Source organism: Malus sylvestris, chromosome 1 (assembly GCF_916048215.2).
Source record: "Malus sylvestris chromosome 1, drMalSylv7.2, whole genome shotgun sequence".
In the NCBI taxonomy this organism is placed as follows: domain Eukaryota; kingdom Viridiplantae; phylum Streptophyta; class Magnoliopsida; order Rosales; family Rosaceae; genus Malus; species Malus sylvestris.
In genome coordinates, this window is record NC_062260.1 from 5,110,690 (window position 1) to 5,254,868 (window position 144,179).

Here is a 144,179-nt window from a genome sequence, read left to right on the forward strand (position 1 = left end):
ACCCCATCAGAATGAGCAAATGATGCTCAAGCTGAATGGCATCCATGGCATCCATAAACAAAATTTGATAAAAGGCATAGAATTTGACCTTGGTTATGAGCGGATGATACTGAAGCTGAAGCAAGTACTGTTGCAACCCCTTCTTTGCAATCGACCCCATCAGAATTTCTTCGTTACAAATTCCAAATTTGAGAGGAATAATTGGGTTTAGTCAAGCTCTAGCTACGTCAAACATGTGGTGGCGCACTTGCACAGTACGAACCCAAAGTACAAGCTCCAACCAAGGGCATCCATGGATTTTCAACAACACAAATGGCCCATCGGCGCACCCATCAGCATCTAAATCTGATAGGGATTGGAATTGAACACAAAAATATATATTCTGAAGGTTACTTGAATGTTTTTGTTTTCATATCAAAATATTCTTCTATTTTGTTCTTCCTTGTTTCGTCCATGAGTACAAAAGCAGCAAACGATTTAGTCAATTTCTTCCTCTTCTATATTGGGATTCCCTACCTTGTCTGAATGTCGTGATAATGTTTATTAAAAGTTAGCAAAATTTGGTGTTTTGTTTGATGAATTTTTAAGATATACTCATTGTATGCACACGATATACACATGGTATGCTCATAGATCTAAGCTCAACCAAAAAACCCAGAGCTCACAGCTCTCTATTCGAAATAAGAAAAATGACATCATCACATGTGAGTTTTTACAATTTATATGTGGTTACTTTCGTCATTTCACTTTTGTACATGGTGTGCATGGTGATGAGTAGATTTTATATTATATATTTTACCCTAATCTTAGTATATTTTGGTTAATATTTTGGGAAGAATTTTGATACTTTGAATTGTATTTTCAATATAGGACTTTCGACTTCCTCTAGAGAAAAACAGGACCAAATGGACGAATTTTGGAGTAATTCCAATTGGAGGACGTTCGTGAGTCACTTAGCTTGATCGTATCAAAATTTGGGATTTTTTCACCAAGCGGTGGTTTTCTGGCGATGAAATAAAGAAGCAGTGCGCAGTGCTGGAAAGTGACGTTTTTGGGCTTAAATTGCGTTTTTGGAGCCCAAGATGACATCGGATGGGTTCGTGGCCTTCTGGAAAAGTGTTCAGAATAGTCCAAACATTAAATCCAGCTATATTGGGCCAGTTTTGGAGCAGCTTATGGGCCAAAACGTGGCTGTTCAGTTTTTAGACGAATTTTATTATTTAATTTAGGGTTTTGTTTGCTAGGGTTTGTGTGGTGGCTTAGCAAATATATTGCTTAGCCGTCTACAGTTTTAGGGTACGCTTTATTTTATGCAATATTGGAGACAGAGAGAAGTGCTAGGGTTTTGAAGATTTTCTACTTGAAGGTGTTTTCAATCCTTTTCTTAATAATATTTTCTATGATTTCAATTATGAATATGCGGAACTAATTTCTTTTGCTAGGGCGAAGCCTTGAGCCTTAGCATGAATATGTGATTTTTATTTAATTGCTTATGATTGATTGCATGCATATTTTGAATTGTTAATCACCGGGATAAAAACTATCTAATTGTCTTAATGCCTGATCACCATTAGGATCTTTAGAAAAGTAATTTGATGCAATTTTGGTCGGAAGGTTCCCTGAAATTGACGCTGGCTTCTTGTGATTAATAATTGTAATTTCTCTTAAGATGAATATCACGTCTTAAGGATTGCATGGTTTTTCAAATGATTTTCATAAAGCATAATGAGTCTTTCATGTTTAGATTTGATCCGAACGTCCGGACGGGTTGCATGTTAGATATACGTTCTATGTTGGAGGTTCCAAGTAGAATATGAATTAGGAGAATCTAACCTTCAAAGTGGCATGTGTAGATCATAAGTAATTGGTAAAAATTCATAGGATTGCTAGGTGATGGTGGAACCCTAGTGCTTTCTTAATTTGATTTTCTCAAAACTGTTTTCTTCTCTCTAATCCTAATATTGCAGATTGTTTATTTTAATTCTTTAAATTCACTTTTATTTTAATTAGGTTATAAAATCAATCACTTCAATTTCTATTTTACAATAATTAAATGGAATCTGATTAGTTCGAATTATTTAATAATCCCTGTGGAGATGACCTTGCAAAATCCGTTTATACTACAATAACCTTGTGATTCTTGCAAGTAAAATAGGAGATTTAAGCCCGTTCACATGAGTAGTAAAAATCCCTATCAAGAAAATGGCGCCGTTGCCGGGGACTATTTAAAATAATCCCTACGAATAAGATTTTCAATTAGTTATTGCTGTTTATACATATATAAAAAATAAAAAAATATTTAATTTTCGTTTTCATTTATTTTTACAGATTACAACAGTACAGATTTCAGAAATCTGTGCATGGTCAGCACCCGTTCAACAGTGCAGAAATTGATTCCATTTGATCCAGAATTTGAGCAGCATTTAAGGAGGAAACGCAGGGAGCAAAATTTGCAGCGGGTTCGTCCTCTGCAGGAGACTTTTCTGCAATCATACTTTGACCTGCACAAAAAAAAAAAAATGGCGTTTATAATTCCAGAGGCAGGTCTGCCCCTGGGTGATTCACTGACTGCCCATACCACAAATATACCCAGTTGCATCACATATCCGGCAGTGGAGGAAGGGACTGCATTTGAAATAAAACAGCACATGTTGAATATTCTACCTACGTTTCATGGGTTGTCATCTGATGATCCTAACATGCACATTGCAGAATTTTTAATGGGGTGCAAAAACATTTTGGTGAGAGGATTTTCAGCTGAATCTATTAAGCTGCGGTTATTTCCATACACTCTAAAAGATCAGGCAAGAAGATGGCTCCTCACACTCCCATCAGGAAGCATTACAACTTGGGCCCAACTCAGTGAAAAATTTTTAAACAAGTATTATCCGGCTTCTAAGACCCTTGACATGAGAACTCAGATTTTATCTTTTGCCCAAAAACCAAATGAAGAGTTTCATGAGGCGTGGGAGCGATTTAAGGAGTTGATTAGAAAATGTCCACATTCGGGTATTAACACTACTGATCAAATGCACATATTTTTCAGAGGGTTGAATATGACTACAAAAACTCTTGTCAACGCTTCATGCGGAGGTACGTACAAAGACAAAAATGCACAAGAGGCTTGTTTGTTATTTGAAAAAATGGCAGAAGATACTCAGCAGTGGGCAGTGGAGCAACCACAATCTAGGTCAGCTTTTGAGATGCCAAATGGTTCTCCATATGTTACAGCACAAATTGAAAAAATGGAGAAAAGGCTAGAAGCAAAATTTGACATGTTATTACAGAGAATGCCAGGTTCACAGGTTGCTGTACAGCAGCCTTTACAAGCTGCCTGCAGCATTTGCAACTTGACAAATCATGATTTTTTGAGCTGTCCACATAAAGATGCTTATCCGGAATTTACAGCAGAGCAGGTTAATTCATTTAACAATTTCCAGCGTCCCCGATATGACCCGTATTCTAATTTCTACAACCCAGGTTGGAGAGATCATCCTAATTTAAGGTGGGACAAGGAACAGCACACTAGGCCTCAATTTCAACAGCAGGTACAGCAACCTGCTGCACCTAAGGCTGCTTGGGAAGTTGCAATTGAAAAATTGGCAAATACTACCACTCAAGAAATTCAAAATCTACATGCAGCAGTGAAAAACATCGAAAAACAGATGGGGCAGATTGCTATACAGGTTTCAGAAAGAGCTCCGGGTACATTTCCTAGTCAAACAGTACCTAATCCAAGAGGACGAGAAGAATGCAATGCTATACGGACTCTACGGTCTGGCAAAAGTTACAACAACAAACATGAAAATTCTGTTGGGAATTCACAGCCAGCAGAACTATCCCAAACTAAATCTGCAATTATTGCAGATTCTGAAATTTCTGCAGATTCTGGGCAGTCCCAAGACAGATCCGAAAATACTGCAGAAGCTTCCACAAAAACTGCAGAACGTGTTTACGAACCCCCTATGCCATATCCAGAAAGGTTGAGACCTAAAGCTAAAGATCAACAGTTAACAGATTTTATGAAAACTTTGGCTAAAGTTCAAATTAATCTGCCGTTAATTGATGCCATTAAGAACATTCCGTCTTATGCCAAGTTTTTGAAGGATGTTTGCACAAAGAAAAAGAAGCTTGTTGATTTTGAGAAAGTGATTCTTACAGAACAATGCAGTGCGGTCTTATTACATAAATTGCCTCCAAAGAAAAAAGATCCGGGGAGTTTTACTATCTCTTGCACCATTGGAAATTGTGATTTTAGTAGTGCTTTAATTGATTTAGGTGCTAGTGTAAACTTAATGCCATATTCTGTTTTCAAACGTTTAGGTGAAGGGGAGCTGAAGCCAACCTCCAGTATTATTCAATTGGCTGACCATTCAATTACCTACCCTAGAGGAGTCATTGAAGATGTTATTGTGAAGGTTGACAATTTATATTTACCAGCCGATTTTATGGTGTTGGACATGGATGAGGATTTGACAACGCCCATTATTTTGGGCCGCCCATTTCTGGCAACAGCCCGAACTCTTATTGACGTTGAAGCCGGAACATTAATATTCCGAGTTGAAAATCAAACTGTTGTTTTCAAGTTGTTTGAAGCAAGCATACATTCAGGTGACAAGCAAGAATGCATGCGTGTTGATGCATTGGATGGTTTACCAAGTGCCAAGTTTATGAACAGATCATCAACTGACCATCTGTCCATAAAGCCCCCGAATTTAACTCCTGATTTTACAAGTCCTAAACCACAGCAGCAAAGGGTGCTACATGAAGACCAGCCAATGAACACATTGAAAAAACATGAAAATTTGCCAAGCAGCCCAAATTTTAAGAAAATACAGCCTGGTAAAGAAGAGTGGTTATTAAGTTCAGATTTCAAGTCATTTCCAGGGAAACAAGAGTCTAGATGGAAAGGCCCTTTTCTGGTTACTAAAGTTTTTCAGAATGGTAATGTGGACATTAAGGCTAAGGGCACAGATTTCTCATTGAAGGTGACCAAACATCAACTAAAACCATGCATAGAGAAATTTGGTGTAGGCGAGTCTTTGACTCTAAAGGCACCAATGATCTAGCCACCGGACTTCCGCAACGTCTAGCTACAGACTTAAAATAAAGCGCTTATTGGGAGGCAACCCAATTTTTCTAAACTCTTTCTTAGTTTTAATTTTCATTTGATTTTCTCTTTAATATAAAAAAAATAAAAAATAAAACATACATAAAAAAAATAAAAAAATAAAAAAAAAAACAAAATTTGAAAAAAATGGAAGATTGCATATTGATTTTATTTACCCAGTTTATTTGATTTTATTTTAATTTTTTGACGCATATTGGTTAATTGCAGGTTGCGAACGTGGAAAATAAAGAGCTTCCTATGCTGGAATCCTGCACCCAGCAGCAAGTCTATCGTTCACATCAACCACATCTACACTATGTTGGAAATTTAAAGCAGTCCACATAAAAAGCCATTCACAGATGCAAGTTTGGGGGTGATTGTTGCAGATCCAGCACATAAACAGAATTTAGAGCAGTTAATTTCTGCAGCTCAGTTTTGCGATGCATGGAGGAAGCACAATTAAATCACAGATCCATACACCACAGAACTGAGTACAGATATTATTACCAGATCTACAACAACTACACTTGCAGGGATTCGAATTTTACCTCCCAGATGCATCGATCTGGGTCATGCGGCCTGTGCTATTTTCCTCCGTTGCTCTTGTGTGTTTACTTCTGTGTCCTTGGCTCTATCATGGATCCGTATACCCCTACATAAAGACCAACAATATGAGTACATACAGGTTACATATGGCATTCAAATGAACTGTTGTTGAACTTGTAAATGTTGAGCTTAGCAAAAGCAGACGAACGAGATCTGTACCTATATGACATACAGAGGCCGCGACAGTTGCTGTTGATTTTGCTTTCTGGGACTATTAGACCGGCAGCTTAAGCTTGTTTTCTCACGGGTGTATGCTGGATTTGAGTGTTATTTTTCAGTCACAGTAGGGGTTATTTTTCAAGTATCAGATCATAGTCCATCAATAAAAAGGGTTACGGGTTTTACCTCAACATTTGCAGATCCTTGGTTGAGCTGAGCTGCTGACTCCGAGGGTGTTCTTGTGTTGTTGTCTCGGATTTGAAACCATTAGGGCTCTCCACACTGATAAAACCACATGCAGGTGTTAGTGTTTGTTCCAGATCTCTCCAACAAATAAATTGGACACTGCAACCACAAGATTGGAGGATGATTTTACCTTTGGGTTTCCGTTTTTTCCGATTTTCCATCACGGCGGGGTACTCACGGAGGTGCGTTGTTGTTGGGTTATGGAAGGCTACGGATGCATCAATCTGCGAGGAAACTGAGACATACACAGAACAATCAAATGCATCAGTCACAAACATTTTCATGTTACTCTTGGTGATGAAGTTAGCAGAAATGGAGCTACATCTTTACATTTGAACGAACAAAAGGAGAAATGGCATGGCTTAGTTTTTACCTGCAAAGGGAGGAAGAAGGACTTGCTTTGACATGGAGAGAGTAAAAGCATTTTCAGACTTTCTAGAGAGAGCAGAGCTAAATTGAGGAAAGGAGAGAAAAATGTGAGAGACAGAGAGGTCCTTTCATTTTAGCAAAATGGGGTCTGCGAGAAAGAAAGAGATATGGGCAAATGTATTGATCTTCACCCTTAATTTCGAATCCTATGGAGTCCCCTGCCTGATGCTTGACACGTCTGCGCCTCATCAATTTTTTATGCTTCCCTAGGCCACGGTTTGAAGATAGAGAGGGGAGAGAGCCGTTGGGCTCTGTGTTTGATGACTGACAGAAGACTGATGCCAGTGCATGCCACTATTCAAATTAGCATGCCAGCTGCCAGTCACGGATGGGCATCCAATGTTTAAATTATTGGTGCACGCCTGCAGTGTACATGGATTGTCATATCTCATCAATTGGGCGCTGTGCACATGGGTAGTTTGACAAGGCCTTACGTGGCCATGCTGTTATCAATTCAATTGCAAGGTGTTGTTCTCATTTGTTTTTTCATGTTCTTTTATCTTTTCCTTTTATTTTTATTTTTATTTTTTTTTATTTTTTTTTATTTATTTTTTTTATTTTTTTCTTTCTTTTAGTTTGTCGGTTCTTTTTAGTTATAGGTTTTTGGTGTTTTATTTTCTTATTTTTTTTTTTTTTTAGTTTCTTTTATTTTAGTTTCCACACCTTGAGGACAAAGTGTGACATAAGTTTGGGGGTGGGAAAGTAAATTTTAGTTTTTTTTTATTGTTGTGTCCGTTTAAAAATTTTCATTATTCCTAAGTTAATATCCATAGAGTATTTTAAGCGTTAGAACAAATGGACATGGTGAAAGTTAATCCCACATTAGAGTCTTTTCTATTTATCGTTGCTTAGACACTAATTCATGAATTATACTTTGAACTTTGCACATCACACCAACATGGTTTGTGGGGAGTGAGATTGAAATACTTGCTTTTAGTCTAAGTTTATTTTTATTTTTTATTTTTTATTTTAAGTAAAGTCAGTTATTAGTGTGAAAAAAAAAAAAAATAAAGTAATAATTGTCTCACCCGAGGTTCTGCCTAGTAACCGGGCCAGTCCTGCCTAATCAGCAGTGATTCTCGCGTCAAACGGTAGAGTTTTGGCATGAGGCAGGGTGGTTAGTTGGTTTCGTAGCCTTTTCAGCTCGGGTTAATAAGTCCTTAGGGGTGTTCTACACCTAGTGTCCTAAAGCCCTAGTGGTTTGGGAGTCATTGACCTAAAGCTCGCTACATGGGTTGGATCGAAAGCTTAAGTAAACCGACATTGCACGACCACTACTGTTACTGGAGAAAAAAAAAAATGTTATATATAAAAAAAAAGTGAAAAAGAAAAAAAAAAGAAAAAGAAAGAGAGTTATATTTAAAGTTACTATGTGTGAAATAAATAAGGACGAGAGGTAAGGGTTTTAGTCGAGTCTCCTTAATTATGTTGGTTCACTTTACACCAAAGAAAGTTTGTGAATTCTTTTCTAATTGATTCTAAATGGCTTAGACTCTGTGGTGGGATTGGTTGGAACTTTTGAAAAGATGTTCTAGTTTTTAAAATTTGCTATGGATTGCAACTTTGAAGGTGAAAATTTTTGTCAGTTAATTTTAGCTAGTTAGTTTGTTAAGTTTTTATTTTTGTTTGAGTCTTGTTTTGCTTGAGGACAAGCAAAAAGCTAAGTTTGGGGGTATTTGATGAGTAGATTTTATATTATATATTTTACCCTAATCTTAGTATATTTTGGTTAATATTTTGGGAAGAATTTTGATACTTTGAATTGTATTTTCAATATAGGACTTTCGACTTCCTCTAGAGAAAAACAGGACCAAATGGACGAATTTTGGAGTAATTCCAATTGGAGGACGTTCGTGAGTCACTTAGCTTGATCGTATCAAAATTTGGGATTTTTTCACCAAGCGGTGGTTTTCTGGCGATGAAATAAAGAAGCAGTGCGCAGTGCTGGAAAGTGACGTTTTTGGGCTTAAATTGCGTTTTTGGAGCCCAAGATGACATCGGATGGGTTCGTGGCCTTCTGGAAAAGTGTTCAGAATAGTCCAAACATTAAATCCAGCTATATTGGGCCAGTTTTGGAGCAGCTTATGGGCCAAAACGTGGCTGTTCAGTTTTTAGACGAATTTTATTATTTAATTTAGGGTTTTGTTTGCTAGGGTTTGTGTGGTGGCTTAGCAAATATATTGCTTAGCCGTCTACAGTTTTAGGGTACGCTTTATTTTATGCAATATTGGAGACAGAGAGAAGTGCTAGGGTTTTGAAGATTTTCTACTTGAAGGTGTTTTCAATCCTTTTCTTAATAATATTTTCTATGATTTCAATTATGAATATGCGGAACTAATTTCTTTTGCTAGGGCGAAGCCTTGAGCCTTAGCATGAATATGTGATTTTTATTTAATTGCTTATGATTGATTGCATGCATATTTTGAATTGTTAATCACCGGGATAAAAACTATCTAATTGTCTTAATGCCTGATCACCATTAGGATCTTTAGAAAAGTAATTTGATGCAATTTTGGTCGGAAGGTTCCCTGAAATTGACGCTGGCTTCTTGTGATTAATAATTGTAATTTCTCTTAAGATGAATATCACGTCTTAAGGATTGCATGGTTTTTCAAATGATTTTCATAAAGCATAATGAGTCTTTCATGTTTAGATTTGATCCGAACGTCCGGACGGGTTGCATGTTAGATATACGTTCTATGTTGGAGGTTCCAAGTAGAATATGAATTAGGAGAATCTAACCTTCAAAGTGGCATGTGTAGATCATAAGTAATTGGTAAAAATTCATAGGATTGCTAGGTGATGGTGGAACCCTAGTGCTTTCTTAATTTGATTTTCTCAAAACTGTTTTCTTCTCTCTAATCCTAATATTGCAGATTGTTTATTTTAATTCTTTAAATTCACTTTTATTTTAATTAGGTTATAAAATCAATCACTTCAATTTCTATTTTACAATAATTAAATGGAATCTGATTAGTTCGAATTATTTAATAATCCCTGTGGAGATGACCTTGCAAAATCCGTTTATACTACAATAACCTTGTGATTCTTGCAAGTAAAATAGGAGATTTAAGCCCGTTCACATGAGTAGTAAAAATCCCTATCACATGGCTTGTGCATAGCAGATTTGTCCTATTTTGGTCCAAAGATTAAGAAATGGGTCATTTCTGTCTATTTCCCTAAAAATATCTATTAAATTTTTTTGAAAGATTAATTAACTTCACTCCTTAGTCTTTTTTTTTTATTATTTTGAATAGACAATAGTATCTACACTAAAGGGGAGGGAGTGAATTTAGCCTTACAATGGGCTAACTATAATATGGTTTAAACTCGTCTTTGACGAGAATCGAAATTAAGACTTCTTACTTATAAATAAAGAGAAATACCACTAAACTATAGTATTAAGTGGCCACATCCCTTAGTCTTTAGTTAGTGAAGTTCCTTAAACCGTCTCCAAATGATATGCCAAATCTTAGATGTAATATCAACTAATCACTTTTGACAGTAAATATTGCTCCAACCGAATAATCTTTTGGCTGACTTGGAATGGCAGCAAGGCCTCTAGCGACAATTTTGACGCTGCCTTCACTTCTATTTTATTTATTTTTAATTGGTGGGGCCCATAAAAAGCTTTAAAAATGATTGTATTGTTTATTTTATTTTAAACTGGACCATGTATCATAGTAAAATAATAAAAAAACATACCGGTTAGAATATAAAGAAATTTAACATCATGCTTCAAAATCCCAAATCAGCCATCAATTAAGAATTTGACAGAAAAAAATGACACATCTATTGGAGATGCTTTTAGTGATCTTTTAGTTTCTAATATTCACCATCTATTACTATCTAACAGCTTAGATTGCTTCATGTCATCATCAGTTTATTTCCTAGTTGCAAGAGTTTTGTAGAGTAAATAATATTACTTAAGCTGAAATCTTTGCAATTAAAGTTCGCATATATAGTTTACAGTTTTCCATATCAAATCTTTCTCTTTTTATTTTCTCTTTTTTATTTTTTATATTTTTTTAATACAAAGGCTATTTCCTTAAATCTTTAGGATAGAAAATAAAACTTACCACTGGTATACCTCGATCGTTTAGCTTCTCCCTCTCTAGTTTTATTCTTGTCTTATTAACTAGCTAGTGTCTATACCTTCAAAAACAAGGAATAATTTAGCATTAACTGCTTGAATTACCTAATAAAAAGAGAAAGGGAAATATATCATAAACCTTTTAAGGAGGAGGAAAAAGCTTTTCCTATATTTTTGAAAAGTTTATAAAGAATAGGAATACTTTTCAGCATATCAGCAGCACACCGAGACCTGTATATAACTGGTATATGTTGTACAAACTTTCTTACAGTTATACCTACGATTTTTCGCAAGTTTAGTCGATCTCTTTCTCTTTGATCTTCTCAGTTTGCGAGTGTGTGCCTTGGGAGTCAAGTATGAAGGGGAACTCAGCTCGACCAAGGAGAGACAACCGCGAAGAGCAAAGGCTCGCTAAACGGAGAAAACTGAGGCAGCGGCAGCAGTCGGAACAACGGAAATCCACGATGCAGAGATCAGCGACTGTGATGAGGAAAGCAATGAATCTCAATAAGCTCTGCGGAGCTCAGGTCTGCGTGGTTGCATATATTGGACCCAATGCCAAAGTTAAGGTCTGGCCAGAAGACGAGGACTTGGCCAAAGCCATTATCAGTAAGCACCAAGCAGCAGCTATTAAGAACAGAAACAACCCTAAAACGCGAGAGGTCAACATCTATAATTTTTTTCAAGGTAAGATGAAGCAGCTTGAACAAAAGATTGAGCTCGATGACAAGGAACTAGACGCGTTATCTGAGGATTCATTGATGGATCTGGCAGCATTCTTAGAGTCCAAGCTACAGAAATTGGACTACCCGGTTAGGTCAATTGAAGGAAAATCTGTTGTTCATTTGCCGTATAGTTATGATGACTGTAACTTGGTACACAAGGAACTACATGTACATCAGCCATTATTCGATCCAATTCTGAACTGCTCAGGAAACCTAATGATGATGGGATTTGAGGGTCAAACTATGTTTTCCACTGCCACAGCCACAGCCACCTGGCCGTGGCAGAATAGCCTTGCCGACGGTCATTATCAATCTGCAGGCTTCGCAAATTGCTCCAATTGTAACATGATGACCGCCGGGCTAGTGGATCCAAGTGTATCAGCTGAAGCTGGGACAAGTGGTTCTTCAACTTTAGAAGTTGACCAATACTTTGCTTGGATGGGGTCCGATAATTGGGAGAACAACGTTAACGTGCTTGGGGTTGAGGACCGACCAGGATCAATGCTGGTTTTCAATGGGTCAGACAATTTTGGTGTGATGAACAATAATCTTCTTCCTCAGCAGTGTATGCCATCCCAACTTGACGATTCTTTCCCAATAACATCTTGGAGAAATCTCTTGAGTTTCGGATGAATTAGTGTTTAACTTTGTTTAAGTTTGATGTTTCTTGGGTTGGGTTTTAGGAACATGTAAGTTAATTAATAAAAGTGCTATACTTGCTATTTTTCTTAATTTCGCTGACTTTCTTTTCTAAATTTGTTTTATTAGAACGTCTGCAAGTGAATTGATGATGTATGGAAGAAAAATTTCAAAAGGGCTTATGGGTTTAAAAAAAAGCACTTTGAAGTTATTTTTGTAAGAAACATTTGATATGTTCTTCTAGAAGAACTTCTGAAAGCGATGAAAGTATATATGTGCTACAGTTTTTGGGCAAAGGTAATACAGTTCAAGTGTTTTTCTAAGAAACACTTCCATTTTGATAATGTGCTTCTATTAGAAGCACACTTATGTGTAGAACTTCTTTTTAAAGAAGCATTTCCAAGTGGAAACGAAAAGATTGGAATAGGGTTTAATCAGGCCGGTCCTGAGATGTTCGAGAATCGGGGCGACACCATAAAATGTGCCCTAACTTCATATAAGAAAAATTATTTGTTTTCACACATAAGATTCAGTAAAATCATATTTAGAAAAGCACTTCAAACTCAGTAAATTAGAAACATGGAAAAACTAATTTATTTTGTATTGAAGGCTGTCTTGTCATCTGCCTCAGCGCAGTGAGAATACTCATGGCTGAAATGACCAGCATACTCTCGTAGTGACTTGTCCGGCTTCTGGCGCATAGTGTACAAGTCATCTGCAGAATGTAAGCGATCAGTTTGGAGATGTGTTGAGAGACAAACAGTTTCCTCAGTTCCTCAAATGAGTCTACTTCTCAGGTGGAAGACGGCAATACCAGTTTAGAGCTCCGTCAGAGAGGGTGGAGGGGAAGAGAAGACATCGCTCTTCGTCGGTGTGTATCCGATATGCCATGGTGAACTCAAAGAGGTTAAGGTGTTCAATTGGGTCCTCCATTCCAGTATAGAGTTGTAAACCAACCTTTTGTTTTGTCTTCGCTTGAAGGGGGTGTCAAGGATCCTCCTTGTGAGAGGGCCAGGCCTGGGTTGGTTCCAGTCAGGTATTTCGGTCTGACGTTCGGCTTTCAACTTGTTTACTTCCTCAAGGAGCTGTAGGACAAGGACGTCCTGAGTGGAGTCATGTACCATTGGGATTTTCTTTTGTAAGTCTCCATCGCCTCTTGGAAGTAGGAAAGTTTGAGCAAAGGCATGTGATTTTTCCTTGGACTCACCGTACTGACTTCTAGGGCGAGTCTATCGAAATACCTTAGAGTCCCTTGTACCTTCATGTCCCTCTGGGACCTGTCGTTCCTTCCCTAGATTGGGAGATGGCCTAGGTCGTGGGAGGAGACCGAGTCTTTCAGAAACCCTTGGGTCATTGATCTTCGAGCATATGTGGAGGGGATTCTCTCGACGTTGCTTTAGGAAGTCTTGGCAGTCACGATAAACGACTTTCGATCCTTCCAACCCTTCTGCAAGGAGGTGTCTTCCTCCACTTCTCCTGCTTCAGATCGAATGAGCTGGGTTAAGAGATGTTTCATGTTGATCAATGTTTTAATGATTAACTCGCTCTTCATCAGGGATACCCATGTCGAAGGAAGGTAACCCTCCGTGTTGGAGGGCACCCAGATGATGGTTGATGTCCACAGGGGCAACGAGCTCGCGTGTTTGAGTATGGCTAGTTTCGTGGAGCGTCTCAAATAGCTTCTCATACTGCTCATGGAGGACCTCATTCTTCATTGCTATCTTGTTGTTCTGAGCTTCTAGCTCATCGACTTTAGCTTGAAGAGCAACCCTCTTTCCTTTCTTCTTTCGTTGCTTCACACTAGGTGCAAGATGGGTGTCATTCTGTGTGTTGTGGCTTCCTTCGCTCCCCATGTTGGAGAGGGATGCCTGGTCAAAAGAGAGTGTACGAATGGTGGAAACCAGCTTGACAAAGCTGAAGAGAGTAGGAATAAGTGTCATTCCCACAGACGGCGCCAAATGTTGATGCACAAAATTAGTGACGACTTTGGTACAACAGAAAGTGTTAAGTTTGTGACCTTCGCTAGATTGCTCCGGTCACTAGTGTGGATAAGTAGGTAAATGGATAGAGACAGGGAAGCAAACACAAGATGTACGTGGTTCACCTAGATTGGCTACGTCCATGGAGTAGAGGAGTTCTCATTAATTGTGAAGGGTTTACACAAGTACATAGGTTCAAGCTCTCCTTTAGTGAGTACAAGTGAATGATTTAGTACAAATGACATTAGGAAATATTGTGAGAGAATGATCTCTATTTATAGAAGAGAGTTTCTAGTTTCATTCTGACATTGACACGTGTCGTGTTGTGATTGGCTTATGATGTTGACACGTTTCGTGCTATGATTGGCTTCTGATGTCCACACGTGTGGCGCTGTGATTGGCCTCCTGGTTGTAGGGAAACTCTTTTGGGTCGTTGACGGTATAACGTTGACCGGTGCTCAGTAGTTTCAGGATTTGTCAAGTATGGTACAAACACTTCTGATTAAACTTCTTGATCATTTAATCAAATTATATTCTTATGGAATAAAAATTCGTAAAAATTGAAAAGTAAAAAAATGCACATAGTGTTTCAAACTTGGAACCTCCTCATTAATTTTAAACATCATAAACCACCACTTTTGGTTAAACTTTTTGACCATTTGAACAACAACAACAAAGCCTTTTCCCACTAAGTAGGGTCGGCTAAATAAATCATAAAAAGTCATTGCGCTAGGTTCAAGATTTGATTTATACTTTTATAGTTTTTTTTTTATATCTTCTAAATATTTGTACCTTTTCAAGATTTGATAAAGTGCATTGACTAATAAACACCTCAACATTTTATTTCAATTTAAATTGCATTGTCAGTGTGACATACCGTCCCAAATTTTACCTTTTTATAAATTTTAAAAGCGTGAATTGACCAAAATGCCCTAGAGGCAAGGACTTTGACTTCTGTTGACCCTCATTTAGAGAAACGTATTACCTATTCTTTTAGCATATTTAAGTAATACTCATCACTACGAATGCATAGGCGAAAGCTGTTTACGAGTCCGAATTATAACGGTATAGTTATAGACGTTCGAAATTGGTTAGTTGAAGTTTAGTTATAAATTAATTCAAACTCCCACCATGTGGGAGTGGTAACCAATCAGATTTAAGTAAGAAAATAAGGGACCAATCAGAAAAAGGAAGGGAGGACCAATAAAAATTTGAGGAGAGGAGAGAGATAAGCTCCCAGCTCCCCTAAAATAGCACCCACACCCATTGCGACCACCCATCTTCTAGGGTTGATTCCGGCTAACTCCGTTGGAGTTTTTCGATGCCACCACCGCCATCTTGAAGCTCTCATTCCCCTCTACAAAATCCACCCAAGAACCACCTTGATTAACCACGGTATGTGGCAGTTTGAGGCTACGAAAGTCAACAAAAAATCAACGGTGCTCTGGCTACTCTTTTCAATATTTCGGCGAATCATCAAAGCGATGGCCGATGCCACCACTTGGGCTTTGTAGCCCATCATCCAAGGAGAAAATCCCAACCAACCTTAACCCTGTTGGACCATAGTAGATGACGAATCGACACCGGGAAGCATTAGGCACCTGTCGGCTTTGTGGAAAAAATTGACCACCTTCCGTCCACTTTTGGACTTCGTTCCAGATATAAAAGTTGCTGTACTCATTGAGATTTTCATTTCTGTGAAGTTTGAGAATTTTTGGAAATAGTTGGATTTTCCGGTGAGTCGGAGTTGCCGACCACCACCCGCGGCGGTGCGTGACCCGGGGACCGTCAATGTTATTCTTAGGCTAAATTAGATGCCTTGAGTTTAGTTTTGGTAATTGTGTAAGGTAGGTTGATCGTTTGGACCTAAATTCATTAAGATATGTTACTTGGTAAAAACATGAATCGAAGATCCGACTGTTGGATTGTCACCAAACTTTAATATGTTATAATACGTAATATTTGAGGACCATAGGAACTTACAGATCGGGAATATGATATACGGATCTTCCCGAATTGGATTCGTAAGTTCATAAAATAAAAGGTTAACCGCCACTTGGTTTTGGCAATTGGCGGAAATTCGACCGTTGGATCGTAATGAGACATTAGGATGTTGCTCTAGAAGTATAATGTGAATCTTGGAAGCAACAGATCGGAAATCCGTGATGCAAATCTTCCGAATTGAATTACATAGAGATGCGTTTTATGTAAATTGTGTATTTTATCGGTATGAATTCTGAGATGTGATGAGATATGTGATGAGCTAGCATATGTGATGAGATATGTGATGAGCTAGCATATGTGATGAAATATGTTATGAGCTAGCATATGTGATAAAATATGTTATGGGCTAGCATATGTGATGAAATATGTTATGAGCTAGCATATGTGATGAGATATGTGATGAGCTAGCATATGTGATGAAATATGTGATGAGCTAGCATATGTGATGAAATATGTTATGAGCTAGCATATGTGATGAGATATGTGATGAGCTTGCATATGTAATGAAATATGTGATGAGCTAGCATATGTGATGAGATATGTGATGAGCTAGCATATGTGATGAGATATGTGATGAGCTATGGATAAGTCGTACAGGTCACTATAGGTGACTCCAACTTATATGCTAGCGTTGATTGACGAGATATGGATAAGTCGTACAGGTCACGTGCGGTGACTCTGGCTAGTATGATTGATGAGCTATTGATTCAGCCATACAGGTCACGTGAGGTGACTTCAGCTGGTATACCATTTCATATTGATTTATTTCACATGGATTACTTATTCTTGTTGAGATATTTGACATAACATAATTGTGAGACTGTTATTTTGGTTATGGTTTTGAGTTATAGTCACGCCTGTTATTTTCTGGGAAATTATATAGGTGTTACGGCGAGGGGCTATTGCCTTTGGTAATTGAAATTGGTTTGAAAAGTTTTGTTTCACTCACTCACATTTTCTATTTTTGCACCCCTCCAGGTTCTAGCAGCAGAGTTCTGTATCAATGAGGATTCGTGGCACTTTTCAGTATAGATGTCTTCCTATGATGGTATAATCATTCTCTTACTTTACTATACTATACCTATGCTCTGTATCACACATGAAATAGGTTCATTTCCGCTCACGGTGCACTCTGGTATTTAGGCACTCTTAGGTTCAAATTTATTCATATTTTTCCACATCATCACACTTTATGGCTTCGTCACCTTCTAGGTGTCGGCCTGCATAGCTCGATTCGGAATCTTTATGGACATTCTGGGTCGGGGTGTGTCAGTTTGGTATCAGAGCATAAGTTGGGCAGTATTTCATTCATCACACGCATGATGTGAGCATTCTTGGTTCTCGAGTCTAATGTTTGAATCTTGCCACCTCGTCGAATGTGGAAAATATGTTAGTTGTTCCTAAGTTTTGGGCAGATTTGATGACTCGTTGATCTTTAGAAGATCATTTTGGCGAGTGTCTCTTGATTATAAGCAAAGAACTTTTCTGCCAAGGAAAGGTGTGGAACTGAGACTAGTTGATGGCCCTAATGTGGGGTTAATGTATCATTATTGGTGTATAGCCAGGGATTTATGGGTCAATCTCATCACTATTGTTAACCGTCATTATTAAACCTTTCGAGAGTAGAAACAAAAAATAGTTTTGACTCCTTGGCGATATTCAGGAGAATACCACCATTCCACTTCTTCGTACTACATTAGTTTTCTTGCATCCTTTCACACAAATTCTATTTCAAATTGGTGGTCTATGTAACAAACTTTTGAAATTCAGAGTTTTCTCGTGAAGCTTGTTGAATTCATAGTAGTCTTACCAATGTATAGAACCATTTGGAATGAACTATTTTATCCGTGAGATTTAAAGTTAGCAATTATCATCTTTGCTTGGAAATTGAATAACATTTCGCCGTGTAGAACATGTCTGAAATCTTTATCAACCTTAGAACTTCTTAAATACACTTACTTTCTGGAACGGACTAAGTTCTGACAGTGGCAGTAGAAGAATTCAATCAGCAACTATGAGTACATTATAGTGTATCTTCCGGTTGTACGAAAAGGACGTATTTACTTTTAAACACTTTCAGCTGGTCCTATTTTATTTTACTTGGAAAAGACGAGTATCGATTTGGAGTTACCTTTAACCTATCAAGAAATGGTTTGAATGATTATAATCATTTTGTTATATGAATGGAATTGGGAAGTATCATTATACACTCTCAGTTCGAAGTATTTTATGTGCAGAGAATGTGAAAATCAATAATCGTGATGCTGAATCAGTGTTACGTTCATGTAGTATTCCAATCAGTGGTAGTTTTACTTAAGTAGAAAGCAGTATTCTTCCAGTCTCAAAACTTAAAATATTGACGATGGTTTATTTTCTTAAAATGGGCGTTGAAATTTCAACATCAAGACACTTGTGAAAACAACTAAAATAGAAGTGGGATGTTGTTATCTTATCCGTGGGACGTGATCTAAGAGTCCTCGTTCGTGACATGATCAAATGTGGAAATCAAACAGAAATTAAGATTGAGACTCCACTTTAGGTGATTGAAGAGAATTTTCAGTCTAGGCGTCTCGCCTTAGGTTAGAGTAGAAGGATGTTGAGGAAACAAAGTCCAAACAAATTGGATAACCATAGTTTCTTCTCTGTTTACTTTTGGAGGATGATGGCATTATGAGAAAGTTGCTTCTAGATCTTTATACAAGTTCAGGCAATCAGAAACCCAACAAGATTATCATCTTGGTGTATTTATACTTCATCGTGTTATGTGTTTCACTTCTTATCAAATAATTCTATCATTATTCTTCCGCCGTTAGTATTGATCCTTTTGAGATTGGAAATTTCAACTAGTTTTGATTTCTTGGTAGTATCTGTTAGAATATCTCCTATTAGAATTTATGTGAAGTCTATTCTTGTCAAGACTCTAGAATTATCTTGCGCATCGATGGTTCTAAAGTGGTAGCAATCGATGGAAGAACATTTTGGGGAAATCACTTTTGGTCCCTGGTAGTTTTAATAATTTGTGATGTTACTTTTCGATCATCAAGAAACCTTGTTAGTTCATTTTTAAATTTGACCTTCCTACTTCTTCTAAGGTAATAACGGAATTGTTCAATATTCCAGCGTAATTCATCTTATTTTTATTATTTAATTTTTTTTAATTTTTCAACTCTTTAATATGTTAGTCCGCATCAGTTATGGTGGTACTCTCGGTTTTACCTCATGCTGTTAAAGGTAATTGGGTTGATTTTGAGTCACTAGTATATTCCTCATGTTACTTAGGAGGTTGATAAGCTGTCCAGGAGGACCATTTAGATATTGACTTTGCACAATTATTTCAGATATCGTGTACTCTAGATTTCTTGAACTTGTCTTGATGCTCAAATTCTTGGGTGTCCTGTTAGCCTTATCGACATGATTTCACACTTGATTAGTGAAGAATTCATAATAGATCAATTTGGCGGGCGCATGCGCCCGTGTTCAAAACCCCATGAGAGAGCAGCAACCTTTCCAGACAAGTGCAACAATTATTTATTTGCTTTATGAAAGAGAGATTTGAGATTACGAATTTGTCGAGCTTTTTGGGTATCTCGGTCACTTCAGTTTCCCGAAAGTAACAACATAGGGCCCATGAAAGCGGTATTTTGGGTGTCGATTATTTTTTAGGAAAATCATTTTACCATCTATCATTTAGCATTATTATAGCTATAAAGAGAAGGAAGGTTTGAGCTTGAAAGCATGAAAGGGGAATAATTACATTCTGACCGCGACGGAATGTCATATTTCCCTTGACACACGTTCTAACTTGATTTTTGCTTTATGTGTGTATAGCTATTTTCGAGTGTAGCATAGCAATGATTTTAAAATTTCGAGGATGAAATTTCCTTAAGGGGGGTAGATTGTGACATCCTGTCCCAAATTTTACGTTTTTATAAATTTTACAAGCGTGAATTGACGAAAATGCCCTAGAGGCAAGGACTTTGACTTCTGTTGACCCTCGTTTAGAGAAATGTTGGAAATGTGCCCTAAAACCAATCATGTGATGATACTTTATGGACATTTCACATGTTAAACTAATCTAGTTTAATATCAAGGGCATAGATTATTGTTTTAAGCCGTCTCATATAAATGTTATATGCTTAAACAATAAGTCCAAGGAATATGTAATTATGAGAATGTAATTTAAACAAGTTAGATTTATGAGACCATTCTCTTTCGTATACATATCCTAAACGTTCCTGATCATAGGATTGCCAATTGGGCATTGACAGTCCGTTAAGATCAGTACATGCTGTGTCTTCTCTTATGGAGAGTGACTGGTCTCGAGTCATTGGTGTGATTGACACCAAGACAAGCATGTAGGTACTCAATAGCGAATGAGTTCACTGAACACGATCAACGAAGAGTTCTCATAGTCATGTCACATGAGAACTCATGGTTGGGATAATGCAAAGTAGTCCTTTGACCTGAGGCATCATAGTTGTCTTGTGGTTAGGTCCTTGATCTTTGATTATGTCAAAGTCACTCAATTTGCGGGTGTCCGCGGCATAGTTGGGGTTAAGCCACTTAGCCATGGAGGCAAGTGAATGCGCAACAAGGGATCTCTAACCTTCAAACCGTTTGAGAGAGAATACTCTATGATATGATTAAGAATCTCTGGCCAGAATATGAATGAGATTTAGGAAGTCGTTCCAAATCACATTCAAGATAATCATATAAGTAAATGAATCACATTGGATAGTAGACATGAATAAACTATCAAACCAAACAATGTGGTCAAGAGTATTGTATTAGAGAAAGACCGTATTGCATTGTAATCCTAAACTGAATAGGTTCTCCACCTCTTCTGATTAGCTTGGGTAACCATGACATACTGCTAGGTGTCACTCATGGTTTTGTGGAAGCCCTAAACGTGTATAATCACTAAAGGGAGAATTGAAAGTAAGTTTCAATTCACAATCGATTTGAAAGAGTTCTAATCGCCCACTGCCTCGCTAAAAGGAACCTAATGGATCGTACACCGTGTAAGGTAGAGATTGAAGAAACAACGGAGATGAGTAAGAATAATTAAATGGTTTAATTATTTATGGCAAGGATTAATTAATATGTTAATTAATCAAACGAATAAGTTTGTTAAAGACCTCGGGATAGTATTGGACCTTAAGGCCCAATGGGCTTTGAACGTCAAGTCCATTGACTTAAGCTGTATGACAACTTAATGAATAATGATTCACAAAGGCCCAAATAGCCCAATAATACCCTAAGGCCGGCTATTTAGAGGAAGGGTAGTGAACTTGCTTTAATTACAAGTTTGCCACTCCAATGAATAAAGGTATAAATATGACTTTATAGCCAAAATTCATTTAGGGTTTTTTGGGGAAATTGGAGAGACACAAAGCTCTCCTTTCTCTCTAAAGAGGCTGGCCACCCTTGGAGGGATTAGCTAATAATCTTTCTCCTCCAAGGTCACTCATCTCTTCTTCACATCTTACCTTGGTGTGGAGACTTAGAGGTTCTCAATTTTGGGAACTTGGAGAAACCTATTCTTCCATCCAAATCCATGGATCTAAGAAGCAAGGAATGAAGGCCCTATCTCTTGGGTGATTATCCTTTGCTTTTGCAAAGAGGAATCTACAAAGGTATAAATTTCTCAACTCACTTTCTTTTGAGTTGAGTCTTGGTTCACCTAACTACTAGGCTTTGAATTTAATGGGTAATGTTTTGTTTTTTGAGTGCATGCTATAGATGTTGCTCAAATGAACATATTTTTCACAAAATATCCTTCAAGAAATGTATAACCTATTCTTTTAGCATATTTAGGTAATACTCGTCACTACGAACGCATAGGCGAAAGCCATTTACGAGTCCGGATTATAACGGTATAGTTATGGACGTTCGAAATTTGGTTATTTAAGGTTTAGTTATAAATTAATTCAAACTCCCACCATGTGGGAGTGGTAACCAATCAGATTTAAGGAAGAAAATAAGGGACCAATCAGAAAAAGAAAGGGAGGACCAATCAGAAATTGAGGAGAGGAAAGAGAGAGAAGCTCCCAGCTCCCCCAAAACCGCACCCACACCCATTGCAACCACCTATCTTCCAAGGTTGATTCCGGCCAACTCCGTTGGATTTTTTTGATGCCACCACTGCCATCTAGAAGCACTCATTCCCCTCTACAAAACCCATTGAAGAACCATCTTGATTAACCACGGTATGTGGCTGTTTGAGGACACGAAAGTCGACAAAAAGTCAACGGTGCTCCGGCTACTCTTTTCAATATTCTAGCGAATCAGCAAAGCGATGGCTGATGCCACCGTTAGGCTTTGTAGCCCATCATCCCAAGAGAAAATCCCAACCAACCTTGACCCCGTTGGACCACCGCAGACAACGAATCGACGTCGGGAAGCTTTAGGCACTCGCCGACTTTGTGGAAAACATAGACCACCTTCCGTCCACTTTTGAACTTCATGGAAGGTATGAAAGTTGCTCTACTCATTGAGATCTTCATTTCTATGAAGTTTGAGAATTTTTGGAAATACTTAGATTTTCCGGCGAGTCGGAGTGGCCGACCGCCACCCGCTGCGGTGCGTGGCCCGGCGACCGTGAATGTTATTCTTAGGCTAAATTAGATGCCTTGAGTTTAGTTTTGGTAATTGTATAATATAGGTTGATCGTTTGGACCTAAATTCATTAAGATATGTTACTTGGTAAAAACATGAATCGATGATCCGACCGTTGGATTATCACCAAAATTTAATATGTTATAATACGTAATATTGAGGACCATAGGAACTTACGGATTAGGAATCTGATATACGAATCTTCCCGAATTGGATTTGTAAGTTCATAAAATTAAAGGTTAACTGCCACTTGGTCTTGGTAATTGACGGAAATCCGACCGTTGGATCGTAATGGGACTTTAGGATGTTGCTCTTGCAGTATAATGTGTATCTTTGGAAAAACGGATTGGAAATCCGTGATGCGCTAGCTCATCGCATATGCTAGCTCATCACATCTCAGAATTCATATCACATATGCTAGCTCATCGCATTGCAGTATAATGTGTATTTTATCGGTATGAATTATGAGATGTGATGAGCTAGCATATGTGATGAGATATGTGATGAGCTAGCATATGTGATGAAATATGTGATGAGCTGGCAATGTGATGAAATATGTGATGAGTTAGCCTATGTGATGAAATATGCTATGAGCTAGCATAGGTGATGAGATATGTGACGAGCTAGCATATGTGATGAGATATGTGATATGTGATGAAATATGTTATGAGCTAGCTAGCAGATGTGATGAGATATGTGATGAGCTAGCATATGTGATGAGATATGTGATGAGTTATGGATAAGTCGTACAGGTCATTATAGGTGACTCCAACTTATATGCTAGCATTGATTGACGAGATATGGATAAGTCGTACAGGTCACGTGGGGTGACTCTGGCTAGTATGATTGATGAGCTATTGATTCAGCCGTACAGGTCACATGAGGTAACTTTGGCTGGCATACCATTTCATGTTGATTTAATTCACATGGATTACTTATTCTTGTTGAGATATTTGACACGGCATAACTGTTAGACTGTTATTTTTGTTATGCTTTTGAGTTATAGTCACGCTTGTTATTTTCTGGGAAATTATATATGTGTTACGGCGAGGGGCTATTGCCTTTGGTAATTGAAATTGGTTTGAAAAGTTTTGTTTCACTCACACACATTTTTTATTTTTGCACCCCTCCAGGTTCTAGCAGCAGAGTTCCGTATCAATGAGGATTCGTGGCACTTTTCAGTACAGATGTCTTCTTATGATGGTATAACCATTATCTTACTTTACTGTACTATACCATGCTCTGTATCACGCATGAAATGGGTTCATTTCTGCTCACGGTGCACTCTGGTATTTAGGCACTCTTAGGTTCAAATTTATTCATATTTTTCCACATCATCACACTTTATGGCTTCGTCACCTTTCAGGTGTTGGCCAGCACACCTCGATTTGGAGTCCTTATGGACATTCCATATCGGGATGTGTCAGTTAGTCCTATTTTCTCTGCATGTACTGATATAAAAAATTATATTGGTACATTTGATTTCCTAGGATTCAAAAATATTCTAAACCGTTTTGGAAAAAAATTATATTAAATTGGAGATCATAGCTAAATTGTAGGAAATATCGTCAAAATAAATTGTATTTACCTACGTTTTTTTTTACAATTATCTATAAGAGGGAAGGGGTAATCAAAATGCCAGATTATAGGAAATTTGGTTCAATATGATGTGCATTTTTTTGACATGACATTTTAAGAAATATGAGGTTGTGTCAAGTCATGTTATTTTTGGTACAAAAAATTATTAATAATAATACACGTGGCATCAAAATTATAAGAAGAAGAGTTTAATCAAATCTCTAAAAGGTATAGATGTTTAGTCTAAAAAATTCAAAATTGAAGCACCTATATCAAAATGTCCCGTAGAAAAGCCAATGCACCCAGAAGTCAGAAAGTTCGATTCACAAATGCCAACATATTTTTTTATTTTGGTCCACTCTCAAATCATTGTCTAACCAGGCTTTCTTTGTGTGGTAGTTTATCTAGTTGAAGCAAAGGAAAACTTTGAAGTTCAAATTAATTTAGTGAATGACAAGTTCTACATTAATTTATTTTCTAACCCTGAATGCAAAAATATTATTCTATTCAAAAGGAAGGATACTAAAATAAAAAAGAAAAAGAAAAAAGGGAAATGACGAAAATAATTATCATTCATACTAGACTACTAGTCTAGGGCTAGTTTGTTATTGCTATGCTTTTATAAAAACTGATTCTGCTATAATGTGTGAATAAACAACTCTAAAATAAAATTGTTGAGTGCTTGTTAATTTTTTTTTTGTATATAGTGTCTGATTGTTTGATAAAATTTTATATAAATTGTTGTGAATATGTTAAATGAATAAAATTAATATGGTATTTAATATGATATAATACTTGTCAAAGAGAATAATGTAAGAGTAAAGAACAATAAAAAATAAATAAATAAATAAATGGACATTGATTATTATGCTTTAATAAAAATTAATAAAAAGAGCTTCAAAACTTTACATTTTAATTAAAAACTATCTAATAACTTTATTTAATGAAAAGAACAATAAAAAAAATAAAAATAACAAATAACAAAAACTTACCATACACGCATGAGTGGACCGGCCAGTGGACTGTGCCCAATCTTTTCTTTGGTAGAAGCCACGTCGGTGGACTTAAAAAACAGCCATTGCAACTTCTTGTTTTTTTTAATCATCACTTGTATTTTTAAGGAAAGGGATCCTCTCGAGATCCCTTTCACCAAATCCACAAAATCAAGGGATCCGGACCCTTAGAATTTCATACAACGACTAAAATTATTATAACTTTTAAAGAGGACTCCTGTTTGTAGCCGTTGGATCAAATTTCAAGGGCTCAGATCCCTTGATTTGGTGAATTTGGTAGAAGGGATCCGGAGAGGATCCCCTTCCTATTTTTCAAATCATCAGAACTATTTCTTTTCTTTTTTTAATCACTACTTCCATTTTTATTTGTTTTTTTTTAATCTTCACTCACTCTATTTCCTATGTTCATTTGTCTACCTTGCACATCACTTTGTCATTTTCTCCACCCAATTTTATTTTTATGGTGTTGTTTTCCAATAGTAATCAAAATGACGAGAGATTTTTCAATGTGCCTAACACGGTACTCCAGGTGTCTCTGTATAAGTGGTGAGATTCTTGTATTAAAAAATTAAAAACATAAAATCTAAAATTTCCCATCGCTTACATAAAAATACGTGGTGTACTACTTGTGTTAAGGGCACAAGGAAAAATTTCTCCAAGATTGTCACATCCCGGCCCGGGCCCCCACCACATCCCGAGCTCAACTCCGCCGTAGCACGATATTGTCCGCTTTGGGCCCCGACCACGCCCTCACTGTTTTGTTTCTAGGAACTCACACGAGAACTTCTCAGTGGGTCACCCATCATGGGATTGCTCTCGTGCGAACTCACTTAACTTCGGAGTTTCGATGGAACTCGAAGTCAGTGAGCTCCCAAAAAGCCTCGTACTAGGTAGGGATGGGAATATACATATAAGGATCACTCCCCTGGGCGATATGGGATCTTACAATCGAATTGTCACATCCCAGCTCGGGCCCCCACCACATCCCAGGCTAGACTCCGCCGTAGCACGATATTGTCCGCTTTAGGCCTCGACCACGCCTTCACGATTTTGTTTCTGGGAACTCACACGAAAACTTTCCAGTGGGTCACCCATCATAGGATTGCTTTCGTGCGAACCCGCTTAACTTCGAAGTTCCGATGGAACCCAAAGCTAGTGAGCTCCCAAAAAGCCTCATTCTAGGTAGAGATGGGAATATACATATAAGGTTTACAGGATCCACTCCCTTGGGCGATGTGGGATGTTACAATCCACCCCCTTTTAAGGGATTAACGTCCATGTCGACACACTTCCGGCCAGGGATTGCCTCTGATACTAAATTTTTAGACCCTGACCTGTGGTCCACCACATCCTTGGCTTGACTTTGTAGTAGCACGATATTGTCTGCTTTGGGCCACGACCACGCCCTCACGGTTTTGTTTCTAGGAACTCACACGAGAACTTCCCAGAAACAAAACAATATGGGCGTGGTAGGAGCCCAAAGCGGACAATATCGTGCTACAGCGGAGTCGAGCCCAGGATGTGGTGGACCACGGGTCAGGGTGTGACAATTTGGTATCAGATCTAATCCCTAGCTGGAAGTGTGTCGATGAGGATGTTGGGCCCCTAAAGGGGGGGGTGGATTGTAACATCCCACATCGCCCTGGGGAGTTGATCATGTAAGCCTTATATGTATATTCCCATATCTACGTAGCATGAGGCCTTTTGGGAGCTTACTGGTTTTGGGTTCTATCGGAACTTCGAAGTTAAGCGAGTTCGTGCGAGAGCAATCTCATGATGGGTGACCCACTGGGAAGTTCTCATGTGAGTTTGATAGGAGCATATTTATGCGATTTAGTTAGCTTGTTTTCTTGCATTTTCATAGCTAGTTTCTACTTATTGTAGTGTTTTAAGCTATTTTCGTGTGTTTGTAGGTCCAAATGACAAAGTTGGCAAGAAAGTGCAATTTGGAGCATTTTGGGCCAAGAATGGATAGCACATGCATAGAGCAAGGTGGATGGACATTTTTGAAGTTCAAAAGGCTAGGAATGTGCTAAAAAGATGAAGAAAATAAATTCAAGACAAAGAAGATAAGTTCAGCTAAAAACAAGGAACATTATCCAAAACCTTATCCAATATTATCTTATCCAAACTAACCTTATCTTATCTTATCCTATTCTAATCTTATCCTACCTTAATTACAGCTGCAAGGGGGAATCAATTGCATATTAGATCACCTAAAAACATGGTTCTAGAAGCCATATCACCTGTCCTAGATTGGTGCCGCACCTAGCCCTTCTAGAAGTGATGTTTCCTGTAGCAAAGACCAATCCTTTTCCTCCCTGGAATCTGAAATTGAAAAGTCCTTATTCCTTGATGATTTGGAGTCGTAATTCCCCTCCTACATAACCTTGCCATGCCTTATATTCTCCCTATAAATATATTGTGCCGCAGCACTCAGAAATCACCCATCTTCCATCACAATTTCATGCCATACATCCCTCATATACATACATCCCTCTAGTGCGGCAGCTTTGCAAGGAGAAAGGAAAGGAGACCCCTGGAGCTGTGCTTGCCATTCAAGACCTTTGGATTGTTGGAGCATTCATAGGTGCTTTCTACCTTTTGTTTCAATGTTTAAATTTAATTGTCTTTGTTTAATTGCAAATATGTGGAACTAAACTCGTTGTAGTTAGAGGAGAATTCAAAGCCATGAACATATATGTGATATGAATTGATTACATCCAGTTATGATTTCATAAATCGTGAATGCAATTCACTTATCTGTTTGATTGATAACTTATTCTTGTGTGTTAATTAAGGATGCATACTTAGTTTGCATGCAAGGATTTGATGCTAGGATATAAGGGAATTTCACCTAATTGTTATGAACTTATATTCATAAGTAGTAAAAGTCACTAGTCATGATTATGTTAAGTGAATTCTTGGTAGGAGTATCATGCAATTCATAGTTACGAATGCCTCGTCAATGCTTATGATTTTCATAGAACTTAATGATCTTTGATATGTATCTATATTAAGCAGTTCATTTAGGGTACTTGATAAGAATAATTTGGTTGTGTCGCTGAGTCCAATTCAATGAATGTAGGAAAATCTGAAAGTTAATTTGTGCTTCTCACGATTAATTTGGGGCATTGTCATTCATGTTTTATCGAAAGAATAACTGGAAATCAATTCGTATGCATGTGTCATGTGTGGAGAAGGACTCTCTAACTAGCCATTCACCCATTCAATTCACCAATCTCGTTTCAAATTTCTTAGAGTCTTAAATCTACTTGTTTTTACTTTAAATTCGTCAAAAAACCCAATCCCCTTTACTTTATTGTGTCAAATTAGTTAGAATCTATCCGAACTTGTGTTTTTAAGTGTTTTGAGTCTTACTAGTCTTATATTCGTCCAAATAACTCCGTAGAGTCTGTTTTGAGTCTAATTGCTAATATTGTGCTGTTTTGAGTCTGCTTAGTGTGTTTTGAGTTTTTTAGAGTCTAGTTAAGTGTTTTTAAGTCTCGTTTTGTGTTTTTTGAGTCATATTTGTGTAGATTAGCAGCCCTAGTTAATCCCCGGCCTAGAACGATCCCTACTTATCCATACTACAACTATCTTAATAGGGTTTAATTTGTGTGCTAGTTAAATTTCACATCAAATTTTGGCGCCGTTGCCGGGGATTAGCAAAATTGCTAATCTTCCCTTTGTTTCTATTTTTGTTTAGTTTGTGTTTTTGATTTGGTTTTGTTTTGTTTTCTTTGTTCTAGGTACTAGTTTATGACTTGAAGTTCTCAACCTGTTCGTGCACACATATTGGAGTTTGACGACAATTTTGAACGAACATTGAGAAAGAAGAGGAAGCAGCCATAACCCAATCCACCTAGTTCTAGTTCCGAATCTAAATCTGAATCTAAAGTGGAAATTGAAGAGGAATTCAAAGCGGAACAAGACATGGCTATTGACAATCGAACAATCAAGGAACTTTCAGCCTCGGGATTGGACAATGTCGTGCCTCTTTGCATTCAATATCCTACAGCAGCCCAAGGCAAGACCGATGAGTTCGAATTGAAGTCTAGTTTGATGCATCACATTCCCAAATACCATGGGCTTTCCATGGAAGATCCAAACAAGCACTTGAAGGAATTTGAAGTGGTGTGCTTAAGCATGACACCAATCAACGTAGATGGCAATATTTTGAATATGAAAGCCTTTCCATTCTCTCTTATGGACAAGGCTAAAGATTGGCTTTATGAATTAGCACCTGGAACCGTCACTTCTTGGGAACGCATGAAGAGAGCATTCTTAGAGAAATTCTTCCCAACGTCAAGAGTCATTCTTTTGAGGAAGAAAATTAGCGGAATTCAACAAAGCCAAGGAGAATCCTTTCCAGCGTATTATGAGCGTTTTAAGACATTAGTTGCATGCTGCCCACAACATCAAATGAAGGAATAGCTTTTAATTCAATATTTCCATGAAGGACTGCTTCCAATTGAGAGACAAATGCTAGATGCCTTGGCGGGTGGTGCTTTGGTTGACAAAACCCCAGTTGCAACCAAGATCTTAATAGCTAATCGAGCCTTGAATGCACAACAATACGAAGGAATTGGACAGAGAGACACCCTACGGCAACATCAAGTGAATGAGGTAAGTGCAATTTCAAAACTTCAATCTTAAATGGCTAATCTCACTGTTATATTGTCACATTTTGTTGAAGGATCGAAAGTTCACGGAAATACAACTTGTTGCATGTGCTCTATACAAGGACACCCATCTAAGAAATGCCCTAAATTGATAGAAAATGGGGGATGGGAAAGTGCCAGCTGTGGGAATGTCCCAAGAACCTAATAGCATGTATTAGGATTACAAAAGGAACAATATACAGAAGAACAGTATGCAGCAAATCCTGCATACGCACACTGCATGGCATTATCGACATGCATGCATACGAGCGTGAGACACTTACCTGACGCCATTGCCGCTTCTGGTGCGAGATCGAAACAGCCTTCTACTTCCAATACCTCTTTTATGAACTCAACTAGCGAAATAGGTTTATAGTGTTTTGAGATTCAGTGGTATGGAAGCAGGGATTGCTTCTTGATTATATACTTAGGGTTTCTATCGATTCCACCTTATTAACGGAAATGATATCCACCCTAATATTCTCTAATCAATCAGAGTCCTATCATGACTCATTTACCTTATATTCTCTTAATGAAAGGACCCTAAACTGATTGCAAGATGTTAGGGCTCCAATATATTTACTTTTTAAAGTTCTGAGAATCATGGAAGATTTCATCAACTTGATTGCCAAGTCAACTATTCTTTCAATGACTCTCGGTATAAGTCATTGTCATTCACAAATGGTTTTACATTCTCCCACTTGAATGTCAATGAGAACCCCTCAATGAAATAAATATATATGGTGATCACTAGAGTCCACTAAAGTTTGCAGCCATGCCCTTTCGTAAGTAACCTGTCACTCTTGAGATTAAGTGCAGAACCAAGGAAATAAAAATACAAGTAAGACTATATTTTTCCTCCATGATCACATACACACTTATCTCAAAAGTACTGCGTTACTAATGAAATCATGATGTTCAGAACTGGCCATCTAAATTCCAGTTCCTTACAATACAAACTGATTCATTCATCAGTACAAAATCATCTGTCAAAGAACTTCAATTATTAATTCTCAATGCAATTGTCAAATAACAATTCAAAATAACTTAAGGAAAACATTTATCAATCAACTGAGTGCTTACTCCCGCTCATTAACTGAATCAAAAGTCTCTTTAATTCCCATATTGTGAACATGCCGCTTAAAGACTCCCACTGATAAAGCCTTTGTCATGGGATCAGCTATCATCATCTCAGTGTTGATGTGTTGTATATCCACTATCCCTTTTCTCACCTCATCTTTAACTTTCAGATATTTTATGTCCATCAGTCTACAAGCCAACGATCTTTTGTTGTTCTTCGAAAGGAATACTAATGCCTTGTTATCACAGTATATCCTCAGTGGTTTCTCAATGTTGTCGACAACCCTTAGTTTTTTTACCATATTTCTCAACCAAATAGCTTGTTGAGTTGCTGCATAACATCCAATGAATTCAACTTCCATCGTGGAAGATGCAATAGAGCTTTGCTTTGCACTTTTCCACAAGACAGCTCCACCTGCAAGCAAGAAGACATAACCATTGGTTGATTTTCTATCATCCACACATCCAGCCAGATTCGAATCTGTGTATGCCACCAATTGCAGATTATTAGCATTGCTATAAGTTAGCATGTAGTCCCTTGTCCTCTTCAATACCTGAGAACTTTCTTGGCTGCAATCCAATGAGCAGTGCCAGGATTTGATTGAAATCTTCCTAGTACGCTTACTACAAATGCCAAGTCAGGCCTTGTACACACCTGAGCATACATCAAGCTACCAACTAAGGATGCATAGGGCTTGTCCTTCATGCTTTCTTTTTCTAACTCATTTTTGGGACTTTGTTCAGTACTCATTTTTTCTCCTTTCCCAATAGGTAGTTCCCCACTAGAGCATTTCTCCATGTTGTATCTTTTGGTGACTCTATCAATGTATTGTTTTTCCGAAATACCAAGTACTATTTTGCTACGATCTCGTATTATTTCAATGCTAAGCACAAACTGAGCTTCTCCTAAATCTTTCATATCAAAATTTTCTGTCAACAGTTTCTTGGTTGCATGTAACAATGACATATCCGAGCTTGCCAACAGTATATCATCGACATACAAAACCAAGAATATGAACTTAGAAGCACTGACCTTTAGATACACACATTTATCCATCTTGTTCTCTTGAAAACCTGCTGCCATCATCACTTGATCAAACTTCTTGTTCCACTGTCTTGAAGCCTGTTTTAGCCCATAAATGGACTTGTTTAATTTGCAGACCAATGATTCTTTCCCCCTTTCAACAAATCCTGGTGGTTGTGCCATGTAAATGTCTTCCTCCAAGTCTCCATTGAGGAAGGCAGTCTTGACATCCATCTGATGAAGCTCGAGATCAAAGTGTGCAGTGAGAGCTAGAATAACTCTCATGGAATCCTTGGTAGACACAAGAGAGAAGGTTTCATTGTAATCGAATCCTTCTCTCTGTGTAAACCCTTTAGCTACCAATCTAGCTTTATGTTTGTCAATTTGTCCCTAAGAGTCTCTTTTTGTCTTGTAGACCCATTTGCAGCCTACTATTTTTGTAACTTGCTGATCATGTGGAACTAGGGTCCAAACATTATTCTTGTGCATCGAATGCAGTTCTTCTTCCATAGCTGCATACCATAACTTTGATCTAGGACTCAAGACTGCTTGATTAAAAGAGATAGGATCATCATCATCTCCTACATTATGCTCAACTTCATTTAGATACACAAAGTCTGATGAAATGTTGGCATTTCGATTTCGTTGGACTTCAGTTGGCATGGGGAGTGATGTAGCTACTGCTTCATTGAATTCAGTAGGAGATGATGCTGCAGTGACCTCAGTTGGTGTAAAATCATTTGCATGGTCAGTGTAACCAGGATGCATTGACTCACTCTCTTGAAAATTAACTGGGACACTTTGGGGCAGCATTGTTTGGGGTATTTCTGTAATTGGGATAGTGATTGCTTACAAATCAAGTAATGGAAGACTCATTGTTTCTTCAAATTCATGTGCTGCATTAGTTGAATTACTGATGGAACTTTCTTCGATAAATTTGGCATTATTTGTTTCCATGATGCGAGTACTGGAGTTAGGACAATAAAATTTGAAACCTTTAGACTTATCTGGATAGCCAATAAACCAGCAGCTTGTTGTTCTTGGATCCATCTTCTTCTCGTTAGGGTTATAGAATCTGGCCTTAGCTTTGCACCCTCACACGTGGAAGTGATTAAAGTTAGGTTTTCTCCCCGTCCAGCATTCAAAAGGTACCAACTTTACTGACTTACTTAGAACACGGTTCAAGATGTAATTAACAGTCTTCAGTGCTTCTCCCCAAAGAAAAATTGGCAGCTGTGAATGTGCAACCATTGAACGAACCATGTCCTTGAGAGTTCTGTTCTTTCTTTCTGCCACTCCATTCTGGTGTGGAGTTCTAGGAGTTGTATATTGAGCAACAATGCCATTTTGTTCAAGGTAAGTTGCAAAAGGTCCTTTGTGCTGTCCAGTTTCAGTATACCTGCCAAAATACTCACCACCTCTATCGGATCTCACAATCTTAATTCGTTTTTCCAGTTGTTTTTCAACCTCCAAATGAAATATTTTAAAACAATCAAGTGCTAAGGACTTATCAAAAATCAAAAACACATATGAGAACCTTGAAAAATCATCAATAAAAGTGATGTAATAGTTGTCTTCACACTTTCATTGTCTTCAACAAAGGTAATTCCTGACTCAACTAACTTTGATGCTGAAATCAAACTCCTTCGCATGGAAGGTACAAATAAAACTGGACTCAAATTCAAAATAAAACCAGACACTAAAACCAACTTGACACTCCCTATGGACTCCACGGCCACCTTGCTCCCATTTCCTACAAAGACATTGTAGACCTCATTGCCTATCTCCCTTGTTTTTGAGAACCCCTGCAAAGAAGTGGTTATGTGGATAGAGCATCCAGTGTCAAACTACCAGCTTTGAGGAGGAATGAAAACCAAATTTGACTCAACACACACAAAAACATTAATTATTTTACCTTTTCTAACAAGCCAGTTTTTGAAACCAGTGCAATTCTTCCTCATATGGCCTGTTTCTTTGCAGAAATAACACTCTTTTTCCTTATCAATTTCAGTGTTCACAAGTTTAAGTTTGTGAGATCCTTTAAAAATGTTAGTATTCTTAATTGGAGGGGAAAAAATGACCTTCTTTTTCTTCTTGTAGGCAGCATTCATAGAACCAGCATTTGGAGCCTTTATACCTTTTTCAGTTTGAACAAAGTGCACTTCCATAGTCTTATCAATTTTCAGCATGTCTTCTTAATGCCCCACTTGTCTTTCGAAGTGTTATAAGACACCTTGAGTTGTCTATATTTCGCAGGTAGTGAATTCAGTGCCATGTGCACCAGAAATTGATTAGTTACAGCCACCTCAAGGTCCTTTAGTTTTTTAGCAAGATCTGCCATTTTGAGAATGTGCTCACGCATGATCGGATCATATTTATATATATTTTTACTTTAAATTCACTCGTCTTTTCTTGGTTAGTTCCTTATATTTTTGAGCTATTTACGTTATTTTTGTGTTTATAGGATTTGTTATGCAAAGAAAATAAAAATAGAACAAGTGAAATTTTATGTAATGAATTCGTCAAAACTGTCTGTGTAGATCAGCTTTTAAATTAAATTAAAAAGAAAATATAATAATGATAAGTCATGATGATGTTTGAAACATCATCATGATGGTTTTGTTTTGTAGAAGAAAAGAAAGGAACGGATGGAGAAGAAGAAAAAAAAAAAGGGGAATAAAAGTATGGAAAGCAAAGGCATACGGGGGAGAAATAATCAGGAAAGGAGGGATCCAAAGAAAGATATACGAAAGAAGAAGAAAAAGGAGAATCCAAGGCGTGAAAGGGATAGAGGCGGGAGACAGAGAAGACTTGAAAAAGTGGGAAATAAAATAATAAGATAGAGAGGAGAGCGAGGAGAGAGGAGGCGCGGGAGAAGGGCGCTGCCCTTTGGGCAGCTCGCAGAGAGCAGTGAGGGGAGAGAGGTCAGAAAACAGGCGCAGAAAAATAAAAATAGGAGAGACTGACGGAAGTCAGAGGGCAGGTCAGAGGCGCGGTAGCAGAGCAGAAGCAGTGCGCAGGGACAGACAGAACACTGAAGCACTCTCTCTTTCGGTTTAATTTTTCCAAACTTCTCTTTTATTTCTGTTTTTAATAATGTGTAATTAAATTTATGTTGGTTAGAGGTTAATTCGAAACCATGAATATATTTGTAATATGAATTGATTATCTTCAGTTGTGAGTTATAAGTTGTGAATTCAATTTACTTATCCGTTCGTATAAAAACTGATTTGTGTATGTTGGTTGAGAGTGCACGCTTAATTTACATGCATGAATTTGATGCTAGAATATAAGTGAATTTCACCTAATCGTTATGAACTTATTTTCACAAGTAGTAAAGGTTGCTAGTCACAATCACGTTAAGTAAATTCTTGGCAAGAGTATCATGCTTTTCATAGTTACGAATACCTCGTCAATGCTTATAGTTTTCACAAAGTTTAATGATCTTTGATTGTATCTCTATTGTGCTTTTCACGTAGGGGACTTTTGAAGAATGTTTTGAATTGTTGTATGCGTTTTCCCGTCCAATTCAATAACTTAAGGAAAACTTGAAGATTAAAAAAGTGCTGTTCACGGTTAATCTGGAGTATTGAGATTCACAATTTATTAAATGAACAACTGGAAATCATTTTGTATGCAAGTATAACATGTGTGGAGAAGAACCCTCTAGCTAGTCCGTCATTTATCATTTTACCTTAATTTTATGTTTTTATCAATTCTGTAATTTAATTAAGTTTAATTTACTTTTCATCAAAACCAAACACCCATCCATTATTAAATTATATTATTTAGTTAGTTTTCTTTATTGTTAGTCTTTTAATTTAATTTCCGTCCATTTCAGTTCCTAGTGTTTAATTTAATTGTTTTCATTGTTTTGAGTCATTTTAAGTGTGTTTCGAGTTATTAGAGTTTTTAGCCTAATTTTGTGTCCTTGAGTCTTATTTAATATTTTTAAATTAATTTAGAATAGATTAGCAATCCCTCCTAATCCCCGGCCTAGAACGATACCCTACTTACATCTATACTACAATTGTCAAAAAGAGGGTTTAATTTGTGTGTCAAGTAATTTTTCACATCAAATTTTGGCGCCGTTGCCGGGGATTAGCAACTTTGCTAATCCTTTTATTTTTGTTTTTGTTTATGTTTATATTGGTGTTTGTGTATTTTACTTTTGATATTTGATTTATTTTTCTTTCTTTGATTTTAGGTTCAAATGGAGCCGAGGGAAATTTAAAGGAAAGATGCGTCCGGCTAAAGACGTTAAATCAAGCGCTTCTTGGGAGGCAACCCAAGCATTCAACGAAGGGAGACTTTGGAATCACTAACCCAATCAGCTTTGCATTCTTCCACCCTTATCTTTACTGCTTTCATTTTGTTTTGTTTAGTTAGTTGTGTTATTTGGTTGATTTCTGTGAGTTTGTGTTATTTAGTTTAAGTGTGGGGGAAGGTTAACCAAAGTCTCTTTACATTAATTTACATATATAAAAAAAAAAAAAAAAAAAAAAAAAAAAAAAAGATAAAATTAAAAATTAAAAAAAAAAAAAAAAAAAAAAAAAAAAAAAAAAAAAAAAAAAAAAAAAAAAAAAAAAAAAAAAAAAAAAAAAAATGCAAATATTTTACAATAATGTAAACTAATAGTATTCATTGGTCGGGTGGTGCTTCAGTAGTAGGCGGGGCTTCAGCAGTCGGCGGGGCCACAGAAGGAGGAGGCGGCAGAGGTTGATCAGTTGGAGCTTCACTACGCGGTGCCGCTCCAGAAGACGAAGGCAGATGCGGTTGGAACAAACCCACAAACCTCCGATGATCAAGTAAAATTTGACCATCGGTGTCCTGCATCTGGTCAATCTTCCTCTTCATGGTTGTGGCATAGTTGTGTGCAAGCTTGTGCAATTGTTTATTTTCATGCTTGAGTCCTCTAATCTCCTCTTTGAGACTCTGTATTTCAGCCACCAATGACTCAACATGACGGGTTCGAGCAAATAGGCGTTGGGCCATGTTGGATACAGAACCGGCGCACTGCACGCTAAGTGCCAGAGACTCCTTAACCGCCAATTCATCAGACCGCCTAGCGAGCAGTCTGTTATCTCTAGGGGTGACAAGGTTCCGGGCCACCACCGCAGCAGTCATGTCATTTTTCATCATCGAATCCCCCACGGTAAGAGGACCGGTAGGGGATATGAAGGATGGCCGCCATATGTTGTCTGGTGAAGGCGGAGCTGCCTCTTCACCAATGTTCAAGTCAAAACGACGATCAGAAGGGCCAGACATTTTTCAGAGGTGGTGTTGAGAAAGAAGAGATCGGACAGGTTAAGATTTCGGAAGTGCAAGAAGGGAGTGTTTACTGGAGGGATAAGTGTGTTGTGGAGCAAGATTAACGCCTCTATAAAAAGGAAGAAATCAAAGAGGCGCTCCTCAGAAATCGATGAAGCGTCCTCTCGCAAATCGAAGAGGCGGGGCTCCTTTCTCAAAAGCCGGATTCTTTTCTGAAAAGAGGTGTTTCATTTCTTAAAGGCTGGGCTTGCTCAGAAACCACGAGCCGAACCCCGGATTTCAAAAGATCAATTTGTCCAGACGTGTCGTCACTTGTCACACGCAAATTGCTTTGCGAAATTCTCGGGCAGTTTGTCGAAGCACCAATGCAGAAATCGAAGAGGGAAATTCAACAGTCAAAGACACGCTAGCTTTCTCAAAAGCTGGGCTTCAACCCACGGGCAAATCTTCTTTTCCAGATTTATCCGCACGTGTCACATGCTACCTCTACAATCGACGATGCTCAGAGCTCGAAGCGCCGATTCCAGATATCAATGAGGAATCTGCTTTGCGGAAATTACGGGCAGCTTTGTCAGAAAGCGCGTAATTTGTACTATTCATCCATCTACCGGCTGCCGACAATGAGTGAGAGAATAGTTCCGGTTGTGAAGACAAGTCCTATAAGTTTCTATCTTCGCCTTCCACAGCAAAAGCACACTCTCTCAGCACACCCTCTCAACACTTCTTCATCTCCGAAAATGCATTCCCAAAGAATCCTCCTAAGTTACTCTGTGTTCCTCATTCCTTGGGATACTCCTGCGAACAACCCATTCAAAGCAAAAGTATTTCATATCATGAAGGTTGAAAGCAAGAGTATCTCATATCATGCTTTCTCCCTGTCCTTTCTCCAGCCAGCACTTGCTCTCGAGTACTCATCATTTTGTGTTTCCTCTTCGTCTCTTACGTATAAGGGAAGTGAAGATGATACCTCGAAGCATGTGGAGACAACGTGCTGATTCATCCTCAACTAAGGACAAGGAGAAAGAGAGCAAGAGGTGGGCACTTGGAAAGATTGAAGAAAGAAACAGACCAACACCTCTCCCTCGTGCCTGCCCGCCATGCAGAGGAAACAAGCAGAGAAGAATGCAGCTTGCACAATCATCCCAGCAGAAGGAGTCTGAGATGAAGAACAAGAGAAGCTGCCACATCTGCTTGGAGAACAAATAAGGAACTGCAACATTCCCAAAGAGCAAAGCCTTGCAGTACAATAGCATAAAATCATCACTTGCAAGTGAAAAGCTAAGTGTCACCCTGTTCAAGAGGAAAGCTGTGGAAAGTCAACAAGCACGACCAATGATTACTTATTAGTTTTATTCATTATCTTTTATCGTAATTTTCAATTTTTCGTTTGCAATTTTTTTTTAATTAATTTTCTTGCGTACTTAACTGAATTTTTCCTTTTCTTTGCAGGAACTTTTGGTTATTTCCACCCTTGAAGTTGATTGCAGAATTTTAGCTTGGGGGTCATCGCTTGATTTTACTGCAAATTAGGGAAGTTTTCAGTCCAATTGTTTTATTTTGTTTCTTATTATTTATTTATTTTATTTTATTTTTTATTTGCATTATAGTGTTTTCTGACATTGGGGACAATGTCAAGTTTAAGTGTGGGGGTAGAAATCTCTAGAATTTCTATTGTTTCTATGTTTTTGCTTTTTGTTTTCTTAAAAAAAAAAAAAAAAAAAAAAAAAAATCGGAAAATTTAAAAATCCAAAAAAATTGTCTTGTTTCCCTTATTGTTTTGAATTAGATTTTTGTTAGTTTCCCGACCCAATGATATAATTGGATAAAATTTGAACCATGATCATCAAGAACTTAGTTAACATGTGTTTTGTGAAATTCCTAATTCTCTTGTTAGTTTTGTACATGTTTGACCATCCTTGAAAAACCAAATGCACATAGCCTTGTTAATGTGAAACTAAAGCATGACTTAAAGCTTTATATGTGAATTTAGTGACCATATACATCCTATGTGAGTTTTTGAGCCTATTGAAAGTGTGTGCATTTTTCATACACTCCTATTCTTTCATGTGTGATGAACTTATGTGAGATACATCTCTAGAACTTGCGTAACGATCTTTCGAAATGTTTGTCATTGATTGCTTGAACTTGGAAATGATAGAGGCATTAGGTTTACCACTATGGCCCAAATAACCATGTTTCCCAAAGAAAAATGATATCATTAGTTTGCCAATTTGAGCCGTGTTTGTTGAGCCTTTTATTTCTTATCACCAGATATGTCTACCCTTATACCTGAAACATTTTTCCTTACCATTTCCAAGCGAGCAATGCGAGATTGTCTTATGAGAAACGTTTGTGAAATACTGTGAAGATGTTTGGCAAAAGAATAAGTGTGGGGGTATTTCATGTTTATGAATTAAAAAAAAAAAAAAAAAAAAAAAAAAAAAAAAAGAGAAAAAAAAAAAGAAAGATTGTATAAAAAGAAAATAAAAAGTTTTTAAAGTTTCAGTTTAAGAGTATGGTTGGAGGTGCTAGAAGAATTGCTGGAGAGCTTGAGTTCTTATAAATCTAAAGAAAAGAATTGCTTGCAATGTAGCTTGGAACTTGTGTTTACCTATTCTTTCATTTCAATAACCCTCTCCCTAAACCTCATTACATCCAATAAAAGTCCTCTTGATTTAAGTTTTGCAATTATGATTGTGGAGATGAGATCTTTATGCAAGCTTATGGTAGAAATTTCACATTTGATTCTTTGAGCGAAACACATTTAAACTAAACACATGTGTGATTGAGTGTATATCCCGTGAGAAGGTTGCTAGTTTGCATATGATGATTTTAAAAATATAAAAATTTTGAAATTGCATTAGCATGGCTATCTCACACACTACACTTCAAGGATGATTTAAAGATTACTGCTAATATTTGAATTAGGAAGATGAACTTGGATTAACATGTTTGGTGCTAGCTATGGTTCTTGATGATTTGTTTTCTTAAATGAAATTCTATGAGGGTCACATAGAGGGAAGCTAATGTTTTTTTTTTCTTGTTACTTCTTGTTCTTGTTTTCTTTGTTTTGCTCGAGGACTAGCAAAAGTTAAGTGTGAGGGTATTTGATCGGATCATATTTATATATATTTTTACTTTAAATTCACTCGTCTTTTCTTGGTTAGTTCCTTATATTTTTGAGCTATTTACGTTATTTTTGTGTTTATAGGATTTGTTATGCAAAGAAAATAAAAATAGAACAAGTGAAATTTTATGTAATGAATTCGTCAAAACTGTCTGTGTAGATCAGCTTTTAAATTAAATTAAAAAGAAAATATAATAATGATAAGTCATGATGATGTTTGAAACATCATCATGATGGTTTTGTTTTGTAGAAGAAAAGAAAGGAACGGATGGAGAAGAAGAAAAAAAAAAAAGGGGAATAAAAGTATGGAAAGCAAAGGCATACGGGGGAGAAATAATCAGGAAAGGAGGGATCCAAAGAAAGATATACGAAAGAAGAAGAAAAAGGAGAATCCAAGGCGTGAAAGGGATAGAGGCGGGAGACAGAGAAGACTTGAAAAAGTGGGAAATAAAATAATAAGATAGAGAGGAGAGCGAGGAGAGAGGAGGCGCGGGAGAAGGGCGCTGCCCTTTGGGCAGCTCGCAGAGAGCAGTGAGGGGAGAGAGGTCAGAAAACAGGCGCAGAAAAATAAAAATAGGAGAGACTGACGGAAGTCAGAGGGCAGGTCAGAGGCGCGGCAGCAGAGCAGAAGCAGTGCGCAGGGACAGACAGAACACTGAAGCACTCTCTCTTTCGGTTTAATTTTTCCAAACTTCTCTTTTATTTCTGTTTTTAATAATGTGTAATTAAATTTATGTTGGTTAGAGGTTAATTCGAAACCATGAATATATTTGTAATATGAATTGATTATCTTCAGTTGTGAGTTATAAGTTGTGAATTCAATTTACTTATCCGTTCGTATAAAAACTGATTTGTGTATGTTGGTTGAGAGTGCACGCTTAATTTACATGCATGAATTTGATGCTAGAATATAAGTGAATTTCACCTAATCGTTATGAACTTATTTTCACAAGTAGTAAAGGTTGCTAGTCACAATCACGTTAAGTAAATTCTTGGCAAGAGTATCATGCTTTTCATAGTTACGAATACCTCGTCAATGCTTATAGTTTTCACAAAGTTTAATGATCTTTGATTGTATCTCTATTGTGCTTTTCACGTAGGGGACTTTTGAAGAATGTTTTGAATTGTTGTATGCGTTTTCCCGTCCAATTCAATAACTTAAGGAAAACTTGAAGATTAAAAAAGTGCTGTTCACGGTTAATCTGGAGTATTGAGATTCACAATTTATTAAATGAACAACTGGAAATCATTTTGTATGCAAGTATAACATGTGTGGAGAAGAACCCTCTAGCTAGTCCGTCATTTATCATTTTACCTTAATTTTATGTTTTTATCAATTCTGTAATTTAATTAAGTTTAATTTACTTTTCATCAAAACCAAACACCCATCCATTATTAAATTATATTATTTAGTTAGTTTTCTTTATTGTTAGTCTTTTAATTTAATTTCCGTCCATTTCAGTTCCTAGTGTTTAATTTAATTGTTTTCATTGTTTTGAGTCATTTTAAGTGTGTTTCGAGTTATTAGAGTTTTTAGCCTAATTTTGTGTCCTTGAGTCTTATTTAATATTTTTAAATTAATTTAGAATAGATTAGCAATCCCTCCTAATCCCCGGCCTAGAACGATACCCTACTTACATCTATACTACAATTGTCAAAAAGAGGGTTTAATTTGTGTGTCCTTGAGAGTTCTGTTCTTTCTTTCTGCCACTCCATTCTGGTGTGGAGTTCTAGGAGTTGTATATTGAGCAACAATGCCATTTTGTTCAAGGTAAGTTGCAAAAGGTCCTTTGTGCTGTCCAGTTTCAGTATACCTGCCAAAATACTCACCACCTCTATCGGATCTCACAATCTTAATTCGTTTTTCCAGTTGTTTTTCAACCTCCAAATGAAATATTTTAAAACAATCAAGTGCTAAGGACTTATCAAAAATCAAAAACACATATGAGAACCTTGAAAAATCATCAATAAAAGTGATGTAATAGTTGTCTTCACACTTTCATTGTCTTCAACAAAGGTAATTCCTGACTCAACTAACTTTGATGCTGAAATCAAACTCCTTCGCATGGAAGGTACAAATAAAACTGGACTCAAATTCAAAATAAAACCAGACACTAAAACCAACTTGACACTCCCTATGGACTCCACGGCCACCTTGCTCCCATTTCCTACAAAGACATTGTAGACCTCATTGCCTATCTCCCTTGTTTTTGAGAACCCCTGCAAAGAAGTGGTTATGTGGATAGAGCATCCAGTGTCAAACTACCAGCTTTGAGGAGGAATGAAAACCAAATTTGACTCAACACACACAAAAACATTAATTATTTTACCTTTTCTAACAAGCCAGTTTTTGAAACCAGTGCAATTCTTCCTCATATGGCCTGTTTCTTTGCAGAAATAACACTCTTTTTCCTTATCAATTTCAGTGTTCACAAGTTTAAGTTTGTGAGATCCTTTAAAAATGTTAGTATTCTTAATTGGAGGGGAAAAAATGACCTTCTTTTTCTTCTTGTAGGCAGCATTCATAGAACCAGCATTTGGAGCCTTTATACCTTTTTCAGTTTGAACAAAGTGCACTTCCATAGTCTTATCAATTTTCAGCATGTCTTCTTAATGCCCCACTTGTCTTTCGAAGTGTTATAAGACACCTTGAGTTGTCTATATTTCGCAGGTAGTGAATTCAGTGCCATGTGCACCAGAAATTGATTAGTTACAGCCACCTCAAGGTCCTTTAGTTTTTTAGCAAGATCTGCCATTTTGAGAATGTGCTCACGCACACTCCCCACTCCATCGAACTTCATGGAAGTGAGTTGAGTGAGAAAAGTGCCAGTCTCAGCCTTCTCCGATTCTTTGAACTTTTCCCCAATAGCTGCAAGAAAACCCTTAGCATTGGTATGCTTTGGGATTCCTCCTTTCACCGACTGAGCCATGGCCTTCTTCATTATCATCATTGACATCCTATTCGCTATCTCCCATTTTTCAAATTTGATTCTATTCTCAGCAGTGCTTGCATCAGTGAGTTCTACAGGCTTATCTTCTCTTAATGCCAAATCCAGGTCCATCAAACCCAGTACGATTTCAATGTCCTCTTTCCACTTCTTAAAATTCAAACCAGTCAATGTTTCAATGCTGGTAAAATTGAGCGATGTGGTGTGAGGTACTGCATCCAGTGAACAATCAATTTATTAATATTTGATATAAAATGTAAAGACAGATATGGAGGGAATAACTTTAGTACAAGTTTCCTCAGTTCTTCAAGAGCATATAAACACAACATCTTTGGACTGAAGTTGCTTATATTAATTTTGCATAATCCAAACATAGAACACAAGGGCAATATATATATATATCCAACACTTTTGAGCAGATGGATTACATATTATTGTCAGTTCCATGCTCCATTATACACTAACTCATTTGAATTTCAACAATAGTAATTAAACACCTTTAGGCAGATTAATAATTTCAATTTAATCAAATGAGTCAGATCCAATTAGATTGGACAACAAGCAATCAAAACATGCTAAACACTTTTGAGCAGATTAGCTATTACGATTCTTGTAAATATATTCATCAGTTTAACATTGATGAACAAATTCTCTTCTCGTCAGTTTATGATCCATGTTCTTTGCTTCTTTCTTTTCCATCTAAATCTGATGCCATGTTAAAACAGCAGCAATATATATATATATATATATATATATAAGAAGAAGAAAAATCATCAGTGCAGCGGAAGTTTATTATAACAAGAACCTATTGTCCATGGATCATATTTGTAAGACTTTAATATTGAACCCTAACCACACTGTGTGGCTCTGATACCACATGTGGGAATGTCCCAAGAACCTAACAGCATGTATTAGGATTACAAAAGGAACAATATACAGAAGAACAGTATGCAGTCAATCCTGCATACGCACACTGCATGGCATTATCGACATGCATGCATACGAGCGTGAGACACTTACCTGACGCCATGGCCACTTCTGGTGCGAGATCGAAACAGTCTTCTACTTCCAATACCTCTTTTATGAACTCAACTAGCGAAATAGGTTTGTAGTGTTATGAGATTTAGCGGTATGGAAGCAGGGATTGCTTCTTGATTATATACTTAGGGTTTCTATCAATTCCACCCTATTAACGGAAAGGATATCCACCCTAATATTCTCTAATCAATCAGAGTCCTATCATGACTCATTTACCTTATATTCTCTTAATGAAAGGACCCTAAACTGATTTCAAGATGTTAGGACTCCAATATATTTACTTCTTTAAAGTTCCGAGAATCATGGAAGATTTCATCAACTTGATTGCCAAGTCAAATATTCTTTCAAGGACTCTCGGTATAAGTCATTGTCATTCACAAATGGTTTTACACCAACGCCATTGGGTTCCAAGGCCAAAATCAACCAAATTATGATCCATACACCAGCACTTACAATCCGAGCTGGAGAGATCACCCAAACATGAAGTGGAGGGAGCCTCAACAACCTCAACAACAAGGAGGATTTCAACAACCACCCCCTGGGATGTTTCAAAGGCCATTCGCACCAATGCAACCTCAACCACATTCAGCCCAACCCAATTTAGGTATGTCTTTGGATAATGATAAAGTCATTCAATTACTCACCTCCTTAACGTAGGGAGTACAAAATCAAACCAAAGAGATGCAAAATCAAGCTAAGAGGTAGATGAATTGAAGAAGCAAATTGGGCAATTAGCGGAGTTCATGGGACAGTTTAGAGAACAAGGCAAACTGCCTAGTTCAACCATTATGAATCCAATAAGAGAATTTGAATCTGCCAAGGCCATCACGTTAAGAAGTGGCAAGGAAGTTGGAATCAACCCATAAACATCCAAATCAAGCCAAAATGAGGAAGAAAAGCTGCTTCTCGAAGAAGAAGAATTGGACCAACCCACGACAAGGGTGGAATAACCCTTGCCATAACCCCCTAAACCTTCCAATTCGGCCAGTTCAGGTAAGGTTGGTTCAAATTCGGTTATTTCTAACCCTATTCCACCAAATGTACCTTTTCCTAGCAGGTTCAAGCAATCTAAGAAAGAAAAGAATGAAAAAGACATTCTAGAAACCTTCAAGAAAGTACAAGTCAATATCTCACTCCTTAATGCAATCAAGCAAGTTCCAAAGTATGCTAAATTTTTGAAAGAGCTTTGCACAACAAGGAAAATAATTTCAAACAAGGAAGTGTTACGGGTAAGTGAGAATGTTTCAACAGTTTTACAAAGGAAACTACGTCCTAAATGCAAAGATCCAGGTAGTTTCACAATCCCTTGTGGTATTGGAAATACTAAGTTTGAACATGCTATGCTAGACTTAGGTGCTTCTATATATGCATCTATGAACCTAGGAGAGCTTAAAAACAATGGGGTTTTCATTTAATTAGTTGATCATTCTAATGCATATCTGAAAGGAGTTTTGGAAGATGTTTTGGTGCAAGTTAACCACTTGATATTTCCAGCAGATTTTTATGTGCTTGACATGGAAGATTCGGCCTATTCTACACCATTGCTGATCCTACTTGGGAGACCTTTCATGAAAATAGCTCGCACCAAGATAGATGTGTTCAAAGGGACGTTAACAATGGACTTTGATGGCGAGATTATTGATTTTAACATTTTTGAAGCTATAAGGTATCCTAACGACGATCATTCTTGTTTTTCTATTGATGTATTTGAGTTGGCGCAGGATTATCTTTACTCCTTGGAGAGGGATCCCCTTGAAACGACCATTACAAAAGGAATCGGACTCAGAAACGAAGGGGTAGGAATCAAGCACACTCATAACATGCCTGAATAGGTCTTTGCCGTACCTACATGTGAAGAAGAGGTCAAGATGGTTGCTGCCCTTGAATCCTTACCACAACACATTGGTAAGCCTCTCATCCCAATTTCAATTCCCTTTTCTACTGATAAGTTGTTACCTTCAGTGATTCAGGCACCGATCCTTGAATTTAAACCATTGCCAAATCATTTGAAGTATGTTTATTTGGGAGATAAAGAGACGTTGCTCGTCATTGTTTCTTCATTACTCATGGCAATAGAGGAGGAGAAATTGGTTCGAGTGTTGAAAGAGTACAAAACAGCCATTGGATGGACTTTGGCCGACATTAAGGGAATCAGCCCTACAACATGCATGCATCGCATACTTTTAGAGGAGGGGGCTAAACCAACTTGAGAGGCTCAACGTCAACTCAACCCTCCAATGATGGAACTTGTGAAGAAGAAGATTATCAAGCTTCTTGATTGTGGAGTGATTTATCCAATTTTGGATAGCCGTTGGGTTTCACCGGTTCAAGTAGTTCCAAAGAAATCGAGAGTCAAGGTGGTGAAGAATGCAGAGAATGAACTTGTGTCCACTCGTATCCAATCAGGTTGGAGAGTTTGCACTGACTATATGAAGCTCAACACCACCACAAGAAAGTATCACTTTTCTTTGCTGTTCATTGATCAAATGCTTGAAAGGTTAGCTGGTCATTCTTTTTATTGCTTTCTTGATGGTTATTCAAGATATAATCAGATTGTCATAGCTCCGGATGATCAAGAAAAGACAACTTTTACTTGCCCATTTGGTACGTTTTCTTATCGTCGAATGCCATTTGGTTTATGTAATGCACCAGCCACGTTTCAAAAATGCATGGTAAGTATCTTTTCAGATTTTGTTGGAAAGATTATTGAAGTTTTCATGGATGATTTTAGCGTTTTTGGTGATTCGTTTGATGATTGTTTAGCTAATCTCACTTTAATCTTAAATCGTTGCATTGAAACTAACCTTGTTTTAAATTGGGGAAAATGTCACTTTATGGTAAAACAAGGCATATTTTTAGGCCACATAGTTTCAAAAAAGGGAATTGAGGTTGATAAATCAAAAATAGATCTTGTACGCTACTTACCCTCTCCTATTTCGGTGAGAAACGTTTGTTATTTTCTTGGACATGCAGGATTCTATAAGCGATTCATCAAAGATTTTTCATGGATTTCTCAACCTCTATGTCGTCTCCTTCAAAATGATGTACCCTTTAAATTTGACAAAGAATATAAGAAGGCCTTCAATCACCTCAAAAAGATGCTAACTTCGGCCCCCATCATAGTTCCACCAGATTGGAGTCTTCCGTTCGAGCTTATGTATGATGCTTCAGATTATGCATTAGGGGCTATTTTGGGACAAAGGAAGGACAAGAAGCCACACGTCATCTATTATCCATCCCGGACCTTGAATGACGCTCAATTGAACTACTCCAGTACTGAAAAAGAACTTCTTGTTGTTGTGTTTACTTTAGATAAGTTTCGTTCGTATTTACTTGGTACTAAAGTTATAATTACTCTGATCATGCAGCTTTGAAGTACTTACTCACAAAGAAAGAAGCTAAGCCAAGACTTATTCGCTGGATGCTTCTCCTTCAGGAGTTCGATATCGAAATCCAGGACAAGAAAGGAAGTGAAAACGTGGTGGCTGACCACTTGAGCCATTTGATACATAATAAGGAGGCCGTACCCATCCTAGAAGCATTCCCAGACGAGCAGTTGCTGTCCATTGAGGTAAGTGTGCCATGGTATGCTGATTTAGTGAATTATTTGGTGTCTAAATAAATTCCAAGCACCCTAAACAAGCACCAACATGATAAACTCAAAAATGATGCATGGTTTTATGTATGGGATGACCCATATTTGTGGAAATATTGCCTTGATCAGATTCTTCGTAGGTGTGTGCAAGATTTGGAGTTTAATTCAATTTTAACTTTCTATCACACTTATGCATGTGGGGGTCATTTTGGTACACAACGGATAGCACTTAAGGTTTTAGAATGTGGATTTTATTGGCCTACTATCTTTAAGGATGCTAGAACTTTTTGTATGACTTGTGATCGCTGTCAAAGAATGGGCAATATAGGTGCAAAAGATCAAATGCCGCAAACCCTTATCTTTTCTGTTGAGGTTTTTGATGTTTGGGTATTGATTTCATGGGTCCTTTTCCTTCTTCACATGGTTTCAATTATATTATACTTGCTGTGGATTATGTGTCAAAATGGGTGGAAGCAAAAGCCACCCATACTAATGATTCCAAAATGATTGCAGAATTTGTCAAAACTAACATATTTGCCAGATTTGGAATGCTCAAAACTAACATATTTGCCAGATTTGGAATGCCAGGAGTACTCATAAGTGATGGAGGTTCCCATTTTTGCAATCGAACCATAGAGGCGCTGCTCAAGAAGTGTTCAAACAAGTGGCCAAGCTGAAGTTTCCAACCGAGAAATCAAGCAGATTTTGGAAAAGACAGTTGGGCCAACTCGGAAAGATTGGACCTTGCGCGTGGATGATGCATTGTGGGCATATTGTACAACCTACAAAACACCAATTGGGATGCTTCATTTCGACTCATCTATGGGAAACCATGCCATCTTTTGGTTGAATTAGAGCATAGAGCGCATTGGGCAATCAAAACGTTCAATATGGACATAGATGCGGCTGGACTTCATAGAAAACTTCAATTGAACGAGCTTAGGAGATTAGGAATAAGGCTTATGAGAACGCTCATATTTACAAGGAGAAAACGAAGGCATTCCATGACAAGATGATTCGTAGCAAGACATTCTATATAGGGTAGAAAGTGTTGCTTTTCAACTCCCGCCTTCGATTGTTTCCAGGTAAGTTGCATTCTAAATGGATTGGTCCTTTTTTTATTACTAATGTCTTTCCTTATGGTGCAGTCCAAATTCAAAGTTTAAAGACAGGACATGAATTCAAAGTGAACGGACACCGTTTGAAGCCCTACTATGAGAATTTTGAGGAGCATGTCGTGGAGGATGTACCCCTCCATGCCGTAGGCTCTAGTGAGGCTTAAATGGAGGTACCGCCCGGCTGGAAGACGTTAAAACAAGCGCTTCTTGGGAGGCAACCCATGCGTTCAAATAAAGAAGACCTAGGAATCTCTGGCTCCATAACCAAATTTACGTTCTTTGATGCGTAAAATAACTAAACACACAAATTAAACCCTCTTTTTATCAATTGTAGTAAAGTATGTAAGTAGGCATCGTTCTAGGCCGGGGATTAGGAGGGATTGCTAAATCACTTGGAAATTGACTTGAAAACGTAAAAACAAAGTTTAAAACACTAACTAGACTCAAAGAATGCAAAACTATACTTTAAAACACTAAAACAAACCAAAAGACTCAAAACAGCCCCTAAACACTCAAAACTACCTTAAACACACAATCTGGGCAGTTTTGGGACTCTAACACAAACTTGGACGAATTTTGGTTTTCTAATGAACTAAAACACTTAAAAACATAATCTAAGACAAGTTCTAATTAATATGACTCAAAGAAATAAGATGGGGTTGATTTTGGACGAAAATAATTAAATTAAGACAAGAACAAAGTAAACAAATTCTTAGACAAATTTAAGTGAATCAAAACAAATTGTAAAATGAATTTGAATGAAACTTATGGATGGAAGGCTAGCTAGGAGGTTCTTCTCCACACATGTCACACTTGCATACAAAACGATTTCCAGTTGCTTTTCGATAAGCTATGAATACTCAACGCCCCAAATTAACTGTGAATTGCACTAATTAACCCTCAGTTTTTCCACAAGTTATTGGATTGGATGATTGCATACGACAACCCAAAACATTCCCTACAAGTTCCCTACATGAATTGCATAATAGAGATACAAGCAAGAATCATTAAGTTCTATGAAAAACATAAGCATTGACGAGGCACTCGTTACTATGATTTGCATGAAACTTATGCCAAGAATTTACTTAACGTGATTTGACTAGCAACCTTCACTACTTGTGAATATAAGTTCATAACGATTAGGTGAAACTCCCTTATATTCTAGCGTTAAATTCATGCATGAAAATTAAGCGTGCACTCTCAACCAACATACACAAATCATGTTTTATACGATCGGATAAGTAAATTGAATTCACAACTTATGAATCACAACTGGATGTAATCAAATCATATTGCAAGTATGAACATGGTTTCGAATCACCCCCTAACTAAGAGGGGTTTAGTTCCTCATACTCACAAAGCAAAGATACATAAAATTAGACATTAAAATTAAAGGAAAGAAAACACCTAAAATGCTCCAACTTGGGTAGCAAGTGCATCCAAGAATTCTCCTTTGCTTGCTTGCGGCAGATTGCTTTGTGGACGGATTTTTGGGTAGTTTTATGATGTAGAATGGATGGGGAATGGTATGGAAAGGTTTAGGGTAAGTGTGGAGGAGTGTTTGAGGGTTGGAGGGTGGTGGAGAGCTAGGCAAAGAGGGTGGAAGAAGGTGGAGTGGCTGTTATGTTTTCTAGGCACTAGAATGGTGTTTTTGGGGTGTTTTGCTACCTAGGGTGAGTATGGACGAATTTCTGTGATGAATGGTGAATATGAGAGTGTGAACCCTTTGCCAAGGGGTGTAAACATGTATATATAGGCCCCAAAAACCTTAGAGAATCAGGTTAGGCTAGGGAGAATGCATGGCAAAGAGTGTATGTGGTGTGCAATGGTCCAAGGGTGAAAATGAAGTGATGATGCAAAGTGTGAAGGGTAAAATGGAGTGGTCTTGAAGCTAGGGAGCATGAATGATTGTGTACATTGCATAGAGATGGAAAGGGAGGTGAAAATGTGTCAATAAATGGGTCAAAGGTGCAGCAACATGTGGTACACAAGGCATGGGATTCCAAATGTGAATGATGGAGCATCAATTGGTGCATGTTATGGTTGTGAAAGTTGTCTAAAATTTTGTGGGTGAAGGGAACAAGAGGTAGCAAGCAATTAAGTGTAATAATTAAATGAATTGAAGCATGAAATCAGAAATTATGTAGGGGACAAGAGTGATCAAGCATGGCATGGGAATCCAAAGGGAATTCTATGTTGTTTTGCATGGGAATGAAGGCAAGTTGGGGTGACAAATTTTTGGGCTGAGTTCTTCATCTTTTGGACCATAATTCTTCACATTCTTGGCCTCTTTAGTTCTCAAATTCGTCCATCCACTTTGGCCCAAATATGTGACATGCATTCCAAGCTCCATTTTGCTCCAAAATGCTCCAAAATGCATCTTCTTGCCTACTTTGTCCATAAAATCTGAAAACACACGAAAATGACTTTAAACATTAAAATAACTAAGGAAACACGACATAAATGCACAAGAACAAGCCAACTAAGTCGCATAAATATGCTCCTATCAAATTCCCCCACACTTAGCTTTTGCTAGTCCTCGAGCAAAACAAAGAGATAAAACGAAACAAAGTAAATAAAACACAACCTAAACCTTCCAACATTTGCCTCAGGGATTTCCAATGCACATGACATGTTAAAAATCATTATCCCCACAGATTTGAGTCATCTTCACACTTAAGCACGTACTTAATCATAGTCACCACTTACTTGTTCACAATTAATCGATTAAAATAATGTTTTTGATGTAGTAACATGCCTTAGAGAAATCACTCAATTCCTTACAAGATATGCACTCAATTTTCACTCAGATTTTCTAACTACACACCCTATACTAGTTATATGTGAGAAGATTGATGTAGATATGAAAACGAACGCTCACATATATGTATCACAAAGAAAGCAATTTCTGGAGTTAATAAGCATGTTTAGATATGATCTCATGAATGGAATGCTACTACTTAGATGCGAGAACCAGTGACACCATATGCTCATATCAATTTCAAACTCCACATATTGAAACGCATGACACTCAAGATGAAGTTAAGGGTTGTAACGGGGCTTGGTGTGATGGCTAACAAATGAAGGATAAGGATAACAATCGTTCTTAAAGCAATAGCAATTAAAGTAATGAAATTGAAACTTAGAATTCACTTAGACTGCAGAAATCAGCTTTTAGACACGAAGGGAAAATTCAAGCAATATTTAGGGCCGAATTCTATGTTTTGGACCCTTTCTTCAACAAGCAGCACTTTAAAACTCTTTTTCGCATATTTTTCAACTCTTTTTTTTTTTTTTTTTTTTTTTTCAACTCTTCTTTTCTTTTCAACAAGCATAATAACTCACACTTCCCCCACACTTGTTTTCTGCCATACATTAATCAAAAGAAATTCAATTTGAATCATGCTTTACTATGCTTCAAGAACAAGGGTATGGATGGTCCTAAACTAGGCTAGGTAAGGATAATGTGGTTTAACAAAGAATGTAGGCTATCAAGGCTCAATGGGGTTAACTTAAACATATAATGGTATGGGATACATGGCAGTTTGGCTTTGGTGGTGGTAACTACACAACTTCATCTTGAATATGTTTTATGCAAATCAATAGCATGCTTTGAATGAAATAGGCATGAGTTCTAGCATTTGGAACTAAATGATGAAACGCCTTCTAAGTAATAACCAAGCAAAGAATAATGAGATCATGCAATGACTTTAGAAAACAAGAATGCACAGATTTTAACTCTCCAAATAAACTTTTAAGCTCAAGTCTCACAAGGTTGTAGCGTTAGTTTGAGTTCTTTCCTTCAAGCGTGTTACAAAAACTAATTTTTTCTTTTATGATTACATGTGATTTCATAAGTTATAACCACAACCACGCATAAATAAAGAGTAAATCAAACTTTCATCCATGTTTATAACTCTCTTTAATAGTCATGCAATTACAAACCGAATCCTCATCATTGTGTTGGAAGGTACCCTAAGACACAAATAAGCACACAAAAACAACTCTTTTTGGGATTTTCAAAAACAATTTTTCAAATTTTTATGAATTTTCGGATTTTTATGTCAAAACACACTGAAACACTCCAAAACAGCTTAAAAATACTTAAAACAACAAGGAACAACACTAGAAGTAATGGGTGATAAATTTCTACGAATTTCATGCAAAACAATGGTTACCCCCCCACACTTAAATCAAACATTGTCCTCAATGTTTCAAGCATATACTCACACCAAAAACAAGCAAATAACAAACGACAAATAAACATGACAAATATGGCAAAGTAAAAACCAGACAGAGTAGAGTTTAAGAACGCAAATCTGGTTTTGGAGATAGTTGATCTTGTTGACTTTCCACAGCTTTGATCTTGAACTGGTTTGGAATTCTGAGCGGGGAATATCAGAGTGCAGTCTGCATTCTTCTCTGCTTGTTTCTTCTGCACGGCGGGCAGGCACGAGGTAAAGGTGTTGGTCTGTTTCTTTCTTCAATCTTTCCAAGTGCCCACCTCTTGCTCTCTTTCTCCTTGTCCTTAGTTGAGGATGAATCAGCACGTTGTCTCCACATGCTTCGAGGTATCATCTTCACTTCCCTTATAAGTGAGAAACAAAGTGAAAGCATAAGATGATGAGTACTCGAGAGCAAGAGCTGGCTAGAGAAAGGACAGGGAGAAAACATGATATGAGATACTCTTGCTCTCAACCCTTATGATATGAAATACTTGTGCTCTGGATGGGTTGTTTGCAGGGGTATCCCAGGGGATGAAAAATACAGAGTGACTCGAGAGGGTTTGTTGGAAAGCCATTTCAGAGAGGATGAAGGGTTAAGTGAGGCTGAAAGTTGGGTGAGACTGCTTCACTTTGAAGTTCAACATTTATAGAATTTTCTTAATGGCTGGGAAGGCATTGTTCCATTACTCGTGTCGGCAAGCCTGGGATAATTTAATAGTAGTTTTCACGTGCATTTCGCTTCTCCAAAAATTTTCGACAGATTGCGCGTGATTTACGTAACGCAGATGTTCAAATTGACAGATGCTGACACGTCTCGATAAAGCAGAGGCCTCTTTAATATCCGAAATTTACGCTTCGAGTTCTGAGCTTCGTTGAGGGCAGAGATTGCATGTGACAAGTGCTGACGAGGCTGAGAGAGACAGATGGTTGGAATCGGTGCTTCGACAGACTGCCCGTGATGTTCGCAAAGCTGAGTTGCATGTGATGGGTGCTGATGAGGCTGAGACAGTTGACACTCTTCGGTATCTGGAATTGGTGGTTTGTGAGCAAGCCCAACTTTTGAGAAAGCTGGCGCCTCTTCGATCTCCGAATGGCTTCTTCGATTTCTGAGCTCACCTCTTCGATCTCTGAAATCCCATCGCGTGCTGATTTTTATAGAGGTATGCAGGACGTTCAAAGCACTCTTGAATTTCTGCCTGTAAAAACTCCCGTTTTGCACTTCTACGATTTTGACTTATCCGATCTCCTCTTTCTTTAACACCTCTGAAAAATGTCTGGCCCTTCCGACCGTCGTTTTGACTTGAACCTTAGTGAAGGAGCAGCCCCTCCTTCTCCAGACAACATATGGCGCCCGTCCCTCATATCCCCTACTGGTCCTCTCACCGTTGGGGATTCGGTGATGAAAAATGACATGACCGCTGCGGTGGTGGCCCGGAACCTTGTCACCCCCAGAGATAACAGACTGCTCGCTAGATGGTCTGATGAATTGGCGGTTAAGGAGTCTCTGGCTCTTAGCGTGCAGTGTGCGGGTTCTGTGTCCAACATGGCCCAACGCCTATTTGCTCGAACCCGTCACGTTGAATCGTTGGCGGCTGAAATACAGAGTCTCAAAGAGGAGATTAGAGGACTCAAGCATGAAAATAAACAATTGCATAAGCTTGCACACAGTTATGCCATAAACATGAAGAGGAAAATTGACCAGCTGCAGGAAACTGATGGTCAGATTTTACTTGATCACCGGAGGTTTGTGGGTTTGTTCCAACAGCATCTGCCTTCGTCTTCTGGGGCCGCACCGCGTAGTGAAGCTCCAACTGATCAACCTCTGATACCTCCTCCTTTCGTGGCCCCACCGACTGCTGAGACTCCGCCGACTACTGCAACTCTGCCGACTACTACGACCTCTCCCAAGCAGCCTTTGTGAAGGCTCCCTCTTGTATTATGCTATGTTTTTTTTTTTTCCAGTTTGCTTTTCATTTCCACGAAGTTTAATGTTAAAATCCTTTGCATATTTGTTAATGTTTCAAAATAGAAAGTCACAACCAAAAATAATTAAACAAGTAATAAAATTGACAATCAAGCAGAATAAATGGGTTGCCTCCCTTAAAGCGCTTGCTTTAACGTCTTCCAGCCGGACGATGAACACAATTACTCCCCACTGGAGCCCATGGCATGCAAGGGAATGTCCTCCACAACATGCTCAACAAAGTTCTCATAGATTACATCCTTGAACGGAAATGGATAGTGATGTTTGTTGATGGGTGCGTTGTGTTGCCTAAGGTTCATGTTCATACGCCCACCATCGGGGATTTGCTTGGGTACCTGCACCAAAGAAGGGAACCACCTATCAACTTTAATGGAAATTGGATTTGGATTAGGTGGCTTACCTATGTGTTGTGATGAAGTGGCAGCAATGTGAACATTCTTCCCCATGGTGCGTTCGGCCAATTTGAGCATTTTGAGAGCAGTGGCCGTATGGTCCTTGTGCGCCACTCCAATTCCCTCGTCTTGCATGGTTCTTGATGCATCCTTTGTGCCTAGTGTTGAATGGTCCGGTCCTATATTTTCTATTTTATCAATGGCACAACAAGAATGAACAACATTAGGAGTCTCAATGGATTCAGAAATTTTAAAACTAATCATGTCACCACCAAATGCCATAGTTACTAATCCTTTGGCCACATCAATCTTCGTTTGAGCCGTTTTCATGAATGGCCTTCCAAGGAGGATGGGCAATGAAGGGGCATGGTCTGATTCATCCATTTCGAGAACATAGAAATCCGCTGGGAAGATTAAATGATCAACCTGCACTAAAACGTCTTCCAAAACTCCCTTTGGATAAGCGTTAGATCTATCGGCCAATTGTATGATTACACCATCATTTTTCAATGCTCCTAAGTTCATAGATGCATAAATGGAATATGGCATAACATTTATAGAAGCACCTAAATCAAGCATGGTAGATTTGAAACGGGTATTACCAATGACAAACGGAATTGTAAAACTCCCCGGATCTTTGCATTTGGGGGGTAGTTTATGTCGCAAGATGGCGGAGACATTCTCACTTACATGTACCACCTCTTTCTCCCGGACACGTTTCTTTGTTGTACAAAGCTTCTTTAAACACTTGGCATACTTCGGGATTTGCTTTATGGCATCAAGGAGGGGAATGTTGACATGCACCTTTCTAAATGTCTCTAGAACATCTTTTTCCTCCTCTTCGTTCTTTGATTGCAAAAATCTGCTAGGAAAGGGGACATTCAAAGGAAAAACATTAGTAGGAATTGAATTTAACACATTCTTACCCTTATTGGACAGATTTGAAGGTTTAGGGGCCATGGACACTTGCGGCATAGGCGTGTCCACCTTTGCCGTGGGTGGGCATGCTTCCTCCTCCTCAAATTGAAGTTTTTCATCCTCTTTGTGACCTGTTTTTGATGAAGAACCTGCTCCAATCTCTTTTCCACTTCTCAAGAGTATGGCCTTTGCACTTTCAAAGCCTCCCTTCGGGTTTGGAATGGTAGAACTAGGAAGCCTTCCTTGGTCTCTAATCTGCCCAACAACGTCGGCAATCTGCCCCATTTGTTTCTCTAGTTGGTCCACTCTTTTGTTTTGATTTTCCTGCCCATTAGTCAAAGTGGTTAGTAACTTAACAAGTGTATCATTATCCAAAGCATTACCTGAATTATTTGGGGCAGATTGTGGTTGGACTTGAGGGGGTGCGTATGGGTTGTTGTAGAAGCCCGGGGGTTATTGCCTAAAGCCTCCTTGTGGTTGGGCTTGTTGTGGCTCTCTCCATTTGAAGTTTGGATGGTCTCTCCACCCCGGATTATACGTGTTGGAGTATGGATCATGTCTTGGCTGATTTTGGCTTTGAAACCCAATGGCATTAGCACTCTCCCATCCACCATTCTCGATGAGTTGAGGACACTTTTCGGAAGCATGTCCTTGGATAGAACATACGCCACACACCATGGGTCCTTGAATCTTCATTCCTTCGGCCATCTGTGAAATAATAGAAGTAAGATTAGCTAACTGAGATTGAATATTGGATGCGGAACTTACCTCATGCACTTGTTGCCGTGGGGGTCCTCTTTGGCCTACACCCTCGTATTGTTGAGCGTTCAATGCTCGATTGGCAATCAAGATTTTTGCAGCCATTGGCGTTTTGTCTACCAATGCTCCACCCGCCGAGGCATCGAGCATTTGACGTTCTAGTGGTAGGAGCCCTTCGTAGAAGTATTGCAAAAGCAATTCCTCCTTCATCTGATGCTGTGGACAAGAAGCAACAAGTGATTTAAATCGTTCATAATATGTAGGAAAAGACTCACCTTCATCTTGTTGAATTCCACTTATTTTTTTACGAAGAAGAATGATGCGAGAAGTTGGGAAAAACTTCTCCAGAAACGTCATCTTCATACTCTCCCAAGATGTAACTGTACCGGGAGCCAACTCGTATAACCAATCCTTGGCTTTGTCCATTAAAGAGAATGGAAAAGCCTTCATCTTTAAAATACTTCCGTCAACGGTAACCGGAGTCATACTTGAGCACACCACTTCAAATTCTTTCAAATGTTTGTTCGGATCCTCCATGGACAACCCATGGAACTTTGGAATGTGGTGGAGCAAACTTGACTTTAACTCGAACTCTTCGGTTTTACCTTGAGCAGCCATGGGATATTGGATACACAATGGTGCGGCATTATCCAAACCCGAGGCGACAAGCTCCTTGAGCGTACGGTTGTCCATGGCTATACCTTGCTCTTTTCCACCCACTTGTGTCGTGGCCTTCTCTTCAACCTTAACTTCTTGCTCTTCTAATTCAGGCTCGGGACTAGGAGGATTAGACTCTTGCAATTTCTTTTTCCTTCTCAAAGTCCTCTCAAAATCACCGTCAAAGTCGGAGATATGCTCACGAACAGGTTGTGAGCTACGGGTCATAAACTAGTACCTAAGAACAAAGAAAACAAAACAAATCAGCAACTTAAACAGAAACTTAAACAAAATACAATAATTCGAAAGAAAACAATCCAAGAGATTAGCAAAGTTGCTAATCCCCGGCAACGGCGCCAAAAATTTGATGCGTAAAATAACTAAACACACAAATTAAACCCTCTTTTTATCAATTGTAGTAAAGTATGTAAGTAGGGATCGTTCTAGGCCGGGGATTAGGAGGGATTGCTAAATCACTTGGAAATTGACTTGAAAACGTAAAAACAAAGTTTAAAACACTAACTAGACTCAAAGAATGCAAAACTATACTTTAAAACACTAAAACAAACCAAAAGACTCAAAACAGCCCCTAAACACTCAAAACTACCTTAAACACACAATCTGGGCAGTTTTGGGACTCTAACACAAACTTGGACGAATTTTGGTTTTCTAATGAACTAAAACACTTAAAAACATAATCTAAGACAAGTTCTAATTAATATGACTCAAAGAAATAAGATGGGGTTGATTTTGGACGAAAATAATTAAATTAAGACAAGAACAAAGTAAACAAATTCTTAGACAAATTTAAGTGAATCAAAACAAATTGTAAAATGAATTTGAATGAAACTTATGGATGGAAGGCTAGCTAGGAGGTTCTTCTCCACACATGTCACACTTGCATACAAAACGATTTCCAGTTGCTTTTCGATAAGCTATGAATACTCAACGCCCCAAATTAATCGTGAATTGCACTAATTAACCCTCAGTTTTTCCACAAGTTATTGGATTGGATGATTGCATACGACAACCCAAAACATTCCCTACAAGTTCCCTACATGAATTGCATAATAGAGATACAAGCAAGAATCATTAAGTTCTATGAAAAACATAAGCATTGACGAGGCACTCGTTACTATGATTTGCATGAAACTTATGCCAAGAATTTACTTAACGTGATTGTGACTAGCAACCTTCACTACTTGTGAATATAAGTTCATAACGATTAGGTGAAACTCCCTTATATTCTAGCGTTAAATTCATGCATGAAAATTAAGCGTGCACTCTCAATCAACATACACAAATCATGTTTTATACGATCGGATAAGTAAATTGAATTCACAACTTATGAATCACAACTGGATGTAATCAAATCATATTGCAAGTATGAACATGGTTTCGAATCACCACCTAACTAAGAGGGGTTTAGTTCCTCATACTCACAAAGCAAAGATACATAAAATTAGACATTAAAATTAAAGGAAAGAAAACACCTAAAATGCTCCAACTTGGGTAGCAAGTGCATCCAAGAATTCTCCTTTGCTTGCTTGCGGCAGATTGCTTTGTGGACGGATTTTTGGGTAGTTTTATGATGTAGAATGGATGGGGAATGGTATGGAAAGGTTTAGGGTAAGTGTGGAGGAGTGTTTGAGGGTTGGAGGGTGGTGGAGAGCTAGGCAAAGAGGGTGGAAGAAGGTGGAGTGGCTGTTATGTTTTCTAGGCACTAGAATGGTGTTTTTGGGGTGTTTTGCTACCTAGGGTGAGTATGGACGAATTTATGTGATGAATGGTGAATTTGAGAGTGTGAACCCTTTGCCAAGGGGTGTAAACATGTATATATAGGCCCCAAAAACCTTAGAGAATCAGGTTAGGCTAGGGAGAATGCATGGCAAAGAGTGTATGTGGTGTGCAATGGTCCAAGGGTGAAAATGAAGTGATGATGCAAAGTGTGAAGGGTAAAATGGAGTGGTCTTGAAGCTAGGGAGCATGAATGATTGTGTACATTGCATAGAGATGGAAAGGGAGGTGAAAATGTGTCAATAAATGGGTCAAAGGTGCAGCAACATGTGGTACACAAGGCATGGGATTCCAAATGTGAATGATGGAGCATCAATTGGTGCATGTTATGGTTGTGAAAGTTGTCTAAAATTTTGTGGGTGAAGGGAACAAGAGGTAGCAAGCAATTAAGTGTAATAATTAAATGAATTGAAGCATGAAATCAGAAATTATGTAGGGGACAAGAGTGATCAAGCATGGCATGGGAATCCAAAAGGAATTCTATGTTGTTTTGCATGGCAATGAAGGCAAGTTGGGGTGACAAATTTTTGGGCTGAGTTCTTCATCTTTTGGACCATACTTCTTCACATTCTTGGCCTCTTTAGTTCTCAAATTCGTCCATCCACTTTGGCCCAAATATGTGACATGCATTCCAAGCTCCATTTTGCTCCAAAATGCTCCAAAATGCATCTTCTTGCCTACTTTGTCCATAAAATCTGAAAACACACGAAAATGACTTTAAACATTAAAATAACTAAGGAAACACGACATAAATGCACAAGAACAAGCCAACTAAGTCGCATAAATATGCTCCTATCATTCTTAAACTCTACTCTTTATTGCTTTTATTTTGCCATAATTGTCGTGATTGTTAATTGTGTTGTTTGCTTGCTTACGTGTGAGTCTATGTTTGAAACATTAAGGACAATGTTTGGTTTAAGTGTGGGGGGGGGGGGAGGGTAAACATAGTGTTTTTCATTGATTTTCGTGGGATTTTATCACCTATCACTTCTAGAGTTGTTTTTCACTGTTTTTAAGTGTTTTTTGTGTGTTTTGAAGTGTTTTAATGTGTTTTGAAAGAAAAATACGAAAATTTGAAAAAAAATAGAAAAAGTTTTGAAAAACCCAAAAAAGTCATTTTTAGAGTTGTTTTTGTGTGTTTGTGTCTTAGGGTACCTTCCAACACAATGATGAGGATTTGGTTTTTAATTGCATGACTGTTAAAGAAAGTTACAAACATGGGTGTAAGTTTGATATGCTCTTTGGTTAATACTTGGTTGTAGTTGTCATTAACGAATTCACATGTAATCACAAAAGAAGAAAAAATCAGTTTTTGTAGCATGCTTGAAGGAAGGAACTCAAACTAACGCTACAACCATGAGAGACTTGAGCCTATTCCTTGTTTGGAGAGTTATTAATCTATGATTTGTTGTTTTCTAAAGTCGTTGCATGATCTCATTATAGTTCCAAATACTAGAACTCATGCCCATTTCATTTAAAGCTTAAAATTGAGTGCATAACATATAACAAGATGAAGTTGTTTAGTTACCACCAGAGCCAAAAAGCCTTAATCCCTTGCATATGTATTGTAGATTTAACCCCTTTGAGCCTTATTTAGCCTATTTTCTTTGTTAGCCACATTATCCTTACCTAGCCTAGAATAGGACAATCCATACCCTTGTTCTTAAAGTATAGTGGAGCATGACTTAGAGGGAATTCCTGTTTATTGACATTATGTAGAAAAACAAGTGTGGGGGAAAGGTTTTTCATGAGAAATATGTATGGTTAGTGTGCCAAAAGAAAGGAAGGGCACGGGTAAAAGAAAGAAAAAAAAAACGTGAAAAAGAGAGAAAAAAGAAGAAAAAAGAAGAAAATAAGTTGAGAAAATAAGGGAAAAGAGTTGAGAAATAATTGAGAATGAACTCACAAGTATTGGTTGTTGAAGAAAGGGTCAAAAGTTTGAATCTGGCCCTATGTATTGTGTGAATTTCCCCTTTGTGTTAAAGTTGGTTGCTGCATTGAAAAGTGAATTCTAAGTGTCAATTTCATTACTTTGCTTACTATTGCTTTAAGGACCTTTGTTTATCCTTAACCTTTCTTTGTTAGCCAATACCCTTAGCCCCATTACAACCCTTTGACTTTTATCTTGGTTGTTATGTGTTTCAATATGTGGAGTTTAAAATTGGTATGAGCATATGGAATCCCTGGTTCTCGCTTCTAAGTAGTGGCATTCCGTTCATGAGATCATATCTATACATGCATTAATAATTCCAGAAAGTGCTTTCTTTGATTATAACATATGTGAGTGCTAGTCTACATGTTTACATCAATCTTCTCACATATACCTAGTATAGGGAGTGTAGTCAGAAAATTTGTGTGAAAATAAAGAGTATATCCGGTGAGGAATTGAGTGAATTCTCTAAGGCATGTTACTAAATTCAAAATGTTGCTTTAATTGATTAAATGCGAGCTAGTGAGTAGTGACTGCGATTAAGTATGGGCTCGAGGGTAAGGATGGCTAAAATCTATGTGAGTAGTGATTTTTAACATGTCATGTTTCATTGGAAATCCCTGAGGCAAATGTTGGAAGGTCTAGGTTATGTTTGTTTGTTTTGTTTTGCTCGAGGACTCGGGAAAGCTAAGTGTAGGGGAATTTGATAGGAACATATTTATGCGATTTAGTTAGCTTGTTTTCTTGCATTTTCATAGCTAGTTTCTACTTATTATAGTGTTTTAAGCTATTTTCATGTGTTTGTAGGTCCAAATGACAAAGTTGGCAAGAAAGTGCAGTTTGGAGCATTTTGGAGCAGTTTTGGGCCAAGAATGGATAGCACATGCATGGAGCAAGGTGGATGGACGTTTTTGAAGTTCAAAAGGCTCGGAATGTGTTGAAAAGATGAAGAAAATAAATTCAAGACAAAGAAGATAAGGATTCAGCTAAAAAGAAGGAACATTATCCAAAACATGTTCCAACCTTATCTTATCCAAACAAACGTTATCGTATCTTATCCTACCTTAATTCCAACTGTAAGAGGGAATCAATTGCATATTAGATCACCTAAAAACATGGTTCTAGAAGCCCTATCACCTGTCCTAGATTGGTGCCGCACCTAGCCCTTCTAAAAGTGATGTTTCCTGCAGCAAAGACCAATCCTTTTCCTCCCTGGAATCTGAAATTGAAAAGTCCTTATTCCTTGATGATTTGGAGTCCTAATTCCCCTCCTACACAACCTTGACGTGCCTTCTATTCTCCCTATAAATATATTGTGCCGCAGCACTCAAAAATCACCCACTGTCCATCACAATTTCGTGCCATACATCCCTTATATACATACATCCCTCTAGTGCCGCAGCTTTGCAAGGAGAAAGGAGAGGAGACCCCAGGAGCCGTGCTTACCATTCAAGACCTTTGGATTGCTGGAGCATTCTTAGGTGTATTCTATCTTTTGTTTCAATGTTGAAATTTAATTGTGTTTGTTTAATTGCAAATATGTGGAACTAAACTCGTTTTAGTTAGAGGAGAATTCAAAGCCATGAACATATATGTGATATGAATTGATTACATCCAGTTATGATTTCATAAATCGTGAATACAATTCACTTATTTGTTTGATTGATAACTTATTCTTGTGTGTTAATTAAGGATGCATACTTAGTTTGCATGCAGGGATTTGATGCTAGGATATAAGGGAATTTCACCTAATCGTTATGAACTTATATTCATAAGTAGTAAAAGTCACTAGTCATGATTGTGTTAAGTGAATTCTTGGCAGGAGTATCATCCAGTTCATAGTTACGAATGCCTCGTCAATGCTTATGATTTTCATAAAACTTAATGATCTTTTATATGTATCTCTATTATGCAGTTCATGTAGGGAACTTGATAACAATAATTTGGTTGTGTCGCTGAGTCCAATTCAATGAATTTAGGAAAATTTGAAAGTTAATTTGTGCTTCTCATGATTAATTTGGAGCATTGTCATTCATGGTTTATCGAAAGAATAACTGGAAATCGATTCGTATGCATATGTGTCATGTGTGGAAAAGGACCCTCTAACTAGCCATTCACCCATTCAATTCACCAATCTCGTTTCAAATTACTTAGAGTCTTAAATCTACTTGTTTATACTTTAAATTCGTCAAAAAACCCAATCCCCTTTACTTTATTATGTCAAATTAGTTAGAATCTGTCTGAACTTGTGTTTTAAGTGTTTTGAGTCTTACTAGTCTTAAATTCGTCCAAATAACTCCCTAGAGTCTGTTTTGAGTCTAATTGCTAATATTGTGCTGTTTTGAGTCTGCTTCGTGTGTTTTGAGTTTTTTAGAGTCTAGTTAAGTGTTTTTAAGTCTCGTTTTGTGTTTTTGAGTCATATTTGTGTAGATTAGCAGCCCTAGTTAATCTCCGGCCTAGAACGATCCCTACTTATCCATACTACAACTATCTTAATAGGGTTTAATTTGTGTGCTAGTTAATATTTATGAAAGTTGACCAATAACTAGGCAATATTTATAAAACTAAACCACTATTTATGAAAGTATAACAATTACTATACACTATTTATGAAACTATACCTAATAACTAAGTACTATTTATGAACCATGACCAAGAACAAGGCACTATTTATGAAAGTGAACCAAGAACTAGATACTATTTATGAAACTAGACCAATAAATAGTGTAGTATCATTCAGTTTAATAAATAGTGTTATAAATAGTGTAGTATCATTCAGTTTAATAAATAGTGTTCAATTTCATAAACAATATCTGTGATGGACGTGAGGTCCAGCGCATCAGGTTTTTTTTTTTCATATTAAAATTATGTCTTTTTCATTAAAATTTAAGTTCTTTTGTTCTTTTTATTAAAAGTTAAGGGTTTTTTTTTATTAATAGTTAATTCTTTTTCATTAAATAAAGTTATAACATGGTTTTTGGTTAAAATAAACTTAGCACAAACCCTTTTTATGAAAGCTCCCTTTTTTATTAAGAGTGTAGTTATTGACACTTCAAAATTCTCATTGTACACTTCAACATTCTATATTTAGAAAGAAAAAAAAACATCAGAGGAGTGCACAAAGAAATTTTTGGAGTGTCATATCAACACAGTTCATTTAAAATTTTAATATTGAATAACTTATTTTCCCTAATATAAAATGACTGTTTTTGTCACATCCCGGCCCGGGCCCCCATCACATCCAAGGCTCGACTCCACCGTAGCACGATATTGTCCGCTTTGGACCCCAACCACGCCCTCAAGGTTTTGTTTCTGAGAACTCACACAAGAACTTCCCAGTGGGTCACCCATCCTGGGATTGCTCTTGCGCAAACTCGCTTAACTTCGAAGTTCCAATGGGATCCGAAGTTAGTGAACTCCCAAAAAGCCTCGTGCCAGGTAGAAATGGGAATATATATATATAAGGCTTACAGAATCCATTCTCATGGACAATGTGGGTGTTACAGTTTTGGCCCAAAATGTTTTTATGATAATGTTTTTTTTTTCTGGGAATACACCATCAAGCCCAATGTGAAATAACCTACATCTCAAGAATATTTTTTTCTCAAATCTCATACCTATTTTCATCCTCCATTGTAGAATAAAATAATCCTAAACCCACAAAACACATATCCGCACATTTCGATGAAAAACCAATTTACGTTTTATGAGTGAAACATAGAATCGAAAGTTTAGAGGCTCTACAAGAGGTATGACTTAATATTTTGCATCAACTTAAGTGATGTCATATGGATGTTCAAAACCTAAACAACGAGACAATCTTTAAAATTGTAAAGAGACTTTGGTAGTAAACACATTTCAATAGATCTCTACCGAAAATATAGAGACACTCATTTGGTATCTACTAACGATTTAAAACAATTTCGGTTGGAACTGTATACGTTTTTTGTTGGAAGCTACTGAACTTTTAAAACAATTTATTCCTAGAGATTTTGGGGTTGAGAGGGTGGTTTGGAAAGTTAAGTGGGTGTATTAAGATAATTCTTTATTTGAAAAGTATATGTGAGGTGTTTTCAGTAAGTGAGGTCGATTTAACAAATTGTGTGTGTCAATAAAACCATACCCTTATTAACTTAATCTCACAAGAACGTCCATAAACCTAGAGTTATTTTATTGACACCTCACACAATTTTAATATTAAAGTACTTATAGTCTGTATCTGTATTTAGGCCCTATGAGAGTTTAAATTTTTTATAAATAAAATTAAAATTAAAAATACCCCCCAAGTCGTTTTTAACTATAGATAACTTGTATCCTAAGATTCTTATTCTTCAACCTCTCAAACCACTCTCCCACCTTCCATTGTTAAACAAAGCCCTAACTGTAAATGCCTTGGTGAAAAAACTTATTTTTGAATGGAGCATGACATCGTCTGTTTGGAGGCTCCCTATGCGGTATGACTTCAATTTTGTTTAATTATTTTATATCAATTTGAATGACCTTGTAATGCTTGGGAAAACTTAGTTCCAAATTCATATTTTCAGTACGTCCCTACCGATACTTTTAACGATTTTTGGTAGGTTCGACCAAATAGGTAAAGTAATTTAATGGATACATGCTGAAATATTAAATCATTCCATTTTACGTACTCTTTGGTTGAAAGCATTGGAAGGACGTGTGACATTTGATTGTGGCCAGAGGTGGGCTGAAATGCCTTTAGCCTTTTCGGACCTCATTAAGATTTAGTCCTACCCTTCAAGGTGTAGGATACCTCAGACTCAGCCAGAAAAAGATAAAAAAAAACACCCAAAAGTTATCATAACTAAATGAAATTTCAGTTGTGGGAAGGCCTAGCTTAAAAACCGACTCATTCATTCTCCTTACCCAAACAAGCAACAAAATAAATCAAATTGCAGAGAGGATGTATTTTGTTTTTCCTTTTTGTCAACAATTGAATGGATGTATCATGTATCATTATGTCAAAATTTGAGTGCCCTATGAAGGTATGGATCCTGTGCAATTGCACAATTTGCTCCTCCTTCACAATGTTGTGTGGTACCAACGAAGACCTTTACTTTTATAGATTACATAACCACAATAACTTCACTCTTGCACTTAATATTACGGTCTAGTGGTATTCGTCTTCACTTAAAAGTGAGAGGTCTTAGGTTCGATTCTCGCCAAAGACGAATTTAAACCATATTATTATAGCTAGCCCATTGGTGAGACTAAACTCACCCTCTTCCCTTAGACCATCTCTAACCCTGGCCTATAACCTATTTTTTCCTTTCTATTCCCCCCCCCCCTCAAATCCAACCCAAGCCAAGCTTAAAATTGGACCTAAAACCTAAAACCTAAAACCTAAAACAAAGCTGGATTTAGCCCAGGATTACTGGGGTTGGCCCACCATATATGTATATTTTATTTAGTTTTATATTTATAAATTCAATGAATCTAACAATTAAGATCTAATTTGATGAAATTCAACGGTAAAAACAAAAATTTAACGGTCCAAATTTAAATCTAACGGCTAAAGTAATTAAAAAAAATCTTTTATGTGTTTCATATTTTTTTTCATAGTGTTTAACGAGTTTCATGATGTCAGTTAGTGATTTTTTAGTATTTGTCAGACTTTAAATATTTTTAGATTAAAATATTCATAAAATTAAATTAGGATAGTCTACATAATTTTTTCTTTTAAAAAGGTTACTTTAAGAAAAATATTAGCCTAAATTCATTCTTTAATAATCTAGGGCTAAAATTTTAGGCCAGAAGAGTTTGAGCAGAAAAATTGTTTCTGGATTAAAACATAAATTTTCTGGGCTAAAATTTTTTTGTTTTAGACCAAGGGTTGGAGATGGTCTTAGTGTAAATAATATTTTTTGTCAAAAAAAATAAAAAAAATAAAATTATCCTCATCATAAGCGGATTAAGAATTCCAATACATCTAGCTTTTTCTTAATTAAGTACAAATAGAATAGGAAAACTCATCTGTCCATATTACTCATTCTTACCAATTTGGTATCAGAGCCAATCCCTGGCCGGAAGTGTGCCGACGAGGACGTCGGGTCCCTAAGGGAAGTGGATTGTAACATCCCACATCACTAGGGGTGAGGATCCTATAAGCCTTATATTTATATTCTCATCTCTACATAGCATGATGCTTTTTGGGAGCTCACTGGCTACGGGTTCCATAGGAACTCCGAAGTTAAGCGAGAAAGAGGCTAGAGCATTCCCAGGATAGGTGACCCACTGGGAAGTTCTGCTTGCGTGAGTTCCTAGAAACAAAACTGTGAAGGCGTGGTCGGGGCCCAAAGCGGACAATATTATGTTACAGTGGAGTTGAGCCCGGGATGTGGTGGGGGCTCGGGCCAAGATGTGACAAAGTGACTAAGAGACAACATTTTTTTAACAAATGATAATATCTACACTAAAAGAGAAGGGGTGCACTTAGTCCACAATGGCTTACAATAATATGGTTCAAAAATTGAACCTAAGACCTCTCACATACAATAAAGAGGAATATGACTAAACCATAATATCAAGTGGCGACTAAAAGACCATGTTAACTCTATAATATTTCTCCCAAAAAGTGCGGCATTGGGTAAATATTCCAATATATACATATGTCCAAACAAAGGTCTATCTTGAGTTATTTTAGGTTTTGGGCCTCTCTGAAACTGATTGATCAGTGTACAACAATTCCCAACTTGCTTATATTTGTTCTGCCAACAATTATTAATTTGGAAATTGCGCACATATATTATCATTGCTGACGTTGACGAAGGCGATAAGTAGGAAGAGCTAAGAGATGATTAGCCCTTGGAACCGTTAGACCGAACTCCTCCGTCATGTCCAACTCAGTTGGCAACATATTATTTGGAAGTTCCCAATCAAAACAATGCACGAGTTGTGCCACCAATAGCAGTACCATCGTGATGCCTAACTGCATTCCAGGGCAACCCCTTCGACCGGAGCCAAACGGAATAAATTGGAAGTCACGTCCGCGGAAATCGATATTGCTGCCATCAAACCTTTCTGGTATGAACTTGTCTGCATCAGTCCACACACTCGGGTTCCTGCCAATTGCCCATATATTGATCATAATACGGGATTTTCCAGGTATGTGGAAGCCATTAACGTTGCAGTCCTCAATGGCTGCATGGGGAAGCAGCAATGGTGCCACTGGATGAAGCCTCATGGTTTCCTTCACTACCTTGTCCAAGTACTCCAACTTCTCCAAGTCTGATTCTTCCACCATTCTCTCCATGCCGACTACATTTTCTATCTCCTTCTGGACTTTCTTCATTACCTGTGGATGCTTGAGGAGTTCGGAGAGTGTCCACTCAGTCGATGTTGCTGTAGTGTCCATCGAACCTGAGAGCATGTCCTGCAACGAAATTGTTGTCCAAAATAAGCACCATTACTTGTTTCGTAGAGAACCATCGTGATTCATATTCGCAATAGAGCAATAAAAACAAGCATGTCAATATATATGAATTAGTATCATATTACTTACCAACATTATAGCTTTGATATTGGAGCGTTCAATTCGGTACTCAGACTCTACTGATCCCATGAAGCCCAACATGACATCAACAAAGTCCTTAGGTCTTTCTTCGCTGGTAGACTGAAGATGCTCGTCGATGATCTTCTCAAAAAAGTCATCAAACACCTTGTGAACAACCTTCATGCGCTTAGTTAACCCCTGGAGGTCAAGTGGAGCAAGAAAAGGGATGTAATCACCAAAGTTAGGGGTGGCAGCCAAATGCATGCCCTCTTGGACCACTGCCTTGAAACCCTTCTCATCCAATTCTTTGTCCTTGTACTTCTTCCCGAACACCATCAGGCAACTAATGTCTGCGCTGAGAGACGAAACCTTGGCACTGAGATTCACAGTAACACGATCACGAGCAGCCTCTTGAATAAAGTTAATCAAGAGGGCAAGCTCTTCTTTCCTCGTGGACTTGAAAGAGTTGATCTTGTGGGCGCTAAGCAATTCAAGGGTGCACATCTTACGCATGGTTCGCCAATAAGAGCCATACTCGCCAAAGGACAAATTCCTTTGTCCCCAAGAGATATGCTTTGCAGCTTCAAGTGGTGGCCTACTTGCAAAATTAAGGTCATGTGTTTTGAGAAACAGCTCAGCAGCCTGAGGGGATGAGGCAATAATGACAGGAGCAAGCCCCAAGCGCAGGTACATGATGTCGCCGTGCTTTTGGGCTAGTCGATGCAGATCCCGGTGAGGGAACTCCCCTAACATGTGCAGATTTCCGAAAAGCGGAAACCCTCTGGGACCGGGAGGCAGTCTCTTCTTTTTGTTGTTGCTTTTGGTCCATGCTTGCAGCACATAAACAAGTGCTAGCAACCCAACAATTGCACTAACCCAATCCATGGCTAACTATACAGAGCTAAGGTTTGTGTTCTCAAATGGTGGACTAGTTTAAGTGCTGGTTTAAAAGCACTGTAAATATTTATAGGGATCTCACCACTAGGTTAGTTACAATATCAATGACATGAGTAGGGGCAATTTCAATCTCTTATGTGGGGATCCAAGCGTTCCTTGGTTATTTATCCGGCACTAAAAAGGGAACTAAAAACAGCCACTTAGGTTAGCCTGGTGGTGAGTAGTGATGGGTTTGGTTTCATTCAGTTTGGGTTTTTGCCAAAGCCGCAACCGAACCAAAAATTTTGTTTCGGTACAATTAGGTTCGATTTTCTTTCGGGTTTTTTCAGTTCGGATATATTTTTAGTTTGGTTTTGTTTAGTTCAGTTTCGGATTTTTTTTTCTAAATTTTATAAAACCTTTTTTTTTAATATGAAATTTAGAAAATGAGCTTGCATTGGTAGACTAATAATAAAAAAATGAGGAAGGTGGGAAGGTACAAGATCATATAAACAATTATATTCTATCAACAACCTCAAATGCAAAAAAAAAATAAAAACAAATAAAAACAAATGATCACCATATCCATTCCGAAAGCAAAACAATAGAAAAGCTCTTCCAAGTTCCAAAATAGGCACATCATTTGTGTACTCAATATAAATTAGTTTCTCAGAAGTTGTCATCCAAAACTTTCCTCTATAACCAACAGAATAACTTCCTTAATTGAACCAAGTATGCTTCTTGAAAAAGCCCTAGACGTAGTTTCAAACTTGGCAACAAAGTTTCACAAAAGAAACATCACAGGCGTACATTCATAAAGTGTTAAAAGGGATTCGATTTGGTTCGGTTTCCAAACCTCCAAAACCGAAACCAAACCAATAAAGTTTGGTTCGATTCAGTTTTTCCTTTTTCTGTTAGTTTTTTTTTTTGTTTTTTTTCAGTTTTCGGTTTCGGTTCGATGTTCGGTCTGGATTTTTTCTGTCTTTGGTTTTTTGAATTCACCCTAGTGGTCAGGGTCGTGATAGGCACGGATAAGTAGACTGAGTATAGGGTTCAAAACCTTACCGTTGAAAAACACACGATCGTAGTAAAGTCTAATGCCCAGCCATGCCTGATTAATTTTGTGTTTGTTTCAATTATATAACTGATTAATTTTAATTTGTTTTTGCTCACGTCTCGATCTGGTGTCAATTAAAATTAGTAAGAAGTGGATATCGAGGAGGAAATAATTTTATAAAAAAGGGTCGCATCTTTGTTTCCTTGTGTTTAGTGAGTTTACTGGTTATATTTGGATGGATGTAAATATCAAGGCAAACTTGTGATATGATGTCGATCGTTCTTATGATTCTAGTACAGTATATTCAGCCGGCAGGCAGGCTGGGTCGTATTTGATTTGTCCAAGAAGCGATATTCTATTTAAACTAATCTAAAGTAGATGAACGGAATCGAGGTTTGAGTGCACAAGGAGAGCATACTATTGTCGCTAACTTGACTACATCCACATTTGCTAGAATATAAAGTGGTTTTAATTCAAGGGAACTTTAACAAAAAGCTCCCGGTACTGTTCACTTTAACGAAAAACCACATTTTTACACTAAAAAGCCAATCATGGTACTATTTATTTTACCCTTTATTTTATCCTTATCGTTAAAACTCAAAGTTATCAAACCCTTTTCATTAGTTTTTTTTTTTTTTTTGTTTTTTCAAAGGGAAAGTATCAAATCTCACACACAAGACAGAACAACACCTCCTCCGTTGGTAGATTAGGGACCGCAAAGACCAAAAAATTGTTGAAGAAATATCAAAATCTTACTCATGCCATGGCCATAAACAGGAACTAAACTCACATTTCTACAAAAGAGAAAATTAATTCGACAGATCTCCTGGTCCCTACAGAAAGGAAAAAGAATTTCACATTCTTCCAATAGGGGAGGGAGGATTAAGAAAATCTGATTAATTCAATAGATCTCCTGGCCCCTGCGAATTCGCATTGAATGTGAAGACAATCCAATGACGGTGATGAATCTACTCCTACAAGAAAAGGGTGAACTAATTGCTCTAAGGTTCTGTTTGGACCCAAAATAATACTTTGGGCCGAGTCCATGATTGTTTCCGGTCCAATAAGAAGTATTAGGAATATTCCTACCTTGGGCCTAGCCCAGTAGAGTTCAACCAAATTCTATCAGAAAATGGTTTCGCCTGGATAAGAGTGAAGTGGTCGAATCCTAGTACAATAAGGATTCTTTAGAAGCTAAGGATGCTTTGAATCAGAAAAGATGTCGAGAGTCAAGGGTTGAATCTGAGTGATCAAAGAACTTGGTTTAGAATCCTATAGGAATTAGGATTGGTTAAGACCTAATCAATTTGGGTTGAGGAATTCTAATCCGAGTGAAATTCTGACTCGATTATTGAGGAAATTGCTACTATAAATAAGAAAGGGGTGCGTCATTCAAGGCCCTCTAAATCAACACACAATTGGCCTGTGCAAACAACCTCTCAAAGACCTTGAGATTTTTATTTTCCTTTTCCCTGCCAACACACCTTCAGTTTGGATAAACAACACTGTGGAGTCAACCAGCATCATCTTCAATTTGCTTAAACAGCACTGAAACATTACAATTAGCCGACTGAGAAGCACCTTCAGTTTGGATAAACAACACTGCTTCAAGATCGACTAGTTATTTATCCAAGTCTCGATCAACAAGGATTTCCGAGTCCTTATTGGAAGAGGTCATCTCATTAGCCTTTTCAACAAGGTGAGATGTTACCGCGTTACTTCATTCGGCACACTGAAAGCTAAAATTGGTATTTAACTTCGTAAAACTAGTAGCCTTGTCTTTAGGCTCTAAAACCCGAAGGCTGAGACGTGTTCCTTCCTTGACCGCAGTCGCGAGATCAAGAAGTCAACACCGCGCCCAACACCACATTAACATTCATTACTCCTCGGCTGAGCTTGGTTGAAGAGTTGGCACGCCCCGCATTTGACCGAATGACATAGTTAGCTCACTAATTACTCGATCTGCGCACCACGTAGGTTAAGTAATTTTTAGAGTCAACATGTTCATAACACCATTGCGTTGGCATTACGAATATTTGAAAGGTCTGGTTGCATTTGAATGACTGGAATTTGAAACCACTAAATCAAATGAAGAAAAAGAACAGATAAATTATATAAGCGGAAAATGCTAAAATATGTTTCACATAAATCAAGTCTCAAAAGAGTCAGTACCACACGAGCAATTTTAGGTCCAAGAGTAGTGCTTCTTAGCACAATGCTACAAAGTAAATTAAAGAACCTTGGTTTGGCAAGTAATGCAGAGTCTTGAATCATGATTCACTACTCGAGCAATTTGAAGCCATTCATCCCTCTTCCGACTCTGCCAATGAGTCCAGAAATGAGAATGAAACCAGAACAGAGGACGATTTAAGTTTAAGGGACAGACTATTCTCTCGCATACATATTATTAATCCATCTAAATGATTACATGTGCCACAATGTACCACAAGAGAAGGTAAATCTGAAATTCAAAGTCCCAAATAATATTCACGGAAAGGAATTCATACCATGTATGGCTTCCATGTTGTCTTCCTTGTAAACACCGAGAGGTGAGCCATGGACAGATAAAAGCATCTCCCCAGGCTTTGGGAACCTTACCGTTTTGGGTGTCATCCCAATAGACAGCCTTTGGCTACTAACCTGCAACATAAACCCGAGTTTTCAAGGCCACTCAACGACTTTGTTGGAAAAAAAAAAAAAAAAAAAAAAAAGCTAAGTACTAACTGCTGCCTATTCTTGTCAAAGCTCAATTTCTGTACTAATAAAGCAATAGTTCATTATTTGCTTGACAGTACCAAAATCACTAGAACGTCATATAATACTCTTCTCCAGTTTTCCCCTTTACAAATCAAGTTCCCTCATCAGTCGTTACTGTTTAAGTCCAAAGCTCTTGAGCACGGAAGATGAGCTTACAACATAATCTCCCTTATCCACGTATATTCACCGAAGCAACAAGTTTCCCTTGTAGTTTGTTAGCAAAATGGATAATCAGTTTAACACTTCTTTTAGGTCCTGAAGATAGACACATGTATACTTTGGAACTCATACACTTCATAAGCTGTTTAGGCCTTCTACTTGTTCTGAGCTATGGAAGAATATGTAATCAAACTAAAAGCTATCAACAGAACTACAATCAGAACAAGTGCCGCTCAATATAAACCAAATATGAAAAATCAATCAATTAGGCACAAACCCCAGGAGTTTGGAGAGTATCTTGCTTCCCAAGCATCAGAGAATCAAATGTCTCCTCAGAAACCTACAACAGAAATTTTAGAAAGGTAAATACGTATGTATACATATGTCTGACTGCATGGATGTCTTCACATATGTGTTTCCATGCATGCATGTCCGAGCGTGAGTGGGCTTACGGGTGTGTGTCTATTTAAACATGCCGTACGAAAGTGAACTTCTACCATAACTTATAGCGTGTGAATGCAAAATAAGCATATCACAACAGATGCAAAAACAATTCCGTGATTTTTAGGTGGCCATAAATAATAAGAGAACATACAAAGTCTCTGATCTGAAGATTATCAGCTCCCAGAATGCTTGTTCTCTCTGTCACAGATCAACTCCATCAGGTGAGAAATAAGCAAAGCAAGAACACTGAGGGTACAAAACTTAATCCTCTGATTCTAGTTCTCATGTCCATAGATTAGAATTTGCTAATACCTGCTTTACTAGAAAACTCAAAGCCACCTAAAGGCGGGATTGCAGCTGAGCAGCCAGAATAAGCCATGGACAACCGGCGAAAAAGAGTCTTATGTAAATCTATTCCATCATTCATGGACACATTTCCGTCTTTAACAAGCCATTGGACTTCCATCTGTCCATTTTCTCCATTTGATACAATCGACAGGTTTTGATAGTTGTCTTTAAAAAATTGCAATAAAGGGGTTTGCAGCTGTTCCTTGGTGAAATAGGAGCGGAGCAAACGCAATTCAGTCAGCAGATGTTCAATCTCCACATCACGAATAGCCCTAATGGCAGATATTTGCCGCTCAACTGCAAAAAAAGAAACGCACAATAGGAGCACACTGCAGTAGGTAATCACCAGAGCTTTACTACAAAGTACAATCCTAAATTAAATTAAATTTGAGAATCTAAAACGAAAATTATACCATCTGGGTCTGTGAATTGAGCTTCTTGCTTCTCAATCTGGGGCTCCTTATCATCGGCAACATTTAAATCTGGTTCGGGTGACGAGGCAACTTGCTTTACAGGTTTCCTACCTCTTTTCCTTGCCATATATATGATGATGAAGTGGTAAATTTTGCTTGCTATTATATCCAACAACACAGAGAAGGGCAAAAAAACCCCCACAAATCAAATCAACTATAAAATTCATAACGCGAATAAGAGCAAGAATAAATTGGAAGAATGTAAGTTGAAAGATGCAGAAAACAAAAGATCATTACAAGTAAAAAACGAAAGAAAAGTCGCGCAAATGTGCAATTTAGATGATTGAAGAGATGATGAAAGTAAGCAAAGTTAGGGTTTTGAACGAGGCAAGGCAAGAGGTATACTAACCGGCGACTGTCCGTCGGCGATTGGGTTGCTCGGAGCTTGTACAGTTGCAGTTGCAGTTGCAGCGCTGGGATGGGCAGGACCGGTTGCAAATGAGTTTGAATTTTGAGAGCCTGGTGGTAAACAGATTCGTTTGGGCGGATTGTGAAATTTTGATATTGGTTCACGTCTTGTCTCGACCAGGTCCAATACGACACGTACTTTGTACCAAACCAAGGATAATTTTGTTATGGAAAATTTTATTTGAACTCATTTAAACTATTTATACACCCAACTTACTCTTTGCATCTATTTAATTTTTAACTAAGCTATTAATATCTCTTTAAACCCAAATTTAATACTTAATATACCCCCATAAACCCAATTCAATAAGTGAATTTATTTTTATACCCATTGGATTTTTAATTCAGAAACTGCCGTAACAGGCTGTGCCACTTGACTGCTGAATAGTTACCGCCAAATAAGCTCATTGATTCTTCAACAGATGTAAGATTGAAATCGAAGAAGAAGACTAAGAAGATGGAGAGGAAATGGGGTTTTGGGAGTGAGTTTTGGAGATTGATTTTGGATTTAAGCTTGGTTTATGTGGCGATGTGCGGGTTTTATAAGATGGTTTCGGGTGCATTGAAATCAATTCTGTCGCTGGAGATGGTGAGAAATGTTAGTGAAAAATCTTGGGTTGTGGATGATATGAATGGCAAGTTTCAAAAATGGCTGAGTAGTAGGCCTAGACAATGGATATTTATATGTTATCCATAGAAGTAACCTTGAGAATAACGACGTCACCATTATACATGATTCTTAATCATGTGGTTTAGTCTCTCATTTGAGTTCGGATCATGATGAGACCTTGATTCCCTGGCTTGAGCTATTGCCCTATTAGTGTCGTAGTGTCAGTACATTAGAGACACTTTCTGGTTGGAACCGAATAGAGAGTTCATGAATGAACTCTCTCATTCAAACAACATTGTTGTAAGCTTCTATATGGCAATATATTTTGCATTCATAATGGAACACACTAAAGTCATTAATTTTAATGTTTCCATCCAAATATCTCTTTAGTCATAATAAAGAGATATCTGATTATCTCTTCATTCATAATGAAGAAACATCCAATGATGGATTAGATTCATAATCTAATACATTTACGCTTCCATTACGTTACTCTAATTCTTCCTCATTCTTAAGGAATCCATCCTTTATTATTTCTCAAATACTTAAGGATTCACTTGACAGTTGTCATGGTTCTGATCCTGAGCTTGCATTGATATCGTCTTGTACCGATCTTGGTACAACTCATATCAACGTTTTTCATACAATATAAAATACATAAATCACCTTTCTGCGTATACATAAAGGATTATATTTACGCATTATTTCTTTGGGAGTCAAAGGGTACGTTCCCTTTGAGAAGCGCTACCTCCTAGTCTCACTAGAGTTGTTCTTCTGATTGAAGTTTATCATCATATGAGAAACTTCCTAGCATCTTTTGTCTATCATTAGGGCTTGATATAATCCAATTATATCCTGAAATCTATCATTATAGATTTCCATCCCATGTTTATAGACTATGTCTCCCATATACACTCTATCATTATAGAATGTTTAAAGTCATAACTTTAACGAAGAAGTATTCTTTTCATTTCCAGAATTAATATATCATATATGTATATATTCAAATTTAGGAACATGATTGACTCCCACTAATCTTTTGTAAACCTAGTCAACAAAAGATTCATTTACATCTTTATGAGAAATCAAACGATTTGATCTTTCTCTCATAAGACGCTTATAGCTCCCACTAGCTTGCTAAGATTCATGATGGATGGATCTCTACAACTTACATGTCTTGTGATTCATAGTTTTAGACATATATTATCAAGACTATCTTAATAATGGTTTCGGAAAGTCATATTATGTCCAAACATTGAATCACCATTTAGTTGTGGCTATTAATCTTTGAATTAATTGAAACCAAGACGACGTCAAAGATGGTTTCTTCCAAGTCAACCAATTTCTTTGATAGCAGTCACCTTAAGCTACCAATTAGCTATTAAAGGTTTCACTATTTCGGGTCAAATGGTACTTTACCATTTCCTTAAGTATATGTCATATGTACACTCAATGTAGTCATAAGGATTTTCATTCTTATTTCTTTTGAATTAAGAGGTGTAACTCTATGACATAGTCATAAAGTTCAAACCATTCAACTGAGACGGTTTATAAATCTTTCTCGACTACCTTGGAGCTTGTGGTGTAGGAACTAGGTTGTTATATTTGTTGATTATCTTGTCTCTCAAAGAACCCATTCTTTGAGTTCTATCTCTCATTCATTTGCGTCAGACAAATCATATTGTAGGATTACAATGAACTACCCAACAAAACAACATTTGTTAGTTGGTTTATAGAAGTGATATCCAAAGGTTAATTTAAGGATATCCACAAGATAATTCTCAAACAAATATTGCTTATTAGCACACAACCCCAAATCTTAACACGATTAAGACTTATCTTTCTTTCCAACTACATCCTATGGAGTTATGAAAATTTTGGAAGATCTTCTAATTGACAATCATATTGTCTTAGAAGTATATATCCTATATATGGGTAATTGATAACATCCAACAAACTAAATCTTATTAAAGTTCGTTCTTCTCCTAATGGAGAAATCCATTATCTTATGATGCTTCTTTCCTTGATATCTTTCAAGGAAACTGTTCTAAAGTGTTACCTTTCCTTGGATCAAATCTAAGGAGGTAAATACTTTAGACGTCTTACTCATCAACTTACATTCTTGAATTCTTTGAAACCTTTTGCAAAATATTCGGACTTGTGTTTATTCAAAATAAACGATAGACAATCGAGAGCGATCTTCGGTGAATGTCATACAACATGAGTAGTATTATGTTGTGGACAAGTGCCACTAACATCTAAGTGAATTAACCTCAACAACTTTGTGATTCTTTCTTCCTTTCCAAAAGAATAAAGATTCAAACATTTTGCCTCTATACAATTTTAACAAGAAGGCATTGGATCCGGATCTAATGATCCAAGGCATCCATCTATGACGAACTCATAATTTCTGTTTTAGAGGTATCACATCTCAGTTGGGATTAGTCACTACCTTACAATCTTTTGGGTTTTAAGCATCGTTATATTCTAAACAGTTGACACTACCATATCATCTCTACTATAGAGATAATCAATTAGATTACAATAATCTAATCATTCATTAATAAAGAACAATGTTTTGTCAAACAAAACATTCATCCATTTCTCATACGGAATTAAGTTCCTTTATTCAAATTGGAATGTAAGGACAATCTTTGTTTTTCCATTTTCTTTGGTAGTTCATATGAGGAAGTAAGTACTACTTGCTTTCGCAGAGATCTACATTTGATTCACGTTCCGAATGTGAAGTACTTTCTCTTCTCTCATTAATCTTCTACTTCTTATTAGCCACACTTTTACAACGATTGTAAAACATAGTTACTAATACGGAATCAAGCATTCAAGTGGAAGAACCAACTGTTTTGAACTATTCAAGAACAATTTACAACACCTTCGAAAGGTGTGTTCTTGACATTTGCAAGACATTTCTTGCAAATACCCCTTCCAATGTCCATCCTTTCGTAAAGAAAGTTTGTTCCCTTGGAGTTATTTCGCCTTCTTCATTTGACTTCTCCTTTGACTACAATAGTCATGGTCCCTAAACTCCCACTATCTCTCTTGAAACTTATTTCAATTGTGTTATATACATCAAACAATTTGGAGAGCGTGTGGTTATTGTTCACTATATATAGTTTACAATAAACTTAGTGAACCATTTGGATAGGGACACAAAAGTGAAGTCCTTGCCTAGTTTCCGTCTCGTGAAGTGGTTTAACACTTCAACACTCAATGATTCAAAATCATCATAAGTCCATGTTGATGGACTATTTTTGTCAACCAACCATTATGTTCTAAACATAATTACAAACTTTCAAGAGTTGTTCAAGGCAACTCTCATTTCTTCATACAACAATTTGTAAGTGAAGAATCATGGCACATAAAGTGTCCATGCCTTTGTGCTTACTTCTCAAGTTCCTTGTTCATGTAACAAAGAAACGAGCACTAATGTTTGCGTTAACTAAGGGTTGTTCAAAGCAACTCTTACTTCTTCATACAACAATTTGTAATTGAAGAATTATGACATTAAAAGTGTTGTCCTCTTTATGATAGACTTATCTAACACGTTCTTCCAATGATACATTATCAATAGGAAGATTGCGAGGATGAGACTACTTAGGTACATATACAAGCCATTAAAGACAATCTATGGGATTGTAGTACCAAGTCCGGAAACTAAAGCTTTCGGCTCTTTCTTTGTCAAGTTTTGAATAGCGTTTGCAAATATATTGGTAAATAAATACATAACGAATATAAATTGATTGATTTTAAGCCATTTGATCCGGGTCTTTAAATCAAATAGCACTACCCACTATTTTTGGTAAATTCCATATCCCTCATCGGAATTCGAGAGTTTTGGAGGAAACTCTTAGTAGGGTATGAGAGACTCATCATTACCAAGCCCACCTCATAATGATATGATGTTGGCTAGCATCAATAATAATGAGAGAGTACGCTTACTCATTTGCATCTCTAGCAAGTACCCATCTTATTTGGCCTCTAGAGAATGAAGCCTCACAATGATATGATGTTGGCTCCATTGCCCTTAGTGAAGTCATTCCCACCATGCAAGTTCGAGTAGGGGTTCAAGAACAACTTCACAATGATATGATGTTGATCATTCTCGTTGCCTACCTTCACAACATCATGTATGCATATAGAACTCCTCCTGAGTGTAAGCATGCACTTTGTACTCCCCCATGATAGGGTGAAGTCGGTGTACGAGTCACAAACGATCGGAGCCTACCACGGTGGAAGGCCACAAAAGAGTGTTTAAAGCACTCTCACGCTTATCAACTTAATAATGATTTGGTTGAGGGTTTTAGGTCTCATCACATATAAGCATGCACTTTAATCTTATTAAACAATTTGCTCCTATTACAACTATTGATCCATGTGATTGACTTAGTTGTATATGATACTCCCACTATGCTTGTAAAACGGTTTTTAAAGTAAGAGTATATGATACTACTAACATAAGGTTTGCATTAATTGATGGACTATATAGTTGCCTTAGGGCCTTAGGATGACTATGAACCTTTGATTCGATCCAACACGAGCCTAGTGTTGAATCTCGGTCTAGGGATGGTGATTGATTTTAGTTACTTGTTTAATCACAGTAAGGCGTGTTTTCTTATTGGGCATTGGACCCTCTACTTCATTTTCATGCATATCAAATAAAGCAAGAAAGAATTACTTCAAAGTAAAGAAGAGCTTATACTCTTTTACAACATTTGATCAAAACAAATTACTTTAAAGTAAAGAAGAGCTTATGCTCTTTTACAATATTTGATCATATCAAATTACAACCAAAATCTAATCTACACATTCCCATGGTTCAAACAAAATTTGAGACGGCCTTTCACATAGCTCAATTATCGTAGGCTTAGGTTCATAATCACCCTTTCTTTAATTAATTAACGCTTTAACTAATTAAACTTGAATGCAACATTTTCATTTGGTTTTTGTATCCATAGAATTGATTTAAATGGAGCTAAATGAAATGAAAATCCAATTCTCATTTAAAGGTACAGAACTATTTTGTTCTTAACTAATTTGGGCCGAAAAATAATAACCTCAACCATTGGGCTATATTGCAAAACACAAACTTTTGAGGTCACTTTGTAAAAACACAAAAGTCCACTACTTCATGTAATTACAACTAGAACCCAAAAATTTCATCAAATACAAAAACTTCATTAAAAGAGCAAAATATTTTGTCCTTTAGTGATTTTGGGCCTTTACGTAAAAATGTAAACTTTCGGGTCAAAGTACAAATACGCATGATAGGAGCATATTTATGCGACTTAGTTAGCTTGTTTTCTTGCGTTTTCATAATTAGTTTGTGTTTATTATAGTGTTTTAAGTTATTTTCGTGTGTTTGTAGGTCTATATGACAAAGTTGGCAAGAAAGTGCAATTTGGAGCTTTTTGAGGCAGTTTTGGGCATCAAATGGATGGCTTATGAATGGAGCAAGATGGATGGACAAATTTGAAGTTCAAGAGGCTAGGAATGAGCTGAAAAGAGTGAAGAAATAAATCCAAGACAAAGAAGATAAGGAATTAGCTCAAAAGAAGGAACATTATCCAAAACCTTATCCAACCTTATCTTATCTTATCCTTGCCTATCTAGCCTTATCTTATCTTATCTTATCCAAATCAGTTTGTGCCTTAATTCCAGCTATTTCTAAGGGATAATTATGCATTTAAAACATATATTTCAGATTCTAGAACCCTTATCCCTTAAGTGCCGCATAGATGCCCTTACCTAGGTGAATTAGGACTTGTAATCCTTCTCTAAAACCATGCCGTGTATCCTTGTTCATTTAGGATCAGAAATAGGAGTTGGAACAACCTTTCTAGAAGGCCTTATCCCTTGTCCTACAAATCTGGCGCCTGGACCCTTTCTAGAAGCTCTAGAACCTGCAATCCTTTTCCCTTAGGATTGTGCAAACCTTTTCCCTTCAGATTTTGGTGAACCCCAGTCCTTTTCCTTCATGAATTGTGCCAAATACACATTCATTTCCTTCAGAAATTTGTGGGTTTCCCTAGCCCTATAAATACAAACATTTGTGCAGCAATTAAACCACCACCCTTTACCATATTTTTCTACACTCATACATCCCTCAAACACATTCATCCCTCATTGTGCCGTGAGTATTGCAAGGAGAAAGAGGAGGAGCCTTTGTGCTGTGCCTATGCCCCAATCTTTGGGAGTGCTGGAGCGTTCTTAGGTGTTTTCCATCTTTTTACTTTCAATGTTTAATTTAAGTTATCTTTGTTTAATTGCGAACATGAGGAACTAATTTCTTTATAGTTAGAAGGTGAATTCAAAGCCATGATCATATGTTTTATATGAATTGATTTCTTCCAATTATTGTTTCATGAATCATGAATGTGGTTTACTTATCTGTTTTATTAAGAACTTGTTCTTGTATGTTGATTAAGGTGGCCAACTTAGTTTGCATGCATGAATTTGATGCTAGAGTATAAAGAAATTTCACCTAATCGTTATGAACTTATATTCATGAGTAGTAAAAGTTGCTAGTCACGATTGTGTTTAGTAAATCCTAGGCAAGAGTAACATACTTTTCATAGTTATGAATGTCTTGTCAATGCTTATGGTTTCCATTAAACTTAATGATCTTTGTTAAGTGTTTCTATCATGCGTATTCCATAGTTAGGGAACTTGATAAAGAATAATTTGGTTGTGATGCGTTTTCCATTCAATTCAATGAATCTAGGGAAATCTGAGAATTAATTAGTTCAATACAATTAATTTGGGGCATTGTGATTCATGGTTTATCGAAAGAATAATTGGAAATCGATTCGTATGCATATGACATGTGTGGAGAAGGAACCCTCTAACTAGCCTTTCACCATTCTATTTCATCAATTTCGTGTCTTCTTAAGTTTGTTTTACAAGTTTCTGTTTTTAAGTTTTAATTTCATCAAAACAAAATCCCTTTTTCTTAAGTCTTGTTTTTAGAGTTAAAACCTGTTTTCTTTTAGTCTTTTGAGTCAAGTTAAGTTTATTTTCGTCCAAATCACTTGTTAGGTCTAGAATTGAGTCAATTTCATCTAGTTTTGATGTTTTGAGTGTTTTAAGTTAGTTTTGAGTCTATAGAGTCTAGTTTAGTGTTTTTGAGTTTTATTTGAGTTGATTAGCATCCCTAGTTAATCCCCGGTCTAGAACGATCCCTACTTGCTTAATACTACAATTGTCATCAATAGGGTTTAATTTGTGTGTCAAGTTAATTTTAACATCAACACAAAAGTATCAAAACTTTATGTAATTGCATTTAAGCCCCAAAAGTACCTTATTTAATAGGGTGGCCGGTTTTGGATGAGAGGTGTCATAAAACTTTTGAATTTTTCAACAAAAGTGAAAGGTGATGGGTAGGTTTGAAAAAGTGATTTCCATAAAACATGGTTTCTTGAAACAAGGAAAAGGTGCAAGTGATTGGTATGGTGTGAATAGTAGAAAAGGTATGGGTATTGATTGAAAATTCAAACCATCCATCACTAACAAAAACTTTATGTAAACAACCAAAAATTTTGAATCAAAATACCCAACCTTTTTGTTCTTGCTAAAAACATAACAAGAACAATGAAGAACATCCATGAAAACTCATAAGAGCTCCATGAACATTTTTCACCCAAAAACTCTCAAACTTAGGGGAAAAAACATATTACCATACTAGGGTACTTAGGGGTTCCTAATGTCACTTTAAAACACTTTTAACAAGACAAACATGAACCCAAAAATCCACCCTTTGGATTTGGCCGAATTTCCCCAAAAACATGACACCAAATTTTAGCTCCAAAATTCATGCTCATATGAACTACATCTACAACATTTGAGATGACAAATTTTCTAACAAAATTTACATTCAAAGAAGCAAGAATAAAGCTTGTAACAATTACAACATTCAAATCATAAACTATGAAAATACAAAACCCAAAAGGATTCACCAACTACTAGACCTAGGCTCTGATACCACTTGAAGGAAATTTTGTGAAAAACATGTTCATTTGAGCAACATCTATGACATGCAATTAACAATTAAAGGCCCAATCATGCTTTATGCACTCAAAAACAAAACATTACCCATGAAATTCAAAGCCTAATAGTTATGTGAACCAAGACTCAACTCAAGAACAAAGTGAGTTGAGAAATTTTATACCTTTGAAGCACCTCTTGGCTTGGCAAAGGTTAATCACCCACGTGAGAGTTGGAAATGTGCCCTAAAACCAATCATATGATGATACTTTACGGACATTTCACATGTTAAACTAATCTAGTTTAATATCAAGGGCAAAGATTATTGTTTGAGCCGTCTCATATAAATGTTATATGCTTCAACAATAAGTCCAAGGAATATGTGATTGGGAGAATGCAATCTAAAGAAGTTAGATTCATGAGACCATTCTTTCGTAGACACATCCTAAACGTTTCTGATCATAGGATTGCCAATTGGGCATTGACAGTCCGTTAAGATCAGTACGTCCTGTGTCTTCTCTCAGGGAGAGTGACTAGTCTCGAGTCATTGGTGTGTGTGACATCAAGACAAGTACGTAGGTGCTCAGTAGAGAATGAGTTCACTGAACACGATCAATGAAGAGTTCTCATATTCATGTCACATGAGAACTCATGGTTGGGATAATGCAAAGTAGTCCTTTGACCTGAGGCATCACAGCTGTCTTGTGGTTAAGTCCTTGATCTTTGATTATGTCAAAGTCACCCCATCGGGGTGTCCACAGCATCGTTGGGGTTAAGCCACTTAGCCATGGAGACAAGTGAATGCGCAACAAGGGATCTCTAACCTTCAAACCGTTTAAGGGAGAATACTTTATGATATGATTAAGAATCTTTGGCCAAAGTATGAATGAGATTTAGGAAAGCGTTCCAAATCACATTCAAGGTAATCATATAAGCACACGAATCACATTGGATAGTAGACATGAATAAATAAACTATCAAACCAAACAATGTGGTCAAGAGTATTGTATTAGAGAAAGGCCGTATTGCATTTGTAATCCTAAACTGAATAGGTTCTCCACCTCTTCTGATTAGCTTGGGTAACCATGATATGCTGCTAGGTGTCACTCATGGTTTGTGGAAGCCCTAAACGTGTGTAATTACTAAAGGGAGAATTGAAAGTAAGTTTCAATTCACAATCGATGTAAAATGGTTTTAATTGCCCACTGCCTCGCTAAAAGGAACCTAATGGATCGTACACCGTGTAAGGTGGAGATTGAAGAAACAATGGAAATGAGTAAGAATAATTAAATGGTTTAATTATTTATGGCAAGGATTAATTAATATGTTAATTAATCAAACGAATAAAGTTCGTTAAAGACCTCGGGATAGTTTTGGGCCTCAAGGCCCAATGGGCTTCGAACGTCAAGTCCATTGACTTAAGTTGTATGACAACTTAATTCACAAAGGCCCAATTAGGCCAATAATATCCCATGGCCGGCCATTTGGTTTTGGAGTGGGTTTTGGACTTATTTACAAGTTTGTCACTCCAATGAATTAAGGTATAAATATGACTTTATAGCCAAAATTCATTTAGGGTTTGTTTTGGAGAAAATTGGAGAGAACATGTCTCTCCATTTCTCTCTAAAGAGGCCGGCCCCTTGGAGGGTGTATCTAGCCATACTAACTACTCCAAGGTCACTCATTTCTTCTCCAATCTAACCTTGGTGAAGAGACTTAGAGGTTCTCAATTTTGGGAACTTGGAGAAACCTTTTCATCCATCCAAATCCATAGATTTAAGATGCAAGGAATGAAGGCCCTCTCTTTGGGTGATTAGCCTTTGCTTATGCAAAGAGGAATCTACAAAGGTATAAATCTCAACTCACTTTGTTTTGAGTTGATTAATGGTTCACCAATCTACTAGGCTTTGAATTTCATGGTTAATGTTTTGTTTTTGAATGGATGCAAGCATGATTCCGCCTTTTAATTGTTAAATGCATGCTATAGATGTTATTCAAATGAACATGTTTTCACAAAATTATCCTTCAAGTGGTATCAGAGCCTAGGTCTAGTAGTTGGTGAATCCTTTTGGGTTTTGTAGTTCATAGTTTTGATTTAAAAGTTGTAATATGTTACAAGCTTTATTCTTGTTTCTTTGAATGTAAATTTTGTTAGAAAATTTGCCATCTCAAATGTTGTAGATGTAGTTCATATGAGCATGAATATTGGAGCTAAAATTTGGTGCCATGATTTTGGGAAAATTCGGCCAAATATGATAGGATTTTTACTGCTTATGTGAATGCGATAAAAACCTCCTATTTTACTTGCAAGAATCACAAGGTTATTGTAGTATAAACGGATCTCGCAAGGTCATTCTCCACAGGGATTATTAAATAATTCGAAACAAATCAGATTTCAATTAATGATTGTAAAGTAGAAATTTAGATGATTGATTTTATAACCTACTTAAATTAAAAACGAATTTAACTATTAATGATAAGACAATCTGCAATATTAAAACTAGAGAGAAGAAAACAGTTATGAAAAAAATCAAATTGAGAAGGCACTAGGGTTCCACCATCACCTAGTAATCCTATGAATTTTTACCCATTACTTATGATCTACACATACCACTTTGAAGGTTAGATTTTCCTAATTCATATTCTACTTGGAACCTCCAACGTAGAACGTATATCTAACATGCAACCCGTCCGGACGTTCGGATCAAATATGAACATGAAAGACTCATTATGCTTTATGAAAATCCTTTGAAAAACCATGCGTAGAACGTATATCTAACATGCAACCCGTCCGGACGTTCGGATCAAATATGAACATGAAAGACTCATTATGCTTTATGAAAATCCTTTGAAAAACCATGCAATCCTTAAGACGTGATATTCTTCCTAAGAGAAATTACAATTATTAATCACAAGAAGCCAGCGTCAATTTCAGGGAACCTTCCGACCAAAATTGCATCAAATTACTTTTCTAAAGATCCTAATGGTGATCAGGCATTACGACAATTAGATAGTTTTTATCCCGGTGATTAACAATTCAAAGTACGCATGCAATCGATCATAAGCAATTAAATAAAAATCACATATTCATGCTAAGGCTCAAGGCTTCGCCCTAGCAACAGAAATTAGTTCCGCATATTCATAATTGAAATCATAGAAAATATTCTTAAGAAAAAGATTGAAAACACCTTCAAGTAGAAAATCTTCAAAACCCTAGCACTTCTCTCTGTCTCCAATATTGCATAAAATAAAGCGTAATCTAAAACTGTAGACGGCCAAGCAATATATCTGCTAAGCCACCACCCAAACCCTAGCAAACTAAAATTAATAAAAACCCTAAATAAAAATAATAAAATTCGTCTAAAATCTGAACAGCCACGTTTTGGCCCAAAAGCTGCTCCAAAACTGGCCCAATATAGCTGGATTTGATGTTTGGAATATTCTGAACACTTTTCCAGAAGGCCACGAACCCATCCGAGGTCATCTTGGGCTCCAAAAACGCAATTTAAGCCCAAAAACGTCATTTTCCAGCACTGCACACTGCTTCTTTATTTCATCACCAGAAAATAACCGCTTGGTGAAAAAATCCCAAATTTTGATACGATCAAGCTAAGTGACTCACGAACGTCCTCCAATTAAAATTACTCCAAAATTCATCCATTTGGTCCTGTTTTGCTCTAGAGGAAGTCGAAAGTCCTATATTGAAAATACAATTCAAAGTATCAAAATTCTTCCAATATATTAACCAAAATATACTAAGATTAGGGTAAAATATATAATATAAAATCTACTCATCAAAATACATAGGGTGATTTTTTGGGTTCTTGTTTGACTTGTTAAAAGTGTTTTAAAGTGACTTTTGGAACCCCTATGTACCCTAGTTTGGTTATATGTTATTTCCCTAAAGTTTGAATGGTTTTGGAATGTTTTTGGGTGAAAAATGTTCATGGAAATTTTTTGAGTTTTTCATGAATGTTCTTCATTGTTCTTGACATTTTAGCCAAGAACAAAAAGTTTTGTGTTTTGATTCAAAGTTTTGATTTATTTCATAAAGTTTATGTTTTATGATTTTCAAATGTTTAAATGTTTTAGATATTTGTTTAAATGGTGTAAGAGATATTGGTGGGTGTGTAAGGATTAATTTCCTTTCACACACACCACTTGCACCACTTGATTGCTTTATGTCAAAACTCACAAATCAACACACACATCACTCCATTTCTTCTTCCAAAACCGGCCACCCCCTAGTGGGGGTACTTTTGGGGCCTTTTATGCAATTACATAAAGTTTTGATACTTTTGTGTATTTGCACTTTGGCCCAAAAGTTTACGTTTTTACGTTTAGGTCCAAAAACGCTAAAGGACAAATTGTTTTGCTCCTTTAATGAAGTTTTTACATTGTTTAAATTTTGGGTTCTAGTGTAATTACATGAAGTAGTGGACTTTTGTGTTCTTACAAAGTGACCCCAAAAGTTTATGTTTTTGCAATATTGCCCAAAGGTTGTGGTAATTGCATTTTGGCCCAAATTAGGTAGAGAACAAAATTTTTTTGTCTCTTTAAATGAGAATTGGATTTTCATTTCATTTAGCTCCATTTAAATCAATTTTATGGATACAAAAACCAAATGAAAATGTTGCATTCAATTTAATTAGTTAAAGTGTTAATTAATTAAAGGATGATTATGAACCTAAGCCTAATATAATTGAGCTATGTGAAAGGCCGTTTCAAATTTGTTTGAACCATGGGAATGTGTAGATTAGATTTTGGTTGTAATTTGATTTGATCAAATGTTGTAAAAGGGCATAAGCCCTTCTTTACTTTAAGGTAATTTGTTTTATGCAAATGTTGTAATGAGCATAAGCTCACCTTTACTTTGAAGTACTTCTTTCTTGCTTTATTTGATATGCATGAAAATGAAGTAGTTGGGTCCAACGCCCCTAAGACAACACGCCTTAATGTGATTAAATGCGTAACTAAAATCAATCTCCATCCCTAGACCGAGATTCAACACAAGGCTCGTGTTGAATCTAAACAAAGGTTCATAGTCATCCTAAGGCCCTAAGGCAACTATATAGTCCATCAATGAATGCAAACCTTATGTTAGTAGTATCATATACTCTTGCTTTAAAAACCGTTTTATAAGCATAGTGGGAGTATTATATACAACTAAAACAATCAAATGGACCAATAGTTGTAATAGGACCAAAATTGTTTTAATATAGATTAAAATGAATGTTTATATGTGATGAGACCTAAAACCCTCAACCAAACCATTATTAAGTTGATAAGCGTGAGAGTGCTTTGAACACTCTTTCGTGGCCTTCTACCATGGTAGCTCCAATCGTTTATGACTTGTACACTGCCTTCACCCTATTATGGGGGAGTGCAAAGTGCATGCTTATACTCAGGAGGAGTCTATATACATACTTGATGAGGTGAGTGTTGGCAACGAGGATGGCCAATATCATATCATTGTGAGGCTATTCTTGAACCCCTTCATGAACTAAGCATGGTGGGAATGACTTAACTAAGTGCAATGGAGCCAATATCATATCATTGTGAGGTTACATTCTCTAGAGGCCAAATAAGATGGGTACTTGCAAGAGATGCAAATGAGTAAGTGTACTCTCTCATTATTATTAATGCTAGCCAATATCATATCATTGTGAGGTGGGCTTGGTAGTAGTGAGTCTCCCATACCCTACTAAGAGTTTCATCCAAAACTCTCGAATTCCAATGAGGGATATGGAATTTGCCAAAAATAGTGGGTGATGCTATTTGATTTAAAGACCCGAATCAAATGGCTTAAAATCAATCAATTTATATTCGTTATGTATTTGTTTACCAATATATTTGCAAACGCTATCCAACACTTGACAAATAAAAGCCGAAAGCTTTAGTTTCCGGACTTGGTACTACAAAACCATAGATTGTCTTTAATGGCTTGTAAATGTACCTAAGTAGTCTCATCCTCACAATCTTCCTATTGATAATGTATCAGTAGAAGAATATGTTAGAAAATGTCTATCATAAAGAGGACAACACTTTTAATGTCATAATTCTTCAATTACAAATTGTTGTATGAAGAAATAAGAGTTGCTTTGAACAACCCTTAGTCAATGCAAACACTTAGTGCTTGTTTCTTTGTTACATGAACAAGGAACTTGAGAAGTAAGCACAAGGGCATGGACACTTTATGTGCCATGATTCTTCACTTACAAATTGTTGTATGAAGAAATGAGAGTTGCCTTGTACAACTCTTGAAAGTTTGTAATTATGTTTAGAACATAATGGTTGATTGACAAAAATAGTCCATCAACATGGACTTATGATGATTTTGAATCATTGAGTGTTGAAGTGTTAAAACCACTTAACGAGACGGAAACTAGGCAAGGACTTCACCTTTGTTTCCTTATCCTAATGGTTCACTAAGTTTATTGTAAACTATGTAGTGAACAATAACCACATGCTCTCCAAAATGTTTGATGTGTATAACACAATTGAAATAAGTTTCAAGAGAGATAGTGGGAGTTTAGGGACCATGACTAATGTAGTCAAAGGTGAAAGTCAAATAAAAAAGATAAAAAATAACTCCAAGGGAACAAACTTTCTTTATGAAAGGATGGACATTGGAAGGGGTATATGCAAGAAATGTCTTGCAAGTGTCAAGAACACACCTTTCGAAGGTGTTGTAAATTGTTCTTGAATAGTTCAAAACAGTTGGTTCTTCTACTTGAATGCTTGATTCTGTATTAGTAACTATGTTTTACAATCGTTGTAAAAGTGTGACTAATAAGAAGTAGAAGATATATGAGAGAAGAAAAGGTGCTTCACATTCGGAACGTGAATAAAATATAGATCTCTGCGAAAGCAGATAGTACTTACTTCCTCATATGAACTACCAAAGAAATTGGAAAAACCAAAGATAGTCTTTACATTCCAATTTTAAGGAACTTAATTCCGTCACTATAGTAGAGATGGATGAATGCTTTGTTTGACAAAACATTGTTCTTTATTAATCAATGATTGGATTATAGTAATCTAATTGATTGTCTCTATAGTAGAGATGATATGGTAGTGTTAACTGTTTAGAATATAATGATTCTTAAAACCCAAAAGGTTGCAAGGTATTGACTAATCCCAACTGAGTTGTGATACCTCTAAAACATAAGTTATGAGTTGGTGAAAGATGGATGCTTTGGATCGTTAGATCCGGATCCAATACCTTCTTGTTAAAATTGTATAGAGGCGAAATGTTCGAATCTTTATTCTTTTGGAAAGAAGAAAGAATCACAAAGTTGTTGAGGTTAATTCACTTAGATGTTAGTGGCACTTGTCCACAACATAATCATACTCATGTTATATGACATTCACCGAAGATCACTCTCGGTTGGACTATAGTTTGTTTTGAATAAACACAAGTCCGAATACTTTGTAAAATGTTTCAAAGAATTCAAGAAATGTAAGTTGATGAGTAAGACATCTAAAGTAATTACCTCCTTAGATTTGATCCAAGGAAAAGTAACACTTTAGATGAGTTTCCTTGATAGATATCAAGGAAAATAGTGATAGGAGCATATTTATGCGACTTAGTATGTTTGTTTTCGTGCATTTATGTTCTTAGTTCTTAGTTATGTTAGTAGTTTAAGCCATTTTTGTGTGTTTGTAGGTTCTTTGGGCCAAGGATGCAAGAAGGTGCATTTTGGAGCACTTTGGAGCATTTTTGGGCTAAGATTGGATGGTGCAAACATGGAGACATGAGGATGGACGTTTTGGGCTTTTGTGTGTGCACGTGTGTGTGTGTAATTGCAAGGATAAACACATGCAAAGAAGCCCACATGCAAACTCAAGGCAAGAGAGGGAGAAAACACATGCAAAGAAGCCCACATGCAAAGTGAAGACAAAACTCATGGCAAAGGTGAAGGAATTTGGTGTGTTTTGTGGTTGAAATGATGAAGCAAGTGTGTGCAAATGCAAAGGGGATCTAAACATGGACAGCACATGTCATGTGCAAAGGAGAAACAAAGATGACAACACACACATGCAAAGAAGAAAACAGCAAGAAAGGCATGTGCAAAAGAGAAACATGGACAACCAACAAATTCGTCAAAACTGCCTGTGCAGATTAGCTGACTTTGGAAGAATGTTACGAACAGCTCCGAATGAATGAGAGAATGAGCCTTATATGCTTGGAAAGCTACGGATGTCTATTTTCTGGAGCAAGTTACAGATTGTTAATATCATTTTTCTAGAAGAAGTTATGGGCATTTTAACACTGAAAGGTTTAGAAACGGGCTAAGCAGATTTGGCTAATAAAAGGCACTTGTTTTGTGTTTTGCTTTGTCATCAACACTCAGCAGCAAATGGGGTTATGATTACACTCATTTGTCTTTGGAGCAAGTGGAAATGCACAGCTAGAAGAGAAGGCACAACACATGCAAAGGAAAGGAGAAACATGGGCTGAAAATGTGGGTGTTTGGTGCTTGAAATGATGAAGCATGTGTGTGTAAATGTAAAGGAAAATAGGGCAGAAAATGTGTGTGTGTTGTGGTTGAAATGATGAAGCATGTGTGTGTAAATGTAAAGAGGAAACATGCCAACACACACCCACACAAGCTCACATGCAAAGGAAATGGAGTGGTCCTATCTCAAGCCTATAAATACCACCTTCCATATTCATCAAAGATAACAGATTTTCTCTCCAAATTTAGCCAAAAACCACCCCTAGCCACACCACCCATCAATCCTAAACCTTTTCATACCATTCCCCATCCATTCTACACCATAAAAACCACCCAAAACCGTCCAAAACCTCTAGTGCCGCAGCTTGCAAGTAAGGAAGGAGAAGGAACATCTTGTGCCGTGCCTAAGCCCAAGCCTTGGGAGTGTTGGAGCGTTTCTAGGTGTTTTCTATCTTTGATTTCAATGTCTAATTTTATGTATCTTTGTTTTGCAAGTATGAGGAACTAAACCCCCCTTTAGCTAGGGGGTGATTCGAAACTATGTTTATGCTTGCAATATGAATTGATTATCTTCGGTTGGAATTTCATAAGTTGTGGATTCAATTTGTTTAACCGTTTGATTGATAACTTATTTATGTATGTTTATTGAGAGTGCACGCTTAATTTTCATGCATAAATATGACGCTAGAATATAAGTGAGTTTCACCTAATCGTTATGAATTTATATTCACAAGTAGTGGAGGTTGCTTATAAACAATCACGTTAAATGAATTCTTGGCACTAGTTTCATGCTTTTCATAGTAACGAATGCCTCGTCAACACTTATAGTTTTCATGATGCTTAATGATCTTTGATTGTATCTTTATTGTGCTTTTCACGTAAAGGACTTTTGGAGAATGTTGTGAATTGCGTTGCGCAAACCCATCCAATTCATTAACTTAAGGAGAACTTGATGGTTAATTTAAGCGGACCTAATTAACCTAGGGTGTTGAGTTTCATAATTTATCGAAAGACCAACTGAGAATCGATCTTGTATTGCAAGTGTGACATGTGTGGAGAAGAACCCCTTAAGCTATTCCATCATCCATATTTTTCATTGCATTCATATTTACATTTTGCCCTTAATTATAATCTGTCCATTTAATTTAATCTCGTCAAAAACAACTCAATTTCCCCCCCCCCCCATATTTTGTTAAAGTCTTAGTCGTTCAAATCTATCTTATTTTATGCTTTTAAGTATTTGGAGTCTTTTGAACTTGTTTTGAGTCTTTTGGTTTGTCTTAGTGTTTTAAAAGTTAGTTTTATTTATTTGAGTCAAGTGTTTAGCACCCCTAGTTAATCCCCGGTTAGAACGATCCCTACTTACATCATTACTACAATTGTCACAAATAGGGTTTAATTTGTGTGCTTATATATTTCGCATCAAATTTTGGCGCCGTTGCCGGGGATTAGCAAATTTGCTAATCCCTTGGTTCTTTTCTTTTTGTTTAATTTGTTTTTGTTTTAGTTTCTGACTTAGTTTTGTTTTCTTTGTTTTGTGTTACTCTTGATATTTGATTTAGTTTTGTTTCTTTGATTTCAGATACTAGAGAAGTAAGACATGGATTTTGCTAACATTCAAGCTCAATTGGCGAATCTTACTTCTCAATTGTCATAGATTGCCGGAAGGACCATAATGCAAAGTGTCCCTACATTTGGCATGTCCTATGGGCACGGATATCAAACTCATCAACATCCTCAATTCAATGTGAACGAAGATGCTTGGGGTTATCAAGGCTATGATCAACCAAGCAACAACATGTTTTCCAACGCTTACAATTCGGCTTGGAGAGATCATTCAAATTATATGTGGGGGGAACCTCAACAATTCCAACAAGATGGATATTGGCAGCCATATGAGGAGTTCTATTCAAGACCTATGCAGCCACCACAGCATCCCCCACAACAATTCCAATCAAATCAAAGTATGCCCATGAATTATAATGAAATTCTTGAAGGACTAATTTCTGTGGCGCAGGGTTTACGAAAAGAAGAACAATTGCCGCCATCAGAAGAGTTCTATCAGTGGCCATATGAACCGTCACAGCCACCACAACAATCAACCCAATTCAATTCAGGTACGTCCTTGGATAATGATACACTTAATAAGTTACTCACCTCTTTGAATCAAGGAGTAGAAAATCAAAACCAGGAGATGCAAGACCGAGTCAAAAGATTGGACGAATTGGATATGCAAGTTGGGCAGATTGTGGAATTCATGGCACAGATTCGAGATCAAAGTGAACTTTCCAACTCAAACATTGCAAATTCAAAGGCAGAAAGTGAAATCGATGAAGCCATCACCTTGGAAGGTGACATGAAGGATGAAGCTGTCCCAGAACCATCCAAACACAGCCCGAACATGGATGAATTGCTGCTGCAAGCAGAAGAGGAGGAGGACGACCTGGGCAGTTTAGAAGAATTCTTGCTGCAAGCTCCTCAAATCCCTATGTCATCCAACTCAGGTGAGGAAGTTCTAAATTCACTTCATTCTAACATTATTCCACCGAATGTCCTTTGTCCTTGCAGGTTTTTGATTCCAAATATCAAAGAGAGTGAAAAAGACATTGTGGAAGCTCTTCCAAAGGTGCAAAGTGATATCCCAATTCTTGGTGCACCAAAACAAGTTCCCGAGGGTATTGAAACGTTCAAAGAACCTTGCACACCAAGAAAAGGGATTCAAGAAAATGAAGTGGTTGAAGCATATCAAGAATACATCCAAGAGGCTGTGCATGAGACAATCAAGCCCAAAGCAGTTAAGTTTGATGACACGGGACAAGCCACAACCATCATAGTAAACCTGGCCAAGTTCAAAGTCCCGGAAATGTTCACAGATGTGGTGTTTGTCATTGAGTTTGTGTCGGAAAAAGAAAGTAAGCCATCTTCTCCAATTTTAATTTTAATTTATACTAACATGTTTCTGATTTTGATGATTCAGGCACCCACTCTTGAATTTAAACCATTGCCGAATCATTTCAAGTATCACCTCCCATTAAAAGATAAATTCCATGCTTTGGAGCCGAGGGGAGTTTAAAGGAAAGATTCGTCCGGCTAAGGACGTTAAATCAAGCGCTTCTTGGGAGGCAACCCAAGCATTCAACAAAGGGAGACTTTGGAATCGCTAACCAAATCAGATTTGCATTCTTACACCCTTATCTTTACTGCTTTCATTTTGTTTTGTTTAGTTAGTTGTGCTATTTGGTTGATTTCTGTGAGTTTGTGTTATTTAGTTTAAGTGTGGGGAAGGTTAAACAAAGTCTTTTTACATTGATTTACATATTTTACATATTAAAAAAAAAAAAAAAAAAAAAAAAAAAAAAAAAAAAAAAAACATAAAAGTAAAAATATTTTACAATGATGTGTAAACTAATAGCATTCATTGGTTAGGTGGTGCTTCAGTAGTCGGCGGAGCTTCAGCAGTCGGCGGGGCCACGGAAGGAGGAGGTATCGGAGGTTGATCAATTGGAGCTTCACTACGCGGTGCCGCCCCAGAAGACGAAGGCAGATGCGGTTGGAACAAACCCACAAACCTCCGGTGATCAAGTAAAATCTGACCATCAGTTTCCTGCAGCTGGTCAATTTTCCTCTTCATGTTTGTGGCATAACTGTGTGCAAGCTTGTGCAATTGTTTATTTTCATGCTTGAGTCCTCTAATCTCCTCTTTGAGACTCTGTATTTCAGCCACCAACGATTCAACGTGACGGGTTCGAGCAAATAGGCGTTGGGCCATGTTGGACACAGAACCCGCACACTGCACGCTAAGAGCCAGAGACTCCTTAACCGCCAATTCATCAGACCGTCTAGCAAGCAGTCTGTTATCTCTGGGGGTGACAAGGTTCCGGGCCACCACCGCAGCGGTCATGTCATTTTTCATCACCGAATCCCCAACGGTGAGAGGACCTGTAGGGGATATGAAAGATGGGCGCCATATGTTGTCTGGTGAAGGCGGAGCTGCCTCTTCACCAATGTTCAAGTCAAAACGACGATCGGAAGGGCCAGACATTTTCTGAAGGTGTTGAGAAAGAAGAGATTGGACAGATTAAGATTTTGGAAATTGCAAGAAGGGAGTGTTTACAAGAGGGAGCTCAAGTGTGTTGTGGAACACAATTAGCGCCTCTATAAAAAGAAGAAATCGGAGAGGCGCTCCTCAGAGAAGCGTCCTCTCGCAAATCGAAGAGTCGGGGCTCCTTTCTCAAACGCCTGATTCTTTTCTCAAAAGAGGAGTTTCCTTTCTCAAAAGCCGAATTCTTTTCTCAAAAGAGGCGTTTCATTTCTCAAAAAATGGGCTTGCTCAGAAACCACGAGCCGAAGCCCGGATTTCAAAAGATCAATTTGTCCAGACGTGTCGTCACTCGTCACATGCAACTGGCAGCTTTGCGGAAATTACGGGCAGCTTTGTCAGAAAGCGCGTAATTTGTACTATTCATCCATCCACCGGCTGCCGACAATGAGTGAGAGAATAGTTCCGGTTGTGAAGAAAAGTCCTATAAGTATTTACCTTCGCCTTCCACAGCAAAGGCACACCCTCTCAGCACTTCTTCATCTCCGAGAATGCATTCCCAAAGAACCCTCTCGAGTCACTCTGTATTCCTCATTCCCTGGGATACCCCTGCAAACAACCCATCCAGAGCAAAAGTATTTCATATCATAAAGGTTGAAAGCAAGAGTATCTCATATCATGCATTCTCCATGTCCTTTTCCTTGTCTTTGTTCTAACCTGCAGAACATGGAGAAATTGCTCTCGAGTACTCGTCTTCCACTGCTGATGTACTTCCAAAGAAGCTGCCACATCTACCTGAAGAACAGATAAGGCAAGCGAAAATGATACCAGCAGCATGTGGAGACAACGTACAGAAGAAACAAGCAGAGAAGAATGCAGCTTGCACAATCATCCCAGCAGAAGGAGTCTGAGATGAAGAACTAGAGAAGCTGCCACATCTGCTTGGAGAACAAATAAGGAACTGCAACATCACCAAAGAGTAAAGCTTCGCCGTACAATATCATCAAATCATCACTTGCAAGTAAAAAGCTAAGTGTCACCCCGTTCAAGAGGAAAGCTGTGGAAAGTCAACAAGCACGACCAATGATCACTTATTAGTTCTATTCATTGTCTTTTATCGTGATTTTCAATTTTTCGTTTGCAATTCTTGCGTTACTTAACTGAATTATTTCTTTTCTTTGCAGGAACTTTTGGTTATTTCCACCCTTGAAGTTGATTACAGAATTTTAGCTTGGGGGGTCATCGCTTGGTTTTACTGCAAACTAGGGAAGTTTTCAGTCCAATTGCTTTATTTTGTTTCTTATTATTTATTTATTTTATTTTTATTTGCATTATAGTGTTTTCTGACATTGGGGTATAGATTTCATGGGTCATTTCCCTCCATCTTTTGGTTTCACTTATATCTTGCTAGCTGTTGATTATGTTTCCAAATGGGTGGAAGCCAAAGCCACCTGGACTAACGATTCAAAGGTTGTTGCAGATTTTGTGAAAACTAATATCTTTGCTAGGTTTGGCATGCCTAGAGTTCTAATTAGTGATGGAGGCAACCCATGGAAATAAAGAAGACCTAGGAATTTCCGACTCCAAAACCAGGTGTTTGCGTTCTTTAACCCTCCTCTCTGTTGTTTTTACTTTGCCATGTTTATCATGTTTCCTCGTTGTTTGTTTGTTTGCTTTTGTGTGAGTTTATGTTTGAAACATTGAGGACAATGTTAGATTTAAGTGTGGGGGGGTAAACAAGTTGTTGTTGCATGATTTTCGTGGGATTTTATTCACCTATCACTTACAATGTTGTTTCTTGCTGTTTTAAGTGTTTTTAGTGTGTTTTTAAGCATGTTAGTATGTTTTGACATAAAAATCCGAAAATTTGACAAAAGTTTGAAAAAAAATTGTTTTGAAAAAGCCAAAAAGAGTTGTTTTTGTGTGTTTGTTTGTGTCTTAGGGTACCTTCCAACACAATAATGAGGATTTGGTTTGTTAATTGCATGACTGTTAAAGAAAGTTATAAACATGGATGGAAGTTTGATATGCTCTTGATTTATGCTTGGTTATAGTTATAGTTTACGAATTCACATGTAATCACAAAGAAAAAAAAAAATCAGTTTTTGTAACATGCTTGAAGGAAGGAACTCAAACTAACACTACAACCTTGAGAGACTTGAGCCTAATACGTTCTTTGGAGAGTTATTAATCTGTGCATTTTTGTTTTCTAAAGTCGTTGCATGATCTCATCATTCTTTGCTTGGTTGCTACTTAGAAGGCGTTTCATCATTTAGTTCCAAATACTAGAACTTATGCCCGTTCCATTCAAAGCATGACATTGATTTGCATAACACATATTCAAGATGAAGTTGTGTAGTGAACTAGAGCCAAAAAGCTTATCCCGTGCGTATTTGTTTAAGTTTAACCCCGTTGAGCCTTGTTTAGCCTGTTTTCTTTGTTAAACCACATTTCCCTTACCTAGCCTAGATTAGGACTATCCATATCCTTGTTTTTAAAGCATAATGAAGCATGACTTAAAATGAATTCCTTTTGATTGTCCTTATGCAGAAAACAAGTGTGGGGGAATGAGATTTTTGTGTTTTGTGTGCCAAAAGAAAGTAATAAGGCACGGGTTAGAAAAAAAAAAAAAAAAAAGAGTTTGAAATAAGTGAGGAAAGGCTCACAAGTGTTGTTTGTTGTAGAAAGGGTCCAAAAAGTTGAAATCGGCCCTAAAAAGTTGAATGAATAACCTCATGGTGTTTAAAGTTAGTTGCTGCATTCAAAGGGAATTCTAAGCATCAATTTCATTACTTTGCTTATTATGCTTTAAAAACGTTTGTTTCCTTACCTTTCATTGTTAGCCAATCAACCCTAACCCCGTTACAACCCTTAACTTCAATCTTGAGTGTTATGTGTTTCAATATGTGGAGTTTGGGATTGGTACGAGCATATGGTGTCCCTGGTTCTCGCATCTAAGTAGTAGCATTCCAGTCATGAGATCATATCTATACATGCTTAATAACTCCAGAAATTACTTTCTTTGCTATAAACATATGTGAGTGTTCGTTTTCATGTTTACATCAATCTTCTCACATACACCTAGTGTAGGGTGAGTAGTCAGAAAATCAGAGTGAAAATAAGAGTGTATCTTGTAAGGAATTGAGCAAATTCTCTAAGGCATGTTACTACATTCAAAACATCGTTTTAATTGGTTATATGTGAACTAGTATGTGGTGACTATGATTAAGTATGTGCTCAAGGGTAGGGAAGGCCAAAATATGTGGTTATGATGATCTTTTGCATGTCATGTTGCATTGAAAATCCCTAAGGTAAATGTTGGAAGGTTTAGATTTTGTTTTGTTCTTATGTTTTGTTTCTTTGTTTTGCTCGAGGACTAGCAAAAGCTAAGTGTGGGGGAATTTGATAGGAGCATATTTATGCGACTTAGTATGTTTGTTTTCGTGCATTTATGTTCTTAGTTCTTAGTTATGTTAGTAGTTTAAGCCATTTTTGTGTGTTTGTAGGTTCTTTGGGCCAAGGATGCAAGAAGGTGCATTTTGGAGCACTTTGGAGCATTTTTGGGCTAAGATTGGATGGTGCAAACATGGAGACATGAGGATGGACGTTTTGGGCTTTTGTGTGTGCACGTGTGTGTGTGTAATTGCAAGGATAAACACATGCAAAGAAGCCCACATGCAAACTCAAGGCAAGAGAGGGAGAAAACACATGCAAAGAAGCCCACATGCAAAGTGAAGACAAAACTCATGGCAAAGGTGAAGGAATTTGGTGTGTTTTGTGGTTGAAATGATGAAGCAAGTGTGTGCAAATGCAAAGGGGATCTAAACATGGACAGCACATGTCATGTGCAAAGGAGAAACAAAGATGACAACACACACATGCAAAGAAGAAAACAGCAAGAAAGGCATGTGCAAAAGAGAAACATGGACAACCAACAAATTCGTCAAAACTGCCTGTGCAGATTAGCTGACTTTGGAAGAATGTTACGAACAGCTCCGAATGAATGAGAGAATGAGCCTTATATGCTTGGAAAGCTACGGATGTCTATTTTCTGGAGCAAGTTACAGATTGTTAATATCATTTTTCTAGAAGAAGTTATGGGCATTTTAACACTGAAAGGTTTAGAAACGGGCTAAGCAGATTTGGCTAATAAAAGGCACTTGTTTTGTGTTTTGCTTTGTCATCAACACTCAGCAGCAAATGGGGTTATGATTACACTCATTTGTCTTTGGAGCAAGTGGAAATGCACAGCTAGAAGAGAAGGCACAACACATGCAAAGGAAAGGAGAAACATGGGCTGAAAATGTGGGTGTTTGGTGCTTGAAATGATGAAGCATGTGTGTGTAAATGTAAAGGAAAATAGGGCAGAAAATGTGTGTGTGTTGTGGTTGAAATGATGAAGCATGTGTGTGTAAATGTAAAGAGGAAACATGCCAACACACACCCACACAAGCTCACATGCAAAGGAAATGGAGTGGTCCTATCTCAAGCCTATAAATACCACCTTCCATATTCATCAAAGATAACAGATTTTCTCTCCAAATTTAGCCAAAAACCACCCCTAGCCACACCACCCATCAATCCTAAACCTTTTCATACCATTCCCCATCCATTCTACACCATAAAAACCACCCAAAACCGTCCAAAACCTCTAGTGCCGCAGCTTGCAAGTAAGGAAGGAGAAGGAACATCTTGTGCCGTGCCTAAGCCCAAGCCTTGGGAGTGTTGGAGCGTTTCTAGGTGTTTTCTATCTTTGATTTCAATGTCTAATTTTATGTATCTTTGTTTTGCAAGTATGAGGAACTAAACCCCCCTTTAGCTAGGGGGTGATTCGAAACTATGTTTATGCTTGCAATATGAATTGATTATCTTCGGTTGGAATTTCATAAGTTGTGGATTCAATTTGTTTAACCGTTTGATTGATAACTTATTTATGTATGTTTATTGAGAGTGCACGCTTAATTTTCATGCATAAATATGACGCTAGAATATAAGTGAGTTTCACCTAATCGTTATGAATTTATATTCACAAGTAGTGGAGGTTGCTTATAAACAATCACGTTAAATGAATTCTTGGCACTAGTTTCATGCTTTTCATAGTAACGAATGCCTCGTCAACACTTATAGTTTTCATGATGCTTAATGATCTTTGATTGTATCTTTATTGTGCTTTTCACGTAAAGGACTTTTGGAGAATGTTGTGAATTGCGTTGCGCAAACCCATCCAATTCATTAACTTAAGGAGAACTTGATGGTTAATTTAAGCGGACCTAATTAACCTAGGGTGTTGAGTTTCATAATTTATCGAAAGACCAACTGAGAATCGATCTTGTATTGCAAGTGTGACATGTGTGGAGAAGAACCCCTTAAGCTATTCCATCATCCATATTTTTCATTGCATTCATATTTACATTTTGCCCTTAATTATAATCTGTCCATTTAATTTAATCTCGTCAAAAACAACTCAATTCCCCCCCCCCCATATTTTGTTAAAGTCTTAGTCGTTCAAATCTATCTTATTTTATGCTTTTAAGTATTTGGAGTCTTTTGAACTTGTTTTGAGTCTTTTGGTTTGTCTTAGTGTTTTAAAAGTTAGTTTTATTTATTTGAGTCAAGTGTTTAGCACCCCTAGTTAATCCCCGGTTAGAACGATCCCTACTTACATCATTACTACAATTGTCACAAATAGGGTTTAATTTGTGTGCTTATATATTTCGCATCAAATAGCATCATAAGATAATGAATTTCTCCATTAGGAGAAGAACGAACTCGAATAAGATTTGGTTCGTTAGATGTTATCTATTACCCATATATAGGATATATATACTTCTAAAACAATATGATTGTCAATTAGAAGATCTTCCAAAATTTTCATAACTCCATAAGATGTAGTTGGAAAGAAAGACAAATCTTAAGCATGTTAAGATTTGGGGTTGTGTGCTAAAAGCAATATTTGTTTGATAACAATCTTGTGGGATATCCTTAAATTAACTTTTGGATATCACTTCTATAAACCAACTAACAAATGTTGTTTTGTTGGGTAGTTCATTGTAATCCTACAATGTGATTTGCCTAAGAGCAAATGAACGAGAGATAGAACTCAAAAGAATAGGTTCTTTGTGAGACAAGAAAGTAATCAATAAATATAACAACCTAGTTCCTATACCAAAAGCTCCAAGGTAGTCAAGAAGGATTTATAAACCGTCTCAGTTGAATGGTTTGAACTTTATGACTATGTCATAGAGTTACACCTCTTAATTCGAAAGAAATAAGAATGAAAATCCTTATGACTACATTGAGTGTATATATGATATATACTCAAGGAAATGGTAAAATACCATTTGACCCGAAATAATGAAACCTTCATAAGCTAATTGGTAGCTTAAGGTGACTACAATCAAAGAGAATGGTTGACTTTGAAGAAACCATCTTTGAGATAGTCTTGGTTTCAATTAATGCGAAGATTGCTGGCTACAACTAAATGGTAATTCAATGTTTGGACATAATATGGGTTTCCTAAACCATTATTAAGATAGTCTTAATAACATATGTCTAAAACTATGAATCACAAGACATGTAAGTTGTAGAGATCCATCCATCATGAATCTTAGCAAGCTAGTGGGAGCTATAAGCATCTTATGAGAAAAAGGATCAAATCGTTTGATTTCTCATAAAGATGTAAATGAATCTTTTGTTTACTAGGTTTACAAAAGATTAGTGGGAGTTAATCATGTTCCTAAAATTTAAGTATATATATATGATATATTAATTTTGGAAATGAAATGAAAACTTCTTGGTTAAAGTTATGACTTTAAAACATTATATGAAGATAGAATGTATATGGGAGTTAATCATGTTCCTAAAATATAAATATATATATATGATATATTAATTTTGGAAATGAAAAGAATACTTCTTCGTTAAAGTTATGACTTTAAGCATTCTATAACGATAGAATGTATATGGGAGACATAGTCTATAAACATGGGATGGAAATCTATAATGATAGATTTTAGGATATAATTGGATTATATCAAGCCCTAAATAATAGACAAGAGATGTGATCGGATCATATTTATATATATATTTACTTCGAATTCACTCGTCTTTTCTTAGTTAGTTCCTTATATTTTTGAGCTATTTACGTTATTTTTGTGTTTATAGGATTTGTTATGCAAAGAAAATATAAATAGCACAAATGAGTTTTAAAAAGAAAAAGCTACTTGAGAGCCACGCCCTTTTTGCATTTTAACATAAGTCTTAATTTAGAAGATTGCGTGTATTAACAAATGTAGTTTGCATATTATTGTGGTCATAGTCTTCTCGTTTTGGTAAGTAAGATATTTGCGTCTTCTTGCCCTCTCTATTTGAAGTTGTGTTTTGGTCCTCCAAATCTTTCGTGCATTAGTAAGGATTTATATGAATGTCATGTTGTAATTTTACCTCCATCATGGCATATTTGAATTATTGCTAGAAATATTCACTGCTTCTATAAGGTGTTTAAAGTTCATTTTGGCAAGTAGGAGCCTATTTCTCACGTATTGCACATTAAAATGCCAGAAAGAAGGAATAAAAAATTAAAAGGAGAAAACAAGTGGAGACTCACGGATTGGACAGCAAGAGAACACAGGAGAAGTGGGCTGTCTTGGCAAATGGAGAACAGGTCAGAAAAGAAAATGGGATGGAATAAAAAATAAAAAGAAGGTGCGGGATATAACGAGGGAAGGCAGCATAAGAAAGGGGGGCGTGCAGAAAGGAGAAGAAAGGAGAGGGGCTGCCCTTTGGGCAGCTCGCAGAGACGCAGGGGGAGAGAAGTGACACGTACAGGGAGGTAGGCTGCTTTGGCAGCGAGAAGAGAGGGACAGGGGGCGCCAGGCAGAAACGATAGGGAGGTGAGGATAGCTGGCAGCGTGAAAGGCTGCCTTGGCAGCTGAGAGCAAAAGCGCGGGGAGCAGCACGGAAGGAAGTCAGGGGGACTGAGGGCAGAAGCAGTGTGAGCCTCGGGGAGGAGAAGAAGAGAATCAGCAAGCTGCCTTATCTCTCGGTTAAATCTTTCCAAACTTATGTTTTATTTCTGTTTTAATAATGTGTAACTAATTTTATTTTGGCTAGAGGTTAATTCAAAACCATGAATATATTTGTAATATGAATTGATTACCTTCGGTTGTGATTTCATAAGTTGTGATTTCAATTTACTTATCCGTTCGTATAAAAACTGATTTGTGTATGTTGGTTGAGAGTGCACGCTTAATTTACATGCATGAATTTGATGCTAGAATATAAGTGAATTTCACCTAATCGTTATGAACTTATTTTCACAAGTAGTAAATGTTGCTAGTCACAATCACGTTAAGTAAATTCTTGGCAAGAGTATCATGCTTTTCATAGTTACGAATGCCTCGTCAATGCTTATAGTTTTCACAAAGTTTAATGATCTTTGATTGTATCTCTATTGTGCTTTTCACGTAGGGGACTTTTGAAGAATGTTTTGAATTGTTGTATGCGTTTTCCCGTCCAATTCAATAACTTAAGGAAAACTTGAAGATTAAAAAAGTGCTGTTCACGGTTAATCTAAAGTATTGAGATTTACAATTTATTGAAAGAACAACTGAAAATCAATTTAGGTTGCATATGTGTCATGTGTGTAGAAGAACCCTCTAGCTAGTCTATCACTTATCCTTTCACCTTAATTTTATGTTTTTATCAATTCTGTAATTTAATTAAGTTTATTTTACTTTTCATCAAAACCAAACACCCATCCATTATTAAATTATATTATTTAGTTAGTTTTCTTTGTTTTTAGTCTTTTAATTCAATTTCCGTCCATTTCAATTCCTAGTGTCTAATTTGATTGTTTTCATTATTTTGAGTCATTTTAAGTGTGTTTCGAGTTATTAGAGTTTTTAGCCTAGTTTTGAGTCCTTGAGTCTTGTTTAATATTTTTAAATTAATTTAGAATAGATTAGCAATCCCTCCTAATCCCCGGCCTAGAACGATACCCTACTTACATCTATACTACAATTGTCAAAAAGAGGGTTTAATTTGTGTGTCAAGTAATTCTCACATCAAATTTTGGCGCCGTTGCCGGGGATTAGCAACTTTGCTAATCCTTTTATTTTTGTTTTTGTTTATGTTTATATTGGTGTTTGTGTATTTTACTTTTGATATTTGATTTATTTTTCTTTCTTTGATTTTAGGTTCAAATGGAGCCGAGGGAAATTTAAAGGAAAGATGCGTCCGGCTAAAGACGTTAAATCAAGCGCTTCTTGGGAGGCAACCCAATCATTCAACGAAGGGAGACTTTGGAATCACTAACCCAATCAGCTTTGCATTCTTCCACCCTTATCTTTACTGCTTTCATTTTGTTTTGTTTAGTTAGTTGTGTTATTTGGTTGATTTCTGTGAGTTTGTGTTATTTAGTTTAAGTGTGGGGGAAGATTAACCAAAGTCTCTTTACATTAATTTACATATATAAAAAAAAATAAAATAAAAAAAATAAAAAAAAAAGATAAAATTTAAAATTAATGAAAAAAAAAAATACATAAAAAAAAACAAAAAAGTACAAATATTTTACAATGATGTAAACTAATAGTTTTCATTGGTCGGGTGGTGCTTCAGTAGTAGGCGGGGCTTCAGCAGTCGGCGGGGCCACAGAAGGAGGAGGCGGCAGAGGTTGATCAGTTGGAGCTTCCCTACGCGGTGCCGCTCCAGAAGACGAAGGCAGATGTTGTTGGAACAAACCCACAAACCTCCGATGATCAAGTAAAATTTGACCATCGGTGTCCTGCATCTGGTCAATCTTCCTCTTCATACTGGTGGCATAGCTGTGTGCGAGCTTGTGCAATTCCTTATTCTCATGCTTGAGCCCTTTAATCTCTTGTTTGAGACTCTGTATTTCAGCCACCAACGACTCAACATGACGTGTTCGAGCATATAGGCGTTGGGCCATGTTGGATACAGAACCCGCACACTGCACGCTAAGAGCCAGAGACTCCTTAACCGCCAATTCATCGGACTGTCTAGCGAGCAGTCTGTTATCTCTGGGAGTGACAAGGTTTCGGGCCACCACCGCAGCGGTCATGTCATTTTTTATCACCGAATCCCCAACGGTAAGGGGACCAGTGGGGGATATGAAAGAAGGGCGCCATATGTTGTCTGGTGAAGGCGGAGCTGCCTCTTCACGAATGTTCAAGTCAAAACGTCGATCAGAAGGGCCTGCCATTTTTAAGAGGTGGTGAAGAAAGAAGAGAGTCGGAATGATCAAGATTAAACAAGTACAAGAAGGGAGTGTTTACAAGAGGAAGCTCAAGTGTGTTGTGGAACAAAATTAACGCCTCTATAAAAAGAAGAAATCAAAGAGGCGCTCCTCAGAAATCGATGAAGCGTCCTCTCGCAAATCGAAGAGTCGGGGCTCATTTCTCAAACGCCTGATTCTTTTCTCAAAAGAGGCGTTTCATTTCTTAAAAGTTGAGCTTGCTCAGAAACCACGAGCCGAACCCCGGATTTCACAAAATCAATTTGTCCAGACGTGTTGTCACTCGTCACATGCAACCGGTAGCTTTGCGGAAATCACGGGCAGTTTGTCGAAGCACCAATTCAGAAATCAAAGAGGGAAATTCAACAGTCAAAGACACGCTAGCTTTCTCAAAAGCTGGGCTTCAACCCACGGGCAAATCTTATTTTCCAGATTTATCCGCACGTGTCACTTGCTACCTCTACAATCGACGATGCTCAGAGCTCGAAGCGCCGATTCCAGATATCAATGAGGAATCTGCTTTGCGAAAATTACGGGCAGCTTTGTGAGAAAGCGCGTAATTTGTACTATTTATCTATCCACCGGCTGCCGACAATGAGTGAGGGAATAGTTCCGGTTGTGAAGAAAAGTCCCATAAGTATCTACCTTCGCCTTCCACAGCAAAGGCACACCCTCTCAGCACTTCTTCATCTTTGAAATGGCTTTCCAACAAACCCTCTCAAGTCACTCTGTATTTTTCATCCCCTGGGATACCCCTGCAAACAACCCATCCAAAGCACAAGTATTTCATATCATCAAGGTTGAGAGCACAAGTATCTCATATCATGATTTCTCCCTGTCCTTTCTCCAGCCAGCACTTGCTCTCGAGTACTCATCATCTTTTGTTTCCTCTTCGTCTCTCACGTATAAGGGAAGTGAAGATGATACCTCGAAGCATGTGGAGACAACGTGCTGATTCATCCTCAGCTAGGGACAAGGAGAAAGAAAGCAAGAGGTGGGCACTTGGAAAGATTGAAGAAAGAAACAGACCAACACCTCTCCCTCGTGCCTGCCCGTCATGCAGAGGAAACAAGCAGAGAAGAATGCAGACTGTGCAATTTTCGCTCAGAATTCCAAACCAGTTCGAGATCAAAGCTGTGGAAAGTCAACAAGCACGACCAATGACCACTTATTAGTTTTATTCATTATCTTTTATCGTAATTTTCAATTTTTCGTTTGCAATTTTTTTTAATTAATTTTCTTGCGTACTTAACTGAATTATTTCTTTTCTTTGCAGGAACTTTTGGTTATTTCCACCCTTGAAGTTGATTACAGAATTTTAGCTTGGGGGTCATCGCTTGATTTTACTGCAAATTAGGGAAGTTTTCAGTCCAATTGCGTTATTTTGTTTCTTATTATTTATTTATTTTATTTTATTTATTTTATTTTTTTATTTGCATTATAGTGTTTTCTGACATTGGGGACAATGTCAAGTTTAAGTGTGGGGGTAGAAATCTCTAGAATTTCATTTGTTTCTGTGTTGTTAGTTTTTGTTTTCTTAAAAAAAAAAAAAAAAAAAAAAAAAAAAAAAATCGGAAAATTTTAAAAATCCAAAAATATTGTCTTGTTTCCCTTATTGTTTTGAATTAGATTTTTTGTTAGTTTCCCTACCCAATGATATAATTGGATCAAATTTGAACCATGATCATCAAGAACTTAGTTAACATGTGTTTTGTGAAATTCCTAATTCTCTTGTTAGTTTTGTACATGTTTGATCATCTTTGAAAAACCAAATGCACATAGCCTTGTTGATGTGAAACTAAAGCATGACTTAAAGCTTCATATGTGAATTTAGTGACCATATACATCCTATGTGAGTTTTTGAGCCGATTGAAAGTGTGTGCATTTTTCATACACTCCTATTCTTTCATGTGTGATGAACTTATGTGAGATACATCTCTAGAACTTGCGTAACGATCTTTCGAAATGTTTGTCATTGATTGCATGATCTTGGAAATGATAGAGGCATTAGGTTTACCACTATGGCCCAAATAACCATGTTTCCCAAAGAAAAATGATATCATTAGATTGCCAATTTGAGCCGTGTATGTTGAGCCTTTTATTTCTTATCACCAGATACGTCTACCCGTATACCTAAAACATTTTTTCCTTACCCTTTCCAAGCGAGCAATGCTAGATTGTCTTATGAGAAACGTTTATGAAGTACTTTGAAGGTGTTTGGCAAAAGAATAAGTGTGGGGGTATTTCATGTTTGTATAAAAAAAAATAAAAAATAAAAAAAAAAGAAAAAGAAAAAGAAAAAGAAAGATTGTACACAAAGAAAATAAAAAGTTGTTCAAGTTTTAGTTTAAGGGTGTGGTTGGAGGTGCTAGAAGAATCGTTGGAGAGCTTGAGTTCTTATAAATCTAAAGAAAAGAATTGCTTGCAATGTATCTTGGAACTTGTGTTTTCCTATTCTATCGTTTCAATAACCCTATCCCTAAACCTCATTACATCCAATAAAAGTCCTCTTGATTTAAGTTTTGCAATTATGATTGTGGAGATGAGATCTTTATGCAAGCTTATGGTAGAAATTTCACATTTGATTCTTTGAGCGAAACACATTAAAACTAAACACATGTGTGATTGAGTGCATATCCCGTGAGAAGGTCGCTAGTTTGCATATGATGATTTTAAAAATAAAAACTTGAAATTGCATTAACATGGCTATCTCACACACTACACTTCAAGGATGATTCAAAGATTACTGCTAATATTTGAATAAGGAAGATGAACTTGGATTAGTTTGTTGGTGTTAGCTATGGTTCTTGATGATTTGTTTTCTCGAATGAAATTCTATGAGGGTCACATAGAGGGAAGCTAATGTTTTTCATGTTTTCTTTGTTTTGCTCGAGGACTAGCAAAAGTTAAGTGTGGGGGTATTTGATCGGATCATATTTATATATATATTTACTTCGAATTCACTCGTCTTTTCTTAGTTAGTTCCTTATATTTTTGAGCTATTTACGTTATTTTTGTGTTTATAGGATTTGTTATGCAAAGAAAATAAAAATAGCACAAATGAGTTTTAAAAAGAAAAAGCTACTTGAGAGCCACGCCCTTTTTGCATTTTAACATAAGTCTTAATTTAGAAGATTGCGTGTATTAACAAATGTAGTTTGCATATTATTGTGGTCATAGTCTTCTCGTTTTGGTAAGTAAGATATTTGCGTCTTCTTGCCCTCTCTATTTGAAGTTGTGTTTTGGTCCTCCAAATCTTTCGTGCATTAGTAAGGATTTATATGAATGTCATGTTGTAATTTTACCTCCATCATGGCATATTTAAATTATTGCTAGAAATATTCACTGCTTCTATAAGGTGTTTAAAGTTCATTTTGGCAAGTAGGAGCCTATTTCTCACGTATTGCACATTAAACTGCCAGAAAGAAAGAATAAAAAATTAAAAGGAGAAAACAAGTGGAGACTCACGGATTGGACAGCAAGAGAACACAGGAGAAGTGGGCTGTCTTGGCAAATGGAGAACAGGTCAGAAAAGAAAATGGGATGGAATAAAAAATAAAAAGAAGGTGCGGGATATAACGAGGGAAGGCAGCATAAGAAAGGGGGGCGTGCAGAAAGGAGAAGAAAGGAGAGGGGCTGCCCTTTGGGCAGCTCGCAGAGACGCAGGGGGAGAGAAGTGACACGTACAGGGAGGTAGGCTGCTTTGGCAGCGAGAAGAGAGGGACAGGGGGCGCCAGGCAGAAACGATAGGGAGGTGAGGATAACTGGCAGCGTGAAAGGCTGCCTTGGCAGCTGAGAGCAAAAGCGCGGGGAGCAGCACGGAAGGAAGTCAGGGGGACTGAGGGCAGAAGCAGTGTGAGCCTCGGGGAGGAGAAGAAGAGAATCAGCAAGCTGCCTTATCTCTCGGTTAAATCTTTCCAAACTTATGTTTTATTTCTGTTTTAATAATGTGTAACTAATTTTATTTTGGCTAGAGGTTAATTCAAAACCATGAATATATTTGTAATATGAATTGATTACCTTCGGTTGTGATTTCATAAGTTGTGATTTCAATTTACTTATCCGTTCGTATAAAAACTGATTTGTGTATGTTGGTTGAGAGTGCACGCTTAATTTACATGCATGAATTTGATGCTAGAATATAAGTGAATTTCACCTAATCGTTATGAACTTATTTTCACAAGTAGTAAAGGTTGCTAGTCACAATCACGTTAAGTAAATTCTTGGCAAGAGTATCATGCTTTTCATAGTTACGAATGCCTCGTCAATGCTTATAGTTTTCACAAAGTTTAATGATCTTTGATTGTATCTCTATTGTGCTTTTCACGTAGGGGACTTTTGAAGAATGTTTTGAATTGTTGTATGCGTTTTCCCGTCCAATTCAATAACTTAAGGAAAACTTGAAGATTAAAAAAGTGCTGTTCACGGTTAATCTAAAGTATTGAGATTTACAATTTATTGAAAGAACAACTGAAAATCAATTTAGGTTGCATATGTGTCATGTGTGTAGAAGAACCCTCTAGCTAGTCTATCACTTATCCTTTCACCTTAATTTTATGTTTTTATCAATTCTGTAATTTAATTAAGTTTATTTTACTTTTCATCAAAACCAAACACCCATCCATTATTAAATTATATTATTTAGTTAGTTTTCTTTGTTTTTAGTCTTTTAATTCAATTTCCGTCCATTTCAATTCCTAGTGTCTAATTTGATTGTTTTCATTATTTTGAGTCATTTTAAGTGTGTTTCGAGTTATTAGAGTTTTTAGCCTAGTTTTGAGTCCTTGAGTCTTGTTTAATATTTTTAAATTAATTTAGAATAGATTAGCAATCCCTCCTAATCCCCGGCCTAGAACGATACCCTACTTACATCTATACTACAATTGTCAAAAAGAGGGTTTAATTTGTGTGTCAAGTAATTCTCACATCAAATTTTGGCGCCGTTGCCGGGGATTAGCAACTTTGCTAATCCTTTTATTTTTGTTTTTGTTTATGTTTATATTGGTGTTTGTGTATTTTACTTTTGATATTTGATTTATTTTTCTTTCTTTGATTTTAGGTTCAAATGGAGCCGAGGGAAATTTAAAGGAAAGATGCGTCCGGCTAAAGACGTTAAATCAAGCGCTTCTTGGGAGGCAACCCAATCATTCAACGAAGGGAGACTTTGGAATCACTAACCCAATCAGCTTTGCATTCTTCCACCCTTATCTTTACTGCTTTCATTTTGTTTTGTTTAGTTAGTTGTGTTATTTGGTTGATTTCTGTGAGTTTGTGTTATTTAGTTTAAGTGTGGGGGAAGATTAACCAAAGTCTCTTTACATTAATTTACATATATAAAAAAAATAAAATAAAATAAAAAAAAAAAAGATAAAATTAAAAATTAATGAAAAAAAAAAAATACATAAAAAAAAAGAAAATTTTATGAAAAACATTGATATGATGCGTAAATAGAATCCCAAAGAAGATTTCTGTGAGAACGTACTCTTTGACTCCCAAAGAAATAATGCGTAAATAGAATCCTTTATGCATACGCAGAAAGGTGATTTATGTATTTCATATTGTATGAAAAACATTGATATGAGTTGTACCTAGAACATGTACAAGACGATGTCAGTACAAGCCCAGCATCAGAACCATGGCAACTGTCAAGTGAATCCTTAAGTATTTAAGAAATACTAAAGGATAAATTCCTCAAAGATCGAGGAAGAATTAGAGTAACGTAATGGAAGCGTAAATGTATTAGATTGTGAATCTAATCCATCATTGGATGTTTCTTCATTATGAATGAAGAGATAAACATATATCTCTTTATTATGACTAAAGAGATATTTGGATGGAAACATTAAAGTAATGACTTTAGTGTGTTCCATTATGAATGCAAAATATATTGCCATATAGAAGTTTACAACAATGTTGTTTGGATGGGAAAGTTCATTTATGAACTCTCTATTCGGTTCCAACCAGAAAGTGTATGACACTAATGGGGCGATAGCTCAAGCCAGGGAATCAAGGTCTCATCAAGGTCCGAACTCAAATGAGAGACTGAACCACATGATTGAGAATCATGTATAATGGTGACGTCGTTATTCTCAAGGTTGCTTCTATGGATAACATATAGATATCCATTGTCTAGGCCTACTACTCAGCCATTTATGAAATGACTATAGAAGAGGTATCATCACTGATGACCAAGCTGATTGGCTCTAGTGCAAGTGGGAGATTGTTGGAAATGTGCCCTAAAACCAATCATATGATGATACTTTACGGACATTTCACATGTTAAACTAATCTAGTTTAATATCAAGGGCAAAGATTATTGTTTGAGCCGTCTCATATAAATGTTATATGCTTAAACGATAAGTCCAAGGAATATATGGTTGGGAGAATGCAATCTAAAGAAGTTAGATTCATGAGACCATTCTTTCGTAGACACATCCTAAACGTTCCTGATCATAGGATTGCCAATTGGGCATTGACAGTCCGTTAAGATCAGTACGTCCTGTGTCTTCTCTCAGGGAGAGTGACTAGTCTCGAGTCATTGGTGTGTGTGACATCAAGACAAGTACGTAGGTGCTCAGTAGAGAATGAGTTCACTGAACACGATCAATGAAGAGTTCTCATATTCATGTCACATGAGAACTCATGGTTGGGATAATGCAAAGTAGTCCTTTGACCTGAGGCATCACAGCTGTCTTGTGGTTAAGTCCTTGGTCTTTGATTATGTCAAAGTCACCCCATCGAGGTGTCCACGACATCGTTGGGGTTAAGCCACTTAGCCATGGAGACAAGTGAATGCACAACAAGGGATCTCTAACCTTCAAACCGTTTGAGGGAGAATACTCTATGATATGATTAAGAATCTTTGGCCAAAGTATGAATGAGATTTAGGAAAGCGTTCCAATTCACATTCAAGGTAATCATATAAGCACACGAATCACATTGGATAGTAGACATGAATAAATAAACTATCAAACCAAACAATGTGGTCAAGAGTATTGTATTAGAGAAATACCGTATTGCATTTGTAATCCTAAACTGAATAGGTTCTCCACCTCTTCTGATTAGCTTGGGTAACCATGATATGCTGCTAGGTGTCACTCATGGTTTGTGGAAGCCCTAAACGTGTGTAATCACTAAAGGGAGAATTGAAAGTAAGTTTGAATTCACAATCGATGTAAAATGGTTTTAATCGCCCACTGCCTCGCTAAAAGGAACCTAATGGATCGTACACCGTGTAAGGTGGAGATTGAAGAAACAATGGAGATGAGTAAGAATAATTAAATGGTTTAATTATTTATGGCAAGGATTAATTAATATGTTAATTAATCAAACGAATAAAGTTCGTTAAAGACCTCGGGATAGTTTTGGGCCTCAAGGCCCAATGGGCTTCGAACGTCAAGTCCATTGACTTAAGTTGTATGATAACTTAATTCACAAAGGCCCAATTAGGCCAATAATATCCCATGGCCGGCAATTTGGTTTTGGAGTGGGTTTTGGACTTATTTACAAGTTTGCCACTCCAATGAATTAAGGTATAAATATGACTTTATAGCCAAAATTCATTTAGGGTTTGTTTTGGAGAAAATTGGAGAGAACATGTCTCTCCATTTCTCTCTAAAGAGGCCGGCCCCTTGGAGGGTGTATCTAGCCATACTAACTACTCCAAGGTCACTCATTTCTTCTCCAATCTAACCTTGGTGAAGAGACTTAGAGGTTCTCAATTTTGGGAACTTGGAGAAACCTTTTCATCCATCCAAATCCATAGATTTAAGATGCAAGGAATGAAGGCCCTCTCTTTGGGTGATTAGCCTTTGCTTATGCAAAGAGGAATCTACAAAGGTATAAATCTCAACTCACTTTGTTTTGAGTTGATTAATGGTTCACCAATCTACTAGGCTTTGAATTTCATGGTTAATGTTTTGTTTTTGAATGGATGCAAGCATGATTCCGCCTTTTAATTGTTAAATGCATGCTATAGATGTTATTCAAATGAACATGTTTTCACAAAATTATCCTTCAGTGAGGGCCTTCTTTCCTTTGTCACCTTACTCCTTGGCTCCATGGATGTGGATGGAGGAACTTTGCTTCTTGGCTCCATGCCTTCTTGGATATGGATGGAAGAATTGGTTTCTCCAAAAGTCCCCAAAGTTGGAGACCTCTAAGTTCCGACACCAAGGATGGTTGAGTTAGATGCTAGTAAACTCTCCCATGGTGGCCTGCTATTCTTGAGCGAAAAGAGAGAGAGTTTTTCTCACTTTTCATCCTTAGAAAATCCTAATAAGGATGGAGCAAAGATACCCCTTCTATGCTTTCAACTTTTGTATGCATTTTGGACCAAAAGGCCCTTCCTCTCTCTATGACCAGTTTTCCCAAGCCTTTGGGCTATTTTGGGCTTCTTGAATTTTGTTTGTTAAGTTGTCATACAACTTAAGCTAATGGGCTTGATGATTCGAAGCCCAATTTGGGCTTTAAGGCCCAAAACTAACTCAAGGTTTAAAACGAACTTATTCGTTTGATTAATTAACATATTAATTAATTGTTGCTATAAACAATTAAACCATTTAATTTTCCTTACTCATCTCCATCAAATCCTTCAAGCATTACCTTACACGGTGTGTGATCCATTAGGTTCCTTTTAGCGAGGCAGTGGGCGATTAGAACTCTTTCAAATTGATTGTGAATTGAAACTTACTTTCAATTCTCCCTTTAGTGATTATACACGTTTAGGGCTTCACAAACCATGAGTGACACCTAGCAGTATGTCATGGTTACCCAAGCTAATCAGAAGAGGTGGAGAACCTATTCAGTTTAGAATTACAATGCAATACTGTCTTTCTCTAATACAATACTCTTGACCACATTGTTTGGTTTGATAGTTTATTCATGTCTACTATCCAATGTGATTCATTTACATATATGATTACCTTGAATGTGATTTGGAACGACTTCCTAAATTTCATTCATACTCTGGCTAGAGATTCTTAATCATATCATAGAGTATTCTCCCTCAAACAGTTTGAAGGTTAGAGATCCCTTGTTGTGCATTCACTTGCCTCCATGGCTAAGTGGCTTAACCCCAACTATGTCGTGGACACCCTCGGATGGAGTGACTTTGACATAGTCAAAGATCAAGGACCTAACCACAAGACAACTATGATGCCTCAGGTCAAAGGACTACTTTGCATTATCCCAGCCATGAGTTCTCATGTGACATGAGTATGAGAACTCCTTGTTGATCGCATTCAGTGAACTCATTCTCTATTGAGGACCTACGTACTTGTCTTGGTGTTAGTCACACCAATGACTCGAGACCAGTCACTCTCCTTAAGAGAAGACATAGCACGTACTGATCTTAACGAACTGTCAATGCCCAATTGGTAATCCTATGATCAGGAACGTTTAGGATATGTATACGAAAGAGAATGGTCTCATGAATCTAACTTCTTTAGATCACATTTTCCCAATTACATATTCCTTGGACTTATCGTTTAAGCATATAACATTTATATGAGACAGCTTCAAACAATAATCTTTGCCCTTTAAATTAAACTATATTAGTTTAACATGTGAAATGTCCATAAAGTATCATCATATGATTGGTTTTAGGGCACATTTCCAACAAAGTGAGGTTAATGTAAGGTGAATGACAAGCTATGGAAAGGTTGATGTAAGGTGAATGACAAGCTATGGATAGTTTATTCATGTCTACTATCCAATGTGATTCGTGTGCTTATATGATTACCTTGAATGTGATTTGGAACGACTTCCTAAATCTCATTCATACTCTGGCCAGAGATTCTTAATCATATCATAGAGTATTCTCCCTCAAACAGTTTGAAGGTTAGAGATCCCTTGTTGCGCATTCACTTGCCTCCATGGCTAAGTGGCTTAACCCCAACTATGTCGTGGGCACCCTCCTTTTGGAGTGACTTTTGACATAATCAAAGATCAAGGACTTAACCACAAGACAACTATGATGCCTCAGGTCAAATGACTACTTTGCATTATCCCAACCATGAGTTCTTATGTGACATGAATATGAGAACTCTTCGTTGATCGTGTTCAGTGAACTCATTCTCTATTGAGCACCTACGTACTTGTCTTGATGTCACACACACCAATGACTCGAGACTAGTCACTCTCCCTGAGAGAAGACACAGCACGTACTGATCTTAACGGACTGTCAATGCCCAATTGGCAATCCTATGATCAGGAACGTTTAGGATATGTATACGAAAGAATGGTCTCATGAATCTAACTTCTTTAGATTGCATTCTCCCAATCACATATTCCTTGGACTTATCGTTTAAGCATATAACATTTATATGAGACGGCTTAAAACAATAATCTTTGCCCTTTATATTTAAACTACATTAGTTTAACTTGTGAAATGTCTGTAAAGTATCATCATATGATTGGTTTTAGGGCACATTTCCAACATCATTAACCCATTGTTATGGGGTTTGTTACTTCGAAACATGTTTCAATCCTCGTGTCATTATTTCATTCTCATTTCGTTAAGTCTTTGTACCTTGAAGAACTTGATCCATGTCTTGTTTCATTGATTGGTGTTACACCTTCTACTTCGCGATTCCGTTGAGTGATGTACTAGAATCGTATCTACTCGAATTCCGTTGAGAGATGGTCTGGAATCCCTTCTACTCCGCTATTTCGTTGAGTGATGTTCTGGAATCGTATCTAACTTGGGTTTCATTTAGTGGTGATTATGGATTATACTCCACGATTTCGTTGAGTGATGGTCTGGAATCGTATCCTGGTCTGGATTCCGTTGAGTGATGGTCCGGAATCCCTCATACTTCGCGATTCTATTGAGAGATCGTTCGGGATTGTGTTCACCTTGGGATTTATTGAATTTGGATTGAGATAGCTTTAGAAATATAAACTTCGGCTAAACTGTGTCGCTCTAACCCTACTTTTCATTGTGTTGTATGAGATTATGATTGTGAGCTGTTGTGATTTGTTTCAGATGAACCATTGTATATCTGGGTGACTCTTTGGAGTTACAAAGGTTTGGTATTGATTCCTTATGAAGGATTTATATTCAAGAGATGTAAACTGTGATTAATGGTTGGCTTTATCATTATTATCACATCCTTGTATTATTGTCACTCACCCGAGCTTTGCAGCTTATTTGAATTCTTGATGCCGATGCACCATTCTCATGGTGTAGGCACTGATTGTACAGATGTCAGGTCTGAAGAGATTACAAGAGGTCGCTTGGTATTTTGGTTGGATTATGTTGAGTGATCTGAAATCCCTACGCTTACTCATTTCCATAAAGGTAGTCTGACCTTAGAGTCGAGCGAATATGAATTGTTCACAATAGACATTGTGTATAAATTAGACTTATCACGTTAGTACTTGGAATCCAAGTGAGGAATTATGTAAGGATCCTTTATTAAAATTTGTGAATTGATATGAGACCTGATTGATTGAATAACATAGTAATTGTAGATATCATGCATCTTTGATTTTTAGGATGGATTAAGTAGAATGATTGCGGAATGATGTGGGATATGATTGTTATTATTATGATTAGTCTCGTTGCTCAAAGTGGCTTGAGAATAATATTGTACCTTGTTGGTTCTTGGATATGTTACATGTGGTGGATTAAGGTTTCCTATTGAAATCATAGTGATTTATATGATAGAGGAAGTGGAAATGTTGTTTGTCATATTGGATTGTTATGTAGCCCTGAATCTAGTACTTCCATACTTGTCAAGTTCTAATGATTGATTGAAGAATGTTATATCTTTCGGCTTGAACGTATTGTGGTAAATGTAGATGGGTAGTGAATGATGAACTACGAATGGCTTGATCCCTATTTAGGGTACGTAGGCAGTCTAACGAGGAGGTTAGATATAACCATATAGCTTACGAAAAATTATTATGCAGTTGGATCTTGAGTTGTGCATTGTCCATATCCCAAAGGTGGGGTGTGTGAGTGATACGGGTATTTGGTAACGTCATGTGTCAATCCTGGACGTATTTCGGGATCGGGGTGTGACAGAACAAGCTTAAAAAGTTTACTAGTTCTAGAATTAGAGGAAACAAAAGGAAGTCTAGTGGCTTTTGACATTTGACAAGTTTCACACTCCAGTGTGTTTTTACAAAAAAAGGGAAACAACTTAGTCATTACATGTTCAGAAGGATGGGCAAGGCGTTGATGCCAGAGTTGGTGTTCCTGAACTTGACTTAAGTTAACACTGAGTTTTTTGACAAAATTGGACTCCTTTGAGAGATAGTAGAGTCCATTCAAGAAGAACCCTTCACCAATCTTCTTCTAAGTAACTCGGTCTTGAAACACAACATTGTGAGGGGAAAATATGGCAAGACAGTCTAAGGTTTTTGTGATTTTTCCTATTGACAAGAGCTGAAAAGGAAAAGAAGGTACATAGAGAGCAGTGGAATCAGTATGCTCACCTAGCAATCTAATCTTTCCTTTCCCTAGAATAGGTTCCCCTTTCCCATTTGCAACAGATACATGAATTGGATCAATAGTTCTTTGAAAATCGTGGAGACTAGAGGGTTTATTAGCTATATGATCAGTGGCACCAGAGTCAATAATCCAAAAATCATGTGTAACATTTGCATTAAGAACAGTGGAAATGGCACTGATAATACCTGGAATATAGCCTTTCAATGTGTTTTCCGAGTCAGCCAAGAATCCAACAAATTTCCCTAGCATTGTAGTAGGGTTTTCAGGTGTCATTTCATCAGGTGCAGTGCTTCCTTGCTTCTTTTGAAGAAAAGCAGCAAACTCGTTGATCAAGGACACAAGATTTGTTCAGAAATTGGCCATCCCATCAGTTGAGGAACAAGCTGAATGAAATGCTTTTGGAGTGACTCCACCCTTCCCATCTTCGATCATCCTGCCTTCCCTATCAAACTTAGGCTTTAACTCCGGATGAAGAATCCAACATTTTTCTCTCAAATGTCCCTTCATGTTGCAATAAGAACATTTCTAGTCTGCTTTCTAGCTAAACACCCTATCACCAGTTGCTTTGTGATTTGTCGTGAAAACCCTAGCTTCAAAGTTGGATTTGGGCTCAACATTCATCACTCTTCGTCGAGTTTCTTCTCTTTGGACTGCATGACACACAGCGGTAAAAGAGGGCAGCTTTTGAGTCATTAACAAGTGACTACGCAGGTTTTCATACTCCGCCCCCAAGCTTGCTAAGAGTTGAAAAACCTTGTCTTTATCAGCTCTCTTCAGTAGCACAGCGGAATCAGTCGTGTGTGGACGATACATATCAAGTTCATTCCACATGGATTTCATACTTCCAAGGTGTTGAACAAATGAGTGATCATCTTGCTTTAACTAGCTACACTCTTCTTCAATTGAAAGATGCGAACTAAGTTGTTTTGGCTGCCATACATGTCTTTGACAAACTCCCATAGGAGAAGGGAAAACTCTGAGTAGTTGAAAAGCTCAGACAGTTTTGGCTTCATGGAGTTAAGCAACCAGGACATGACCAGCTGATCAGTAGTATGCCATGCATCGTAAGTTGGTGAAGTGGATTCTGAGGGCTCAGAGCTTCCATTGATAAACCCTAGCTTCGATCTTCCTCTTAGAGCAAGTGACACAGCTCTTGACCAAGGAAGGTAGTTGAACTCGTTTAGTAGCACCGAGTAGAGTCGTTGATTTTGATTGTTCTCAACCCCTTGGGTTAAGTTTGGGGAGGAGGATGAGGCACTGTCAGCTCTAGACACATTTTCTTCTGCCATCTCTATCGATGATGAGCAAATGAAGAAGTAAAAAAAAAAAAAAACAGAGTCAGGACCCTATGGTTCCTGCTCTGATACCATGTTGAATTTTGGTTTCAATATTTGTTGTATATTTCATTATGAATGTTACAAGAGAGTGAAGGCAACTCTTATAGAGAGCCAAAAGAAAGCTACAATAAATTGTAGGATAACTACACAAACACAATCCCTAAAATCTCCCTTAACAAGTGGAAAAGCAAAAACCAAATTACAAGTAAAGAAACTTTTACAAGCAACTAAGAAAGGTTGATGTAAGGTAATGACAAGCTATGGAAAGGTTGATGTAAGGTGAATGACAAGCTATGGAAAGTGACTTTAGCCTATGACTTAGCTAAAGTGAGGATGACAACTCATACATACAACCCATCCATACAAACCGGTTTCGACAGGAAATTGTTGCCTTCCTGATTATGATTAACTAGCAACAAACTACGTTCTGTTTGGCATTAGGAATCCAGGTAGATAGTAACTCAAACTGTCCTAAATGAAAAAGCTTCTTTCGCGTTTTAGCAAATTAAATATCTTTTTCAACACGACTTGTACTTGAAGAGTTTTTACCTCTGAAAATACTGCATTTGACCTACAAATTTCCAGATAATACAATTCATGGGAAGTGTCTGTAAATATTACAGGCCACGTAAGCGTTAATCAATCAAAAGTTAGTCATAAGCAAGAACTTTAGACCAAATCATTGGGATAGTTTTTTGACTGATTGAATTTAACGAATTTTGCGTTCATGTTTTAGTAAGTAGAATGAGATTTAATCTCAAACGGAGAATAAAGTTTACCAATAGTCTTTACAAGAAGAAAAACCATGTTTGTAGTGGTAAAACCTAGTCCTATCTATGCGAGCTATTAGGGTTTTAGTCGGAATGAACGTAGGATAAACAAAGAATGATCGTAGGGTTTAATTATAGTTTTGGGTTTATTGATAAATATGAGTTTTATTATTAATTTCATTTTGTACTTAATAGTAATTATGCAATAGGATAAAATAGACAATTAACATTCAAAATTTTAAGTTGGGTGTAAGAAAAGGTTGCATGAATTTAAATAAAATTTCCCTTTTGTTTTTTTTTTTTTTACAATAAAAAAATGCAAACGGGAGTTAAGTCAAACAATGAGTTTGTCATAATAATTTCAGCGATGCTTGTGTTTTACAAAAGCCAAACTTTAGACCTTTTATTAAGAATATCATTAGGGATTGGTTTTGGATTGTGGTACTTATAAAACAACTTATTAAAGAAATTTTGGAATATCAAATATGTTTGGTAAAACAAAAAAAAAAAAAAAACTTTTCTAAAAAACAGATGTCAGTGACAGTAAAAAAAAACATAGAAAAGCAAAAGCATGGTCTATCATCCTTCTAAAAAAATGTTTTATTTAAGAGAGCTTTAATGAAAAGGGCTTGGATTAACTTTAATTTAACCAAAAATCACATAATAACCTTATTGAATGTAATTGGCATGAATTTTAATGAAAAAAAGAAGATAAAAACTAAAAGAAAACAAGCCTAAATAAAGGGCCCACGAGCTGGAAGCAGGCCCAGGGTGAAAAACAAATTTATTTTTTCCAGTCCATGCCCTTGACGACACGCCATTTCCGTCAACCCAAGCCGTTAGAATTTTGTATGGGGTTATCATTTGCTTAATTTGTCTTATTGTCTTGCAACTACATGTGTAATTGGACATGGGTTATCATTGTTTCATACACAAATTATATTTCTTCTACCATTATTGGTATTGCCGTCCTACTCACTTTCTTAAATCTTTCTTTCCACTAAATTACTCAACCTTCCCCTATAGGATAGTTTTATAATTAATTTCTCATTTTATAGACAACTAGATATGTAAACTGCCATCAAATTAAAATTACATAGTAGCAATATCAATTAAATTATGATATAAGTTAGCAAATTAATTGTCTTGGATTGTAGCTTTACAAGTCACCTTGTTATGTCCTAGCAACAACCTGAAAACAAATGAACCAAAAATGCATTAAAATAGTACTAAAAATTTGGTACTTAATGATTCTTCGAGTAAAAAAAGAGTTTTAATAAAAAGGGTTTGGGCTAACTTTAATTTAACCAAAAACTACCTTAAACTATTATTTAACCAAAAGAGCGTAAAATTTAACTATAAGGATATAGGCTGAATAAAAGACAGGTTGAATTAAAAGTCTAACACGCAATAAAACCAAAGTATGTGCCATGTCAAGTATTTCAGTAATAAATATGTAAGCCAGGTGCTGTGAATCAATATAAAATGATATGTCAGCTGGAGTCACCTAACGTAACCTATTGATGTGAAATATTGTAACACACAAATTAAACCCTCTTATTGACAATTGTAGTAAAGATGTAAGTAGGGATCGTTCTAGGCCGGGGATTAGGAGGGATTGCTAATTTACTTAAAACTGACTTAAAAACATAAAACTGGGCTTGAAAACACTTAACTAGACTCAAAGAACTCAAAACAATCTAAAAAGACTCAAAACAACACAAAACAATCAAATAGACTCAAACTAGACACTAGAGAGTGATTTGGACGAAATTTGATTTTAACTTGACTCAAAACACTTAAAAACACAATTTGGATAGATTCTAATTAATTTGGCACAACAAAGTAAAGGGGGATTGGGTTTTTGACGAATTTCAAGTAAAAACAAGCAGATTGTAAACTTAAGCAAAGTTTGGACATTGGGTGAATTAAAGGATGATGGGCTAGTTAGAGGGTCCTTCTCCACACATGACACATATGCACATGAATTGATTGTTCCAGTTACTCTTTCAATAAATCATGAATGACAATGCCCTAGATTAACCGTGTCATCACTAATTAACCCTCAGATTTTCCTTAGCTCATTGAATTGGACGAACAACGGATCGGCAACCAAATTATTCTTCCCAAGTTCCCTACATGAAATGCATAATAGAGACACAAGCAAAGATCATTAAGCTTTGTGAAAATCATAAGCATTGACAAGGCATTCATAACTATGACATCATGATACTCATGCTAGGAATTTAACTTAACAAGATCGTGACCAACGACCTTCACTACTTGTGAATATAAGTTTGTAACGATTATGTGAAACTCCCTTATATCCTAGCATCAAATTCATGCATGCAAACTAAGTAGGCCTCCTTAATAAACATACAAGAATAAGTTCTGAGTCAAATAGTTAAGTCAATTGCATTCACAATTCACAAAATTATAATTGGAAATAACCAACTCATATTGCATATATAATCATGGTTTCAAAGTCTACTTTAGCTAAAATGAGTTTAGCCTCTCATGTTCACAGCAAAACAAAGTGAATATAAATTAAACATTGAGAACTAAGATAAATTACACCTAAAAACGTCCAGCAATCCAACTTGAATGGCCAATACGTCCAAGGCTCCTCCTTCTCCTCCTTTGTTGCGGCACAAGGTGTAGGTGAAGGTTGAATTGATGAATTGTATGGAAGAATGGCTGAAAGTGTGAATGATAGTGAATGGATCCTTTGAATGGTGCGGCAAGGGCTTTTATTTATAGCAAAGTATGTCAAAACCCTAGGGAAATACGGCTAGGGTGCAGCAGAAAAAATAAAGGGAAAGGAATAATAAAGTTTTAATTATTGTAGAAGGATTTTAACTCTAAATCCACAAGGAAAAAGGCTAAGTCAAATCAGAATCCAAGGGAAAAAGGAAAGAGGATATGCGGCAAGGGTTTAGGAAAGAGGAAAGGGTATGTGCAACAAGGAAAAGGGAAGGAAAGTGGATGCCTTGCACGACAAGGGAAAGGTGGTGCGGCATCCCTTTGTTGCTGGGATTAGGTCTTCTAGAACCTTACATTAGGTGTCCTAACATCTTTGGGAGCTCTCCTTATGGCTGGAACCTTTGTAATTGAGGATTAGGAAAGGTTAAATCAAAATAAGGTAACTTGACGTAATGTTTCCTCTTTTCTCGCTGAGTTTCCTTGTCTTCTTTTTCCTTGAATTTATTTCCTTCATCTCATTGCTCATTCCTAACTCCTTTGGTTTTCAATTTCGTCCATCCTTCTTCTCCAAGCATGTGCTATCCATTCCAAGCCCAAAAATGCTCCAAAAGGCTCCAAAATGCACTTTCTTGCTACTTTAGCCCTTTGAACCTACAAACACACGAAAATAAATACATACATAACTATGAACTAACAACATAAATGCAAGAAAACATGCTAACTAAGTTGCATAAATATGCTCCTATCACTTATATTGCTGAATCTATAGCTCATAAACCAATTCCTGCACACGAGTCGGAACCACCTATTGTGGTCTATACGACAGGCTGCGTGTAAATAGATGCACTCAAGTTCTACGATCACATGAAGGTTGTGCGAAGTATCGCAAGTCACCTACGAGTCGGAACCACTTAATGTGGTCTGTATGACAGGCTGGCACCTGCATTTGATCCAAGGTAAGCTTGTGATGCGAGAGGTGAATGATCAAGTGAAGGCTAGGCCCTGGCCTCGGGCGGAGCACTAACACCAGGGTGCAAGATAATCAGCACTAAATGCATCTAAACATAACCATACACACTGCAATTACTATCATCAATATGCACTCATCCGAAGCTTATCTGGGCGTTTGCAACGTCATGCAATAATATGCATATCTATAGGGGTGGCTCGGTATGGGATACCAAACCAAAAGCTATATACCAAATACTGAACCGAAAAAGTTCGGGATGAGATTTCAGCAACTGAAACCAATCTGAAATTTTACCTTTTCTGAATTTTGGGATTCCTGAATGTTTTTCGGTTTTTCGGTACGGTTTGGGACGCAGCCAACACCAGCAATCTCCAGTGGCTTCTTCACAAGCCTTATCCTGAGGGATCTTAATACCATTCTCCTCCGCTGCCTCCACCATTCTCAGAAAGCAACAACCACGACGGCGATTCCGAATCCACCTAGCTCTCAACCCCACACCCACTCCTCTCCACAATAACATCTTCTCATGCCATTTCTGCACAAATCCTTCAGAACCCACATGCAAAAATCCGATCTTTTTCTTCGAGCACGGCAGCTACTCCGAGTCCACCTCACTCCCAACCCCACACAGCCACACCCATTTCTCCCCACAATCACATCTTCTTATGCCATTTCTGCACAAATCCTTTAAAACCCACATGCAAAAATGCAATATTTTTCTCTAGAGCTTCAGTGATCATCAAATGGAATTATTTGTTGTAGGTTATGGATCGTGCCTGCTCAACGCTGAGGATTCGTAACCCAGAGACGAGAGAGCTTGAGAGAGGATAGAGAGAGAAATGGGTCGAAGCTAGAGATGAGAGAGCTTCTTCCTATCTCTGCTTTCCCAACATGAAGACTGCTTCTCTCTCTCTGCCTCAAGAATCAAGTTTCAAAACCAAAACAAAAGCTTTGTGCTTTTAGTTTCCAAAAAAGCTTTGTGCTTTTCTCCCAAACCGACAAGGCATCACCATCACATGCCTTTTCCATATTATTTTATTTTTGTGCCTTTGCTAGTGGAACCGAAAGGCTTTGCTTTTTATTTTATTTTTTCTTTGTTCTTTGCAGATGTAGCGCTGGAAAGTAGGAACCAAAAGCAAAAGCTAAAGAAGATTTCGGAACTTCGGGAATACCGAAGAAATGAAATCTGAAAACCAATCCCATACCGAATATTTCGGTATTTTTTGGTACGGGATTATCAAAGTTCGGGATAGTTTCGGTTTGGGCTTGGGATTTTTTGGGTTTGGTTTGGGATTTTCGGGAATTTTTTCCAGCCCTACATATCTATACTAATGCATATACTAATATGTAATACAATTGACATGACATTTAAAAATGTAAATCCATTTAAAACCTTTTATGGGAAAATGGAAAACATATATACGTATATATAGAAAACCAAAAGCCCACTCACCTGGAGTCTGAGCTACAACTCCTTAGCACAAACATCGAGGCATCACGAACAATCAGCGCCTAGAATAATTATCAAACCACATCTCAGAATCCTTCTCAATAGAACACGTAACTTACATAAAACACATCCCCAAGGACGCTCTAGAATGGTTTGAGACCTATTGGCCAAAAGTCAACCGTCAATCTTCGACGGTAGGGTCCACAATCCTATGTAACTCAATCCGAAAGATCCGTACCTCGAATTTCCAATCCTTAACTTCCCAAGATACACATTAAGCTTCTAGAACAACATACTAAAGTTTCATTGCAATCCCACGGTTGGATCTCTGCCAATTACAATTTCAAGTGGCGGTTAACGTTTTATTTTATGAACTTACAAATCCAATTCGGGAAGATCCATATGTCAGATCCTCGATCCATAGTTCCAATGGTCCTCAAATATTATGTACTATAGTGTATTAAAGTTTGGTGATGATCCAACGATCAGATCATTGATTTCTATTCTAATCAAGTGGCAGACCTTAATGGAACTTCGCCGGATTCTGCAGATTTTGTAGATTTCCAGGGCAATCTTTATAACTCCATATCTCACTTGTTTCTCAATCAAAATCAACCCATAATATAAAAAAAATGAAGTTAGAGAAGTGTAGAACAAGATTATACCTGCTCGGAGTCCAAATGGTGGCAAGAAAATGGCCTGAAAGACGACTGTCCGCGGGAAAATTGGTAACTTGCCGGAATTTCTGGGCAACAATTCAACGTCCATAACTTTGTCAATACTCAGCGAAATTGAGTGATTCAAAAAGAAAATCATAGCTTGGAATGAGACGAACAGATTGGTACTTTTTTTTATAGCTAACTCGCTGTGATGTGGCCGGAAGATGGTCTGGAAGGTCATGGGTTTGCCCAAAACTGGGCAAACCTTAAATCATTATAACTTTCTCATTTTTCAACCAAATCACACGATCCAAACATGAAAATTTATCTAATCAACGAGAAGAATCGATCTATACCTGTTTGGAGTTCAAGAGATGGCTAAAAATTGTCTGAATCACGCCTAGAAGTCTCGGCCCAAAACCTTGTTATTCGAACCTGTGTTTCAGGTTCGATTTCAATGAAACAAAAATCAAAACAGAGTTTATGGTGGTGAGGACATATAGATAATAGTGGTTTTGATGTTCAACAAACCAAAAGTTTGGTGGTGGTGGTGGTTTGTTTTGTGGGAAGAAAGGGAGAACTGAGAGAGAGTGAGAGAACTCTCAAGAGAGAGTGAGAATGGGAGAGAAAATGGAGGAGAGAGAGTTCCAGAATTTTTGAGTGCCCATGTGGCACTCACCCAATGGTTAGACAAAAATGTCACATGTCCAATTAATTATCAGTTTACCAAAATATCTTCGATGTTCAAAACCTCATGAAATCTTTGTTATAACTCTGAATCACATTTTGTTTGCACCCATACGTTCGCAATGATGAATACTATGAGGATACGCCGAAAAAACAAATCTTACATGACACGACAAGGTGGTCAAACAAAGTCAACGAATTTGCCTTGAAGGGCATTTTCATACATTCACTTATTAAAATTATAAAAAAACCGTAAAATTGGGGACGGGTTGTTACATAGGCCCAGTCTGCCATCCGACTAGCACCTAGCATCATTTAGAACCATGAGAAATAGTGTGTGTATTCTTCAGTTTCATAAATAGTGTATAATTTTGTGGTAGTTCCAGTAATAATGTGCGTTATTTTTTTGTTCAAATCCAAAATCAGTTTGTTATTTTGTTCTAATTTCAAAAATAGTGTTTATTTTGTTACTTTTCATAAATAATGTGAGTTATATTGAATTACTTTCAGAAATAATGTGGGTTATTATGCAATAGTTTCATAAATAGTATGAGTTATTATGTTGTAGTCAAGAAATAGTCTAGGTTATTTTGGTTCACTCTCATAAATAGTGTGGGTAATAATGTTGTAGTTCCAGAAATAGTGTGGGTTATTATGTTGTAGTTCCAGATATAATGTGGATTATTATGCTATAGTTTCCGAAATAGTGTGGGCTATTATGTTGTAGTTCCAGAAATAATGTGGATTATTATGCTATAGTTTCAAAAATAGTGGAGGTTATTTTGGTTGACTTTCAAAAATAGTGAGTTATTATGCTATAGATCCAGAAATAGTGTGAGTAATAATGTTGTAGTTCCAAACATAATGTGTTATTTTGGTTCATTTTCAGAAATAGTGTGGGTTATTATATATACTTTAGTTCCAGAAATAATTTGGGTTATTTTGGTTCACTTTTAGAAAATATTGAGGATTATTTTGTTGTAGTTCAAGAAATAGTGGTTCACTTTTAGAAAATAATGTAGGTTATTTTGTTATAGTTCAAAAATAGTGTTTATTTTGCTCCCTTCCATAAACAAGGTTCTAAAAGATGCTAGGTGCTAGTCGGATGGCATGTTGAGGCATAGCGCCTAGGCGTCTAGCCAGATTTAAGTAAATCTACTATATCTCGTGTATATAAATGTTTGTTTATACTTAGAATATATATAATTTCATCATAAACTACAAAGTAGAATGATATATATATATTATGAAGTATTTGAACATAATGAAAACATGGGGAACAAACATATAATGTGTTAGATCCCATTGCCCAGGGGAGTGGATCCTTTATGCCTTATATGTATATGCTCACCTCCATGTAGCACGAGGCTTTTTGGGAACTCATGGGCTTTGGGTTCCATTGGAACTCCGAAGTTAAGCGAGTTTGTCTGAGAGCAATCCCAGGATGGGTGACCCACTGGGAAGTTCTCGTGTGAGTTCCTAGAAACAAAACCGTGAGGGTGTGGTCGAGGCCCAAGGCAGACAATATCGTGCTACGGCTGAGTCGAGCCTGGGATGTGGTGGAGCTCGGAAGTGTTCCGACGAGAACGTCGGGCCCCTTAAAGCGGTGGATTGTTAGATCCCACATCATCCAGGGGAGTGGATCCTCTATGCCTTATATGTACATGCTCACCTCCATATAGCACGAGGCCTTTTGGGAACTTATTGGTTTCAGGTTCCATCAGAACTCCGAAGTTAAGCGAGTTCGCGTGGGACCAATCCCAAGATGGGTGACCCTACTGGGAAGTTCTCGTGCGAGTTCCCAGAAACAAAACCGTGAGGGCATGGTTGGGGCCCAAAGTAGATAATATCATGCTACGGCGGAGTCGAGCCAAGGATGTGGTGGAGCTCGGGTCAGGATGTGACATAATGTGTGTTCATTTAAGTATGCAACAAGTCCCTAATAATTTATTGTAAAAAATAAAATGCAAAATGAAAATTATCTATTTTTTGTCTAAGTGAGTCGTAACCTAGACGGGTTTGGGCAGGCTATGTGGGTGCTAAGGCGGTCTAGGCGGGCACTTTAGCAGGTCTAGGTGTCATTTCTTAATTTTCAAACTCCTAGGCATTAATCGGGGCGGTGGCCAGCCGCTTAGCGCCTAGGCGGCGCTAGACGAGGACTTTTAGAATGGTGTCCATAAATAGTATGAGTTATTTTGGTTCAGTTTCATAAATAGTGCGAGTTGTTTTGTTGTAGTTCCAGAAATAGTATGAGTTATTTTGGTTGACTTTCAGAAATAATGTTGGTTATTCTGCTGCAGTTCCAGAAATAGTATGAATTGTTTTGGTTCACTTTCAGAAATAATGTTGGTTATTTTACTATAGTTCCAGAAATAGTGTTTATTTTGTTACCTTCCAAACACAGCGTGGGTTATTCTGGTTCATTTCTTAAATAGTGTGATTTTTTTTGCCATAGTTCCAGAAATAGTGTGCACTATTTTGTTGATTGTTGTAGATGGAACAAACGAAAAATGTTAGGGTGAAGAGTTTCGCTCATTATTATTGTTGCAGAATATGATTGTCGAGTTCTTCAAAAGGTAAAAGTTAATAAAAGTCTTATTGTCCTCTACCATTACATGAATCTATGCGAGTAATCTAGAGAAACAAATGATGCCTAAACAAATAATGCGAGTAATCTACCATTACATGAATCTATACGAGTAATCTATTCCATGGTTCCTATAGTTTACATAAACGCATATAACAAAATACCTAGATATGTCATGTTACAATCAGAAAGGTAGCAGAAGTAATAAAAAAATTGTTACCTTCTAACAATCGTGTCTCCCTTTTTCTTTCCGGTCGCTTTGTCAAAATAGCTTCACACGGGGCTTTTTTGTTTCAAGATCCTATAAATTCCATTGAGTAATGAGCTTATAAAGTGGAAGTATGAAAGCAGATATTATCAATTAAGCTATGCAATGCGTGGATGTTTAACAAGGAACACAAAGTATAACACTTAGTTTCATGATCCTATACACATAGACCATTTCCAGTCTAGACTAGCTTAACCAAATTTAATAATAAGATCCAATCACAGTTCCCCAGAACAATAGAGTTTGATTAGCAGACTTTAATAAATAAAAGAAGGGTGTGATATCTATACACACCATTTTACTTCTCACACACTCTTTTTAATTTTCGATTGGATTGGATGAAGTGAAAAAGATCACTGGACAGAAATTAAAAAGGGGTGTGTGAGAAATAAAAAAGGGTGTGTATATAGCACATCCCATAAAAGATACACCATCATCAAAAGTCACAGAACAAGATAAAAAAGGGCAAACCTGCTTGTTAGCTTCCTTATCCGACAATTTCCTCTTAGAACTTTGATTGCCTTCTAACTCACTGCTACCATTGATATCATCTTCTTTAGATGGATCAGAAGCCTTTATAGGTGCACTAACCTCTTCCCTTGCGGTGGCCTCAAGAAAATTGGCAGCGGGGAAAACTTCCTCTTCTTGCAAAAAGGTCATATCTTTGTATCCCAAAAGTGCTATCCCATTAGACATTAAATCAGTCAAATATACATTCAACAAAAATAAGCAAGACAAATTTTCAAGTTTGATTTCAAAATTTTCCTATTCCATAAAATTGGAATACTGATCTGTTAGACCATGCATGAACACTCGGTGAAATGTTCAGAAACGTGGCACCGAACATTCTCTTCAAGGTTCGCCAATGTGCAAGCAAACAACAAAAATCTACTTGTGTGCGTTCATTGGCATGCTACAACTTACCATATATACCATGAACGGAAAAACCACCACAAACAATGGAATAAAATATAAGAAAAACATAAGAAGTTGCAAAAATCATGAACTAACTTGAGCAACCCAAGCCCTAAGACCCCGATCCCACTTGTATGGAGTCCCATCTATTGAGGCTAGATATGTCCCTTGCATAATTCCCCTAGCCTTTCTTATTGGGCAGAGTTTGATGTTTAGTTCTCTGCAACATGAATTTGGAATTAGTCTAAGAGGTGCCTTGTGGGGCCTTTCTTAGGCCTTGAGGCTCACAATTAGGGAGATTCGAGCATGCCACTGTTCTTTTTATCTAACAAATTGTTTACTTGATTGTTCAATTAATTGATTTCTTGCACTACAAGTCACTATAACTTCTTGTAATATCAGGATTGTTCACAGATGGGTTAAGTCGGCATTAAGTTATTTTCTTTTCCTTTTGATCAAGGACGTTCATTTGTAGCATCACATGTTTGTATATAAAGGAAGCTGTGATTAATCAAGTTGATTTCTTAGTTATTATTTTAGATTGACAGCAAAGTAACCAAAATAATTAGTTGACAAGATTAATTATGACTAAAACTTGAGCAAAAATAATTAGAAATGACATGAAGTTCAACGGAAGAAACAAAAACTATAGATCTACTTTATGTAAGTACAGATACAAGAGATTCAGGCAAGATTACAACCTTGGCGTGCAAGGTTTATCTTCTTGCGGACACCTTTCCTTGTATTTTACAATGACTGGGATCTTTGGAAAATGAAATATAAACAAGGTTTACTAAAGAGATTTGATACTACAACAAAATGAAGGGTAGTAGAGCTTCTAAAATCAGACAAAAGAAAGCTTTCTATGGTGGACCTGAGACTTGAAAAGGACAAGGGATGAACAAACTAAAGTTTTTTCTAGTTTAAGTGTACTGATAGTTGCTTGATTGATTGGTTGAGAGAGAGTTTATGCTTATGCCCTTCCTTGCTTTTATGGACTTTCCTAGCCCGATTGTCCAAGCCTTCCTTTTTGGTGATGGCTTCTAGAGCATGGTGAGTCATCATCTGCTTTTGTTAATTACCTACCCATGCCATGAAAAAGTACTTTTTCGCTGAGGGTGAGCTGTCCTTTACCGTTTGTCACCTCACATAGGCTTATTGCCTATTAATTGCCAGAAAATGGTTTTAAATTCATCTTGGGCTGCCATCTTTCCTAACCCAATTCTTCTCTGATTTATAGACACCTGGGCCTTCACTTGGCTTGAGCCCAATATTAAATATCCACCCAAACAGTGCCCCCTTTAATAATTATTATGTCTGCTAATCAAGACATTGATAATGATTAAAATTACATGTTGTCCGAAGCTGGGTATTAGCGCCTTTTATCTGAGCCATTTTAACTAAACCTTTGCACTAACCCACGACTTCCAACGTTAACTACCTGCTCATCTATATAACTTCCACTTTAACCTCTTCGGCCATTATCTTCAACAAGCTTAATCCCTAGCGCTAACACATTTCCTCGAATTTTCAAATTTTCTTCGATCTCGCTCCAGCTACCTTCTTCACTCTTCAAATTCAGTAATGGCTCCGAAACCATGTCCTGCATGCGAGTTTGGAGAAGGCATCATTAATCTCCGTTGTCGTCTTAACAACCTTCATCATCTTCGGGCTAGCCTTAATCTCGTAATTTTCTTTCTTAGAGATGGGGCACACTTACTGGGACCTACCTAACCACCAGGGTCCCTGTTTATAAAAAAAAATTATTTATGATTCAGTGGAATAATAAATGGCGGGAGAACAATATGCCTGCCAAGGAGTGGTTTACTCTTAACCCTTATTAGGTCGAGGAGGGCATCTCAGCTGCTAGATGGTCGAGCTTCAAAAAAGGCTTTCCTTCCATAACCGATGCAGCCTGATCAAAATGGGTGGATGATATGAAACCAATGTGGGAGAAGAAGTGGATGGCAAATGGCATCTACAAACTAATCATGATGTCCAAGATCACCATTCCTATGAAGCATGAGTTCCTATCAATTGCCTTTCTTTTCTGGAACAATAGGACCAATACATTAGACTCCAGGATAGGGTCCATGGCTTAAATTGTCTTGGACATGGCTTAGGTGTTCGAGGCTAAGGCCGTCAGGCAGGTGTGTAGACATTACCCATGATTAGTCATCTCCTTTTCAACCAGTTTTTGGAAGTTCTAAGACTTCGAAGGCCATGGTGAGCTTAGACTATGACTCTACCACCTTCAAAAACTATGGTACCTCATTTGCAACCTTCATTCCTTTTGTTAAGAAGAATTTTTGCTGACCATCTCCTTCTGCCCTTATGCTGATCAAGCTCAGGAACACATGTACTTCCTTCTCTATTGTTTAAACCAACATGTGTTCCCCAACAAGCCTAAGGGAGTAAAGCTAAGTGGATCCCCTTGGTGGAAGCTCTGCACTCATTCGATAATGTGGCTATGAGACCCTTCATCCTAGCCCACCTCTATCACTTGCTCTATGAGATGACCAAGGGGCAACCTTTCAAGACCAATCTCAATGGAGCAACTTGGATGATCCAAATTTGGCTCCAGTGGTACTTCCTAAAGTTTCAGGCTTTAAACCTGGAATTCCTTGCAGGCGTAGTTCCTGCCCGAATTTTGGTAGAGGCTCCAGCTACCAACCACTCAACCTTTTACTTTTTCAAGGTCTACAGAACGAGAACTTTGAAGGAAAAAATTTGTCCTAGCTAAGAACATGTGAGAAAATTTGAACACATAAGCAAACTATTAACACTTTAAAGTAGGCATGCATTCGAAAAACAATTCTAAAACCCATGACTTTCAAAGCCTAGTGAATGGTGAACCAAAAGACTCTTTAACAACATTAAAGAGAAGAAAGGATTTTGAGATTCATTACCCTTGAAGCTCATCCTTGTTTACACAAGGGATTCACCCAAGTGGAGGGCCTTCAAGTCACCTCCTAGCTCCTTAGATCTTCCTTGTGTTTTTCTTCCTTTTGATACTCCTTTGCTCCTTGAGGATGTGAGGAAATGATTTCCAAGAACACCAAAGATTTAGTGTCTCTAAGTCTCCACACCAAGGATGAGGTGTGAAGATGAAATGGATGACTTAAAGGAAGAAAGATTGCTAGCTATCCTTCCCCTAAGTGGATTGCCTCTATGGAGAAAAGAGATTCTCTTCTTTGCCTCAAGAAAACCCTAGTGAGTAAAAGCTATAAAGAAGACTTTATACTACCTCACATGTGAGTGGCAAACTTGCAATTAATCTAAGTTTGCTTCCACTCACCCTTATGGCCGGCCTTGACTTTGTTATTGGGCTAATTGCCCATTTTGTTTTAGTTGTCATACAACTTAAACCTAATGGGCCTTGTGGGCCAAAACACTTTTGGGCCCCCTAGACCCGAAACTAAATTGAAAGCCCAATATGAACCTTTCGTATAATTAATTAACTAATTAATTAATCTTGACCATTCTCAATTAAACCATTTAATTGCTTATCCATCTCATTTATATTTCTTCACTTTCATCCGTACTCGGTGTATGATCCATTAGGTTCCAATTAGCGAGGCAGTGGGCGATTGTCACTCTTAACAATCGATTGTGAATTGAAACACATTTGAATTCTCCTTTTGATGAAGATTAGTGTTTGATAATCTTCAGGGCTTCCACAAACCATGAGTGACACCTAGCAGTATGTCATGGCTACCCAAGCTAAGTATAAGTGGTTGGAGAACCTATCCAGTTACAATTACAATGCAATACGGTCATTCTCTCATACAATACTCTTAATCACATTGTTTGAGTGATAATTTGTTTCATGTCTACTATCCAATGTGATACTTCTCTATATGATTCAATTGAATATGATTAGGAACAAACTTCCAAAGTCATATTCGTATGCTTTGGCCAAAGAATCTCGAATCATATCTTAAAGTATTCTTTTTCCACCATGGAAGGTTAGAGATCCCTTGTTGTGCATTCATATGCCTACATGACTAGATATCTTGACCCCAACAATGTCATGGACACTGTCGATGGAATGCCTTTGACATGATCAAAGATCAAGGACCTAACCATTAGACATCTATGATGCCTCAGGTCAAATGACTACTTTGCATATTGCAACTTACGAGTTCTTACATGACATGTATGTTCGAACTCTCTTTTAATCGTTGTTCAGTGTACTCGATTACCTTTTGAGCACCTATGCGTTTGTCTCAGCGTCCAACACTAGATGACTTGAGACTAGTCATACTCACGCTTGAGTTAACATAACACATACTAACCTTAGCGGATTGTCAATGCCCAATTGGCAATCCTATGGCTAGGAACGTTTTAGGAATGAACGTAAGAGAAGGGTCTCGTTAATCTAACTTACTTAGATCACTTCTTTCTTAGATTAAATACATTCCTTGGATTCCCTTATTGGTTAAACACATAATACAATAAATAGTGATTAACAATAAGATTTGCCCTTCATTAAACATAAGTATTCCAAAAGCTATTACATCAAATGAGTGGTTTTATGGGCATACTTCCAACAAACTGACCTTGAGTGGGGGGCCTCTGTGCTTAGGAGGTATCCCTAGTTTTTTGACAATCTCTTCCAAGACTTTTTTGGGGTAGATGCCAGTAGCTTTTGTAAGGAGAAGTTCATCAGCTGCATTTAATAAAGAGAGTTTTGGCTTGGGAAGTAAGGAGTGACCGAGTCGGTTATGAGCGCGACCTAGAAGTTTATCACCCTAACTTCTGTGGTAGGCAACTAGGATTTAGGAAGGCCATCCCAGTCCCCTTCTTTGATTCAGTGCACTGTCCTTTTATTGCCTCCACTCCCCCTCAGAAGTCACCTTTTGGGTAAGCAAGCACAGCTTAGAAGTGATGACCAAAATTGCACACAAACCCACTACTCTCAACTTTGAGTGTACTGCCTTATTTACCACTTGGTGGTAGGCCAGGTGGTCCAAAATATGGTGGAGACATTATAGAGGCCCATGACAGGATCTTTGGGCAAGTCTTCTTCATGTCTCTTCCCAAAAAAGAAGAATTTGAGAGCTGGAAGGAGGCCATTAATGAGAAAACACAACTTATGTTGATAGGTAACTTATCTTCCTAATCCCTTCATTTGATTGTATGATTTTATCAAATGCTAACTTTGTTTTCTTAATTTTGCAGCCTTAGGCAATCCTGATGAAACAACCCTCGGGCAAGAGGAAGAAGAGGTTGATGATGCCCTAGTGTTGCAAGAAGATGCTGCTAAAGCAACTAGGCAAGGGGCTGGCCCAAGCCAAGCTCTTGGAGAGGCTAAGTGTTGGAAATGTGCCCTAAAACCAATCATATGATGATACTTTACGGACATTTCATATGTTAAACTAATATAGTTTAATTTAAAGGGCAAAGATTATTGTTTGAAATCGTCTCATATAAATGTTATACACTTAAACGATAAGTCCAAGGAATATGTAATTGGGAGAATGCGATCTAAAGAAGTTAGATTCATGAGACCATTCTCTTTCGTATACATATCCTAAACGTTCCTGATCATAGGATTGCCAATTGGGCATTGACAGTCCGTTAAGATAAGTACATGCTATGTCTTCTCTTAGGGAGAGTGACTGGTCTCGAGTCATTGGTGTGACTGACACTAAGACAAGTACGTAGGTGCTCAATAGAGAATGAGTTCACTGAACGCGATCAACAAGGAGTTCTCATACTCATGTCACATGAGAACTAATGGTTGGGATAATGCAAAGTAGTCATTTGACCTAAGGTATCATAGTTGTCCTTACATTCCAATTTGAATAAAGGAACTTAATTCCATATGAGAAATGGATGAATGTTTTGTTTGACAAAACATTGTTCTTTATTAATGAATGATTAGATTATTGTAAACTAATTGATTATCTTTATAGTAGAGATGATATGGTAGTGTCAACTGTTTAGAATATAACGATGCTTAAAACCCTTCTATTAACCCCAATTGGTTTTCAATGCATGCTTCCAAGGCAGAAGGAATTTATGAGGAAAACCCCTCTTCTCCTCTAACCTAATCTGTGCAAGCTTCTCCTTCTCGGGGCAAGCCTTCAGAGGTACATCATTTCCCTTCAAACTTGTTATTTTTCCAATACTTAAGATCCAATCTATGACCTGACTTTGCTCTTTTTAGACAAAGAAAAACTCTTCAACACTTGTAACTCAGCAAGCCCCTACTCCATCTCCCTCTCAAGTTCCTCCGGCCATAGCGATGATTCCCACTTCTTAATTTAACCCTACAACTGGAGAGTTGTTTCATTTTGTAGAAGACAATAATACCCCTATAATTTTCTTCTCTTAGGGGCTTTTCATTATAAGACCCCCATTTTTATTATTATTTGGAGCTAATGCTTTAAACTTTTGTCTCTACCAGTCTTCACCTCTTCCAGAAGCTGCCAAGTCTCCTACACTGGCTGCCAAGGAACCAATGGTCCTTGAGATACCAATTGTCTTATAAGTGACTAGTCTTAGGGCCTTTCTAGCTTTATTTCCTGTAAACCAGCCATCCCCCCTCCTAAAGTAACTGCATCTGAAATCCTTCCAACCATGGTTCCTGACTCATCTAAGGTATACTTAACTTGATAACTTGTCTTTTTCTCATGTCAGCTTAAAGTTAGCCCCTTAACTTATTCTTTTTACATTTGATAGGGCATGCCTTATCAGCTCGCCAGTAGAGTGGTCACTCTTCAACCCTATCAAGCTATTGGAGCTTCAAGGATTCCCATCCCTAGGCCTAGGAAGGTGGCCACTACCAAATCTTCTTCCTCCTTTATTGTTGCTGCTGAAGACGTCACCATGCCCCTTCCATTGTCTTCTCTCCCAGCCACAGCTTCATTACCCGAGCTAGTTAGGGAGTTTGGGAAAATTATGACTGAGCTGAGGTTCCCAAGGCATCCCTCTAAGCTTCACCATATTTAAGAGCAGCCCAGGATCATCTGAGAATGGGTGCAGATGGACTTTTCTACCTCCTTTAGTCTTACTTCAAGATGCTGAGAAGGCTCTAACTGAGTTGTACAAATTCCAGCAAATGACAAAGTTGCAGTATGAGTCATTCTTCGAGAAATTAAGGGATTTGAGAAATCAACACCTCAGGGCTAAGAAGCACACTCGGACTTCGACTAATCTACATCAACTTGTGGAAGAAGGGTCAACCATGAAGGATAGGATCATGGTGGTGGCCGTAGAGATTCATAAGCTGGAGGAACAACTTTTTTCTTTGAAGGCTGAGCAAATGATCATCTCCAGCAAACTATATAAGAAGATTAAGGAGGTGAAGAATGTGAACCAGGAAGTGGAAGGATCAAAAGCTCAGCTAGCCAACAACAATATAGCTTTAGAAGAACCACGTTACATTTTTACTATAATGCAGACTTATCATTCTATGATAGCTGCTCTGGCGAATGATGTAAACTTGTAATCTTTAGGACTTCTGTATTCTCATTATTGCTGATTAAAAGGATTTTTCCTTGTCTCACTACCTTATTTGCTTATTTACAATTTCCAAAAGTAACTTCTCTTAATATACAAAGAATTCCAAAAAACAACCCTAAGTATCAAATTTCATTAATATAACAGTCTTTTACATCCCACAAAGTTGGGTGATAGTTTTTTAAGAATTTAGCATTGATTGGGTGTTTCTGAGAACCTCATTCAATATCTGTCAAGCAATATGCCCCTTTATCTAATACTTTGATAATTATAAAAGGGGCATTCCCAAGTAGGACTCCATTTTCCAAATCCTCTAACTTGAGCTCTTAATGGTAGAACTTTTTTCCATACCAACTCTCGTTCTTCATAAAACTTCAATTTTACCCTTTTATTATAAGCTCGGGCAATAACTATTTTTCCTTCTTGAATCTTGTTCAGAGCCTCAATACGGGCGACATCCAAATCTTCTCTCCCTTGACACATGGCTTGCACGAACTCATCATTGTGTAGATCAAATTGGTTTTGTATTCTCAAGGAGCTCACATTGATTTCCATATGAAGCACTGCATCTTGCCCAAATGTTAATGCATAAGGGGTAGTTCCAGTTCTTACCCTTTTTGAAGTTCTATAAGCCCAACGAGCATCTCCTAACTTTTCATGCCATTTTTTGGGTTGTCCTCTACCATTCTCTTGATGATATTGATCAAAATTTTGTTGTTGGCTTTTGCTTGACCATTAGATTGGGAGTAATAAGGATTGGGCCATCTTTATCTTGAAATTTTTTACAAACTCCTCAACATCTTTGGAAACAAATGATGGTCCTCTATCTGTGACAATGACTTCGGACACACCATACCTATGTAATATCTTGGTCTTAATAAACCTCTTGACAATGGTTGAATTGATAGTCTTTACTGCTAAAGCTTCCACCCATTTGGTAAAGTAATCAGTTGCCACAATTATAAAGGTGTGCTTTTTGCTAGAAGCTGGATGTATTTGCCCGATGAAGTCCACAACCCACCCTCTAAAAGGCCATGGCTTTACAATCGGGTTTAGAGGTACGGATGAAGTGTGCTGCAAAGGATCATGCATTTGGCATTCTTCACATCCTCTAGCATAAGCCTTGTAGTCTTTCTTCATATCAAGCCAGAAGTAACCATATCTTCTTAGCAGTCATCTCATCTTTATTCCTACTTGGTGAGCTCCACAAATTCCCTTATGTACCTCAGCTATTACTTTCATTGACTCTTCTAGACCCAAACATTTCAGCAGAAGCCCATCTTGGGTTTTTCTTAACAAAATCTCTTCCCAGAAAACAAACTTAGTTACCCATTGTTTGGTCCTTTTGCACGTAGGGAGAGAAAGATCTTTTAGGTACTAAAAAATAGGAGACCTTCAATCTTCTATCTCAAGCTCTTCTGTCATTACGTCTAAGCTGAATTCTCACTCAAAGATGGAAGGAAAACTCATTGTCTATATTTTCACTTTTATCTTAAGTGTTTTCCCTAGTCCTATGCTCTAGAAGCTAGTTGTGCCATCTCATTTGCAGCCAAATTCAACTCCCTAGGAATATGATTAATTGTGACTTTCCTTCCCCAATGTGCCAACAATTGAGTGACAGCCATATAATATCCTGCCATTGTGATATGTCTGCACTTGTACTCTCCATTCAATTGATTAATTACTAACTCTAAGTCTCCAAAGACCTCTAGTTCTTCTACCTTTAATTCTATCATAATCTTTAAACCAATGATTAATGCTTCGTATTTAGCTATATTATTGGTGATACCATCATAATTCAAGAGAAATGAATAACAATGGTGAGCCCTCTGTGGAGTGACCATGTCTCCCTCTGCGCCTACATCCTACTATGTGCATAATCCATCAAAATATAACTTACATGGAGTGATCCAAAGACTGGATACTTTTTTTATCTCTTGCTGGACCCAAGCCTATTTGCCCGAGCTGCCTTCTCTTGGTGGAAACCATACACTTGCAACTTTCAAAGTACTGGGAATATTGGCCAACTCCTCTTCTGGTTCTACATGTTATGTCAAGAAGTCTGTAATTGCTTGTCCCTTTACAGCCCTTTGAGGCACATATTGGAAACTAAACTCTGATAATGCCATAATCCACTTACCAATTCTCCCAGTCAACATAGATTTGGACAACATGTATTTGATCACATCAGTCTTAGCAATTATATGAGTGTGACAAGGCAACATGTAATGTCTTAACTTACGAGCAGTGAAATACAAGGTCAAACATAGCTTTGAACATGTTGTATCTTGTTTCTATCTTAGTAAGGATTCTATTGAAATAGTACACTACTTATTCTTTCCCTCCTTCATTATTTTGAGCCAATAAACTCCCTATGGACTTCTCAAATGCTGAGATGTAGAGCTTTAAAGGTTTCCCCCTTTGGGAAGGCATAAGCACTGGAACAGATGCCATGTAAGGTTTCAGTTTATCAAAGGCTTCTTGATGCTAAAGGCCTCACTCAAACTTGTCTTGATTCTTTAACCTTAGCAAGGGAGACAATGGTTGGATCTTACCAGCTAGGTTAGCAATAAATCTCCTTAAGAAATTAATCTTTCCCAGTAGTCTTTCCAATTGTACTTTGTTGGTAGGTGCATGTGTCTCTATTATGGCTTTAACTTTATTCTTGTCTACTTCCACACCTTTTTGATGAACCAAGAACCCCAAAACGTTGGCCGATCTAACTCTAAAGGCACATTTTCTAGGATTCATTTTCAATTTATGGGTTCTCATTCTTAGTAAAGCTTGTCTAAGATCCTCCAAGTGTTGCTCCTCAGTTTTAGACTTCACCACCATGTCATCAATGTATACCTCTATGATATGCCCGATGAGGTCATGAAAGATAGCATTCATTGCCCTTTAATATGTCACACCAGCATTCTTCAATCCAAAGGGCATCACAACATATTCATAAGCCCCTACATGTCCAAGACACCTGAATAACGTCTTATGTATGTCCTTTTTATCCATTTTTATATGATTATATCCAGCATTTCCATCCATAAAAGATAACACTTTGTGTTTTGCAACTGCATCAATGGATAGCTTAGCCATGGGCATAGGGTATTCATCTTTAGGCGTTGCTTCATTAATGTTTCAATAAATTACGCAACATCGAATTGTTGGAATTATGCCCCTAAAGCCACTCATTTGATGTAATATCTTTTGGAATATTTTTTGTGTTAAACTATTATATGTTTAATGAAGGGCAAAGCTTATTGTTAATCACTATTTATTGTATTATTTGTTGAAGCAATAAGGGAATCCAAGGAATGTATTTAACCTAAGAGAGAAGTGATCTAAGTAAGTTAGATTAACAAGACCTTTCTCTTATGTTCATTCCTAAAACGTTCCTAGCCATAGGATTGCCAATTGGGCATTGACAATCCGTTAAGGTTAGTATGTGTTATGTTAACTCAAACGTGAGTATGACTAGTCTCAAGTCATTTAGTGTTGGAGACTAAGACAAACACATAGGTGCTCAAAATGGTAATCGAGTATACATAACTACAATCAAAAGAGAGTTCAAACATACATATCATGTAAGAACTGGTAAGCTGCAATATGCAAAGTAGTCTTTTGACTTGAAGCATCATAGATGTCTAATGGTTAGGTCCTTCATCTTTGATCATGTCAAAGGCATTCCATCGAGAGTGTCCATGACATTTTTGGGGTTAAGATATCTAGTCATGTAGGCATATGAATGCATAACAAAGGATCTCTAACCTTCCATGGTGGAGGAAGAATACTCTGAGATATGATTCGGGAATCTTTGGCCAAAGCGTACGAATATGACATAGGAAGTTTGTTCCAAATCATATTCAATTGAACCATATAGAGAAGTATCACATTGGATAGTAGACATGAAACAAACTATCACTCTAACAATGTGATTAATAGTATTGTATTAGAGAATGACTGTATTGCATTGTAATTGTAACTGGATAGGTTCTCCAACCACTTTTCCTTAGCTTGGGTAGCCATGACATGCTGCTAAGTGTCACTCATGGTTTGTGGAAGCCCTGAAGATTATCAAATACTAATCTTCATCAAAGGGAGAATTGAAATGTAGTTTCAATTCACAATCGATCGTTAAGAGTAACAATCGCCCACTGCCTCGCTAATTGGAACTTAATGGATCCTACACCGAGTAAGGATGAAAGTGAAGAAATATAAATGAGATGGATAAGCAATTAAATGGTTTAATTGAGAATGGTCAAGATTAATTAATTAGTTATTTAATTATACGAAAGGTTCGTATTGGGCTTTCAAGTTAGTTTCGGGTCTCGGGGTCCAAAAAGGTTTTGGTCCACATGGCCCATTATGTTTAAGTTGTATGACAACTAAAACAAAATGGGCAAATAGCCCAATAACTAAAGGATGGTTGGCCATAGGGTGAGTGGTAGTGAACTTGGCATAATTGCAAGTTTGCCATTCAAATGTGAAGTGCTATAAAAGGAACTTTATAGCGTTACCACATCAAGTTTTTTCTTTAAGGCAAAAGAGAAAAACTATTTCTCTCTTTGTCTACCAAAGACGCCGGCCACACTTAGAGAAAAATAGCTAGCAATCTTCCTTCCTCTAAGTCATCTATTTCATCTTCACACCTCATCCTTGGTGTGGAGACTTAGAGACACCAAACTTTTGGTGTTCTAAAAGTTCCTCTCCTCAAATCCTCAAGGAGCAAAGGAGAAGCTAAGAAGCAACCATCCAAGGAGCAAAGGAGGTGACTTGATAGACC

General features: G+C 37.3%; 6 protein-coding genes, 2 long non-coding RNA genes and 1 other non-coding gene across 9 annotated transcripts; 4 read left to right on the forward strand and 5 right to left on the reverse strand.

The window, feature by feature from the left end:
* Positions 1–2,519: 2,519 nt before the first annotated feature.
* On the forward strand, positions 2,520–5,455 carry LOC126629707 (uncharacterized). The gene is made up of 5 exons (XM_050299812.1): positions 2,520–3,213; positions 3,298–3,548; positions 3,666–4,148; positions 4,587–4,757; positions 5,339–5,455. Exons 1-5 carry the CDS (start codon positions 2,520–2,522, stop codon positions 5,453–5,455), a joined length of 1,716 nt encoding a protein of 571 aa, XP_050155769.1.
* LOC126634090 (small nucleolar RNA R71) lies at positions 2,907–3,011 on the reverse strand. The gene has a single exon (XR_007627204.1). It is a non-coding gene; the product is annotated as a small nucleolar RNA R71 (small nucleolar RNA).
* A 29-nt stretch (positions 5,456–5,484) lies between the features above and the next one.
* Positions 5,485–6,649, reverse strand: LOC126630840 (uncharacterized). Its single transcript, XR_007626126.1, has 5 exons — positions 6,495–6,649; positions 6,252–6,356; positions 6,062–6,157; positions 5,876–5,970; positions 5,485–5,762 (listed from the first exon to the last, which is right to left on the reverse strand). It is a non-coding gene; the product is annotated as an uncharacterized LOC126630840 (long non-coding RNA).
* Positions 6,650–10,999: 4,350 nt separating this feature from the next.
* Positions 11,000–12,001, forward strand: LOC126629716 (uncharacterized). The gene has a single exon (XM_050299823.1). It carries the CDS (start codon positions 11,000–11,002, stop codon positions 11,999–12,001), a length of 1,002 nt encoding a protein of 333 aa, XP_050155780.1.
* Positions 12,002–40,949: 28,948 nt separating this feature from the next.
* Positions 40,950–105,095, forward strand: LOC126621815 (uncharacterized). The gene is made up of 2 exons (XR_007623199.1): positions 40,950–41,111; positions 104,983–105,095. It is a non-coding gene; the product is annotated as an uncharacterized LOC126621815 (long non-coding RNA).
* Positions 68,329–70,278, reverse strand: LOC126621787 (cytochrome P450 71AU50-like). Its single transcript, XM_050290370.1, has 2 exons — positions 69,247–70,278; positions 68,329–69,117 (listed from the first exon to the last, which is right to left on the reverse strand). Exons 1-2 carry the CDS (start codon positions 70,120–70,122, stop codon positions 68,494–68,496), a joined length of 1,500 nt encoding a protein of 499 aa, XP_050146327.1. The 5' UTR covers positions 70,123–70,278; the 3' UTR covers positions 68,329–68,493.
* LOC126621802 (uncharacterized) lies at positions 73,297–75,872 on the reverse strand. Its single transcript, XM_050290390.1, has 7 exons — positions 75,701–75,872; positions 75,292–75,450; positions 74,843–75,175; positions 74,682–74,728; positions 74,364–74,426; positions 73,678–73,810; positions 73,297–73,490 (listed from the first exon to the last, which is right to left on the reverse strand). The coding sequence occupies exons 2-7, from the start codon at positions 75,416–75,418 to the stop codon at positions 73,474–73,476; spliced, it is 720 nt and encodes a 239-aa protein (XP_050146347.1). The 5' UTR covers positions 75,419–75,450; positions 75,701–75,872; the 3' UTR covers positions 73,297–73,473.
* On the forward strand, positions 93,596–101,757 carry LOC126621792 (uncharacterized). Its single transcript, XM_050290381.1, has 2 exons — positions 93,596–96,206; positions 99,488–101,757. Exon 1 carries the CDS (start codon positions 94,505–94,507, stop codon positions 95,900–95,902), a length of 1,398 nt encoding a protein of 465 aa, XP_050146338.1. The 5' UTR covers positions 93,596–94,504; the 3' UTR covers positions 95,903–96,206; positions 99,488–101,757.
* Positions 96,216–107,147, reverse strand: LOC126621808 (uncharacterized). The gene is made up of 2 exons (XM_050290400.1): positions 106,618–107,147; positions 96,216–96,398 (listed from the first exon to the last, which is right to left on the reverse strand). Exons 1-2 carry the CDS (start codon positions 107,088–107,090, stop codon positions 96,245–96,247), a joined length of 627 nt encoding a protein of 208 aa, XP_050146357.1. The 5' UTR covers positions 107,091–107,147; the 3' UTR covers positions 96,216–96,244.
* Between the last annotated feature and the right edge of the window lie 37,032 nt (positions 107,148–144,179).

Bases quoted from the DNA above. Each gene is read 5' to 3' on its own strand.
- LOC126621787 (XM_050290370.1), bottom strand. From the start codon at position 70,122: ATGGATTGGGTTAGTGCAATTGTTGGGTTGCTAGCACTTGTTTATGTG. The intron at 69,118-69,246 runs GTAAGTAATATG...ATTTCGTTGCAG, and splicing joins ATATCAAAGCTATAATGTTG to GACATGCTCTCAGGTTCGAT.
- LOC126621802 (XM_050290390.1), bottom strand. From the start codon at position 75,418: ATGGCAAGGAAAAGAGGTAGGAAACCTGTAAAGCAAGTTGCCTCGTCA. The intron at 74,729-74,842 runs GTATTAGCAAAT...GATCTGTGACAG, and splicing joins TGAGTTTTCTAGTAAAGCAG to AGAGAACAAGCATTCTGGGA. The intron at 73,811-74,363 runs GTTTGTGCCTAA...TTTATGTTGCAG, and splicing joins ATACTCTCCAAACTCCTGGG to GTTAGTAGCCAAAGGCTGTC.
- LOC126629716 (XM_050299823.1), top strand. From the start codon at position 11,000: ATGAAGGGGAACTCAGCTCGACCAAGGAGAGACAACCGCGAAGAGCAA.
- LOC126629707 (XM_050299812.1), top strand. From the start codon at position 2,520: ATGGCGTTTATAATTCCAGAGGCAGGTCTGCCCCTGGGTGATTCACTG. The intron at 4,149-4,586 runs GTGATTCTTACA...GTTGTTTTCAAG, and splicing joins AGCTTGTTGATTTTGAGAAA to TTGTTTGAAGCAAGCATACA. The intron at 4,758-5,338 runs GTGCTACATGAA...GGTTAATTGCAG, and splicing joins CTAAACCACAGCAGCAAAGG to GTTGCGAACGTGGAAAATAA.
- LOC126621808 (XM_050290400.1), bottom strand. From the start codon at position 107,090: ATGGCAGGCCCTTCTGATCGACGTTTTGACTTGAACATTCGTGAAGAG. The intron at 96,399-106,617 runs GTTTGTGGGTTT...TGATCACCGGAG, and splicing joins ATTTTACTTGATCATCGGAG to GTTTGTGGGTTTGTTCCAAC.
- LOC126621792 (XM_050290381.1), top strand. From the start codon at position 94,505: ATGCAAAGTGTCCCTACATTTGGCATGTCCTATGGGCACGGATATCAA.